General features: G+C 43.2%; 3 protein-coding genes across 7 annotated transcripts; 2 read left to right on the forward strand and 1 right to left on the reverse strand.

Annotated features, from left to right (window-relative positions):
• The first annotated feature begins 31,129 nt into the window (after window positions 1-31,129).
• Window positions 31,130-49,503, forward strand: PDC (phosducin). The gene is made up of 4 exons (XM_054638567.2): window positions 31,130-31,207; window positions 45,227-45,310; window positions 46,940-47,100; window positions 48,979-49,503. The coding sequence occupies exons 2-4, from the start codon at window positions 45,250-45,252 to the stop codon at window positions 49,501-49,503; spliced, it is 747 nt and encodes a 248-aa protein (XP_054494542.1). The 5' UTR covers window positions 31,130-31,207; window positions 45,227-45,249.
• A 4,411-nt stretch (window positions 49,504-53,914) lies between these two features.
• Window positions 53,915-70,055, reverse strand: ODR4 (odr-4 GPCR localization factor homolog). 2 transcript variants are annotated; one of them, XM_077182039.1, is made up of 14 exons: window positions 69,926-70,055; window positions 68,581-68,714; window positions 68,348-68,482; window positions 67,885-67,980; window positions 66,865-66,971; window positions 66,109-66,145; window positions 65,863-66,003; window positions 65,208-65,303; window positions 64,684-64,749; window positions 63,266-63,394; window positions 62,506-62,596; window positions 61,363-61,548; window positions 56,261-56,353; window positions 53,915-55,152 (listed from the first exon to the last, which is right to left on the reverse strand). In XM_077182039.1, exons 2-14 carry the CDS (start codon window positions 68,677-68,679, stop codon window positions 55,085-55,087), a joined length of 1,344 nt encoding a protein of 447 aa, XP_077038154.1. In that variant the 5' UTR covers window positions 68,680-68,714; window positions 69,926-70,055; the 3' UTR covers window positions 53,915-55,084. The 2 variants fall into 2 exon arrangements, with proteins under 2 accessions (XP_077038154.1, XP_077038155.1); XM_077182040.1 differs by lacking the exon at window positions 69,926-70,055 and adding an exon at window positions 69,767-69,830.
• A 279-nt stretch (window positions 70,056-70,334) lies between these two features.
• TPR (translocated promoter region, nuclear basket protein) lies at window positions 70,335-103,684 on the forward strand. 4 transcript variants are annotated; one of them, XM_054638030.2, is made up of 51 exons: window positions 70,335-70,504; window positions 72,399-72,503; window positions 72,927-73,000; window positions 74,018-74,114; window positions 74,341-74,444; window positions 74,912-75,076; window positions 75,307-75,399; window positions 75,518-75,598; window positions 76,557-76,644; window positions 77,120-77,260; window positions 78,045-78,136; window positions 78,870-79,067; window positions 79,556-79,663; window positions 80,179-80,405; window positions 81,469-81,632; window positions 81,712-81,851; window positions 81,942-82,090; window positions 82,346-82,508; window positions 82,751-82,885; window positions 83,625-83,765; window positions 83,901-84,069; window positions 84,540-84,706; window positions 84,936-85,088; window positions 85,595-85,711; window positions 86,366-86,569; window positions 86,661-86,845; window positions 87,031-87,178; window positions 87,542-87,679; window positions 88,307-88,438; window positions 88,697-88,827; window positions 89,181-89,391; window positions 89,545-89,691; window positions 90,066-90,264; window positions 90,905-91,110; window positions 91,573-91,634; window positions 92,527-92,735; window positions 93,039-93,311; window positions 94,085-94,233; window positions 95,033-95,116; window positions 95,434-95,634; window positions 95,966-96,097; window positions 96,654-96,744; window positions 97,195-97,382; window positions 98,291-98,359; window positions 98,935-99,044; window positions 99,699-99,805; window positions 100,487-100,582; window positions 100,767-100,923; window positions 101,571-101,689; window positions 102,538-102,636; window positions 103,476-103,684. In XM_054638030.2, the coding sequence occupies exons 1-51, from the start codon at window positions 70,354-70,356 to the stop codon at window positions 103,529-103,531; spliced, it is 7,125 nt and encodes a 2,374-aa protein (XP_054494005.1). In that variant the 5' UTR covers window positions 70,335-70,353; the 3' UTR covers window positions 103,532-103,684. The 4 variants fall into 4 exon arrangements, with proteins under 4 accessions (XP_054494005.1, XP_054494007.1, XP_054494008.1 ...); XM_054638032.2 differs by having other exon boundaries at window positions 98,950-99,044; XM_054638033.2 differs by having other exon boundaries at window positions 98,953-99,044.
• The last annotated feature ends 24,574 nt before the right edge of the window (window positions 103,685-128,258 follow it).

Below are 128,258 nucleotides of genomic sequence, written 5' to 3' on the forward strand. Positions count from 1 at the left end.
AGGCTCCATTCCTGGGCTGTAGATGAGGGATGGATGTGCTCCCAGGTGAGTCACCCCCCACACTGACAGATGTTCATGATGTGTGGTACCAGCCCCGTTTAGACAAGACTCTCAGATGGCTAAATATAGTCTAAATTCATTCTCTCCAGCTGTGATCTCACCCCAAACCTGTGAAGTCTTGCCCCTCTTAAGGCTGCAGTAGATGTGCTGATGTACAGATATTGGCATTCCAGCATCACTGAATAGCCTGGTCAAAATCCAGGATTAATTCCATTTGTGCCACGTGCTGGTTACCAGAGGTGGATTAATCATCCTCAAGATTTCTGAGGCAAATACCAAATGCACAAGCATGCACAAGCTGTGGTTGATTTCCAGCAATATTGGCCATCTTAATGAGTCCACATTAAGATCTCTAGGATGCATAAAATTTACTCAACTCTGCAATTATCACAACTGTTAAAATCGCCTAAATATACAAGCTGGGCTACACAGGACCCACCATCGCCTTCCTCTGATTAGAAAGCTGCTGGAAAAGCAGATCCTTTTCAAGACCAGGGCTGGCTGAATAATTTCCTCTCAATTCTTGGTCCAGTCAACAGTGATAAGGGTTCAGTATTCTCCTCATTGTCTCAGTAATTAAAGTATCCTATTTTGAATCCAACTGTAAATAGTTAATTCCAGTGAACTGCTCTAAAGCCTAGCACAGGGCTCCAAGGCTCCACAACTGAGCATCCCCTTCAAAATGAAAAAGAAAAGGAGCAGCTTGGGGTGGGAGGAAGTTTTATTATTTCCTAGTCTGTATTTGAAAATAATGTATTTTCCAAAGGGCTCAAGGTTTGCATGGGAGAGAAGGGCTGAGTTTTTATCTCATGGACACTTAGATGGGCAAGTGGATGAGGAGCTCCAGCTCAGCCAGGGACTCCCCTGACACCCACTGCTTGAGGGGATGTGAGGGTTCACTTCCCTTCATTATGAAATTGAGTTTCTTCAGTGCAATGGATTTAACAGAGCACCAAGAAGACACCAGAGCTTGTTTTTTGTTTTAGCCACTGCCTGCTTTAGAGGAGGCCTCCCAGGAGATGAAAGCAAGTCTCCAGTGAGAAATGACAGAGTTCCTTCTTTCAGTTCCTTTGGGACCCACTGCCAAGTTTCATGTTTGTGGTAGGAAATGCTGCTGAGGAGAGTGGGGCCTGTTGAGCACACTGAGCCTGTCCTGCATGCTGACACAAAAGGAGAGTGTTTTTTCCCTGTTAAAGGCTGATTCCCAGCAGTGAGGGGATGAACTGCAGTGCCACACGCAGAGAACCAGGATTAAAGCTCTTCTTGCATGGCTTACACCTCTCCCTTCCCTCCTGAGCTGTCCAGCAGGATTTTTTTTAGGATGTGAAGACACCTGTGTCACCAGGAAGCAGCAGCTGAGAGCTGAGCCCAGGCCACAACACCAGAAAGGCAGAGCTGTGTATGGGATCCAGGATGGATCACTCTGGGAATCACAGGGAGAGCACTGGCAGCTCCTGCCCCTCCCTGGGTGCAGCTGGGGCAAACACACAGCTCCACATGGAGATCAAACCCACTGCACTCAGTTTTGTCTGTATTTAGCACATCAGCCCCCAAAGTGCTGCTGACTCAGGTGCTCAGCCCGCGCCAGCTCCAATCTGCCAGGTGGCCAAGACTGAGATTTCACATCTGAGCACGTACAAAGCTCTGGCTGGTAACTGGGAAATTGTGTCACTGAACAGACAGCAAAGTCATGTTCTAATTTTGCTCTGAATAATTAACTAAATGGGTTAATTGTATAAAATTAATTGCTAGTGCCTGAATCATTACAATCATGTTGGGATCATCAGTTCAGCTGAGAGCTGTATTGTATTTCATAGCCTTTCACTGCTTCCCTCTCCAGGGAAAGAAAGGAAATTAAAGTATCATACAAAGAGCCAAAAAAGAGAAATTATCCATGGTCAGAAAAATTCAGTTCCAGCACTGTTTTGGAGGGAAGTCAGCTGAGGAAAGTCAGCTTGTCTTGGGTCCACTTTGACAATAAGAATAAGCAGTCACAGGAAGGTGCTGCTCTTCCAAACTTCAGGGTTAGTCCAACTTTCCCAGCTCTGTTCTTTGCCCAAATTACAGCCCTGCTGAAACCAAAGCACACTTGTCAATGCTTCCATCTGTACCTCTTCAAAGTAATTTATTTCTTTCTCCCTTTCCTTTTATTTTTCCACAGACTCAAGCTCCAAGATACACACTTTCATTTCTGGCTTTCCTCAGCTGCCTTTAATTTTTAGTTATTTTCCCCTTAAAAGAATGCATGCAGACTTAAAAATGGGTTTTCTAGGATGAGTTTTAGAGAGCCCAGCCTCTCTGCTGCGGGCTGGATGCTGCCAACTTTAGAGGAAGTTTCTCCTACTCATTTTGCCCACAGATGCTCACATGTGACTCCATGACCGAAGCACCCTCAGCCAGAGGAATCCAGGGGAGAACCCCTATTTTATCACCTCCCTTGACAACACAACCAACCCAACACATCATGGGTGAGCTGTAGGGTGGAACTGGCCAGCCCCAGATGCTTCCTCCACCAGCCCAGAGCTGCTGCAGTCACAGGGTTCCTGCACAGGCAGCACTGCACGTACAACATTCCTGTTCTGCCTTACCCAAACCACTCCTGCTCTGCCTTCCCCAAACCAAAGAGATACAACTTTCTCCTAGGTACATTTCCCCTTAAGAGAACAGCTTTGTGCTAAGCTGAGGGTGTTCAGATCTACAAAGCTCACCTGAGCATCCAGGTATTTGCTAATTCCCTCAATGCAGATGGGGCCCCCAGGCTGGGGGCTCTGAAGTTCTCACAAAGATCCTTAGGGCTTGTCTAGAGTGAGAGAGTCACAGAACCATAAAATCATTAAGGTTAGAAAAGCCCTCCAGGCATTGAATCCAAGCTGTGCCCGATCCCCACCTTGTCCCCAGCCCAGAGCCCTGAGTGCCACATCCAGGTCTTCCTGAGACACCTGCAGGGATGGGGACTCCAATACCTCCCTGGGCAGCCCCTGCCAAGGCCTGAAGGCCACCCTTTCCATGAAAAATGTCCTCCTGATGTCCAACCTGACTGTCACCTGGCACAGTTTGAGGTCCTTTCCTCTTATCCTGCCCCTTTTTCCCTGGGATATCCCAACTCCCATTTGGCTACACCCTCCTGTCAGGGAGTTGTGGAGTATGAGTTCTCCATGAACTCCATACCCATGAATTCCCATTATTTGGTTCAAGTGTTCAAAAAGACTCATTATGCACTTTCAAATTAAAAAAAAAATTGCATTTAGAAGCCAGGGAGTTTATGCTATTGCAGCCATAATCATAGGGAAATGTCCTATTGTAGGGTCTGTGGTTGCTAATAAAAGGGTTTCTGATGAGGGGCAAGAACAGATGAAATAAAATACCCAAGATGGATGGAATCTGCCAAATTTTTCTGCATGGAAGAGAGCAAGGAGCCAGCAAGAGCTGTCCTGGTTGGAAGTGAGGAATTCGCCCAAGGAAAGGGAATGGTGCTTATTCCCTCAGTGACGCTCAGCTCCAAGGGACGTGCTCCCTCCCACGACCCCAAGCCATGATCAATTTGACCCAAATAATTTGACAGATGCTGGTCCAACCTATTCATAAAAACCTCAGAGATACCACACCCTCAGACCCATGCTTTGCTTCCATCAGAGACAGGCACTGGAGTTTCCTATTGGAAATTAAACCTACAGCTTCTCTCTCTGTTGCCTGTGGCCAGGAAGGAACAGCTCATGCATTTAATCCCTCCCAGAGACCATTCCCTTAATCCCTCCCAGAGACCTTTCCCAGCTAGAGGATGTGCTTTTTTCCTCCAGGATCCAGAAGCCTGTCCCCCATAAAACACAACTTAAAACTACAGAGTAAAATCTATAAAATATAGTGTGGAGAAACAGAACTGAGTTACAGGACTCAGGATCTCGCATATCCATTGAAAACATTCTTGGTTCAAAGAACTTTAAAAGCTGTGCATAAACTCATCTGTTTTTCCATTTTTCTTTGGTGATCAAAGTTCTCCAGACGTTGCTCATTCCTTCCAACTTCCTCTCCACTTTAAGTGAGCCAGAGCTTGTTAGGATGCCCCGGCCACCACATCCTGAGCACCCCAAACACAAAGGGCCTTATCCACCAGCCAACCCCCAGGAATCTGCCCAGGAGCCACTCTGGGAGCAGTGTGGGAAATCAGTCAGCAGTGCCAGGGAAGGGGTTTGACAGTGCCACAACTGGGCTTCATAACCCTTCTTTCCCTCCAGCCATTTCCCAGAAACACAGGAATCTTTGGGTCTCAATCAATTTGCAACCCTCAAACTCAAACTGGGCCTGGACCTTTGTGGCCGAGCCTAAATGGTGGCCTAGGGCCATGGGCAGGGGTGAGCCCCAGCTGAGGCCACCCCATATTCCCCATGAACACATTTATTAGTTCTTAAATTCACCTTTTAAAGGTATTTCCATCCATCTCAGTATCTGGGGTTTATTAACTTAAATACCCATCTGCATTATCACAGCACCTATAAAACTTTTCTTTTCCTGAAAGCATCAGCTGCACCCACAAACATACTTTTCATTTTTATTTGGTCTGTCTATTAGAAATCACCAATTCTGATATGCCTAAATCATAAAATAGCAAAGAACTCCACTTCAGCTGAGACAAAACTCCCAGGAGACAAAACGTTTCCATTTAAGAAATGTTTAAAAAAAGAGCAACAGAAGCAGAAAAAATTAATTATAAATTAATAATATGCTTTGCTGTAGGATTATTTACTGTGCCTTAGTCTTATAGGCATTCTTACCAGATGACTTGCCTTCAAAGCCTGAACTCACCCTGTGCTTCTAATGGGCTCATAAAAGTTCAAGGCAGCAGGTTCATAATCAATAAAAACCAAACTGCCTTTGAAGCACTGCAGGAGTGTGTCTTCCTTATCCCTCACCTGCTCATGTCCCAGGCTGGCAGCTGCCATCCTCAGCATCCTGCTGGAACAGGTACTCCAAAACCTCCTCTTGATAGATGGTGTAAATGGAGAGCTGCAGCTCTGCAGGAACCTCAGTAAATCCCATGTGTGCAGTGGATTTCCCTGGAGGAAACACCCAAAGCCATGATCAGGGTCGTTCTCCTCGACTACTGAGGCACAAAGGCACATCCATGGAAACATCATGGCCGGTGGGACATCCTAAATGAGGAGGAGGCCCTGGTGGGCCCCACTGGGATGTTTCTGAGCACCCCACAGCTGGGTCAGGCTGCTGAGAGCCTTTCCAGGGAAGCTTTGACACCTCCATGTGAGGAGAGCCCATGGTCACCAGTGCCAAACTGCTTTCCCTATGAATTCCTATTCCCCCATTACACTGGGTGCCTGCTCCCCTTTTCCTGAGGAGCTTGTCCAAACACCCTCCTTCCCATGGCCCTCTGCACCCCTGAGACTCCTCCTGCTCCCGGATGGATGAGAGTCCAGCCTCCAGCAATCCAGGACCAAAGTCACTGAGACAAGAGAAATGTGCTGAGCTGCACTGGAACAGACACTGGAAGCTCTTCCCATGCCCAGACAAAGGGCAATTTCATAGGAAAAAAACCCAAAAACAAACAAACAAACAAACGAACAAAAAAACAAAAACCCAAATAGAGCAATGTGAAAAATGAAGCAAGGCAGCTTTGCAGAAGAGTGTGAGGCCAATCACACTTTTAACTAAGTTTCCTACATTTACCTTTGTGCTTCTTGTGGCTTCCTGGTTTTTTTACACCTCCTGGACCATTCAGGGCAGGAGGATGCAGCCTTTTGGATGTGCAGCACAAGGACAGACTTTGGAGGATATAAATAGATGTCTGAGCTGGGCTTTGGTGTTTCTGAACTCGTCTGAAATAATAGGACAGGGGAAAAGGCATCTGTCACCACATTTCAGTCATAAAAGGCTCTTTTCTGGAAAGGGATGGCAGAGGGGTGGAACAGGTTTGTATATCAGTATCAGTTTCTTCACTTCCATATATCAAAGATGTTTTATGCATTGCCCTATTTTGGCCCATTTCTAGTCCTTCCCTGAGCCTACACAGTTCTTCCTGGGCAACCTGAACCAACCAGGAAATCCTGTTCAGAAATACCCATCCCCTGACAGGGTTCAGCATTTCCCATGTTCAGTGAACAAACATCATCCCACCCAAGTGCTCCAGCAACAAGAGACCTGGGAAAATGCAAATAAGGCCATCAGGAAAGATATTTTGGTTTCAGATCATGTTCTGGATGAAGTTTGCCATTTAAATCTATCCCATTTCTTCCTCTTTTATGTGCAGAAATTTGGCAATGATTACCATGCAGTCATTTGTACAGCAGATACGAATCACACGTAGAGGAGATGCTTTTAGCAACGAAAATGAGACAGAGGCAGAAGAGAAGGGGAAAAAGAAACATCTCAGTGGTTATTTTTGGGTTTGAGATGGTTTAATGCCAGCCCAGGTAGGCACAGGGTGAGGGCAATTCACGAGAAACAGCATGAGAAACATTCAGCAGGAGAAACAAAGCCTCCACTGTGACTGCTGTGCCCCACTGACAGCACTGGTGCCCCCCCTGTGCCCATCAGCCCCCAGGAAGGCACCTTCCCTGGGATCCCTGTGGCCACACCTCACTTTGGGAAGGTGGGAATGGGCAGGACAGATGGACGTGCCGTGCTGCCCTGGGCCGGGTGCCCGTGGGTTTCTCCGCATGGGGCAGTGGCTGTTCCCTCAAACCACAGGCTGGACTCTGAGGGGACAGCTGGGAAAACGCTCTGTCATCTGCAGCTCTGCCCCAGGCAGGAATAGCCCACATTACAGAATACCAGGTGGGGAAGGAAAAACCACATTTTCTCATTCTTAGCAGAGAAAGTGTATTTTCCAAACAGCCCGTTCCTCCTGGCACTCAAGGCTCAGACTGAATTAATTCCTGGGATGGTTTACCTCATCCCACCCAGATGGTTTTGACCTCAGGTTGCCTGCAGGACACAGCAGGACCAAGGCAAGCAGACAAAGCAGCAGCTGCCATGCATTAACCAGTCTAGAGACCTGGAAAAGCTGGCAATGTGATGGGAAGTTTTCTACTTTATTTTTTGTTAACTTCTCTGTAGGGCCATTCCCACTCTGCCAAGTAGCACAGACTGATCAGAGGAGACAGAAACTTCAAGCCAGTTTCCTAGAAATCAGGTGAAGGTGGATCTTTTTTATATAGTGAATACAGAAGAGAAGTGGTGTAGACAACTTTTTAGAGGAAAAATGCCTCTGACTGCACCAGCCCCATAAGGCTTTGGAGAGAAACTGGAAAGGTGTATTTTACCACAGACACTAGCCAATTCTGTTTGTCATGTTCCACCTGCCCCCTCTTCTTCCTTCTTGTCCACACTTCAGAAACCATCATCTCCACCTCATCTCCTGCCTTTCTCTCACTGAGGACACAGCAGCTCTTGGACTGTTTTGTATCTTCCCCCAGGGCAGCCTCAACACACATCCATGAAACCAGGAAAACCAGTCTTGGAACAGATCAGAAGCTTCAGAAATCCCCATTTCTAGATGATTCTAGAATCTGTAGCAAAAGAGGGGACTTGTTGCTATGTGACCTAATCCTGCATTTGCTCCTCCTTGTGCCTATGGAACAGATTTCCAGGACCAGCTCCAGGTAGGAGCTGGAAGTCCACCTGGGCAGGAAATGTGGATGAAAGAAGATCCACGTGTCTCCCAGGCCTGTGTAGAAGGTAACTGCCTCAGACTCCAGCTGACTCCTCCCTGAGTCAATGTTCATGCTCCCAAATAAACAGGAAAGCACACACAAATACTTTTTGTTTGGAGCTTTCCCTGCTTTCCCTCCTTGCTCCAAAGCGTCTCTGCAGAATCTGGGACCTATTCTCTTGGAAGGCAGGGAGCCTTTGGCTTAGAGCCTCCCAACACTCTGACTGTCAAACACCAGAATGCCAATCATGAATCACTCTGGATGAGGCAAAACAATCTCTTGCACAAATGAAGAAAGTCCAGAGCGAGAGCTAGCGTGAGTAGAGAGTAAACTTCCTCACTGAGCAGCTTGCCACACTTCAGAAAAAAAAAAACCTTTGAAAAAGCAGCAGAATGATCCTATTTCCTGTTGATTTACTCTCTCCAGCCACAGAAGAAACAATGGTGACACAGACCACTCTGGCTTGCAAAGCAGCTCTAGGGAATGGCCGTGGCTGGATCATGTCACCAACAGAGGCATTTCATACACGCACTCAGTCACATACAGCCGTGGCAACACCAATTTATTGTGCCACCATTTCACACCTTTCTCTTTCCTCCTCACAGAGAATTGCCCTTCTTTTGAATCCCAAGCAGGGTGCATTGCTTGCACACCTCTCAGCAAGCCCTGCAGAGGATCCCCTCACCAGGGCAGCACTGTGTGAGGAGGGAAAGTCTCTTTGTCTCTTTCCAAAGCTCACTGAGTGCCAGGGCACAGCCAGCTCTCCCACAGCAGGTGCCAAAACCAGACCATGAGCTCGGGGTGAGGGGTGTTCCTCTCAGGGCAGGATTTGTGAGGAGCAGGGCTGGGGAGAGCCTGTCCTGCTCCCCAGGTGCTGCCTGTGCAGCGCCTGGGAGCCTCTCCCTGCCTCTACTGAGTTCCCAGCCACATGCTCAGCCTCTAATTTGGGAAAGGAAAAACCCAGTCTGGCCCAGCACCACCCTGGAAATCCAGCCCAAAGCTGGTGTTTACAGCTCCCCTCAGAGCAGGTCAGCGGGTTCTCCCCAGGCCTGCATGGGATGTGCACCCACAGGGATGCCAAAACACTCACTGAGCTCTGTACACTGCATTTCTGCACCTCACAAAACCTTCCCTGAGGCTGTGGAATTCCTCCTTCCTCCCATCAGGCAACCATAGGAGGAGAAACTATCCCAATCTCCTAGGATGTCTTCTACAACCCAGCCATGCTACAGAACCCCTCACAACAAAGCCAAATGAAACCCTGGTGATTGAGTGACTGAATAAAGCTCTCAAAAAGAAAGAATTCTCTCACAAAGAGAGAATTTTCTAGCACCTCTTCAAAAGGAAAACACCTTCCCTTGGTATTTTAGTACTGCACAGCCACAGCTGGAAACACACAGATTGCAGGCCACAGCCATGGCCTTACCAGCTAGCTGGAAAAAAAAAGTTTAATATGAAAAACTTTAAAATTGAAAAAATTAATAAAAATTAATTTTAAGGGGTGAAAATGGCAGCAGCATTTTGCTAAAACCATTCAAAATTTCAATTTGAAAAATGCAACTGGCCCTTTGGAGATAATTCTCTTTAAGGCTTTAAGCACTGTGCAAAATATTCATCACTGTCATCTTCACTTTTCATCTTTCACATTTTCACTTTTTTCTTTTTCACTTCACTTTTCTTTCTGCAGCAAGTTAAGGCAAAAAGGCAAGACACAGTATTCCCCTCCAGCCAGAGAGCCTAGAAAGGGCTTCCCCATTCAAATCTTTGGTCCAACCCACTGAGTGAAGCTCTGCCTCAGAGGAGGTAGAAGTGAAGTTACCTCAGGCCATTTTTTATTATCCATACACCAAATGAGAACTGGCCTTGGAGCAGAGAACAGGAATGGGGATAAGACCCCACCTCACTTCCTGCAACATCTGAGCTTTGCTGGGATCATGGTGGAGCTCAGCCTCACATTCCTGAGCTCCTATGGGGACAGAAATGACAAGGTCTGTCTGTGCTGAAGTTTTCCAGACGTTCCCCAACTCCTGCAGAGATTTTCCCCCTCTGTCCCCACACTGATCCTTGTGACCAGCCCTACAAGGGTCATTTCCCACCTCACCTTGTTCAGAATCCCTTTTCACTGAATGTTGGGAGGCTTTTTTCAGTCCCTGGCATCAATCAGACCCTTTTACTTTGGGAGAGGACACCCAGGGAGGAGAAGGGCTCCCAGGCACAGCTCACCATTTCTGACCAAGGTTCAGTGTTCTCTGGGCTCCTCAGTGCCTCTGGCAGAAAATCACTGTAATTAAGTGTTAAAAGTTTGATGAGGAAACCTTTCCTCACACTGGAGGCTTCACCAGCCTCTTTTTGACAATGCACAAAAGTCACAAAATAAAAAGCCTTGGAATTTTCCAGCATTTCTTTTTTCCTTTAAAGCTTAAAAAAGAGCTTTTCAGGGAATTAAAAAAAAAAAAAAAAAGCCACCACCAAATTCAGTCCCCAGACATGGAAAACACAGCTGAAGGAAAAATTTTTACAACTTTCCCCTCCCCTGAGCAGCTGTTGTCAATGGCATTCTTGAAGGAGCACAGAAGATCAAAGAGATATTAATTGGGATTCAATAAATATGGGGTGCTGGAACACAGGAAGCCCAGCTTTAGGTTGCTGCTGTTTATCACTTATTTAGGCCACTGAAGAGAACACTTCCTACAGCCTCTGACACCTCTGCTATCCTTCAGCCAAAATCTTCCTACAAATGTGAAGGTCCAACAAAAATTCGTAAATCTGCACATCTAAATAACTGAGATGTGTTTAAAATTTCCCAGCAGAAAAGGAACTTATCAAAAGCAGTCCTTTCACTAAAATGTGCGAGTCTTGGAAACAAAAAAACCCCAAAGAGTTCTAAGTTAGTATTTATGGCCAAAATAGCTTCCCCACAGGGTTATTACTCCTAATACCAGCTGGCTTCCAGGTATTCTCCTGGCAGACTCTTCCAAGTTGGCTGTAGGAGCTGTTCCAAAATGTTTCAATACTTAATCATTCTGTGAAGCAAGAATTTATACTTTCTGTAGAAATTGTAAATGTAAGGACTGTAATTGTCCATGTAACCAAAGGCCCACTCACCCAGCTTTTCTTTGATCCCTCTCCCCCAGCACAGGCAGAGCCACAATAAAAGCAGGAATGACTCAAAATCTGGAGTCATCCTCAAGACACAGATTTGACATTCAAACCTACAGAACACAGGAAAAGTCCGAAAATGTTTATGGCATCCTTAGATGGAAGATGAAAATTTTCACATGCAAAAATTTGCAAGAGATTGGGCACAAGGAAGCGCCCCTGCTGCATTTTTATGACCTTTTATTTATAAAGGCTCAGTCACATCCTGCATCTGAAATACAACACACACAACTGAAAAGCCTGAGAGAACAAAGCCTGGGTGTTTCCACCCTCAGGTCAGAGCTCAAATTGCTAATTAGCACCATGGCACTGATTCTCCCCCTACTGCAGCCTTTCTGGAGGGATAAATTACCCCATAGGAGTGACAGCTTCTTTAAGGTCCTTATTTCACTGTGAAATATCTTGTGCCTTTATTTGTGTACTGATTGCAAATTGGGCTGTAATTAATAGCCAGTCAAATATTTGGATTTGGTGAAATGCAATGAGCTCTCAGACCCATCAGTGGGTGTGGGAGAGGTGACTTAAGGTGATACATAAGAGCTGGCATAAAAGACTGAGAAAATGAATGAATATGAGAAATTAATTCTGAGAATGGAATAACTCATTAGAAAGGAATATCTGATCAGCTCTGCAAGTGTCTCCATAATTCCCCAAACTGAGCAAAATGCTGCCATTAAATAAAATCATGAGAATTGTGGTGTGGTTTGGGGGAGAGCAGAGAGGAAAGGAGGCCTTTTGGTTGGGTGTTTATGGCCAAAGATGCTCCCAAGCCAACATCTGTCCCAAATTATAAATCTCCAGGTTTTAGATGCAAAGGGAACATCCCCAGATGAGGGGGAGTGGACCCAGAGAAATTCACAGGAAGGAGAAGGGCACCAGGCTCAGCAGGAGTGGCTCCTGCAGGAAATTAGGAGGAAATACACAGAAAAATTCAATCTGGCTTTTCAGCTGATGAAATCAGGAAGAAGCTTCAGTGGAGGTTTTTATAAGAAGCCAAATGTAACACTGAGTTACCTTCAAGTGTTGTTTGCTTGTTCAGATTTTCTCTTTTTTGAAGTGAAACAGAAACTTTAATGAATATATGGAAAAGAAAGTTTGGGAAAAAAAAGGTGCACCCAAACACCTTTTACAGCTGAAAATTCCAAGTTTCTCATGAGGAAATATTTTATTCCTGTTTTATAAAGGTGGAGAACCAGGAACAGAGGCACAAGTCCAATAGTGACAAAACAGAGGAATTAAGACAGCTAGGTACAAACTGTAAAAGTCCATTGAAAGAAATTTGTCCTGTGGAAGGTTTTACATTATATTTAGACTCTAAGCATCCACCTGAAAGCAGCAATTCTGCCCTGGACTTACTGACTTAATTCCATCCACTTCAGTGCTGCATTTCCAAAGCAGCAGTTCACCCCAATGGAACTCAAAAGTTCTTCAGGGGAAACTCCTGGAAGCAACTTCTCCTTTGCAAAAGGACCTGCCCAAGATTTAATCTTCCCCTGAACAATTACTTCTGTTTGATGAGGAAAAAAAAACCTCATAAAATTGTTATAATTGGTGTCAGCTTAAACCACACACGAACTAAGAAATTAAAGAATATCTCTATTAATACTTCTTTTGTAATGCAGTGTCTGTCTCCCAGAATGAACTGCAAGCACCTAAAAATAGCCACAAAATCCTTTGGGGCAATATTACCTCTGAAGAATAAACAGCTCCAGAATTCTATTCAGCACACAAAATTCCTCTGCTCCAACCCCCTCCTGTTCACAGGCAAGGAGCCAATAAAAAACAGATTTGTAATTAAAATCCCTGGAATTTGTGCAGTCAAGTTCTTTATTAACATCATAATTTTTAGATGTTGAGTTAGCACAAGAACACCAATGTTCAAGATTTATCATTGCAGCTTTTGATTCTTCTTTCTACATTTAGCTCTTCCAACCATCTCCAAACTTCTAAGCTAACCAGAGTTGTTCTATTAGTGGGGAATTAAGGTGCTCACACAGCTACTTTTTTCTTAAAGAGTCTAAATTTCTTCCAGCTCCTGAAATTTTCTTCTTTTCCTTTTCTTTTCTGTGTGGCAATTATACAATGGCATGTTCAGTTTATTGTTTCCCTTGGAATTCTTCTAAAAACGACAGCCTTTCTCAGTAATGGCTTTAGTTTACTTTTCCTTTTCAAGAGATTTCCTGCCAATTTGGATTAAATATAGCAATATATTGTTAAAAAAGAAGAACCTGTTTCCAGCTGCCAACAGTAGCTGGGAATGCACACCAAGAACGTAACTCTGCACAAATTAAAACAGAAAGTCATCAAATATAAAACTTCTCACTTTGGGTAAAAAATTCTTTGAAAGGGAGTTAAAGCTGATATTCCAAAATCATAACTTTGTATGAGAGATCCTACCCCAAAAATAAGCAACATAAAATAAATATAAACTAAATAAACTAAGTCAATAATGTGATTATTTTCATTTTAAATAAAAAAAGAAATTTAAAGTTCATTTTAACACAAAATGAACACCCAATAAGGTATTAAAAAAAGAATATATGTAGTCAGCAATTATACTGCTGTCGTGTTTGAGGCACAAAAGCTCAGAGTGAAATCTCATAGACACAAAGTATTTTTCCATATTTTCTCCTTTCACAGCATCCTTCCAAGGCAGCTTTGGATTGTTTTGTGTTCAGACTTCCCTTCCTGGAAACAAGACATGAAGAAGATAAGTTCTCTGAGAATTTCACAGAGCGCAGGGAACAGCTGTTGGTTTATGAAGAATCATGGCTAGAAAAGCATAATTTTAAATCTGTTTTTAAGCTGAAGGTAGGGAAAGGGTTGCCATAAATTGAACAGGCAATTTGTATCTTCATTACTCCACAAAAAACTTGGCCTGAGATCAGGAACTGAATTTCCCAATGAACTTGCTTTTTAATTATCTGAACAGAGAAAAATGGGCTTTGCTCTGAACATGTGGCAAACTGAATAATCTGTGAAAGAAGAAATCTGTAATTTTGATCACAATGCTCGCTCTCCCTTTGTGAAAAATGAATTTTTCTCATCCCTGAGCAGAACCAGCATGACCCCAGCACTTGGTCAGGGTTAACCTCCTCTGATGAGTAAGGTCACTGTGAGTCCATCCAAAATCCTTAAGCAACCAAGTGCAGCAGACAAGATGAAAATGAAGGGATAATATCAGTTTCTGCTGAGTGATGAGCACAGTCCACCCCGAGTGCGTGGTGCATTCTCAGAGTGTGAATTCACACGTACTCGGCCCAGTGGGATCCCACCAGGGAAAACTTGCCAGATGCTTGATTCAAGAGGAAAGATTTTCAATTAGCACAGTTAAATACCATTCTCTTCTCTTTCTGAGTAAAACAATGAAATTAAAAGCTTCTTGCAGCAGATTGTGCTAAGAAAGGTCATAATGAATCATGTCAAGAGTCCTCAGACAATTTTAGAACAATTATTGCTAAAGGAAGTTGATTCCTAATTTCCTCCATTGATGACCTTCAAGTGTGCATTTCCAACAAAATTCCATCTGTCTCAATGAAGAAGACAAGAACTGTGCTACCAAAGAAGCTAATTTGAAAGTTCCACTTGGTAAATGCCCGAGATGTTATTGCTACACAGACACCTTACAAGGATGGAAGAACCTCATTTAAAAAAAGGACAAAAACCTAATATTAAAAATGTTCCACAACTGGATCAGCAGCAGGTGAATCAAAATTGGATTCTCTCTGCTTTCCAAAGGAAGGACAAGTGGCATGAACCCAAGGAGCTGCTGTGGAACTGCTGCTGTCTGCCCCCAGGGACAGCCCTGGGGTAGGGGCTTGAGAGGAAAATCATCTCCTTGCTCTCCAGACTTCCTTCAAAACCAATTTCCACATGAATAATCTTCCTCTGAAATTTTATCAGGAGATTATCCAAACAAATGGGACATTATCAAAACAAGTGGGTTGTTGCTGTCTCCACGGTGTCCCCAGGCAAAGTAAAGATGCTTGAGGTGGCCTCAGCAGCAGCTGCTTCTGGGCTGGGAGGTCTTTACAGTGGCTGTAAGGATGGAAGAAAGTCCTGGAGCAAGGACTGAGGGAATACAGAGCAGCCAGGTCCATTTTAAGTTATGCTGCCAGGAAACTGAGACAGGATTAACTATATCTGGATTATGATGATCTTGCTCAGGAGAATTGGTATCTACAGGTCATCAGACCTTTAGGACATTTCAGACTTGCTGCTTTCCAAGAGGGATCTGCCACAAATACCTAGAAAATAAATAAATACCCACTCCAAAGAGCAGCAAACACAGGACAGTGGCTCTCTTAACACCTGAAAAAAAAATTGTGGCCACCATATTAAATATCTATATCAAGATAAACATTAAAATATTTGGGGCAGCAAGTCTGCTGCCGGAGCAGCATAAATGCCCTTTGCAACCTTTTCTCTCTGAAGGAAAAAAAGAAAAGGAGTTATTGGGTCTCATGCTAAAATGGGATTCGCTACATTTCAGGGGAGAGATCACAGTATAAACCCTTCCAACTCACAGAGAGGAACATTGAATTCCTCACATGCTGTATTCATGTCTTCTCCTGCATTCCCTCTTTCAAGCCCTTCTAATTTGAGTTTCAGATTCAAATAGCTGCAATTATGGAACAATTCAATCACAGGGTAAGGGAAAGGAAAAATAAAGCCCTCACCAGAGCACTGTTTGGCAGAGTGTGTTCTGCTTTAAACAAGGATTAAAATTAAAAGGATTGTTCAAAATCAAGTAAATTCATGCAAGTTCCTAGAATATTGGATTATTCCTAGAATATTGGATTATTTCTCGTCAGCAGCAATAGGTTAGTCAGAATAGGAATTTTCCTTTCTGTGGGTGTTGTGCAAACAAAAGACAAACGTTCAAACATGCAGACAACCTAGAAAATTCACCAGTTACCAAAGCTGTGTTGGGATTTTAAGAACAATTAAAGATAAATTTGTTGTACTGGCTGAAGAGCTGAGAACAAAACTGACAACCAGAAAGAAGCCTCTTTTACAAGATCCCTTCTGCAAAGTTGAGCAGAGATCAGAGAATCTCAACACACGAAATCTGATGCAGACTGAAATTATTGGGAGAAACAAATTTATCTTCATGTTATTGTCATAATAGCAACCAGCCTTTTGGCTGACATTCCAGACTATTCAACCCCCATTCTGTTGTAAGGAATTTGAGACACACTGTGGAAAACTGTGATTAAATCCAGGTTTCTCATGCGAGTAGGACCCACTCCACCAGCACAGGCATTTCCAGGCATGGCCCACTCAATGCAGAAATGCTTCCCACTGGATTACACTCCTTGGGTAAAATGTCAGGGGGACAATAAGATCTGGAGAGCCCATGCAGAGCTTGCTACCTGCAGGAGATCCCTGGAGATGCCCCTGCAGGCAGAAAGGGGCAGCAGGACATTTACACATCACCCACATACCAACACCAAGGCAAAGTGACAGGTCGTGTCATTTGGGGATTTTCCAGCCTCAGAACAGAAAAATGGAAACTGAAAGAGGGTCATTGCTAAACCTGTGTTTTCTCAGTAGGCACAGGCATCCCATCAGAAATGAAGAATTCTCATTTTGTTTGGTTTCAGAGGTATTGTCTTTGATGAAAGGTAGTCAAAGGTAAGTTTGGGCAGTTAATTATCTGTTTGGGCAGTTAATTATTTGTTTGGGAGAAGTCTGCCAACTTAGCATCAATTTTTTCAAAGAGGTTACACTCAAAATGCCTAAAACGCATCAATACAGAACAGGCAGTGTTCTGCACAAAAGGGAACCCAGAACCCTGAGTTTATATTTTCTTTTGCTGGTGTCGTTCCTGAAGGAGTGACTGAGGTCAGGTTTTGGGTGAGGAACACAGTGCTGCAAAAGAACCTATATTATGTCTGTGACCCTCCTGGTCACAGCTGTGCTGTCCAAATCAAAAGAAATAAATAACCTAAGTTTTATGGATAAATTCAGTTTTAGTAAGGGGTAGCTCACTGAGCTTTGCTTAACGCCAAGACAAAACTTGGACACAGGAGTCCTAAGGGACCTCAATCTGCCACTGAGCTTTACATTGAAAAGCCAGAAAGGTACTGGGCCACAAGAGACAACCAGAAAGCAAAGACAAACCTGTGTGATTAAGGATTGTGAAGCACCTCTTGAGGCAGTTAGCTGATCATGAAAGTATTAAAAGTGGTTGCATTCACGTTTCACGAGATATTTCTCCCTGCCTCTACCTTAGTTACCCTTCTGCTACCACATATTTAGAAATATTTCTTTGTAATCACATCTCTTGCCAGGTGATTTATAAAGCAGAATAAGCAACAGCCAAACATTTACTAGAACTGTTGCTGAGCAGTGAACAAATTACCTGCTGTGCCACAGTAGGACAAGCAAGCTGGGCTGCGTGGTCCATGCATAAACACTAATGATCTCATTAACTTAATCCATTTCATTAATCACTACCAAAGTAAAGGCCACACTTCTACCCTCTTCTGTCCCTGGATACACTGCTCCTCTCAAATGAATGAGTTCAAAGTCATCCTCTTAAAACTTATCCGTGGTCACCACCTGGCTTGCTCACACTGAACCATTGTGAAAATGTAGAGAGGTACTTTGCATATTCCCCTGCTAATTCCAAGAATTCAAATAAGTCCCCATTCTCTGAAAGTGAGTCATTAGCTTTGAGTCCACCATCATCATTGTTTCCAGTCAAAACATCTCAAAAAGGAAATTACAGCAGCCAAGATAATCAAGCATTCTGGGAGATATTTTGACACCTTAGATCTTACCATGGAAATTTGCTCAGAAAGCTGAATGAATCAGTAACCTGGAAAAATAACAAAATGAGTAAAACACAAACTACAATAGGTCGTGATTCATTTTTTTTTCACTGTGAAGGGGCTACGTGCACTCACCCCATGCTGAAGGACACGCTGGAGGAGGAGCAGGGTAGTGAGTGAGAAGGAGAAACCCAAAGCAGCATCTGCACCAGCAAATGTCTGTGACACATCCCAGGTTCCAGGGCCCCATGACTGAAGGGGTGCTTTGACACCAGAATGATGAATCCAGTCAGAAAATAAATGGACAAAGGAAGAGAGCTCAGCTGATGGAGTCATCTCCTCACCGCAGGGATCTCTTCCGAGGCGTTGGGCAACGTGTTTTGCTCTTCAGGGTGATGTTGAACATTAAACCCAGTGAATAACAGGCTCTGTAGTCCTTGCCAGCCCCAGCAGGCATTGAAAACGCTGAATCCTTTCCTTCCAAGCCTGGAAAAGAGGTCAGGTGGGGAATATCACTAAGGGGAAACATTTGGGGTTTTTAAGTGAGAATTTTCAAGCAGGCAGGGCTCGTGTGGCTGCCCTGAGATGGCATTGGCTGTGGTGCACTGCCACAGGCCATGCCAGGGATGGCCCCAACAGCAGCGTTTTCCCAGCCCTGGGAAAAAACTGTGCGCCTGCTGTTTTGATTTTCTTCTTAAATATGTCATTAACCTCTCTAATTGGGCCATGTCCATCTCCAGAGCCATCAGAGATTGGCTCTGTGGGCCACAGTGGAAGCTTCTAGAAGCTTCTCATAGAAGCTACCCCTGTGCCCGCCCCCACTACCAAAAACCAGGCTGTGCCAAATCAACACAACGGATCAGAGCAGGGCGTTCCAGCAGGATAAAAGGTGTTTTTTTCTGATTCAGAAGTTCACAATTGGCCTAATAGAAAGGGGAGAGGGAAGAGAATTAAATCTGCTTGTTTTAAAAAATTTTATGTACATAACATGTCTTCAAGAATCCATCTAGCATGCCAGACAGCTCCATACCTGGGATGGCTGCAGTAAATTTTCTGAATATAATTTTATCTACACTCAGGTAACCTCCAAGAATAAAGTACTTTTTCTTCAAAAAGAAAACAAAAACAAAAGATGTTTTCAGAGCACAAGCGTTTCTTTTATTTCTGAGACTAAAGTCATAGCAGGTCAACGAGAAGAAAAACAAAACCAGAAATATCCATTTTTCCTTGCACTGGTTCCCTAAAACCCTGTGCTGAGGCCTCTTGAGCTAGGAAAGCAGAAAGTTTCTTTGGCTGTAAGTGTTAAATCATAGGGTCCTTCTGGTTGGAAAAGACCTCCCAGACCATTTAAAATACATCAAGTTATGTGACTGCCCTTTATTGATCATTGGCAATATCTGCTCTAGTGTTTGTGTACAAGGATTACAGGACTGTTTCTAATTTTAATTTGGGAAGCAGCTTTGGAAAGCAGCCCTTCCCCACAGGGTTTGCAATAATCCAGACACTTTTAATCCTGGGGAGATGCTGCTGCTGAGTCCCTGATGCTCCTGCCCTGCATGGGCTCTGTTCCCACCCTGTGCTCCAAGGGACTCCCCACACATGTGCACAGCTGAGGGGGCTCAGGACAGTGGGAAAACCACTCTGGCATTTTGAGGAGTGGGGAGGAAGGAGGGAGGCTTGGTGGCTCTCCTCCCAGCCCCCACAGTCTGACACAAAGCCTGATTTCCTGCTGTCTGGAGACCAGGCTGGGAGTGCCAGGGTGGGCTGTGATTCTGCCTAGCAATCATCTCCCATCTTTGGGTAACATGCTCTACCCTCCACCTTCACAGTAAAGAGCTGTCCTGACACAGATGTTCTCTGAAGTGGCTCTGGAGCTGCTCTCCACTTCAGTTGGGGATTTCTGCTGTTTTTCTTTAAATATTTATATTGGAGCAACCCACTGAAATATCCAAATGTATATACAAAGAACCCCAAAGCAGGAGGAGACAGCCAGTCCTACCCCCTTCATCTCCTTTTTTTCTTGCTGCAGCAGAGAGAAGCCAAAATGCATGTCTGGAAGGGTCAGCACTTAAACCACTGGAACATGGGAATGAAGTTTTTCCATTACTAGATAGAGCCTTATCTACCACTTTGGAAAAGATTCTCAAGCCTTACCAGTGAGAGATTAGGGGAAAGTCAGCAAAAATGAGAAAATGTCTCCTTCCAACAACTCCTGCTTCACCTATTTCAGTTTATGAAACTACACAACAAACCCTAAAGGCAGAAAAAAATATAGAAGATAACAACCAAAACCTTCAGTAACAGCTGTGGGATATATTTAACTTGGAGAGAGGTTATGATGTAAAGGAAGCTTTAAGCCATCTTTGTAGTCCCCTAAGCCCAGGCCAGATGTGTCTACTCAGGCATGGAACATAAATTACAGCATCCTGCTGGAATTTAAGCCAGTTATCATAACCCCAGGAGCTGCTGAAAGCGTGTGAGCAGCAAGTGCTTCTTGCAGGATCACTCTCCACCTGTTGCCAAGGAGGGAAAGGAGGAAGAAGATAATGTCTTTTTAAAGTGTTTAGTCTATTTTCAATTAGTTGTAAAACTGTGATTATTACACCTGGAAAGAGCAAGATACATTCATTTCACCTTAAGACATCACATCCCTCATCCACACAGTTTCCTCATCACCTGCCTCTCATTGCTACTTAGAAGTCCCACTACTTCTAAGGGGGTACATCTCTGCAGAACAATTCACTTCAGATATTTGTCTTGAGATAAAAATGAACTCTGTGCCATAAAACCCAAACATTTACAGACAGTTTTCTCTCTCTCTCTGCAGTTCCTCCAGTAAATCATTTGCTGGCCCAGCATACCCAGTCCGAGGTGGTGCTGACACTGCTGTGCAGGCTCTTCAGAATTCCTTTGACCTTAACTATGAAAACAGCTGAAATCTCAATTGACTCTTTCCTCTTGCTCCTGTTACAAGGGCAATAGAGGAAAGGTGTGACATTAGCCCCCACACACCTCCATGGATTTCTCCACTGGGAACACACAGCACAGCTGTACAATGTTTTACATGGAAGGCACCACAGAGCTGATATTGTTTCTGATATTGTCCCTTCCATGGGCAGGGACACCTTCCACTAGCCCAGGTTTCTCCAAGCCCCATCCAACCCAGCCTTGGACACTTCCAGGGATCAAGGGACAGTCACAGCTTCTCTGGGTGCCCCATGCCAGGGCCTCCCCACCCTCATACTCAGCTTCTTCTTCACACACAAAGATTCACGTGCATGTCCTGGTGGAACTTCCCTGGATGGATTTATTTTATTCAGGACACCCTGGAGTTCAGCTGCACTCCATGAATCAGTGCTGACAATGAGAGATGGTGATGTGATGCATCGAGCACATTCCGCTCTGGACCGACAGCTGATGACGGTGAAGTTTTGACTCCCCCCCTGCATTCCATGGCCTGGGATTTCTCAGAGGAGGCTGAGGGGGTTAGGTGGTGAGACCACGGGGTTTCAGTGGGCACTCAGCCACAATATTACACACACACATCCTATAGCCTCTGGTACGTCCTGACCAGATGCTGGTTTACAAGCAAATTCCTATTGCTCATGTCATAGGCTTCAGTCTCCTGACTTATAAACAACATGGGACAGCTGCAGGGATCACACACAGCCCAGGAGCTTCAAAAGGCCACTCCTGTTAATATCTAAATCTCAAGGTGGGCAGGGCTCCAAGTATTCCTGAATGAGTTGGTGTCAGATGAAAGATTGCCAGAAGAGACAATGCCATCACACTGGAGGGTTCTATTCCAAGCTAAATGAGACTCTTGACCATGGATGTCCTTCTGCCTTTCCATCTTTATATTAAACTCTTTGGCCAAAAGATCTGGTGAGCTCATCCAACCTGGAAATACCAGATCCATAGAAAGATAAGAAAAAAAATATAACTACATATGAAAACGAAAGCCCTGCAGACCTTTATCTTCTGCTGGATAGTGATCATCTTATGTGGAAAAGAACTTGAGGTTTAAATACTCACAGTGATTAGCCAGGCAATCATTACTGACAAAATGATAAGGACCAAGCAATAGTTGTGAGCATTTCCCTGGATGCTTTATGATGCAGTCGGTAAAGGAAGAAATAGTGCCAAGACTGATTCCTATGTGCATTTCCACAACCTCTTCATGAGCTGAGTTAAAAGGGCCTCTGTTAGATATTGACAGGTCCATTTATAACAATCTGCCAAAGATTCTTTGTTCAGAAATTACCTTCAGATCATCCTCTTTTCTCAGAGCCAGCCTTTAAACATTCATCTAAATAACCATATTTTGATATATTCTGCAGCTGCACATTTCTGAGCAGAGGAACATGCCACTCCCAGCATTCCCACTGCTCAGGAAATAAAACTTGTGAGAGATGTTCACAAACATTAATTCTCACATCTAAAATCTAACTGCCACAGATTTCCACAGCCAGTGAAAATAAAGTAGCTGCTTATGAGTTCTTTTACAGAAGTTTTTAGAACTGCAAGATTTTGAGGCACAGTTTTGATTAGGCTGCAAAGAAAAGATCCAAACTCTTGGAGGCTTATGGAAAAAGGAAAGAGCCTTCAGCACAGACATGTTAACACATAAATCAGGCAAGAATGGGAGCCAACACAAGTATGATTTAAGAAATGCATTAGTTTAAGTAACAGAGAAAGTAAAAGCTCCAGGAAACAGAGAAAACAATCTCTTTCTGCCAGATTATAGAGCTGTTGTGCATGGTGCCATTAACACTGTGCCAAGACAAGGTAGGAATCCTCCCCCTCAGGTAGTGACTGGCAGTTCCACAAAGCAACTCTTTCAAAAGGCAGATGAGGCAACAGAAATGCCCAAGGACAGCAGAAAAGGCAAAGGGTCTATTTATAGCCCATTCCTATATTTTGAGTTTGGGAATCTGACATGCCAACAAGCCAAAGGAAGCAATTAGCCCATTATTGCAGTGGTACCTGAGGAAAGGCAAATACTTGAAAGAAAGCTAAAGAAATAGGAATATCCACGGAAAGGATGGGTAAAGAAAGATTCAAGAGCCTTGTGAAGGGTAAAAGCTACAAGAAGGGACCACAGAACATAAATGTAGGAAACATTTCAAGATGAAGTTTGTGACATAAAACCTCAGGATCTGTCCTTGTCCCTTAAAAAGCAGAGTTAGCACATCATCCCACTGAGATTTTTACTAAATCACATGCATGAAAAATAAATTTGAATCTCAAACACCCAAAGCAAAGAGTTCACAAAAGACCTAAAATCTCAAAAATTCTTTACAAACTTTATTTAGGATCACATACGGATAAGACACAGTCTGTTTGGATAACTCCCTGCGCTAAAAAGGCAACTCTTGATTGGAAAAGTAATTTTCAATTAATTAAGCTTCTGTAATTTTTCATTTCCTCCAAGGAAGCAGAAGCAACTCAAGAAGGTCTAAATGTGTCTATATCACAAAAGATATACAGATCACACACACACACATATATATACACACACATAAGATTTATGTTGTTTCTATGTGTAGGACAACATAAACCAGCATATGCATTTGAGCCCCAGATTCTTTAGCAAAAACTCAGACAGAAAAAGCCCTGAACTTTAGCTCCCAGGGAACGTGTGCCATTACTCCAGCTCAGAAGACAAAATTACAAGTTTACTTCTCTACTGAAAACACTGGGCTGGAAGGTCCTGGGAGCAGTAACCATGGAGCCCAAGCTATCCCATTTTTTACTGTCACTTCCCAGAGTTCAACAACGCTACACTGCATGCAGTCCTTTTTTTTTTGTTTGTTTTCAATAAGAGCTGGACAGTGCAGGAGCTGCCAAGAAGCCTCTTTGCTGTCCATAATGACCCTGGGCCTCGCGGCATTGTTAAACTCTTCCATGACACAAGGGACTGGACCTGATGACCAACAGAGGGCTCCTTCCAAAGCCCTCTCTGTGATTATGTGCTGATTAAATACCTGCGTGTACTGCTGCCTTATTTTCCCATTTTGCTCCAAATTCATCAGGCTTGGCCCTGCATCACTTTGTGACGTGCAGTGTTATATCAGGACCTATGAATAACTATCCCTCTCCCCTGTGTGTCTGCCCCAGGAAGTCCTGCTTTTTTTTTTTTTTTTGTCCATCCCCTGGTTATTATAATAATTTTCTCCCTGTGTTGTAACCACAGACCTCCCACCAGACCCTGCACACAGAGAACCAGCACAAGCAGCCTGACATTCCCGTGGTGGATTCTCCAAAGAGCTGCTGAAAAGATGCCCTTGATAAACTGCACAAAACCCATATTAGCACAAGTAGTTAGAACTCCACTGCTGCCCATGGCTTTCAACTTTAAATAAACTTTGGAGGAGCAGCTGGACATTGGAGAGAAATCTGAGAAGGAGCTTAAGGAGAACAGCAAGGCCTGCACTCCTCTGCTGTTAAGAGATGGTTTGTTTGGGTTTGCTTCAAAACAGACAAATAGGAGAGAGATCCAAAAGGCCCTGCTGGGCTCTCAGTGACAGAGCCTGCCAGAGCTCCAGGAGCATTTGAATGCTCTCAGGGATGCACAGGGTGGGACTGTTGGGGTGTCTATTCATGGCCAGGGGTTGAACTCCGTGATCCCTGTATGTCCCTTCCCACTCAGGATATTCTCTGATTCCATGACTGCGCAGAGGTGACTTAACAGACACAGAGTGGCTCTCCATCACATCCCCCATGTGTACTCTGATCCTTGGAATCATCATCCAAAGCAGGGGGGCTGGGTGGCCTGGCTCTAGGAAACAGCAGGCTCAGCTCCAAACTCTTTGTACCAGGAACAGTGACATCCTGGATGCAGGCATCCACCTACTGCAGGGTGCAGCTGCCTGTCATCCTGACAGAGCTCTGTGTGACAAATTAATGTCTGCAGGAGATTACCTGAACCCTGTTAGGGGAAAACTTCCCATTTGCTTTTAGGACCTTCACTGAACCATGTGTGGAGCTCTGGTTAATCCTGGGAAGGAGAACAAACACATGAAAGCTGTCCCCACTTGACTATCAAAGCTTTTGAATAATGGGGTGACTGATGGGCCAGTTTACTCTGTTCAGTTTGGAACCTGATGCTTTTCTCTATGAAAATCCTTTCATTTTGTTACACACATTCACAACAGATTTCTGCAATGCATCCTTCACACCTCACCCATGGCAGTGAGGTGCCACATTGCTGACACATCCTGGGTGACACTGTCTGCATGATGCCAAATTGAGACTGTGAAGTTCAGCAATGCCCAGGATTTGGGGACACTGGTAGGGTGGCAAATGGGACATCCCTGGCCATGAGTGCTGCTGGCACACAGAAAGACAATGGTGTCTCAGACTGCATTCCCAGAGAGTGGGCAGCAGGAAAGGGGGGATTCTGCCCCTCTGTCCCACTCAGGTGAGACTCCACCTGCAGAGCTGCCCCAGCCCTGGGGCCCAGCACAGGAGGACATGGATCTGTTACAGCTGATCCAGAGGGACCACAAAAATTGTCAGAGGGCTCAAGTTCCTCCACCATAAAGAACAACTGAGAGAATTGGGGTCGTTCAACCTGGAGAGGAAAATACTCTGGAGAGATCTTACTACAGAGATCTTACTTTCAGTGCCAAAATGGGCGTTAAAAAAAAGGTGGAGAGAGGTTTCTACTATGGTCTGTAGTGACAGGATAAGGAGTAATGGATTTAGAATGAAAGGAGAAATTTAGGTTAGATTTTAGGAGGAAATTCTTCAATAAGAAGGTGGGGAGGCCCTGGGACAGAGAAGCTGTGGCTGTCCCTGAATCCCTGGAAATGTCCAGGGCCAGGCTGGATGGGCTTGGAGCAACCTGGGCTAGTGGAAGGTGTCACTGCCCATGCCAGGGGTGGCACTGGATGAGTTTTAAGGTCTCTTCCAACATGAAGAACGCTATGATCATATTGAGGAGTGGCAAAATGAAGGTCATACAGCACTGCTGTGGAAACACATACATGGCAAACCCCTAGGAGAAGACAAAGGGAGAATTGCTTCATCTCACTCCAAGCTGCCATTAATGTTAGTAAGCAGAGGCTATCAGCAGTAGTGAAAGAGGCACAAAAGCCCCATTACGTGGCAACAAATCAGTTTAGAAACTGCATCATCTAACAGCTCCCAGCCTCACCCTTCACCCATTGTTCTGGTGAATGAATTTGCTGCCTAAACACACCAAGCCAGCAGAAACTGAGATGTAAGGAGAATATTTCAGTGCCTTAGGTAACAGTGCTCCCCTCCAGCTTCAGATTCCAAAGAAAATCTGAAAGAGAGCGATCTTCATTTGCCTAGATGTAAATTGAGAAAGCCATACATCATGCTGCCCTATGCACTTATTTTAAAATATTTTTTTTTTTAATTTTAAAAAGTAGGATTGGGAAGTTAATTTAATAAAAAGTTAGGGGGAGCACACCTGGGTGTAAACAGGATTTCAACACTTAAAATCCCTCAGCCACTGCCAAGACGCTTTAGGAGGAGACAACACCTTTAAGGAGGGAAAATGAGTATTACAAATGATGCATAACTGCTTCTAGCTGAAGATTTCCACAAATACATTTCCAAAAGCAGTGGATACACCACACTTTCCATAATCATTTCATTGATAACCTACCCTCCATAGAAACTTCCCAATGAATGGAGTCCCAAGAACTATTCAATTAAATCAACTGGTTTGATGTTTGTAGAATAATGGTCAGTCTTCAAAGAGGGATTAGGCCAATTTAATTACAGGAACACACAAAACTACTAATTAAAATACTATTAATTCTCACCTCACTTTCTGTGTGAAAGCACACAGAAATTAATTTAAAATAACATATTTAAATGTGTTTAGGAGCATTACCTGTGGTTTGTGTAAAGAATATTTGAGGAGACAATTCCTCAGAAAACACAACCTGCTTGTTGAGTGACAGCTCTTTTACTTCCCTCACTCAAAACCACTCCACAGACTTTATTTCCCCAAATATCTTCCATAATCTCTGGCAGACATTTGGTGTAATTGCTCTCATGCTGTTCCTACCCCTGACAAATCACAGGGGGTGGGTATCAGGATAAAGAGGGAGCACTTCATTCCACAAGCACATCACTGAAAACATTTCATGTGCTCAGCCAGCAAATGACTGCATAAAATATATGTAAGATGATAACTATGGACACGGTTATCACTCTGAATTATCCTCTATTCCTCTTTAAGATATGCAAATATTTTACGAAATGTCAAGTTCTTGGGAGTTTTTTTAAATACCATGTTTGATCTTCTAAAATCTGTTAAAGGTAACAAAGCCTAATGCTCTTCCAATATACACACCAGCACCTTCCTGCTCAGGGACGTCTTTAGAAGCTCAGAAGAAATGAATGTAAAGTTTTTATCGCAGGGAAGGGGGGGGAAGCACCTCTGAAGCAAAGAGGACAGAGACGGTGGAGCTCCAGCACACACCTCTGCTTTCCCAGGCAAACACCGACCTCTATGGGCAACACGGAATGGTGCAAAATAAAAGACTGAAGAAAGGCCAAATGATCGAGGAAAAAAAAGGAAAAAAATCTTGGTGAACCTGTCTGGAAGACAAAGTCATTATACTGAAGGATATGGATAGGGATCGCTCCTCTGGATGCAAAGATGGGCTCCAGAAGCAGTCACACCCCTCCCCAAAACGCTTCCAGCAGTTTTGCCTTGACCCTTGCTGGAACAGATTTTAGTGGCAAACACTCAGCTCAAGGTACAGAGCACTCCTAAAACCAAGGGAATGACTCCTAAAGGAGCTTTCCAATGCCTGAGCCCCTCTGGCTCCTGATCTGGCTCACCTCTGGCATTCCTGAGCCCACAGGGAATGCAGACGTCTCTGCTGCACACCAACATTTGAGCCCAGCCTTGCCAAGGCATCACTTGGGACACACAGGCTGGGCAGCCAGGATGAAGGAGCAGAAGTCCCATGCCAGAGGATGGCCAGTTGGGAATATGGCTTCTCCTCATCCCTCTTCAAAGGCAGAAGGTCACTGCCAGCAGGAGCAGAGCCATCGTCCCGGGTGATGGAGACAGGGCTGTGGTGTTGTGAGGTCCCCAGGATGAGGTGAGAGATGAGAATTTGACTCCATGTTCTCAGAAGGCTGATTTATTATTTTATACTATATTTTTATTATATTATATTAAAAGAATGCTATACTAAAACTATACTAAAGAAAGAGAAAGAATACATCAGAAGGCTAAACAAGAATGATAATGAAAGCTCAGGACTGCCTCCTCAGTCCGATGCAGCTGATGGTGATTGGCCATTAATTAAAAACAATTCACATGGAACCAACCAAAGATGCACCTGTTAGTAAATGATCTCCAGACCACATTCCAAAGCAATCAGATAATTCTTGTTTTCATTCTTTTCTGAGGCCTCTCAGCTTCCCAGGAGAAGAAATCCTGGCCAAGGGATCTTTCAGAAAATATCATGGTGACACTGGGCCACAGCGGGAGCAAAACCAACACACCAATTATGGCACAAACTGCAAAAATACAGCAGGGCAGGGGGAAGGTGTCAGTCTCTCCCTGACAGCAGGAGCTGCTCTGACCTCTTCAGTGGAAAAGCAACTAAATTGGCCACAATTTTAAGCCTTGTTTTGCCTCAGACCTGCAACAGGGCAGGATGCTGCAGCTCCGTGACAAATTGGGTATGGGAAACACATTGCACCTCTTCCTGCTCTGCATTTTAATCTTCCTTAACTTAATGACAAGGATGCAGACAAATGGAGTTTTCCTAATTGGTTTAGGATCAGTTTCTGTGTCAAGATTTAATCCATCTTTTTGCAACAAAGGGGCTTTTTGAGCCAGTGATGAACAACTGTAATTTTGTAGATATTCCTGCAAGTGCAAATTCTTCATCATTAAATATAAAACTATCACAAAATAACACCAGCAATCAATTTTTTGGACAGATATTTTGTCTGAAATTGTGGCATGTACAGTGCAGTCACTAGCACCGAAAATGTAATCTAAATTAAAAACATTAAGGGCATTAAGGGTTTTAAACCTAAAGCTGTAGAAGAGATATCTCATCAGAAGCAAGCAAGAAAGAAAAATATATAATAATAATAATTTTTTTAAAAAAGAGAAAAACAGGAAAATCCTAAAAATTTGATAAAGTTTACCAGCTGGAGAAGACTAAATTGTTTCAAAATGTCATTTTTAGGTCTGACAAAGCTTTTTTGAAGACACTAGTTTAAAAGGTTTCCTCCACAGGCACACTGAAAGTTTTTAATGTTTTTTTAATGTTTCTGTGACTTGCAAGCAGGGAGAACCTAGAGGGTGGTGGAGTTAAATCATATCCAGGCCTTGCACCAAAACAAGAGAACATCTCACAGCCTGAAGTTGCAAAAATGGACAAAACAGAAAAAAGAAAAAGGTTCAACATTTAGAAACCATGATATTCAATATCCTGCTCAAATAAAAAGCAGTTTCCAATGGAATCCCTACTTGAATCTTCAAAGAACTGGAAGTTGACAAGTTTATACTTAGGAATTCCCTGTCTGGCCCCTCTCCTCTGTCTGTGTCTTCCTGTGGGCCCCTGGAAAAGCTCCATCAGCTGCTTCAGTCCTGAACTGAATTCTGCCTACACAACTCTATGATTTTATATGTTTTATGTGTTTTCACAGGGAATGAAATTTCTTGGTTTGCCCTTTGGAAGTGTGCTAAGTGAGCTTCTCAATTTAATGGGATCTTCCATTAAAAATTAACTATCTCATAAAAGACATTTAGATAGTCCATAAGGAAGTGAAAGGAATGAAGAACCTGGAATCTCAGGCAGCCCATGCATGTCAGGTAGGAAATAACTCTTAGCAAAGAGAGACACTGAATTCTCAGAGTGGATTGGGTTGGAAGGGACCTTAAAGCTCATCTTGTTCCAACTCCCTGCCTTGGACAGGGACACCTTCCACTAGGCCAAACAGGGAACAAAACCAGGCAAACAAGCAAAGAACACCTGTACATAAAATTCTACATAAATTCTGGAAGTTGGGGGGAAAACGTCACTGAACTGGAATGTCTCATTTTAGAATAATCTGTTGCCATTTTAGCTTTCTTGGAACTGTGGGGCTTTTTTCCAAGCTGGGGCTCCAGTCCAAGCAGGGCCAGCTTGACCGTGCTGCCCAGGAATCACCAGCTGGGTTTGAGAAACTCCAAGGACAGAGGCTGGTAACAACCCTGATAACACCCAATTGTGAAAATATCCCCTAAGCTGATCCTCCCCCACTGGGAGAAGGAGGGGCTTTCCTTGTCCCAGCCTTTCTGACATCAGGAAGATGAGGCTTAATGAAGGCTGGTCTTAAACAAGTACTCAGACCTCTGGAGAGCTTTCAGTGTTATCAGCAGAGAAGCTTGGATAACCTAAGCCACCAGCCAGCCACTCCAGAGACACAATTCCAAAAGCTCTGGGTACCCTGCAACTCTTGCTCAATATTCAAATGGAGCAATAACCCTCAAGATTGCACCTGTGAAGGACGTTGTCTGTATAAGTTTTTTACTGGTTCAAGTTTGCTGATTTTGGTTAGACAGGGAGTGATAGGACATGGGGAATGTTTTTAAACTAAAAGATGAGAGATTTCATGTTAGGAAGGAATTGTTCCCTGTGAGGGTGGGCAGGCCCTGGCACAGGGTGGCCAGAGAAGCTGTGGCTGCCCCTGGATCCCTGGAAGTGTCCAAGGCCAGGCTGGATGGGGCATGGAGCAACCTGGGACAGTGGAAGGTGCCCCTGCCCATGGCAGAGGTGGCACTGGATGGGCTGTAAGGTCCCTTCCAACTCAAACCATTCTGGGTTTCTGTCATATTCTTAATTGAGAGCATCCAACTACATGTCACAGCCATGGACATGGGTATTTCAATGCAAGCCTTCAATTTAAAACTGCTTAGAATTTAATGTTGCTTAATGCCACATGAGACATTTGTAGACATTTGTAGTCTTCCATAGAACAAAATTCTCTCTCACCCTTTTTTCATTTGTGCCCTGTCAGTGCTTAATGAGTAACTGGGTGATTTATTTAAATATTAGCACAATTTCTGTAAATACTTTTATCCTTTTTATAAACTGGAGTCTCAGAGAAAATGAAAAGGCCATTATGATTGTAAGAGCAGCTTTCCTGCACCCAGTAATGGGTTCTTACACCATTCCTATAACCCATCAGTACATTTCCAGTATTTTTAATACACCTGACTCTGCAATAGCAAGGTGCCATCTGTGATGGCTCTTGGAGCACAGTTGTTTTTCTCCCTGCCCAATTATATTTATGCACCAAATCCTTTAAACCTCTCTCCAGTCTGCAGCTTCATTGGCTCAAACTAATGAAGAGAATTTTCTAATTCCCTCCTAATAATCCTATCACCTGTCCAAAGCTATTTCTGCAAGGGTCATCATTGCAGAGGGATGTAAATCTGGGGTCAGGTCTCACTGTGGTCAGTTGTAATCCAGCTCCTCTCCTGGAAACTCCAAGGACGTTGGTCAGCACCTGGGAACAGCGGAGCTGAGTGACTGAGCCTCTCAGGTACCATGATTTCTGTGATTAAACTTTGCCTCTCAAGTTTGATTTCACTAGGGGAAAAATATAGTGTTCTGAAGATGTATTAGTGGTGTATGAAACGTTCTAATAAAGAAATATAGGTGATGGGGTCTCTCAGAAGAGCCTCACATTTGGCAGCTTGGGTGAAATGGGGCTGGTGGCAGAACAAGTGCTGCCAGGTTCCCAGCTGTGAGTTTGGCAGGCTGTTTTCATTAAGCTGAGGACAAGGAGCTGCCAGAGCTATCATTATTTGTGCTTTAAATGAATGCATGGGCAGTGAGTGGTGCTTCACTCCAGCTGGGGTCATCTGGGAGAAATAGAAATATATTAGAAATCAGATCCTGGACCTGCTGACAGTGTGTGCCCAGACTATTGGAAGTAACACCTGTATCTAATTTAACAAGGCTTTTATATTCCTTGTGTGGAATGCTGTCTGTCTTTATTTGATTTTGGCATTGATTTGATTCAAAAATGGGATTTCTACTCTTTTGTAACCTACCTTTGAATACTAACCTGTATATAAGGATTTGCAAGAGAATATAAAGATACCACTCCATCCTCTGCTGGGATGGAGTCATGTGCTCTGGGGAAGGGTGAATGAAGGACTCAAATCTCTGGGAGAATCTCCTGAAAATGTTCATGTCTGGGCCCATTTAGGAGCTTCCAAGGAACTCTAAATGCTAGCTTTAGAATGAATCCTTTTTATCCAGGTATCTAATCTCAGCTTGGTTTTGCAAGAATCGCTTTCTTGCAAAAGAATGTTTTGGTGAGCACAGATATTGGTGTGAAAGAATAATAACCCAAATGTACCCTAGACAAGACAATTCCCTCTGTAGTTGCTGTGACAGAACCAGTTTTAGGCAGGTGACAGGTATGTAACTGAAGGCATAAAGAATGCATTACATAAAAAGATGGAGAAAAACCCCATTTTTTGGCCCTGAGAGATTGCTTTGGAAAGCTGAGATCCCCAGAAGATGAGCATGTTTTTCATAGGACAGGTCTAAGAGGTCAAGAAACCTTGGGGCAAAATTACACCTTGGATTCTTGCTTCCACCCCCTTACACAAGCAGTATCATCTGCACAATCAATGGCTTTACATGTTTCCTGCAAGTATTTGGCATCTTTTTGACAGGAGGGAATAATTTCAACCTAACCAATTCTTCTGCAGCTGATTTGTACCAGATTGCTAGAATTACATGGAAGTGCTTCATCCTGTTTCAGAGTGGGATTTTAAGCTTATCTTTTTAATAAATATAAAAGTCTAATCCTAGCAATTATAATCGCAGCACAGTTAAAAGATGGGGAAATGCATTAGGGCATGACAGATAATCACCAAAATAATACAGCTTGAGAGCAAATAACAGAGTTAAAGATGATTACTATACACCAGGATGTTCAACTGCTGGTTTCCAGTGATAAGGGGAATTTCTCTCAAGCAGCAGTGGGTCTCAAAGCCACCACAGGATCCCCATATTCCTCATTTACAAAGTTCAAAAACCCTACAAGTATTTCACACCTTCAAAGTACTCATGGTCATACCCTCAGCTCCACTGCAAAGGTTTTTCCTGGGTGAATCACAGCACCAAAGGGCATTTCCTGCCCCTTTCCAGCCCCCCAAAGCAAAAACCAGAGCCTGACCAATGCAATCAGTGGAGAAATAATTCTCCATAAATACTGGATTCCAGGATTAGGCAGCTCAGTGGGATAACTACCTGCAGCTCTGGGAGGTTGTGACTCTCACTTAGCACCAGCTCTGCAACTTCAGAATAATCTTAAATGTACAACTGCAGGAACTTAGGAAAAATCCACATCACCCTTAGCTTCCCATCCTATCTTTCAGACCCATTGTGTTCTTTCACATGTCTGATACGACACCAGATTAACCCCATAATGCACCTGTGGACAGAAAACCCTCCAGAGACTGTACTGCCCACTTAGGCATTGGTGAGCAAGGAGTGGAAAGAAAATCAGCTTGCCCCCGAGATTTGGTGTGTGTAAGGTGGCCAAAGGACATGGGGAACTCAGCTGAAGGCTCTGGTAACCAGCTTTCAGCACTATCCCATCTTAAATTCCATAAGAGGCTCACTCTAGGGCACATGGCCAGCCACAGTGAGACTGAATTACACCCTTCATTCTGAGCTGCTTGAAGGAGCACAGTGTTCAGCCTCAGTCCAAATACAGAGAATTGTCTCCTGGATTTAAATGCTATGAACCAATGTACTCTTGTGTTGGGCAGAATGCATCCCACAGCTCCTTCCTTTAATGCTCAGTGCCTACAGAATTCCAGACAAAGCTGTAGAGCATCTCCACAGTCCAGAGAAATTCCTATTTTGCTGCTTACTGGAATGAGGATATCAAAGGGCTGTGAGTAGAAGAAAACAAAGTGAAAGTGAGAAATGAGGTCTGCCCCGACACCAGGTATGAGCAGAATTGGCCAAAATTATGGGATTTGCACTTCCTGACAAAAACAAAACAACCCCACCCCTTCCAACTTCAAGTGAAAGGCTTGGTGAATTCATGTCACCTCATGTAATAATAATTTTTTTACGCTAAAGTGAAACATTTCAATTTTGTATTGGCATTTTTGTTACGGACACACATGGAAAATGAAGGCAACAACATGCAGAGAAAAAATGATGAGCCTGACAAATAGCTCCATATATTTGTCTGCCAAGGAACTCCTTTTTGATGACCCAGAACCCCTTCCCATCTATCAGCCAGAGATCAGACAAATAAGAAAAAAATCAGGAAATTGCAGTGAGCATATAGTTTTTCTTGCTGCATTCTGTCAGAGGAAGGTATGGCAGGAGCAGTGATTCCTGCAGACTGAGCTGATCTTCCACAAAAGCAATCTCTTTGTTTTGAAAACATTAGAGGAATGCATTCAAATGTCATCTGGAAATGACATTTGTTTCTATTTGCATATCCTTGCCATTTTAGCAGTATAAATCATGCAGGATGTGACATAATTAAAACATTCTTGAATTATTCCATTTGTGCAATACTTTACAGAGTTGCTTTAAACGGAATTAAAGACTTTACTGTAATTTGAGATGAAAACATGTTATAATAAAGGATTTGCATTCTGGCACAAAGTACCAAATAAAACAACCAGGTTTCTGATTCCTGTCCTTCTGAACTGCTGGGATCCCATGAAAACAGCTACCTCCAGCAGAAGCCAAGGATAGCCACTCATTCCCATTCCTCCTAGGAGTAGGGACACTGTCCAGGCTTAAAGCAGTGGCAGCACAGCAATCCCATAAGCAAGGCCTTAAAGCAAATGGAGGGTGTTTTAAAGGAAATTATGGTATAAATCCTTGGGCCTCCCCTCTCTGCAAGCACACAATGATGAACCACCTTCCCTGGCAGCTCTTAAGTTAACCCCAGGCCTATGGTCGCTGTTGGGCACCATTTCAGAGGTGGGTCCTGTGCACACTCAGTGTCACATACAGCCAGCCTTGGGGAGGCCTCAATTCTGTCCTCAGATCCCAGGCAGCAGCACCTGCCAGCTGCTCACCTTTGCCCCCTTCCACACTGGATGTGCCCTGGTTTATTTATTGTGACACTCCACATTTGGTCACAGACAAGAGGCACATTTGGAAATACGGCCTAGCTAAAAGTAGCTAGGCTAAGCCTTAAGCCAAACAGGATGAAGTAAGTGCTCAGGAAGGGTTAGGAGAAGTCAGGCTCTGCCAGAGGAGGAAACAAGGCAGTCATGGATGGTGTGAAATCTAAACATAGTGCCTTCAGACCCATGGGGCTTCCTCAGCTCCCACACCACAGCCCTTTGCTTCCAGGGACCATCTCTGCCAAAGAGAGTGAATTTTGGTCCCCATCATCCATGCCAGCACCCTCTCAAGATGAGTCAAATTCTGTAGCTCGTTAAAAAGGGTTTCAGGCCACTGAACCACATTGTCTCAGCAATGTCAGTTACCCACAGCCCATGGCAAACCTCACAGCAGAATGTGTTCATCCACATCTGCCTTGGGGGACCAGTGAAAGGTGTCCCTGCCCATGCCAGGGGGCCAAGATAACCTTCAACATTCCTTCCAACACAAGCCATTCTATGATTCCATTACTTAATTAATTTTAGAAAGTGTCTGTTTATTTAAAGCAGAGTAACAATCATTTTAGGACTTTAAAATTTGATTATGTCCTTCTGTTCAGTATGAATACTGATGCATCACCCAAGACTCTCCTACAATGTTTAACGTAAAGGGATTAATATAGATTTGCTGCCATATAGCCTAATCTGGGTGCTGTTAAATAGTTAAATAAATTGTGATTTGATTTTTTTTAAGAGACCTTGTTGGAACACATCAATAAATGAGGCTCTCACAAACTGATTCACAGTTGAGCTGTTCCATAGGGACAGCTAATGCTGCAACAGTCATTTAGCAAGTAAATCCAAATCTCTGACATCATGGCAATCTGAAAAAACATGGTTTTTCTCTGATGTATTGTACTCTCTGGGTTTCTATCTGAGTCTGATTCTCCCAAAGGGAGAGGGAATTCTCTCATTTGCATTCACTTCTTATTCTTTAGCACTGGAGAATCCACAAATAGAGCCCCATTTAGTGCTGAAGCCACAGCAAAAAATCTTTTAGGTGCCAAAATCATTAGAAAATGAATCCTAGAAAAAAAAAAAAAAGCAGATTTCTTTACTTCTAATGCTCATGGAATTGCTCTCCTTTCCCAAGCACAGCACACTGCTAGGGCTGCACCTCCATCCACTTCCCACATCTGTCACAGCCTTCACAGCTGGAGTCAGGCTTGGGCTTAACCAAACACCACACCCTGCTCCAGGAACAAACAAGCAGAGAGGAGAAAACCCACCATGAGAACATCTCCAGTGACTCTTGTCCTGACTCCTGCTGATCCCATGGCCACCTGCTGCCAACAGAGGGGGTCAGGACCTGGCTTATCTTATCACGTCAGCCCCGGGGGCAGCAGAGCTGGGGCTGCTGCAGAAGGTAACTAAATCAGGAATATTGTGCTCAGGCACCTATGCTGAGCATATTTCCCATTCACCTCAAGGCTGTCACAGGAACACAAGGAACTGGGGCCCTTTTCCCTCTCCTAGAGCTGCAGTATCAGTGATATTGTCATTCCTTGGGTTGGCAGGAGCCAAGCAGTAGCTGGGCAATCAGAATGCTGCCCCTGGGCTCAGCTCCAAATCCCATCCCTGGGAGGGGTAAATTGGCATTGGGGTGCTGCTGTGCACACATGAAGTGGATGAAATGAATCAGAGGGGTTTACAGCAGGGTCTTTTCCAACCAGATCATTCTGTTCCCTTTATTTTCCTTCTTTTCCTCTGCAACAAGCTCATGGTCGCTCCTCCTGCTTGTTACAACAGGCCTTGCTGCTGATGCTCTTGCACTCAAAGAATACTGTCAGGTGGTTTCTCAGGAGGTGATACAACTATAGCCTGAGCAGGCTAAAACATTTGGAATTAATTTTTGCATAGAGCCATGGCAGTCCCTGTGAGGAAGTGTTAGAACCAACAAAGTGTGTGCAGAGAAACTGGCCCAGCATTTGTGCTCCAGTTTCTACACAAATAAAAGCAAGTCCCTGGGAAAGGATTTGCTCTGCTGTTTATCTCAGCTGTGTCTTGGAGCTGGAGAGGGAACACGTGTTTTAAGCCATCAGCCTGTGCTTCAAATCATGACATTTATTTACATGCTCAGAGAAATGCACATACATGCCTCAGCTGCTGCATAACTGCAACCTCAGCTTGCCTCTCTTGGGTTTGAAAAGGAAGCATAGTAATTCTAATTTTGTGCAGTTTTACAAGCCACATGTAAAGATATTTACAAATAAGCTGATGAAAGCTCACCATTTCTAATCACAAGTCAATTACAGGATGCAAAAGGAAAACATGAAGCCTCTGGAATGACATGAATGGTATGAAAGCTCTCTGCAGAAAAGGGATAAACTTTTCTGTGAGGGTGACTGAGCACTGAAACAGTGAGGCTGTGCAGTCTCCCCCTCTGGAGATATTCAAACCCACCTGGATAAGATCCATCTGCTCTAACAGAGGGCTGGACTGGATGATCCCCAGGTCCCTTCTAACCCCAGCCAGGATGTGATTCTGGGATACAGGGGAGTTACAGACCTTATGTAAACACTCCAGGGCTTTCAGTGGCCCCACAATCCTGTCTGCTTTGGCTTCCATCTTCTGATTAATAAAGGTAATCAGAGGAATACATTCCTATTATCACTGACTTCATGCAATCATAGTTGCCACAGGGATGTCAGGATTATTCAGTGGAGACAATGTTAGTTCTGGTATTGGAAGCAAACAGGCAGCTGGTTGGAGCAGGAGCTGGGCAACCATCATTTAATCAATTTCATGATAACTCCATTTTTTGGCAAATGGTCAAGTAAAATTAAAAAAAAAAAACAACAAACCCAAACCAAAACAACATCCAGCTGACCACAGCTTCACAGTTCAATAGAGGAATATTTTCTTCTCTTTTGGATATACTGAACCCAACTCCAGACTGTCAGCATCCTCCTGACAGCATCTCCGCTGCCTTTGACAAATACAGACAGGCCACTTTTACCTCTGGATCTCCCCCATGTAAGAGAAATGAGGAAATTACCCTGTCAGATCTTCTATGATGTAGAGATGCACTCAGGGTGTTTTAGCAGAAGAATAAAAAAGGGAATGGAGGAAGAGGAAGCACCTGGCTGTCACAAGCCAGCACTACTGCTCAGCTCTGCCAGTCCTACAGGAAGAGTTCCAAGGAAGCAGGCTGGAAAACACAAGAAATTCTTGACAGCACAAGCTGAATCACAGAATTTAGGTTGGGAATGATCTCCAAGATCATTAAAACCAACCTTTTACCCAGCATTGCCAAGGCCAAAATGTGTCCCCAGAATCCACATCCAGGGGCAGCCAGTGTTGAATCCCTGAAGGGATGGGGACTCCCCCACTGCCTGAGCACCCAAGGTCACCTGGCCCTTTCCCTGCACATCAATAGGAAAGCTGTTGAGAAGAATTTATTTTTTAAAATTGCTTAGCTCTCAAGTTTGAGATAATGACTGTTTAGATCCTGCTTTAGAGGAAGCCTGTTGGCTAAGTCAAGCTTGTATTTTCCAAATGATGGTAACAAAGTGTAGATATGAAAAAAGTAAAAGTAAATATTCCTACTGATTTATATATACGAATACACATTTGAAAAGAACATCTACCAGCTAAGGAGGGAAAAAAAAAGGCTAAAATAAAACTTCACAAGAAATAAATGTTGTAATTCCAAAAATATATTCTTAACTGTTTATTGGGGGCATTTTTTTGCATGTCCAGAGCCTTAAAAGGCATTCTTGGTCAAACCCATCCCAAGAGACAGTGGATGCTCTTCCAGCTTCACCAGTGTTGACTCCTCTCAGCCCTGCCTCACAGGCTTCTTTCAGTTTTTGGTGGAAAGGGGCAGTAAGAGTTGGTCAAAAATCCTCAGAGGGTAACTACTTCTAGACCTTTAATTAATCTCCCAACAAACCCAAGTTCCTTCCCTTTTCCATAAAACACCAACCATCAACTTCTCCAAGCACCTGTCTCCAGTCACTGCCAGAGTTACAGCCCTGGCACAAGAGATTTTTGACAAAATTCAGGGATTATACACATTGCAAACATCTGTTCAGCTTATGCACAATCTCTCTCCTGTGCTTCTGCCATCCATCATGACTTTGCTAAATACAGCAATAAACTCCAACCAAGGCTCTGAAGGGTGTGCCAACTTTAGCAAACATGACCATGGAATTCAGAAAGAAACACACACTTAAATATCAACTGAAAACTCTGCTCAGACTCCCAGAGCACTGTGGTGAACTGTCCAATCCATCTGACAAATAGGGGCAGGCATTGAGGTTAAACATGGATTGAGGTTCGTGCCCTCAAATAATCTGCATTTGAAAATGTTGGCTGTTCCCTCTTGCTCCAAATAGACATTTTCTCAGTATCTAGCCACCCTCCTCTTCCACTCTGCTTGATACAGCCAAGTTGGTTTAGAAAGAAGATAAATCAATAATAGTTCTCCTGGCAAATTAATTTTTAAAAAAGGATTAATTCATCACAACAGTAACAATGATGGAGCTGATCCAACAAATGTAACATGCCCCAAAATTTGAATCCCAAGTTTCAAAAGATATTTACCGCTTCATATATAAAGTTAAGCTTTTCCAAATAAAAATTTTGCTAAATGCTAAATGAAATGAATAATGCTAAATGAAATTTGACATAGCAACTACTGGCAATACTAATACTATTGCCATAATAATGGCAACTGTAATTTTTCCTCAGAAAATAAAAGAAGTCCTGTTTTAAAATACCTGCATTCTACCTTTCCAGACAAAACTATGGTGCTCTGGTAGAAGTGAATCATAGAACCACAGAATCATGGAATGCCTTGGGATGGAAGGGAACTTAAAGCCCATCCAGTGCCATCCTCTACCATGGGCAGGGACACCTTCCATGAGCCCAATTTGCTCCAAGCCCTGTCCAGCCTAGCCTTGGACACATCCAGGGAACCAGGGGCAGCCACAGCTGCTCTGGGCACCCTGTGCCAGGGCCTGCCCACCCTCACAGGGAAGAATTTCTCCCCAGTATCCCATCTAAAGCTACTCTCTGGCAGTTTGAAGCCATTCCCTCCTGTCCTGTCACTGATTGCTGAGCTAATTTCCTGTTTTGGAGTGATATCCAGAAATAACTGCAATCCAGAAAAGATGAATAATTCCTGGTGCATAATTATAGGCCAAATTTCGAAAGACTAAAATAAAGAGGAAGAGAAAGGGATATTTATTAATCCCATGATCTTGCAGCCCAACACAACATCGAAGACAGGGGTAGTCACAGAAAGCATTTCCTAATTGGCAGAGCCTTAAGGATAAATGAAACATTGGACTCATCTATTTAAAATGTTTCGACCTCACAAATAAAGAGCAGAATAACTCTGCTAAAGCGGATAGAGGCAATAATCCAATCCCATAACCCTCTCATCAGCCCCAGTGACGTGCTCCCTGCATCAGCCCAGCCTGCTTTATGTTTTATTTCCATCATGTGACCTCTTCTCTAGCAAATCAAGTCCTGGTGTTTTGAAATTATGTTTTTTCCCATCCACGGTGACCTTATCACTCCATGATGCACCACATTTTCTCCTTGAGGTGAGCCCAGGATGTTTCCATTTCGCCACACCATCAGCCTGTCCTTGCACCTTGGGATGACACAATTAGTCAAAGCAGGCTGGCTCTTAAGCCTGTCTTTAGCCACTCTCCTGTAAGGGATCTGACTGCCCGTGATGCAAGGGGAGCTGCCGGTGCTCCACACTTACTGATCATGGAAGGTGCTGCAGGGCCTTGAGCAAAGGGCTGGAACCCCAGCTTTGGCATTGATCTTGGTTATATAATGCTGCTAATGCCTCCTGTGAACCTCAGCATGTCCATGACCAAGGGTTCTTGGAAACCTATCCCTGCTGCAGGCACAGGGGGATGCTGGCCCTCCCAAGGGGAGGGACTCAGTCCATTTCACTGCCCAGGCAGGGGGAATGATGCCTTCTCCAATTCCATGTTATTTTACCCAATTCCCCCAAATTTCAGGAACCTGAACATTTAAATCCATGGCTGCTCCTTCTCGTGTCTTGCTTGCTTCAGAAGCTGCCCATGTGCCAGGCACATCTGTGACTATTACTTGTCATGTGGGAGAGAGGACCGGAGCAGTCAGGGAGGGAAATTTGCAACTGGGAACCAGGGAAAAGGGGCAGAGAAGCAAGATCCAAATTACCCTTGGGAGAGGGCAGTGCTGCTCCAGGTCAAACACTCTTCCCAAGAGCCAAGGGAACACTTGGAGCCCATCCCAGCTGAGCACCCACCCACAGGGAGCTCGACACAGAGATGTGCAACCACATCTCACTGCCAAACACCCCTCAGTTCTCACTGTCCCCCTCAAGGGTCCCCAGAATGTCATGCTTCCCAGCAATGTCCCACTGACCACTGGGGACCTGCAGCCTGCTGCTGATCTTCTTACCTAAACCCTGACACAAACAGCATTTGCATTTGCAGCAGGATTTGCACAGACAGAAAGCAGCAAAGTTGTGCCTAGAACATGTTCATATTTTAAGAAAAATATTACTCATGTTTACTTACTGGACTAGCAGCAAAGACTCTTATATTGGAAAGCAAGTTTTATTTATTGGCTTTGTCATTTGCAGAATGCATCTTGCCTTTTACAGTTTGTTTAGGCATATTTTTTTCTTTTATTTTCCTTCTCTTCTGTTACTATAACTCACAATTACAAGACACTATTTTTGTATTTACAGCTGCAATCCTTTTACAAGGATTAAATAAGGCTTCATTACAAGGGCACAGCTATGGTGCTTTCTACCTCAGAAGATAAGACCAGGAGAAAATAGTAAAATTGTAATTTTGGGTAAACAGGGACATCTCTGTGAAGGCCAAAGGCATAACATTATGCCCTGTCCCTGGAAGTGTTCAAGGCCAGATTGGAGGAACCTGGGATAAGGGAAGGTGTCCCTGCCAATGGCAGGGGTGGCTGGATGGGCTTTAAGGTCCCTTCCATCCCAAACCATTCCATGATTCTGTGCTTTGTTACTAAGCAGTAAACCTTCTTCCATATTGGATAAAAAGGAACCACTTCATTAAATGATTATTTCTACCCTGTAGTGAGGCTGGCCATCCAGTTTAATGACACCAGGGGAACGAGCAGCAGTAACAGGGATTCTGCTTCTGATCTACAACACATCCAGAGCTCGCAGAGATTAAATGGCAGCATCAGGCCTATACTTGGCATTTGGGTTTTTTCCTCCTGAAGAAGCTTTTTGGACACAAAAACCTTCTCAATTTCTTCACTCAGAATATCTGACAGAAAGACAGGAAAGTAAAGAACTTACAGAATGATCAGTCTCTTAAAATGCATACGAAAAGCCACCATACACATGACAAAATAGGGCCTAGTGTATTAATGACCCACAGACCTGATAAGTTGTTTACACCCATTTGAACTTTGATCCACTTTCAGTCATCAAAACCAATGAGAAAAGCCAATGAAAATACAAAATACTTCCTAAATTAGCAATTTCCCCCTCCCCAGAGACTGCTATTCATCTGGAATGTCAGAATGGTACAAAGGAAATGCTTGGGATCAGTACCAATGGCAGCTGATGGGCTGGAAGGTCTGTGGATGCTTCCTTAGAACCAGGAGACATAAATTAATCATCATGTCACCATCACTGCACATCCTCCTGCTGTGTGAAGCAACACCTTCTCAGGGGACTCTGTGCTCCTACCCTGAGCCAGTTATGTATTGGGATTGAGAGACTGCACAGTTACATGATTTTTAAAAAAGAAAACAATCAGCAGTAAAGCAGTAAGGAATCTGTAAGAGGAGGTTGGGATGGTCATTCTCCAGGACACAAGGCCATTCCTGCTGAATCAAGTCATCCCCATGCAGTGAATCCCTGCCTCTGAGTGCTGGGCCTAACAATGCTCTCAGGCCAACTCAGGCTGGTGACCTTACTCAGGTGACCTTAAAGGAATTGCTAAAAGACAACACTACCAGTCAACAAAGGATGATGCACTTGCAGCCACACGAGCCTCTCCATGGGGCTGCTGCTCTTGCAAGAGCTGCCATGTGATGCAGAGGAGGGCTCCAGCCATCCCCATGCCAGGCACACCAGGTCCCAGCACACCTGTAGAGGCAAGCAGGTGGCACCTTTTCATCTGAGACACTCGTGATGGGCCATCCTGACCTCCTCTGTGACACTCTCTGCTGTGCTGACTCAGCCCTACACACGGACATTTCCTCACAGAGCCCTTGCATAACAACAACCTCCACAGCTGGCAGCACCCACACTCCCCCATTTATTGGGAAGCTCATTTTTAACTTTGGAAAATGCCGCTTGCCTGGCACATAAAAGAACACACCTCCTCAAAAAAACTCCCAGCCAGCCACAACAGCTCCACCTCAAGCCTTGATGAGGATGTGGGAGAGTTCCCTGCCCACTTTTTGCCTGACTGATTGCCTGACTTTGCCCACACACGACAGGCAAGAGTTTCCGCTGCGCTTTCCTTGAGGAGAGGTGCTGGAGCACCCTCCCATGGACCCTCCCTGCCCATGTGCCTTGTCCTCAGCTGCCTGCTTGGGAAACACCTGGCTCAGCCATTCTCCCGGGGCTGAGATAAGAATGACAAGGATTTACTGGCCCACCGAGCTGAAAGGGAAGGGTTTGCATGCCTGGCTTCCAGCCCCACTCAGACACAGGGACAGGATTGAGCTTTAGGAGCTCCCACTCCCAGCCTGTGCACAGTTGTTGCCTCGTACCACACTGCAGAAGAATGGTGAAACACAGCCTTTATGCTGTTATGATTCATGTAATCTTCACAGATTTATGGGGCACAATAGATCAGTAACATAAATTTTACAGAGACCTTTCATTTGTTAAGCAATCCCTTCCCACCTCTGGGAAGAGAGATGTTTCATGAAAAGCACAGACAAGTTTTCTGGTTTGAGCATGCAACTGAGTTCCTTGAATTTCATATCCTGTGCTTTTCAGCTCAAAGCTCTGAAACAGCAAAGCACACAGAGAATCAAATCCTCTTGTTCCCCCCAGAACAAAGAAAATCCACAGCAGCAGCCAGAAGAACTTATTGTACATGTCCATGTAAGCCAAGGGAATGACTTAAGGGTTTGACCCAGCATTTATAGCTGTTCATCCCTGACATGGCAAAGATTCTTAGTTTTGCCTAGTGAGAAGGGATTAGTTCAGATTTCTATTTCAGAACTGAGGGAACAGCAAGTGATCTGGTAATCTGGATCTACAGTGACAACAGCCTATCTATAGAGCAACCTAGAGAATCTATACTAATGAACCTTAATTAGTTACCTGCTTTTCTTCCAAACTTGCAATGATTCCTACAAGTTTTGATTAATTGTCATGAGTACATGCATAGAACAACTTATTTGCACCTTTGCTAATCAGCTTTAGTCCCAGTACATACAAGAATCAGATACCTTGTGTCCTGCTCAGCTGTTATTCTGCATTATCCTTTGATGGTGCTATGGAAAAATGAAGGCAGATACATCACTATTTATCATTCCAGTCTAACACTCCAGCAGCTTTTAAATAAGGCAGTCATGGCATGAGAACATCTTTGCTACTGTGAAGTCAAACAGAGCTTAACTTAGCACCTGAACAGCTGAAACTAATCTAGACTTAATGGGAACACTCAAATCACCTGTCTTTAGGCTTCTTGCTGCTCTGTAGTGCTCTGGCACCACTGATCTGGGATCATGTCCTCGGTGGGAACACTCAAAATAAATGTGGTTCTCCACCAAAAACTCCACTGTTGGAGACAAAAAGGGTGCTGGTGAATCACAGTGCCCTGAGAATGTCATCTGGCTCTTTGGGTTGCCTGGTTTATGGAAAGGGTGGAACAAGAAAGTGATTTTGATTTATAACTACCATCAGTTTGCTGTTTTGCAATAAATATGGCCCAACCAGCTCCAGGATGTTCAGAGGTCTCTTGCCCAACAGGTTCAAATATTTGGCTCCATTTTCTGTATGTGAAATGAGCAATTTGGGCAACCCTTAAAAATAAATGCTTACAGCGCTCAGAAAATTAATAGGGTCCAATTCCAAGAGAGAATAAAAAAAAAATAAAGTAAGAAAACACGCAGTATACATTTCCATTGCAGGAAGTTTTACACCCACTATTTCCCGTGACCATGTCCCTGATATTCCCCAGTGACTGGGAAGGAACAGTGTAATGAAGGAACCCTCAGCTGAGAATCTGGCCAGGCACAGTTTTAAGGAGACTGACATGTATCCCAATTGCTTTCTGTGGGTCAATGACAAGCTCCATAATTACCATGTGTATTTTGATCTTCACTGATACTCACCAGCTACAGGAAATTACACACTGTGCTGTACCTGCTGCAAGCTTATCCCTGTGCTATCCTGTTATTAACTGTTCTCCCTTTGGGACTTGCAGCATCTCCTACTCCAGCCACTGAAATGGAAGAAAATGCCAACACCAGCTTGGAAGAAGACTTTGAAGGACAGGCAACACACACAGGCAAGGAAACTAACTGGGGTGTTTTTTCCCAAAAATAAGTTAAACTGTCAGTGTTCCCTGGAGAAGCCCAGAATTCCAGTGGCCAAACCTCTTGCACAAAAACCCAGATTCCAGAGGCAATGAGAAGGTGTTCTGGGGCAAGTGACAGCCCCATGGAGGGCAGGTAACACCAAATTACAAAAATTGTAATTTACAAAATTGTGCTGCTCCTCCTCAAACCTGAAGCAAAGGGCAAACTCGGGACACCTGACAAAGCCCCCAAGAGCCGTGGCCCAGCATGGCTCCTGTTGGTTTATTGCTGCACTCTGCTCTCTTTTTGCAAAAGAGCAAAAAACCCACGTTTGAACTAGGTGATAACGTTTCACTAGAAAGGCAAAATGATTTTTTCCTTCGTACAGAAGGAACACTTGGTGCTAAAAATGCCCCTTGTGGCAAACACAGCACAGCAATTTAGAAGCTTTGGAAAGAGACCTCACTCAAAACCATCATTCTTTTTAATCCAGTGCTCAATCACCAGGATTTTTATAAGGAGTGACATTGTGTTCAGCTCTACAGCTCCTCCACCCTGCTGCCAGGTAACAAGATGCCAATCATTGCCTCCCTCTGCTCCAAGGGCTTCTTTTCCTTGGAGCTATAATGAATGCAGCTCTTGTAATAACTCCAGGATTATTTCCCAACCAGCCTTGCTGCTGGTGGCCAAGATTATGATATATGCACAGGTTGGATGGGGCTCTGAGCAACAGAGCTAGTGGAAGGTGTCCCTGCCCATGGCAGGGGGTGGAATGGGATGAGCTTTAAGGTCCCTTCTAACCCAAACTATTCTATAGATATGTATATATATATATACATATAGACACCACATATCACTTTCATCACATCTTCCTTCTGAAAATGAGAGCTGCTTACCCAGCCTTTTCAAAATTTTCCATAAGAAACTTCACCTCTGAAAACACTGAAATATTTTTTGGTTTTGCTTTATAATCTAAGATGCAGATTAAATATTTTCATTTTGATATAGAACTGGAATTTTGAATTTTTTTTTTATTCACATTTTCAAAACTTAAGCAGTTTAATCAAGCAGCTCCAAAGACCAAGATCTGCATTACAATCAGAATTATCATTTGCTTATGGGTTACTCTTCCATTGCAACAGGTATTGTTTGGGGTTTTTAAAAATAATCTCAAATGTCCTGCATTCTTAGTTTTACTCCAAGTCCTTATGGACATTTAATATTTAAATTTTGTTAAATATTTAAATTAATATTTAAATAACCTGTTTATGAAGAAATCAAATATTTGTCTATAAAACACTGCCTTTGGCCAGCATGGTAGTTTTATTATGTTTCAACATCCTCATCCATGTTAACTGCTCATGTAGTTCACCAAAATCCTTCCAAAGTATCCTGATGGGAACCAGATCACCAAAGTGATTCAGGTGAGAAAAACCCACCTTCTTTCTTCTTAGGACACATTGATCCAAAAGCTCTGGTTCTCAGCACTCCTGGAGAGTGCTTTGGAAGGAGTAGGGACAGATAAAGTGAGGCACAGAAGGACAAACCAGCACAGAACACAAACTTCTCAGGAAACCTCTCATTGCAGCCACTTTCTCACCCAACTTCATCTCTCTTAGGGCCCAAAGGTGTGATCAATGACTGGAGGAAGTTCAAATTAGAGAGTGAAGATGGAGACTCCTTACCCCTGAGTAAGAAGGAAATACTTAGACAAATGTCTTCACCACACAGATCTTTCAGCAGAGATGACAAAGACACCCGAGAGAGATTCTGCCGTAAGGTAAGATAAGCACAAGGAATTAACTTTGGCTCTATATAAAACATGCCTGTTACAAGGTAGAAATCTTGAATTTTCCACTCAATATCCATGTAACTTAGTAGAGCTCTCACAATGCAGACAGAACACGTGCAAAACAATGGAGCTGGGGAGGCGGCTGGAGCAGCAGGAGTGGCTGAGGGAGCTGGGAAAGGGGCTCAGCCTGGAGCAAAGGAGGCTCAGGGGGGCCCTTGTGGCTCTGCACAGCTCCTGACAGGAGGGGACAGCCGGGGGATCGGGCTCTGCTCCCAGGAACAGGGACAGGAGGAGAGGAAATGGTAACAAGTTGTTCCAGGGGAGGCTTAGATTGGATATCAGGAAAATTTCTTCCCCATAAGGGTGGTCAAACATTGGAAGGTACTGCCCAGGCATTGATGGCATCACCATTCCTGAAAGAATCCAAAAAAAGCAGGAATGTGGTGCTCAGAGACACTGGTTAGAGGTGGATTTGGCAGTCCTGGGTTAATGGATGGACTAATCTTAGAGGGCTTTTCCAACCTTAATTAGTGGCTTTGTGATTCTCTTTACCCAGTCCTCTCTCAAGCTAAGGGTAACTTCAGTTACTTCACATAACTCAGTTAATAACTGAGAAATAACTCAGTTATTTCACATCTATCACAGCACAGCTTGACCTTTGCTCCTCCCTTCCCTGCCACAATGCTCTATCCTTGGTTAATACAATGGAAAATTTTTAGCAGGTTTAAAAACCTGTAAGTCAGGATAGAGCTCTGAGCCTGAACGTCACTCATGACCATTTACTGATTCTGAAACAGGGGGGAACCAAACCCCCAATTGTAGCCGTGATATTTTCTGAAAAATCCTTTCCTTGGGATTTTTCCTCCTGAGAAGCCGAGAGGCCTCAGGAACAAAATGTAACCAATGGTTACCTGCTGCTGTGGAATGCAACAGGTGCATCTGGGATTGGGCTCATGTGGTTGTTTCTAATTAATGGCCAATCACAGCCCAGCTGGCTCAGACTCTCTGTCCAAGGCACAAGCTTTTGTTATCATTCCTTCTTTTTCTATTCTTAGCCAGCCTTCTGATGAAATCCTTTCTTCTATTCTTTTAGTATAGTTTTAATATAATATATTCCATAAAATAATAAATCAAGCCTTCTGAAACATGGAGTCAGATCCTCATCTCTTTCCTCATCCTGGGACCCCTGAGAACACTGTCACACCCAATAACATAGGAATTAAGCCTGCCTCACTACTGGCAAAATTTCTACCAACTCTTGCTGGAAATTTTAATCAATTTTGATTTCAATTAAAAATTGAATCCATAAATTTTTGCCAGATTTTTGCCACTGCCTTCAGTACCATCATGCTGACAGGCAAGCATCAAGGCAGGATCTTCACCTGTCTCTCAACAAGACCTCCTGGAGCTGTAAGGGGATACAGTATGGGTAAATGAAGGTGGTATAGATATATAATCTAATCTTATAATATAATATAATCTTATCCCCTAAAGAGCTGCAGCTGAACCAATTACTAAAGATTAGGAGCAGGCCTGATATGAACAGGCTGCAGCTGTAGCCAATAAGAAGAGTGTTATAAAAGAGTGGATTGGTTGGTTGAGGGGAACTGGAGTCAGTTGGCTACTGCAAGGACAAGGAAGAGTTGGTGCCTAGAGGAGCTGCCTACAAGAAACATCAAGGCAGTATGAAACTCTAGCAATATGGAACCCTTGTAATATAATGACAACATGGAGCTGCTGCAGGGAGTGATGGCTCTTCTAGCTCAGCTTTGGGTGCTCTCCAGACAGAGCAGGGGCTGTCTGTCCATGCCCATCCCAGCTCCAAGGAGCCCCCAGTCCCTGACGTCCCTCTCTGGATCTCCCCAGATGAGCATGCAGGAGTACGAGCTGATCCACGCGGCGCAGGAGGACGAGAGCTGCCTGCAGCAGTACCGCAAGCGCTGCATGCAGGACATGCACCAGCGCCTCAGCTTCGGGCCCAAGTTCGGCTTCGTGTGCGAGCTGCAGAACGGGGAACAGTTCCTGGAGGCCGTGGAGAAGGAGCACAAAACCACCACAGTCATCGTGCACATTTACGAGGACGGCGTCAAGGGCTGCGAGGCCCTCAACAGCAGCCTGGCCTGCCTGGCGGCCGAGTACCCCACCGTCAAGTTCTGCAAGATCAAGGCCTCCAGCACGGGCGCCGGGGATCGCTTCTCCAGCGAGGTGCTCCCCTCCCTGCTGGTCTACAAGGCCGGGGAGCTCCTGAGCAATTTCATTAGTGTTTCTGAACAGTTCGGTGAGGAGTTTTTTGCTGTGGATGTGGAGGCTTTCCTAAACGAGTATGGGCTGCTACCTGAGAGGGAGCTTCCGGCGGTGGGAAATGGCACGGATGAGCCAGATGTTGAATAATATTAGAGCCAGAGTCCTCACTGCCTCCCTTTCCTCTTCAGTCAGCTGTAAATCAATGTCAGTAACGCCCATCCCACTTAGAGAAGGCTGTCTTTGCTGATTTACTTGTAACAAATAAAGATATGAAAGCTGTTTAACTGTTAGCATGCGAATTCTGCTTACAGCACATACAGCTGGCAGTCCTGCACATGCGTCTATGCCAGCCACAAGTAATAGGGAGAACAGCAGTGATATTTAAGAAATATAGGAAAAATGAACTAAAAATTGAGGGCCCATGCCCGTCTCCACAAAGCACAAGTCCTTCATCTCAGTGGGGACAGGAGTGGTCCATCCCTGTGTGCACACAAAAATCCATCTCCATGCTCTGGAGTTACAGCAAGTCCTGGCTCCTGATTCACTTCTACCAACTTTGGCAGGAACAAAAGCCAAACATAGGCCAAAGTCCTTGCACTCCTGAATGGCTCGAGTATCTAGGTCATTATTTCATTCCACATCTAATACTCAATACTGATGCAAAGGGAGAAGTTAGCTCAGTGCTCCTGTAAGTTTTTCACTCAAACAGCTGACACAGACACAGCATCAGCTGATTTCAGTTCATCAGTGCTCCCTATGCTGAGCAGCAGCATCTAAAATGCCTGTGAGTTTCTGGAAAAGTATGTTATGCTCATGTAATAACTCTGAATAAAGCTTATCAGCTCTCAAAACCTGCCATTGGAAGTGTGGAATATATTGGTAGTACATAACCTTACCCTTAAAAACATGTGAAATATTAGTAAGTATCACCAGATATTTACTAAACTCAAAGTTTTAAGTTTTGTTAAAGGGAAGCTGCTGAGAACTGCAATTTAATAATCTGATTGAGAGGAAGATATGGGATAAATTTACTATAGATATTCTCTGATACAAAACAACAAAAATATTAGAAATACTTCAGAGACTTCTGCACCCTGGCAAAGCTAAAGGCTGGATTTGACTGGGGATGGAAGTACTTTTATCTTACTAAAGATCTTAACAGCACAGATTAGTTTATAATATTTGAGATTATCAAAATGTTAAAGACTATTTCTTTTTTGTTTGTTTATTTTTCTTTTGTTCTATCAAAATGCTACTGAATTGCTACTTCTAACATTGTTTTCCCATGGATGACTATTTTAACAGAGCTCCAGAAACCTCACATCATGTACACTAAGCAGTGCAAATGAAGATCGTTATTATCTCTCCTACAATCTTCTCTAACTTGTAAAACAATTCATGACTTTATTACACCAAGAATTCAAAGAGCATGTTCCCAAAATGTCATGATTTCCATGCTGTAAATCGCTGAGTGGGAGATTGTCCCAAGTCCCAAGAACTCCAGGGGGAGTAAAGCTTTTCCCTTGGAGCAGTCCTCTCTCCCCTAACTGAAGCATGAAGTTGACCCCTCAGGTAAAGCCACTTTCATCCTAACGTTTCATTTGTCTCTTCAGAATATTTGCAGATCTGCCATTTGCAGATACACCCAACAGCATGAAAATCCAATGATCTTACAGGAGTTTAGGTAGAAAATACTGAATTCTCTTTGTCCATCACAAAAGTGACCAGTTACCCGAGCAGCAGAACAATATTTCTCTTGCATTTAATGACATGTTTTGAAGAAGATACATGAAAAATTTCTATCCTCTACACACCAAAAAAATCGCCATGTAAGCTGTGGGAGCTTAACTTCCGTGAGAACTTTCCCTCTTTATCCAACTTGGTTCAAAAGCTATGAGGGTGTACATCAGCAGCCTCATCACATAAGCTTCATTTTTCTAAGAACAAGGCTGAAAGCACAAAACCCCAACAAAAACACCACAGAAGCTCCACCTACAGCTACTGTATAAGTTGACACTCCAATTTAAGAGACAGATTAAACGTTCTTAAGCAGGATTTGCTTCTACCTGTAATTTAAAAAACAAAAACCAAAGAGCAAACACAAACGTGGCACCAAGCCTCAACAGAAGCTCATGACTAATGAAGTTGCAAATAATACTCTGATCACAGCAGTTGTCAGTTTCTGCAGGAAAAAACCCCAACCTTAAAAGCAAAAAGCAAGGTTTAACTTAAACATTTATTACTGTATGAAGGTTTTTGAGTAGCAAACAGTAAATGCTTCAACAACCACATGGGAACAGCCTGCCTGCTGTCCTGGGCTGTGGTTACTCTTCATTTTGACTCAAAGTCACAGAGACCCCAAGTCCCCAAATCTTCTGATGGAGCAGAGGAGGGAAGAAATTATCTCTGGTGTCACTGCTGCTCAGGTTGGGAGCAAAGCCTCTGGTCAATGCCAGTGTCCTGCTGTCAGGATAATAAAATATTATAATAATAACTGGGACAGTTATTTTCCCTCCTAGCAGCCTGGACAGGGCTGTGCTTTGGATTCAGTACAGAATCATTTTGATAAGACACTGATGCTTCAGTTGGTGCTGAGCAGAGCCTACCCCAAGCCAAGCACTCTGCAGTGTCCCAGCTGTGGCAGTGAGGAGCTGCAGCAGGAGCTGGGATGGAGCATGGCCAGGAGAGCTGATCCCCCTGGGCAGGGGATATCCCACAGCAGGGGATGCCATGCCCAGGGTGGGCACTGGGCAGTGGCCAGGAGGGGCTGAAGGCTGCTGAGGGACGGGCTGGGCATCACTGGGTGGGGGTGAGGGATCACTCACTGCACTGGGATCACTCATCTCTCTGCACTGTACTCCCCTCTCTCTTTTTGTTATCTCCATTTTTCATTATTATTATTATTATTATTATTACTACTACTATTATTATATTGTACTTTATTTCAATTATTAAACTGTTCTTATTGCAACCCAAGAGTTTTATCTTTGTTCCACCTTCCTGCCCCTTGCCCCAGGGAACTGAACAAGCTCTGTGTGGTCCTCAGTTGCCAGCTGGGGTCAAACCATCCCAACCTGTCCCAACTTACCACACCAAATGCTGCCCTCAGATGTGAGGAATTATAAACCTCCAAGACCAAGTGACCAAGGCCACTGAGGCTTTTTAAACCACATTTTAAAACCCCATGGCACAGAAAATAATGATTCTGTAAAACTATTTTGTACTATAAATTTTAGAACTATACTTAGAAGAGCCTGATTTTCAGATGTGGAAGTCCAAATCATTCCTCTGAACTCTTACATACTAAAATAAATTATGTATCTGCAATCATGGACATAAGTTAACAAAGCTCAGTATCAGTCACAGTGGAGTCTTCTCAGACTGAAAGCTTTGGAATATTATACAGGTAGGAAAAACCTACAATGAAACCTGAGCTTGAGTTATGCAGTAGTCAGGAAACAGATTTTTAAAAGGGTGTTTTCCTTTCCTCTTACACACACATTTTAATTTATCCTAAACCCTCATTATCTTACACTACCAACAGTGCAAAATGGTACATAAAAGGATGGGACAATAAAATCCCCTCTTGGTTAGTCCTGTAATTCTTAGACAAGTGAGAACCTGCTTTCTTCTACATCCACAATTTCCTCATGGCAGGATGACTGGAAGGCTCAATCTGTAGGTACAAGTCAAATTACTCATTTCTTCTTTGACAGGGTTGATTAATTTATTATTGCACAGATGGTACTTTAACTGTCTCTTATATTATACCTGGAATCTCCACCAGAGCAACTTTCTTTGCCTTCCTCCAAGCCCAAACTGGAAAATGAGATCCCTGCTACTGAGTTAGTCCTAAACTGAAGGATTAATTTGACCATGACCACAAAGAAAAGGATCATGTACTAAGCACTGAATAAGCTTAGCAAATGTTAAGAGAGGAAGAAAAAAGAGGAAGAGTTCTTTGCAAGGGGATCCCTGGAATAATACATGCCAACAAGCTCTATTTTTGACACCACAAGTACTAAACAAGAACAACTACAGAAAGAGTGTTTCAGGACAATTATCTTCTCTGGTGTCAGAGATGCTGTACTTCACTTTTATGGCTGCATTTTGTGCTACAGGCAACTAAAGAATAATCAATCATTTTGTATTTTACCTTCAAAAGCACACCCTGTTCTCCTTAAAGAAAAAAGAGACAAAAGACAGTGCCTTTCTTCTAATTTCAGCCCTGTTCCTCCTTCTAACAGGGACTGTAGCAGAGCAATTTTTAAACCAACCATCACATTACAAAATTACTCCCATTTTCTGGATAACCCTCAGCCTCCCCTGGATGTCATCCCAGCTCCTGATTCCTGCCTGTTGACTCCACTGACTGGCACAGAATAAAAAGCAATTATAGAACCCACAACAGCTGAACCCAGTGCCTGCATTACAGCACTCACCACCCTCCTCCAGGAGGGCCCACTTGAGCAATGCTGAGCACAGAATGTCAACGCTGTCTTTCAAAAAGCTCTTTTTTCCAAACATGCAAAAACAGAATACACAAGTGAGGCAGCAGTAGTCAACACACCTTTCTCAGAATTGCCTTTATTAAAGGTATCCCAGTACATACTTGATTATGCTTTAGAACCAAAGGGTTTATCTTTTTCTTTGTGTTCCATTGCTTTCAAACAAAAAAAGAAATTTGCATTGGGATTAAAATGCTGTTAATTCTTTTCTGTTGCAGCTCAGGTCCAAGGAAACATCACATTTCATATACAAATTGTCTTTATTAGCCTTACTAGAGTTCATTCCCTCTGTCCACCTTCCTCATGTCAAGTAAACATGTAACTGGCCAACATCCCCAGGAGAATCCCTCATCATGGAAAGCTCTCTGTTTATAATCTAAAAATCCTGATTAGCAGTAATTTTGATAATTTGCCTGTACCTACATGATAACCCACAAGGCCTGCCTAGGTGTAACTGTTGCTGAAATAGTTAAAATTCCAAGATAGCAATGATTGTATTGGAGCTGGGCAGAGAAACCCTCATCAGGAGGCACTGAGTCAAAGGCAGCAGCATACACACAGCTCAGCAATGCCATGCATTTCATTGATTTCTGAGATCTCCAGTCTTGAACCAAGCTATTTACAGGCTGCCTTGGTCTAGTCTTGAAACTTTTAGAAACTATTTGTATACATTTTATGCTAGCTAGCCAGTATTATCTAAAACAATGACTATGGTGAAATGCTGGCTTTACTAAAACTAATTTTCCCCCAATTAACTGTAATAAAATAAGATTTCTCTTAGCACAGGAACCCTTAAAGCAGGAATTATCATACCAGGTCATTATACAGGTTTTACCAATACCCTGAGAAACACCAGGAGTAGCATTTTACATTAAAGGAGCCAGTAGGAAGAAAAATAAGGTTCTGTATTTGTTTAAGGGGCCTCTCCAGAAAATAATATTATCATTCATTTACACAGAGAGACAGGGTTAGTTTCTTGTAAACCTGATTCACCCTCTACTTGATTCTCTAAGTGCATAATTCTATTTAATTTAGGAAGTGTATGATGGAACAAGGTAACTGAATTACATTTTACAGCATTACAGTTTACATTGCACATCTACCTGCTGAGATTAATACAACAATTCTTAATTACTAATATATCAACCCCAGTTATTTCCATCTTCTGAATGGCCAACATTTCCCAGGAGCTGTGGTGGCTGGAGTTTAATCACTGGAGATCAATCACTGAAGTAGTTGAAGGAGAAAATCGACGCCAGGACTGCGACAGCGGCTGCCACGACCAACCCTAAATCCAGAGAGAACACAGGGAGTGAGGAAAGGGCAGAACAACCAGCCCTAAATCCAGAGAGAACACAGGCAGTGAGGGAAGGGCAGCACAGGGAGCCCTAAATCCAGAGAGAACACAGGCAGTGAGGGAAGGGCAGAACAAACAGCCCTAAATCCAGAGAGAACACAGGCAGTGAGGGAAGGGCAGCACAGGCAGCCCTAAATCCAGAGAGAACACAGGCAGTGAGGGAAGGGCAGAACAACCAGCCCTAAATCCAGAGAGAACACAGGCAGTGAGGGAAGGGCAGAACAACCAACCCTAAATCCAGAGAGAACACAGGCAGTGAGGGAAGGGCAGAACAACCAGCCCTAAATCCAGAGAGAACACAGGCAGTGAGGGAAGGGCAGAACAACCAACCCTAAATCCAGAGAGAACACAGGCAGTGAGGGAAGGGCAGAACAACCAGCCCTAAATCCACAGGCAGTGAGGGAAGGGCAGAACAGGCAGCCCTAAATCCAAAAAGAACACAGGCAGTAAGGGAAGGGCAGAAAAACCAGCCCTAAATCCAAAAAGAACACAGGCAGTGAGGGAAAGGCAGCACAGGCAGCAGCAGGCAGGGAGGGGAGAGTGGGTCAGGGGGAATGAGCACAAGGAGAAACAAAAAGAGCTACCCCAAAAAGAGCGACCCCAACAACTACTTTTATTAGCATGCTCATTACTGATGCAACTGAGGAGACACACAGAAAACCCCAAAACACCTCAGTGATGATGAAAGGGAAAACATTTTTACATTCAAAGCAAATACATATTTACTGCTCCTATTTAATCTTCCAGTTACTATATTCTATTTCTAACAATTAATAGAATCCAGAAGTAACTGCTTTGTTCAGTAAAGTGTAACTATTTCAATACAAGCAGCCCCACAGCAAAGAGAGCTCTACTAAGTGCAGACAAATCTCTGAGAGCTGGGTGAGGCAGCACCATGGAGAAGTTGCAATGGCAAGTTCTGTGGCTGGTGTTCCCTGAATTCCTGAGCTGACAATTAGGATGCTGTGGGAGCTAACAGTCCTGAAAGGAGCCACTGTAGCTTCTGGAGTGCCATAGCAAAAATCTGGAAGGAACATACCCATATTTTGTTGAAGCTTCAACAGCAACGTTGCTTTTGTCAGCTGTGCCTGTGGTGTGTCACTCGGGCTGTCAGTCACTGGGCAAATATCAACTGCATGGAAATCAAAGGAAGAAGGGGAAAATTAACAGCTGTCTTTTACAGTGAATTAACACAAAAGGCCAAGAACTTCACATCAACTTTATAAAGTGTATTTATGGTAGAAAAAAAACAGTTTATTGCAGTAGAAATGGTACAACAGCAATAGCACAGTGCTAAACTATGCTGTATGGCTGGAAGGGTAAAATTAAAGAGACAAAATACATTTCAGGAGGAGCTCCTCTTCCAAAACTCATTTTCCCCACCCTGCTTCCAGAGTAAAATTCCCAACCCTCTTTGCATAGCCTGGGGAGAATTTGACTACGTGAGAGGGAACCACCAAAATGTACCATTGAGCACCTTCCAAGAGCAAAGCTCCCCTCCAGAGCCATCTGTCCCCAGTTCAGGGTACATGCAAATCCCACACCAGAGAGGATGAGCCCAGCAGCACTTCCCTACCCAACAGCCAGAGATGCATTTTTTCATTTTTTCCAGCCACAGAAATTTCTTTTTGAAGATCCCCTAAAAATTCCCTTTCACAGCAGGCATGGAGGACTCATTCCTCCTTGGAAGAATTACTAAATCCTTCGTCTGCCCAGCCAGGATGTGAGAGAGCTTGAGTCTATTTCCAGGCGGATGGGACTCAAACCTGTATCTATTTCCTTTGCAAAGATCTCCCTAATCCCTTGGCTATACCCAGCTTGTTAGAGGGGCAGGAGAGAAAGAAGGGGATTAATCTCCAGTCCTTCAGCCCAACTTGTTTGAGCCAGCATGGAACACACCATACAGGCCCCAGTGACAAGGCTGCGGGATGGTCGCGGGCCATCATTTTTAAGCATTCCCATTTTCAGGAGTTTGCTAAAACTTGCCAAAAAATTTGGATTACAGTTCAGAATCTACAACCACAGGCATTTTCTGCACAAGCAAACAGAAAGACAAAGTGTTTGTCATGGCAGTGGGAGCTGGATGTGTCTGGGAAGAATGAGACAAGCAGGCTCAGATAAGAGAAGGAGCCTAACAGACTGTTCTGGAGACAAGGGAACCCTCAGCAGAACCAGATATCAGGGTTTAGAAGGCCATGGGACACGGATCTGAATAAAAACAGATCTCCATTTCCACAGAGGGGTTGACCATCAGCAATAAATCACAAATTACATGCTTGAGTAATAAGGCACATCCTCTGTGTGATTCATATGCAAACAAAGTACTTTCTCTGTCATTACCTATGGTGGAAATGGATAATCTAGATGATCAGAAAGGTTGTTTCTGTTGACTCATGTGGATAATTGTCTTCAAAATATCCTTAAATCAAGCTTGCACAAGACTTGTTACACAAAAACACCCAAAGTAGCTTTTAAAACCTGTCTTTAGGGTTTTTATCCCTAAACCCACTGCATTGGTACAGGATGTACAGCAGCAGAGAAATCACTGCCTGATATGAAACTCAACAGGACAGTGAGATACACAGATATACAGACATTGCTTGGAGAGCTCTCTGCAAGCACCACATCCATGTAAGATCAAGATAACAATATTTCAGTGCAAAGTGTGTTTTTTGAAGAGAAATCATTAAATATCCCTGAATCCCACTAGTCCTCAATAAGGCTGTGGCTAGATCATTATTTTCTTTGTGCCAAGAAAAACACTCCCTCAGCTGCCTAAAATGAGCAGAAATCTGCAGCTAGAGTAGTTATTAATTGTTGCAATATAGGTTTTCAGTAAGTATCTTTAACTAGCACAGTAAGAGAACTTCTGTCCAGAGGTTTGAATTCTGTGAAACATCCCACTCTGGGACAATCTGACTGCATTTTTTGGGCCACCTCTGGAGTCTAGCTCCAGCAGGTTCCTTTCTGCTGTATATTTGATGAGCAGGTAGGATGGTCTGTGCCCTCTAATATGAGGTTTTTTTGTGCCTCCCTGTGCTGAGGGGACCTTTGGAAGCTGCACATCAAGGCAGCTCCACATTCCTTGCCTGGAAAAAAAAAAAATAAGACAAAGGGAAAAAGAAAAAAGAACCACCCTTGAGGTATTTAGCTACCACAGGCCTTTATACCATCACATTCTGGAAGGTTTGCATGTAGAGCAGCAAAATCACACAAAAAAGTTTTCATAGCAGATGTCTTCTAGTACCAATTGGATGAATCTTTAATTCTTCAGTTTCCTAAGCAAGACAGGGAAGTGATTATCACTGCTGAAGTCTTATTTCTGTCTATCCACTCAGGGTATTTAACAGCCCACCCCCTGCACCAAGGAGGAGCAGGGATTTAGTAAAGCCAATCAGAAATGTAGAGCTTTCAGTTGCCTGTATTAGAGCACTGAATACCTTGAAATTACAGTGTTAGGGCTATTTAAGTCTTTCACTTATAAATAGCTCGGGGTTTACTTTCTATTTTCCACACAGCAATTTTAAAGCATGACCCAGCGGTGTCCCTACTGGAGATCTGTACATGGAGTCAAGAGACAAACTGCAGGAGACAGCAGGAGAGCCCCAGGTTCAGTAAACACATAAAACTGACCTCAAAAAATCATGTTTTAAGTAAAAGTTGCTTAAAAAATAAATCTTTTGCCTATACCGATTAGATCCTCTTCTTCTAAAGTGCATATTTTAAAGAGGAAAAAAACCCCAAATAATTTCAAAAGCCTGCTCGTGTTCTTGAATTTTTGAGAATTCTTTTTATCAGTAAACTTTCCCCAGAACCTCAGTATGAACAGCATTTCCAGTTAATTTGAGGAGGGTGCCTCAGACCACAGGAACTGTGACACAAACAGAAAGGCTGATGACAAAGTTCCCTACAAACCAATTACTGAATAGTGGCTATTATTAACAAAGTTAGAGCTAAGCTCAGAGAAACAGCACATGCTTCCCAAGCCAAAATGATGCACTGGAAAAGCCTTTGCACAAGAAAAACCACAAACTCTCATTACAACAAAAAAACATGTTCACAGCAATGCTCGGACATTTCATACCAAAGCAACAATAAAAATCAAATCCCATAATTAATGGGGGATTTTTTTAGAATGCAGAACACTTTGTATGCATTTAGCAGGACTCTTTCTAAAATGACCTTCCTGGTATGATAAAAGTGTATAAATAACTTGTGATTTTAATAAACCACAAGTGACTGATGCCTCAACTTTAATTAGCTCAACTTTAATGTGCTGTCAGCATTATTGATACCACTGCAATTAACAGAGCCCATTCCATGGACAAACCTTATGGTGGTCACCAGGACAAGGCCAAGCTTTCCCAAAATCCCCTTGCACGTTTTTTCCTCTCCTCTTCTATGCACTTATTTCAATTTGTGGCTTTGGGGTTTTCTTCTTAAAGAAAATACACACCTACTTTAATTTGCTTTTCTTTCAAAGAAAAGGAATATAAATCCCCCCCAGTTAACTCTACAAGCAGAAGACTACAAGAACACCCAAGCTCCTTTTGTGCCATCACTTCACACCTATTGTTGGCATTAATCTTTGGGATGCCCTGCCGCGAGTGGAAAGGTGTTTCCTTCCTACCTGCAGCTCACACAGCCTTACATAAGCAATAAAGCTGAACTGAATCATCACCTCTCTCCTCCCACACCTCTCTCCACTGCTACAACAATACTCATTTGCTTCTCTAAGCTACACTGATTCCTTAAAGCTCAGTAGTAATTAGTTTTAAGAGTATTAAAGTTACTCTAATAATGCCAGAGAGATTTTTATTGTCTTTCCTGTTTTCCTTGAGGTTCCTGTACACCTCTTACTCTTCAAAAGGATGAGTCACTTAACAGCTAACAGGTCTAGTTAAAGCCTGGGGGAGCTGATTCATTTAGAAAGACAAGAATTTATGGTTAACTCTGAAATTAGGAAACTCAAAACCCCCTCCAAGTTAGCATGCAAGTCAAGGTGAATATCAGTACTCACCGTTTACCTTGCACAGCAAGTCATGGTTACATTTCCCCTACGTTTTTGTCCCTAAATACCAACATCAAAAAGTGTTCATAGTTTTAATGTGAGAATTAGTGTTGGATTTTTTGTTTATTTAAATTGTAAAACTGGAACCTGCAGCTCATATGCATGTTGAGGGGGGGAAAAAAAGGGGAGCAAAATGTCTTCCATAAGACCACAGGAAATGTTCTTAGGTGCATTTCAATGTCATATTTGAAATCTACATTGAAATCAACATTGCAAGGGAGAAAACCCTAAAGGAAATTATATAGACCAGAAATATTCAGAAAGATGAATCCAGTAACTGGATTATATCTGTATTAAAGTCAAAATATCTGTATTAAAGGGAATATAGCAGTCTCATAATCAGACCACAAACTTGTAAGACATTCAGCAGAAAATGAAAAGCACTCTCAACTTTGTTTTCATTCTGGGTGAACCACAAATCTTCAGGTTTGGGCACTGCATTTGGTACATAAATTAAAACACTCTGAATAAAGGAAAGTATTTGGCTTTTTTAAAAAAATTAGGTTTAGCACAAAAACTTCTTGAAAGATACATTAGACTACATTAATGTTTTGCTAGAATAATTTTTAAAGTGTTTTTAATTCTGTAGTGAAAAAGCAGTAGATTTGACTAAATCACTCAACTTATTCTAACTTGTCTCAAAGCTACTTAGCACTAAAAAGATTAACTACTGAAAGGGTAAATATATATATATTCATGTAAAAAATAAAGCTTTGCAGGGTGTTTTTTAAGAGTTTATTGATCAATAAAGGATCCCCTCTAATTCATGAGCACAATGGCACATACAAACCTTGGTTAACCATTTCTTCAAGTTTCTACAGCAGCTCATGGGCTGCAATCATGGCTGCACTGAAAAACCAAAATATTTGAGAGGAGAAAGTCTGTTCCAAAAAACACAAACTGTTAGGATCATTTTCCACAATATATTAAAGCTGCAATGAATTGCTATAAATCCTTAGAGTTGCATATGAAGTAATTTGACTTTATTCATATCTGGATAAACTGGCCTATGCCATTAATCAGCATTTCCTAGCCCCTGAGCCAGCCTGCCCTGGCTCCCAGATATTTACCTGTGCTAATGTCCTCAGCTATGTGCATATCTTCAGCTTGCACAGGCTGATCCAACATCTCCACAAAACGTTCCTGGATTTCTCCAGCAGCCTCATCACCAAACTTATAATCACTGAGCATCACACTGGATCCAGCCACTGGGACAAACAGTCTCTGAGGCAAGACATGATATTCCCTCCCAAAATCTAAAAGGAAAGAGGGAGAAATACCATCCCAATAAAAGCCTTGACAGTTATGATAAGATCCCTCCATAATCTCTGAGCATAAGATAAAGTCATTGCAAAAGAAGAGCTCAAGGTCTCTGTGTAAAACCCTGCTTCCAGATATGCCTGGCTTAGTGGGCTGCTGTTCTATGGATTTATGTCCTTACATTATTAGTCTCTCCAGAAATAGCCAGGGCAGCTCCAAACAGACCATAAAACGCCAAGCAGAGCTTTTCTGCTGTTCAGAATGACTTGCAGGAGGGCTCTGGGAGAGGCTGCAGGTAAGAGCTCCCCGAGGAGCCGGATTTCAGCAGCACTCAGGACTGCAGAGGTGTCACACTCAGAGCCACAAAGCTCGGCTGCCACCTAGAGAGGGGACTCAGAACTACGTGCGATGGAAAAGGCTCCTTCTGCTCAAGACATTCCCATTGATTTGTCAATTAACTCCTTTTTGGTTTAAGACAACAACACCACTGCACTGACTTGAAGAAATTTAAGAGTCCCAGCATGAGCCCAAAGATCTGGCCTCTATCAAGTTTTAACACACATCAATTTTAATAGGAACACCATACATAGATTTAAAAATAGAAATAAAAATTTAAAGTGTGCAAGGTACAGTTGGAACTTCAGAGGCAAAAGTTTCAACTACAGAAGTTTGAAAAATCACAAAATTTCTGATCGGTGAGGAAGAAGCTGGGATTGCATTTTGTGGTCACAGGAACTGTGATGCCAAAGGACATAAATTTGACAAAAAATTTCCAGATTTAAGGAAAAGTCAAGGCTGACAAGCAGCAATTATACCTTTTCCTTTTTATTCTGCTCTAACCATACTGGAACTTCACTGTAACAGGATTTTCTACAACCACCAATATTCACTGCAAATACAAGCTAGTGGCTTTGGGTTTTTTGTTTGTTTGTTGGTTTGGTTTTTTTTCTTACTGTTTTTCTGAGGTCCTTCATTTAAAATCAGATCTTCGAAGAGTATTTCACACCGATCACTCAATGTGTTTATTATGTCTCTTTTCAAAGCCTGCAAGGACACAGTGAAATCATCAGGAATATCAAATCCATTTGCAAAATCAAAACTATTTGCAAAGCTTTTAACCAGGAAGAAATAACCAAAGAAACCCCATACATTAAACCCATGATGAAAGAACAGTTTTTTTCCCAGAAAATAAAAACTAGTGTGAATTTTCAAACTAATAAATAATAATTGATTAATAAAGAAAAGCTAACATTAAAAGAATTGGTATCAAGAAGGAAAACCACAAAACAAAAATGAAAAGCTGAGGAAAGTTTTAGGATTGCTAGGATAAGAACTGACAACTTCTAGATATTTACCAGTAAACCAAACAAAAATAATCACGAGGCAATGACTCAATGAGGGGAAAAATAAATTACTGAGCAAGTAAATATGAATTTTACCTCTACAAATACAAAAATATAGTTTTCAAGAATTCTTACAGAGAATTCTTCAAAGCCTAATCCCTTTGATAATTTATGCAAAGACTCCCCAGAGCCCAGCCTTACCCACGGCACACATATTCCTCTAGAAGAGAAAAACTAACTAACCCCACAGGGATGGTTTCTAAAATAACTTTGACCCCGGTTTAGACCATTCTGGCAAAGGAAAACCAGTATGCCAAGTCCCACGTGTTCCAGGAGAATGTTTCTGATGGACCAAGACCCTGCTCAGTACCTGAATGGCCTCTTTAACCTTGGGCTTGTTGCTGTGGATGTAGGCTCTGCATTTCACCGCTCCCCGCAGGTTGATGGAGCCACTGCACACCTGCACTGTCGCCGTGGACCTGGGGCTGGCACCCTGGCACTGAGGGACAAACACATCCACCTTTATCCCAGGCCTTTGCAGCACAGTCACTAAAACCAGAAGCAGCAAACCAACAGCAGGTGCTCACACACAAGCTGTTTCCCTCATCATGTAGAGCTAATTTTATTTTTATTTTATTTTTAGTTATTCATTTGGTTCTTCTTCTCTTTTCTAGTATGGAAAATCTGTTTATCTCTCCAGGTGTTTCAAACACTTGTGTCTAGGAGATCTTAAAACTTTCCAGGCTTGTGGCAAATAACAGCATTGCAACTGTTAAGTCTTTTACAGGCTTTTTTAAAACAATGACGTTTTCATGTTTGCTATAATCAGTGTAACCCAGGGTGTGCTGGGAGTCATCCCATCAGTCAGTACCAAATTATACACGTGGTCACACTGAGAGCTGCATCAAACTGTTGCCTAGAAATGCTCTCCCTAATTACCACAACAATGAGTGTGAGCATGAAGCACTCCAGGACAACACCTGGAAACACTGGGGTGCACAACTTCCTCACCAACTGCGCAAACCACTTCTGCCAAAGAGAGTTTTCCTGTCCCTGCAGCAATTAACCTCAATACAATAGACACGAACAACAAAAGAAGCTGAGATACTCATGGAGACTTTAAAATGGCATTGGAAACACTTCTAGTTTTGCAGAACATAACTTTGAGAATCCAGGAACCACCTGACAAAATACAGAAGGCTATGAAACAAGGCCTGGACACATCTGGACTTCAGGACCTAGACTGGGGCACTCAATTCACAGTTCTTCACAACTCAGGTAGGGAGGAAGCTCCTGACATAGATCCAGCAGGTCCAGATGATGATTCAACTCACGGGATCTACGCCTTAATCCAGAGCTGGCAGCTGAGCTTCTGACAAAAGCATCCAAGTGAATGTCCAAGCTAGCCAGGGCAAGCTGTGCACTGACTGAAGTGTGGGGGTGACTCTGAACTTCAGATACAAAGTCACTTCAAATCAATGTACACAGGTACCTACAGGTATCCTACTACCAAAGGAATTAGTCACAGCACTTCTTTTCCAGAACCTGTTTTCCAGTCTTTCAGCTATGCAATTCATGGACAACATGGTTATCTCACCACAAGAATTTCTAAAGGCACAAAATCTGTTAACAATCAGTTTCATATTCAATATCCAGGGGTGGGGGGAAAGTTTTAGGAATAAGTGAGTAAGATTTCTAGACAATAATTCAGAACCTTGTTATTCTATTTTTTGCTCTATTTTATAATTGAAAGGCAAGCTTATACTTTGCAAACCACTAAAAACTTACCAGCTGTGTCAGAACCTTGACATCAGAAATCTGAGTGCTGGGCTGAGTATTTCCTCTGAACTTTTTCTGAGGGGAAAAAAATTCTTTGTGTCATGAAACAGGAAAAAAAAAGTGCCTGAAGCAGTCTCCTCACCGTGGCATAGAGTGTTCCCTAGTTTATAGGCTTTGAGAGGGAAAAATAGCACTTAGAAACCAACCAAGAGAATAGAACTACAAAACTAAAAGGAGAGATGAATGAATCAATCAACGAGGTGACTGAAGTAGGTCTTTGAAATGTCATCACCCACATTCACACCTCACTCTGTAACAGAAACATTTCAGTCATTTCACACATAATTACTGCATTCACACTGCCCAGGAGGGAGAGGCAAGCTGCAGGAATGGCAGCTCTGTGTGTTGGTTACCTGGAACAGCCAATCAGACCAACAAACACCGAACAGGAGATGTCTCATTCAATGCTTTGTCACACAGAGGATCCAACCATGCATCTCTTAGAGCTCAATTCCTCCTTGTTTGGTACTCACCTGCCCTTCCAGCAGTTCTGTATCCTCATCTTTAACTTGGCCATTGATCAGAAAAACACTGTCTTCTATCTGCTTTGACCATCGGTTTAACCCATTCTTTAAAATAAGTGAAAACACAAAATAACCACAAGAAAGAGAAAGAATTTCACTGAAGGGCTGGACAGTTCCATGCTGAAACTTATAGAAGTATGTGTTTTAATAATTACTCTGACAAGAGTTTTAAAGTGAAAAACCTGTGTTTTCCCAAAGGTAAATCTTAAATGGATCATATTCAGAACAAATTAAGAAACAAGCATTGCAAAATAGTGAAGTGCCACCCCAGGGATTTGGGGGTTGCAGAGAGGGTTGCAGCCCATTGAAAGCCAACTCATGGCAAAAGCACCCCATAGTCCTGAACAAATTGGGTGTAACCTTTCACCAGGTGAGGCACCAGAGAGGTTACCTGGGATACTCATGACAATTATTACATCATTTTGAACACAGGAAACTTCCCATTGAGCACAGCAGAAGAGTTACATTTAAAAGAGGAATAATTGCTAAACATTCTCCACTGACTAGTCCACTCCTGCACTGCTCAACTCTTTCTTATTTAATTTTCAGCAGAGAAATGAGTGTGGTTACTGGTGTGTAGGAACCACTGCAGGCAGTGAGTTACCTTGGTATTCTTCTCCAGGTCATGGTTGGGGGAAGTAGCAAGAAGTGGAATGTGGATGTTCACATTTACTGTGCAGCCCAAAGCCACCCAGGAGGCAGTCAGAGCACTCTGGTACTTCCAGTCTGCTGGTTTAGCTGAACTCTGAGAGCAGAAGAAAAGCCATAAAGCATCTCCCCAAAGCACTGTATTGAGGCTTTTTTGGGGTTTAGCATTACTTGCCATGCATTAAAAGCTGGATGAGCTTACCTTGGGGTCCTGCACATCGTAGGTTCGGCAAACTACTCTGTGCTACTTAAAGAAAAAGACCCAGTGAAAAGCAAGGGAAAAACTAAGAACAATCCACAACTAACTTAGTCCTCTACTAAACTTCCTTGTCAAGCTAACTTAGGCTCTGGAGCAAGTTCTCACCTTTCATCAGTGTAAAAAAATGGGAAATCATTTGCCCGTAATCCCCAACTACCACAGTGATGCCATCTCTTACAAACAAATTAAGATCAAGATGTATTGACAGGAAAAGCACCAAGGCATCAATTTTTAATTTGTCCTCATCTCTCTCTCCCCTCAGAGAAAAATCCTTGCTTTCTCTCCTTGTATTATGTCATTACCAACAGCTCCTGCATTCTGCTGCAGCTCTAGCATTGATCCCACAGGATTGCTGCTGCCCCGATTCCATGCAAGCACCACTGGTAACAGCAATTCAAAAAGCCAAACAGTAATTTAGATTTTTTTTTTCAGTTTCTGCAAGTCAAGACTGACTGGGAAAGGTGTCATTTGATGCTGTCACACAGACAGACCACATAAGAAATGATGGAAATTTTGCAAGGACAAGAGGGTCAATAGTCTTAACCATGGCTAATCAGAAAACTTCATTATTTCAACTTATACATGTCTAGCTGAACTTAAACAGCTTCCTCCTCCCTAATTCTTAATTATTCAGCAGTAACTGGATAAAAGAGGTTGGGACAGCAGCCTCAGTCAATAAGGCTGGCTCATAAAGGATACTTTTTTGTAGCAGAACAGATTTGAAGTGCTGCTCTGTCTGAGACCTCCTCTTCAGTAGGTTTCCAGAGCCTTCTTTTACTCAAGGACTTTTCCACTGAAAAGATTAGCTAAAGACCAAAAATAAATTGCAAAAATATGCACTATAATTCCTAGAAAATAGTCTTGTGCTAAAATTTTAAGTCCAAGCAATATAAAAATTATGTATGAGCAGGAAACACAGCCTACATGTCACCAAAATGTCACATTAAAAGAAAATTCAACAGGGATTCAGAGGCACTATGCCCCAAAGTGAAAGAGACTTGTTAAATTTTAATTTAGCTCCCTTATAAACCAAAGCAAGCAACATACATTCACAGGCCCAACCTGTATGCTTTTGTCCTTACAGATATATTAGAGTTTTGTGCCTATCAGCTGGGTCAGAAAAGCTGTGCAAAATAGCCACTAATTATAAAAAACAAATCCCCCCCAATTTTTAATTCAGCAATCACTGGTCACCTGGACACAGCTCACCTTTTTTAGCCAGCTACCAGTTTCATTACATAACTTAGATGCAATTACACTGAACTGCCAAAACTGACTCTTGGATCTCAGGCTGCCAAATCCATTTGTGCTTAAATCACTGACCATGATTATGTTAGAAAAATGACAAAATGAACATACATTTCCAGAACAGAAACCAAATATGGCAGTAGATGCCCCGATACTGTAACAAAAATGCATTTAGCTTAATATAAACCTTGAGGATGTTTTCCCTAAGCCAGAATGTCCACATCCACTAAATACAGACAAACCCAGTAAACAGAAATTCAGATTTGCTATTGCAGTAACAAACAGGAGGTTAAAAATAGTGTCTCACAGGACAGGGATTTCTGAGGTTCCAGTCTCAAACCCACACATCAAAGCACAACACTTGTGACATAAAGCAGCAAAACTGGTGTATTTTAGTCAGGCCAATGAGAGGAAATTCCTCACACACAGAGCCAAGGATGTTGCTGTCCTCCCAGCAGGAACTCTGCTTACCTTGCGCAGAGCATTTTGACCATCTTTAGCCAGCTCTGGAGTTGCAATCATAAACACACCAAGAACCAGCAACCCTCCAGGGAGCATTCTGGACACCTTGAAAATGAAATTGAACATTTATTAACATGATTGGCAATCTAGAAACCACGTATCTCAAGATATCAAAAACCACTGGTGAGACACCAAGAGCAGGTGTGAGTTAAGGGAGACTCGTTTTCACTGACAGGACCCTCTCCATGCAGGAACACATCCTGCAAGTGTTTTCCCTTCAGTAATATCAAATGTCCTTTCATCAAAAAACCTGAAAACATTAAGGGTATTTCTGGTTTAAAACACCTGTGCCCAGCATGGTTAGGAAGGCTCTGTCACTTTGACATCACACAAGTGCTGAGATCCTTTGTGTCCATCTGATTTCCCTCCTGTTCCTCTGCCCGCTTTGCCACCTCCCAGGGTGAGTTCTCACCTGACTGGCATGTGTGGTGATCCACTCCTCATCCAGGGATGCCAGTTTGGGAGGGCCCAGGCTCTCCTCCTGCTGCTGCTGCTCCTTGGGAGGGGTTCGCACAGCCCTGATGACATAGTCCCGTTGGGGGGAGCACTTGCCAGAACATCAACAGAAGCAAACACACCTTGAGACTGCTGAACAGGGGTCTCTCCAGTTCACAGGAATGAATGGAAGGACAATCCCACACTTACCTGCCCTATCAACAGGCCAGTGACATATGGCTTCACCTTTGTGCTGAGCTCTGTCAGGTACTGCCCAATACCTTCCTCGACAAGGTAAGTTCTACCCATGGCTCCAGGTTTAAGTGAGCTGTTGTAGTTCCAACCTACAAAACACACAATGCACTAAGTGAAAGAGGGTACATACACTGCAATGGGTACAGGAGAACAAGTCTCACACAAAGATCCTTTACAACTGTTTGATTGAAAAAACCCTGCAAAGTCATCGAGTCCAACCATTCATTCCCCCAAGGCCGCCACTGACCCATGTCCCCAGATGTTACATCCACATGGCTTTAAAATCCCTCCAGGGGTGGGGATTCCATGCCTGCCCAGAGCAGCTGTGCCAGGGATGGACAGCCCCTTGAGTACAGAAACTTTCCCAAAGTCCACCCTGAGCCTGCCCTGGCCCAGCCTGAAGCCATTCCCTCTCCTCCTGTCCCTGTTCCTGGGAGCAGAGCCCGACCCCCCGGCTGTCCCCTCCTGTCAGGAGCTGTGCAGAGCCACACGGTCCCTCCTGAGCCTCCTTTTCTCCAGGCTGAGCCCCTTTCCCAGCTCCCTCAGCCCCTCCTGGTGCTCCAGACCCTTCCCATCTCCATTCCCTTCCCTGGAATGCTCCAGCCCCTCCACATCTTTCTTGTCATGAGGAGCCCAAAACTGAACCCAGGATTTGAATTTTGAAATGCCTTCAAGAAAAAGTATCTTGCTGCATGATACTTCTAAAGGATGCACTGTTCTATTCCCACAGTGACTTGCTGAATTCCACACGTGTCCTTGAACATACACTACAGCACTTCCATTGCAATTCCCAAACACTCAGAGCACACCATCTGTGGATGTTCCAATGAGCAGCCTTTGCAGAAGGCTGCAACAACCCAGGACACAGGGGGTTCTGCATCCCCTCCAGGACACAGGGGCTGCCACATAATCCCCTCCCTTCCCTGCAGGGCGGGTCTGAAACCCCTTCAAGCCTGGAGAGCTCTCCCAAAGAATTAAGCATTAAAAAGCTGAAGCCCAAGAGCACAGGGTGAGAAAGCAAAGAGCATCCTGAACCTCCACAGGGAAGGTACTCACACACCTCAACTCATGCCCCCATAGCCGGGATCAGCCCCTGCACATCCCCAGGGATCAACACCTGCACATCCCCAGGGATCAGTACCTGCATAGGGGGGTTCAGCACCTGCCCATCCCCATGGATCAGTAACTGCATAGGGGGGTTCAGCACCTGCCCATCCCCATGGATCAGCACCTGCCCATCCCCATGGATCAGTAACTGCATAGGGGGGTTCAGCACCTGCCCATCCCCATGGATCAGTACCTGCATAGGGGGGTTCAGCACCTGCACATCCCCAGCTTCTGCAGCCGCCCCGGTCTCAGCCGAGCACCGATGTGGCCAATTACGTCATCGCTAAGTGCCGCGGCGCAGGGAGATGACGCACTGCAATGCCGAGCCGAGCGCGGGAAAAGGGCGCGCGAGGGGGCGCACAGGCCCTGCTCCGCCATGTTGAGAGTGGCGGAAGCGGCCGCCCTTCCCCGGCAGCTCTCGGGCACATGGGGCATCTCAGAAGCACAGACAGCTCCTGTCACTTAGCAGGGATGAAGCTCCTCTATCCGTCATGGCGACGAGGCCGTGCGGTCTCCTGTCCCGGCTGTGGCACTGCCGCGGCATTGCCGCCACTCCCATGATGGCGCTGCCGTGGCGGAAGCGGAAGCGCTGCGGGCGGCGGGCGGTGCTGTGCCGGAGCCATGGCGGCCGTGCTGCAGCAGCTCCTGGAGCGGGCCGAGCTCGCGAAGCTGCCCCGCGCCGTGCAGGGCAAGCTGGAGCGCTTCCTGGGCGACCAGCAGGGCGAGATCGACGGGCTGCGGGCCCGCCATGAGCGCTTCAAGGTGGACAGCGGTGAGCGCGGGCGGCGGGCCCACGGTCCCTGTGCTCGGGGAGGCAGCGCGGGCACTGCGCGGAACGCGGTTCTGTCTTCCACAGTCTTGCGGGGGTACCCTGGGGGCTGTGAGGCCGGGAGGGGGCTTGGAACAGGCCTGCAGTGGGACCTGAGCGGTGTTTGTCTCGTTTTGTCTTCTGGGGTATATATATTTTTTTCTTCTTTTTTTTTTTTTCTCCTCTTGCTGCTGGTTGTTTTTTTTTCTTCATGCTAAGGGGCGTTCAGGGTTAAAACTGCGTTTGAATCGTCTTTAAAAACAGCTTTTCCCCTGGTTTTTAACTACCATTGATACGCACAGGTCTGAGGAGGAGTGTCTGAGGGAGCTGGGAAAGGGGCTCAGCCTGGAGCAAAGGAGGCTCCGGGGGCCCTTGTGGCTCTGCACAGCTCCTGACAGGAGGGGACAGCCCGGGGGGGTCGGGCTCTGCTCCCAGGAACAGGGACAGGAGGAGAGGGAACGGCCTCAGGCTGGGCCAGGGGAGGCTCAGGTTGGACTTTGGGAAAGTTTCTGTACTCAAGGGGCTGTCCATCCCTGGCACAGCTGCTCAGGGCAGGCATGGAATCCCCACCCCTGGAGGGATTTTAAAGCCATGTGGATGTAGCATCTGGGGACATGGGTCAGTGGTGTCCTTGGCAGTGCTGGGCCATGGTTGGACTCTGATCTTACGTGTCTCTTCCAACCCAAACAGTTCTGTGCTTCAGTCTCTTTGGTCCTCGTTGTGGAGGAGGAATGCAGCTTTGTTCACACAGCTCTCAAACAGCCCTAGGTTTATACTTTCCTGTTCAATTCCATTCCATAAAGTGGCCCTGATGGAATCAATGTTTTTATATTGATTTAGAGATGAGTTGATAACAGAACAGTAACACCAGCAGAGAGCAGAAGACAAGAGTGTGAGATTGTGAATATGGGTTAATCTGTAGAGGATGTGACATACTTCTAATGTAAGCTTTACTTCTACCTTTCAGTTTTTCAGTCTCTCTTGTGGTAGACATCTTGGTAAATGCATTAATAAATTGTGGTGTAAATTAAGGTAACCCACAGATTTTAGCAAGTTGCTCTCATCCAGATCCATTCTTCTCATCTGTGGCAGGAGCAGCAGCATTGTTTGAAATTGTAATGTGTCAGAGGAAGAAGATAAACAGACATCCCTCAGTGCTTCCTTGAAGCCCATCCTGCCCAAGAGTTAATTATGCTTTTACTGAGTATTTTACACTGAAGCTCCATGACACAGTTACTGTTTTAGATGACAAAAACTCACATATAATTATTTTCTTTTCCACTGCTAAGGGAATAGAGCCCAGGAATTAATTTTAAGAAGTCTTCATTAAAAGTTTCCCCACATCAAATCCCTTGATACCTGGGGATATGTGGATTTTATTTTGTATGTATAGAAATACTCTAGAAATAAAAGAAGTTTTAAGCTGATGAGCCCACACTGCATAATTGGGCTGATACAACATCTCTGGTTACATCAAAAATGTTAAAGAACTATTCAGATTAATCAGGCTCTTATTTGATGGACAATTTTACAGAATCATGGAATGATTTGGGTTGGAAGGGACCCTAAAGCCCATCTCATTCCAACCCCTGCCATCAGCAGGGACACTTTCCACTAGAGCAGGCTGAAACATATCACAGTTTCTGGAAGCACAGCACTTGTCATGCTAGTGTTCATTCAATGTGAAAATTCAGGTTTTTGCCTTCAAAAATGTTGTGTTTTTTTTTTTTTTCCTTCCTTCAAATTCTGTTACAGTCTTAGTATTTTTATATGTTTTCTTTAGAATGCTCCTTGGTAGAGGTGAGTAAGAAAAAAAATGTTTATGATGTGAAACTGAGATGACTTTGTTATTTTGCAGAGCAACAGTACTTTGAAGTGGAAAAGCGACTGGCTCAGAGCCAGGAAAGACTTGTAAATGAGACCCAGGAATGTCAAACTCTGCGGGAGGAGCTCAAAAAGCTTCGTAAGTGTAACTGTGTAACATCCTTAAGTGCTGGCCAGGACATTCACCCTCCAGCCCAGGGTTGTGGGCACTGCTTCAGGGTTTACACAGGAGCTGAAAATCTCCCATCAGCTGCATTTGTGGAGATGTGTGTTGGTGGTGTGTTCCAAGATTAATGGAATCTGTTGTTCTCATGGCAGAAGAGCCCCTTGCTGGGTAGTAGCAGTGCAGGGGGCTGTGTATGGATCCTCACTAAAGCTGCTTCTGCTCTAAGCAGTGCCTTAGTCTGCCTCAGTGCCCCTGGTCCATCCAGGGCAGGGTCCGGCATTCTTCTCTCTCTTTTGCTAAAAATGTTTGTCAGGGAAATTGTGGCTCTGTTGCATTAGGAGGGTGAGTTCTGACACATCCTAGTGGAGATCCCTCACTGCTGTTCCTTCTCCCCAGATGAGCAGCTGAAGGTGCTCAATGAGAAGAACAAGGAGCTGGAGGCTGCCCAGGACCGGAATGCGGCCGTGCAGGTACTGCTGGGGCTCCCTGGCTCTTTGCAGCACAGAATGCAATCAGTTCTCATTGGAGAATATCAGGATTGGCGCCAGGATGAGCTCAGGGAGGTGTTTACATGTCCATGAGGATGTGTGTGCAGGAAAGTTACAGGAACTTTTAAAAAGGTGGTGTTTTAGCAAATTGAATGACAGGTGAGCAGGTGCTTTGTTTCAGTTTGGATGGATTGTTCCATTCCAGCTGAAACCTGTTGTGAAGTGACTTTAACCCAAACCCCCAAAATTCAGACAAAGGTATAAACAAGAGTTCTGTTTTTCCCCATCTTTTCCCACACTCTGGCACAGTTTTTCTTGTGTTATGCCCAAAAGTCACTGGGTTGCAGGATGAGTCACTTGAGCTGACTGACCCAGCAGAACAGTAATTTTGAAGCAGGAAGCTAAAACAAGTTTATTAGTTTGATTTTTCCACAATGAGAGGTGGATCTCATTGTTCCCCCAAAGGAGCTTACCTGGGCCTGACTGAGGTGCTTTGTAGTGATACCTTGAGGGCATCCTCAAGTGTAGTGTAGTGAGGGCATCCTCAAGTGTAGTGTTGAGAGACAGTGTAGTCTGTAAATGATCCAAGATTGTTGACTTTGTTTTGATTTTTATATTGGTGCATGTAAATTGCATTGTTGGTTGTTTTTATTGGTGCATGTAAATTGCATTGTTGGTTGTTTATATTGGTGCATGTAAATTGCACTGTCATTCCTTGTTTACTCTCTTACCCCTTTTATTTAACCAAACAAAGCTGTTTCAGGAAATTCTTGACTATTACAGCTGTCTTTCCAAGAATATTAAAATGAAATGGAGTTTTGAACAGCTCCATTGTGATTTCCATGCCCACTCTAAGCCTCTTATCCCAGTGTTCAGTTGGCTGGGGTAGCTCACTGAGGTTTAGCTCACTGCTGTGTGGTTCTGAGTGTAAGCAGAGGCTATAAACAGTTCCAGAGAGCTGATCACATTTCTTAATTGCCCTTGGGCAATCTTTTTCAGAGCCAGTTAATTCGAGAGAAGGAAGAACTGGAAGCTGAGAAGAGAGACTTGGTCCGAACCACTGAAAGGCGATCTCAGGAAGTTGAACATTTAAATGGTACAGCCAGGAGCACAGTCCATAAATACCAGGAAATAACACAGTCATTGCACAAAGACACCACTTTGGTGCTTGTTTTTCTCCATTTAAAAATGTGCCTTATGCAGTATCTTAGTGCCCAACATGCAATTACATACAAAGTATCTTGCCTGTTGTCATTCTTTACAATTTAGTAATTAAAGCTGTTACACAACAGGTTTTTCTAACACTGATTTCCCTCCTCCAGAGGATGTTAAACGTTTAAATGAAAAGCTCACAGAGGCCAACACAGAAAAGGCAAAACTTCAGCTGAAGTTGGATGAGCTTCAAACATCAGATGTTTCCATGAAGGTGAGGAGGGCTTTGTAAGCACAGTGTGTGTTCTGCATTGTTTGTGTGTGATGTAATCACCATTTTGGAAAGTAGGTCAAGTGAGTGCCTGTTATTTATAGCAAATGCTTTTATTATAAAATTGGTGGCTGTGACTAGAAGTGAGATCTGTATTCCTGGAAGACAGGGGGTATCAGGCAAGCATGTCCAGGCCTTCTTGGTGGCAGTGGAAGGAAGGTCTGCTTGGAAAGACTTCAGCTCCATGAAGGGAGGTAGAAAGGAGAAAAATAATGAGCTGTGAACCTGTACTGTTACTCTGTGAGCAGAATAAACTCCATAAGGAGAGGAGGAAGGGACAAAAATCTCAATATCATATTTCCTCTAAAAGGCTGCTAATCTTGTTCTTGTTCCCAGCTAATTTAAACTTGGGGGAAACTAACTCAAATGGCAGGGACCACTAGAATCACACTGTGCAATTCTCTTTTCAGTACCGGGAGAAAAGGCTGGAGCAAGAGAAGGAGCTGCTGCAGAACCAGAACACATGGCTGAATGCTGAGCTGAAAGCTAAAACAGATGAGCTGCTCCATACTGCCAGGGAGAAAGGCAATGAAATCCTGGAGCTCAAATGCAGTCTGGAGAACAAAAAGGAGGAGGTAATGTAATTACTGAGTTGTCATTTCTTAGAAATTATACCACCTGATTAACTGTGTTAAACAAAGCCAATACTTTAATGACTGTATTTGAGTGACCTTAAATGCTCTTTCAGCAACTTTTGGGTTTGTTTTTATTTTTAAGTTAAAAACAATTAGACAAATATTTTCCAAAATAAACTGGGCTAGGAGCTAAAAATCTTACATAGTGTCTTTATTTCTTCTCTCAATAGGTTTCCAGAATGGAGGAGCAGGTGAACAGCTTGAAACAGTCAAATGAAAACCTCCAGAAGCATGTTGAAGAACTTTTGAATAAACTAAAGGAGGTGAGACAGCTTGAAATATGTTAAATGGCATTGCAGATCATCCTACAAATCAAACAATAAAATGAGTGAAATAGAAATAGTGGAATGCTCCCCTACCCTCTCCTCTTTCATTTGCCAGGCAAAAGAGCAGCAGACAAGCATGGAAGAGAGATTCCACAATGAACTGAATGCTCACATGAAATTATCCAACTTGTATAAGGTGAGTTTGTTAATTCCATTATAACTCTAGTAGGGTATGAATATTACATAATGCAGGCCAATTTCAACTTTGTGAAACATGCAAAACATTGTTTTCTTTGCTGCTGTCTTAGTCAGCATTTAGACTCTTACATTGTTTGGATCATCTTGGAGAATAAGCAAAACTGGGGTTGAAATAGTAATTTTATGCCAACTATTTTGAGGCTTCATGTTGTAAAAATGTGGTTGTGTCTTAGGATCTATTGGAAGGTAAAAGTTTATGTGGAAAGTATGACTGTGCAAGAGATTTTTCTGAGTTAGAAGTTCATTTCTGAACACTGCAAGTGTTGGTGACTTGGTTAGGACCCAGCTGAATGTCCTGTACTGTGTCAAAGACACACCATCTAAACAAGTAATATTTGTTCTGTTTGCTCAAAGAGTGAAAAATACCCTGTAACCTTCTGACTAAGTCAGCTGAAATGTACAACTTTTTGCTCTTTGGTTTGCACATTTTAGTGCACAGGTTGAGCTCTGCTTTGTGATCTTTCTTGCACAAACACCAAATAAATATTGTGCAGCTTTGCACTTGGGATATCTCAAGTTGGAAGCAAAGAAACATAAACTGTTATATAATAGGAGTCCCTAAAAATACTATTTTTTCAGACTCTTTGAAATAGAGTACTGAAAATTCCCAGTTTTCTTTAGTCAGAAGAAGGAAAGAGTCAGCAGCAGCTGTAAACAGCTAAAGGCCATAGATTGTATTGGGAATTGCCACATCAAATCAGTGTCTGATGCTTCTTACTCTAAAGCAGTTTGCATCAGTGAGTCAATTCACATGGAAAGGACTGACCAGCTTGGGTGACTCTTTCAGCATTTTTTGCAGAAAACTGTGTTCATAATTTGTGGTCAGTTTAGGCTTTCTTGTAAACACGGGGCTGCTGTTGCTGTGTACTAAAGGTGAGCTAAAATGCTTTCTTCAGAGTGCTGCTGATGACTCAGAGGCAAAGAGCAATGAGCTGACAGGAGCAGTGGAAGAGCTGCACAAGCTCCTGAAGGAAGCAGGGGAAGGTAAGCTGGCAAAGGGAGGAGAGCAGTTGGGCTCCTTGGAGTACCTTGATACTCTGAAAAATGGGGTTTTTGTGTTCCTGAAAGGAATTTCATTGGGCTTTGGGGGTGATGGAAATGCCAATTCCTTTGTAAAAAAACTGTGCCTGACTAGTTGAATTTACTAGTGGTTGGGGAGCTATTTTCAAGTACACCTGGAATTTTACTATGGATTTTGATAATTTTGCTAGATATGTCTTCACTTTAGCTTTTTAGTTTAGGTTCCTTTTCACTGCTAAGGACAGTTGATATTTTTTCCCATTTCTAAGCAAGGGTAATAGGCAGTGGTTCATGCTTTTCTCACACTGCTGAATTTTCTTATCAGCATGAACTTCTGCAGATCATATAAAGTAAAATTTAAGGTACACAGCTAAATTCTGATACTTCTAAAATAAAAATCAATCACAACACATAACCTACTTGTCTGATTGAATTTCAGCTAATAAAGCAGCCCAGGAGCATTTGGCTGAGGTGGAGGAGTCAAAAGCCACCATGGAGAAGGAGCTGAGAGAGAAGATCAGTAAGCTGGAGAAGGAGCTGGAGAATGCCAATGATTTACTGTCAGCTACGAAGCGCAAAGGTGGGAGCAGCTGGCACCTGAAATACAGAAACTCTTGGGCTTTTGTGATCTTTCAAGGATATTGTGCTGAATTTCTCTTAAGAACCAGCTGCATTAATCTAATGTCATCTTTGGTAATTTCTAATAATTCATTTTAGAAGGTATTTCATATATATGCATATGCTTATATATGTATATAAATATGCTCCCCTCAGCAGAAAGTGCGTTTCTGTCATACATTTTTGAAGTTCTTTTGTTAATCTGTTATCTTTTCAAATAAATAGAGAGGAAACTTTTCTTCAAGGCTGAATCAGCCTGCTTTTAGTGGTTTTCTGGAGAGGGAAGTGGAGATGATAAACTAGTCTTATTTTCCTCTTTAAAAAAAAGGCAGCAGCAAACATACCTCTTGTGCTTAAATTTCTGTCTGACATTAAATTTTGCTCAGTATTCACTGTTGTAGCTATGTTCTTTTTGTTGTTAGCTTCATATCCATAGTTTCTAAAGGATAGAGAGCAGGAAGGAACAGAGGCATGGAGTACATTTGCTCTCTCCCTTTGTTAATTTAATGAAAATAAACCAGTGCTCTGCTGCTCCAGACCTCTGACAGTGTGCTAAAAAACCTGAGGTTAAGCCTTGCTTCAGCTATTTCAACTGCTCATGTTCTGAAATTATTTGCATTTCAGGAGTCCTAGTAGTAACAGCTTTTCAGCAATTCAAATAAGGCCAGTCAGATATGATATTTAAGAGTATTTCTGGTGGGGATTATTGCAGCTTTTGGATGGTAATTGTGGGGTTGTGTCTCCAGGAGCCATCCTGTCCGAGGAGGAGCTGGCAGCCATGTCTCCCACTGCTGCAGCAGTGGCCAAAGTGGTCAAGCCTGGCATGAAGTTAACTGAGGTGAGTGAGCACAACCTCTCCAGCAGCAAAGCCCTTGGATGCCATCAGTGACACTCTGAGAACAGAAAGGTTCAGGTTTAGGGCACTCTTTAGGTTTGGGGTCATGCCTGATGTCACTTGCTAAGTTACTGGGATTTTTTTCAACATGCCTTACAGTTTTTCTTTAGTAGATCAAATTCAGAAATAGGTGGGTTTTGTTAATATAAACTTACTTTCTATATGCATCTTTGGCAGGAGCAGCCTTTTTTTGCTTACTGAGATAATAGTTTAATCTGTATTGCTCTGCTTTTGGCCTGTTCTTGGAAACAATTAGCATAACAATAGGTCATACAGGTTCTAGGGGGTTTTATACTTCTGTTTATGCAATTTGTGTTGTTATTATTTGTTACTGATTGTTTTGTCCAGCCATCAAATTCCTTTATGCTGTGTTACTGGTTTTGATATTTCTGTTGTCTTAAATTTGCTTTAAACGTCCACCTTTTATGTAGACTTCTTTTATTGCAGACAGTTGCACTATACAGTTTGCCATTTTAAAATTAATATGTGAAATTTCTTTTCTATGATATGAGTCCTAGAACCATATTTTAAAAGTCCAGCTTGTTTTTCTGAATTAACTAGTTCAGTTGTATAAAATTGCAGTGCTTTAAGGTATGAATTGTATCATTACCAGTGGTTCTTTTTAAAGAGATCTGTACAAGCATATCAAAACCAAACCAAAACCTTTTTGTTGCAGCTGTACAATGCCTATGTAGAAACTCAGGATCAGTTGCATATGGAGAAGCTGGAGAATAGGAGAATCAATAAATATTTGGATGAAATAGTGCAGGAAGTAGAAGCCAAAGCCCCAATCTTAAAACGTCAGCGTGAAGAATTTGAGCGTTCCCAAAAAGCTGTTGCGAGTCTGTCTGCAAAGCTTGAACAAGCTATGAAGGTTGGTATAAAATAAAAGAGCATTATAATTTTGGAAAACAAATTACCTTAAAAATCTTTAAAACTAATTGCTGTTGTAAGTGTATGAAATGGATCTTTCAGTCAACTTTTATTATGGGAAAATATGTGTTGGACTTTCTGGCTTGTGATTTCTGGAACTGTACAAAGTATTTTACAGAACCAACATATTTTGTAGTTTTTTTATAGTGGTGATTTGTCTCTGATTTTCTGGGAGAGTAGATTCACTGTAAACAAAGTTTAGTGTTTATTTGACATAAAATTTGACTTCAGTGTTCCTTTCCCAATGATTTTAAAGCATACACCAGTACATTACAAAAGAACGTGGTTTTTGATTCCGGAACACCTGGAGTTTAACCTTGGTTGTGCAACTCTAAGGTTCCCCAGGCATGTCTGCACATGCTGTTATCTCTCTGGAAAGGAATGTGTCCAGTGGAGGTGTGATGGTTACTCCTATTGGTGTTCTTGCAGGAGATCCATCGCCTGCAGGACAGCGCTGACCAGGCCAACAAACACGCCTCCTTCTTTGAGAGGGAGAGCCAGAGACTGGAGGTGCGAGTGAAGGATCTCTCTCAGCAGGTACAGGAAACATTGCTGTGGTTAAATGGGCTGTTTGCAGTTGTGTATTCATGTGCTGCTGCATTTCAGATGTTTACTTGGAAGTTGCATTCAGCCACAGTCATGGAGACTTTGGTTGTCCTGAGTACCTTAGTGACATTAAAGCATCTCCTCAGGACGGCTTTCAGAACTGGAATAAGTTTAGCTGGATAGAAGTGGTGCTGCTTTAGGATAATATTGTTAAGCATCTGACATGGAAAACTCATCTATATAATTTTTTTGTTAGATTGGACTGTCCTGTGATCTCTTCACAGAACTGAACAGTTCATGTACTTTTGATTTGTTGTCTTTTGTCAAGCTATTTTTTCTTATAGTTATAAGCCATATAATTATCTTACAAGGATTTATTGATTATAATTGTTTGCATATGCTAGGGAAAACTCCTTAATTTCCAAGTCCTTTATTCCCACTATATTGGTTTTCTCAGCAAACTTTAGAGTCTGTGCAGGCCTTACACAAGGACTGTTCTCTTTCAGATCTGTGTGCTGTTAATGGAACTGGAAGAAGCCAGAGGCAACCACGTGATCCGTGATGAAGCAGTGAGCTCTGCTGACATCAGCAGCTCTTCTGAAGTGATCACTCAACACCTGGTCTCCTACAGAAATATCCAAGAGCTTCAGCAGCAGAATCAGCGTCTCCTGGTGGCTCTTCGGGAGCTGGGGGAGGCAAGAGAAAAAGAGGAGCAAGAAACAACATCATCTAAGTAGGTCACCTGTTCCTTTTCATTAACTTTGTACTAATTAGTAACAGGAATTCATTCAAGCACTTTTCATTTTTTTACTTCTGATTGTTATTAATTGTGTGCAGCAGCTAAATAACTCATAAAAGCAAGTCCTTATTAAGCTACAGGACCTTCAGGTTTCTATTAAAATGGCTTTATAGCTTTATATCTTAAAATAGGTCCTGTCATCAAAACTGGAAGTAAAAATAATTGCCAGTCTTCTAGTGACTGATTTCACACAACAGAGCTGTTTTTCAAAAAGATTAGTTTTTATTCCTGTTAGCTGAACAAAAACCTGCATGTATGCAAATCTAAATCACTACTGTAAAGGCCACAGGTTAACTGAGGTGAGTGAGAATTCTGTGTGAAAGGTTCTTAGCATGACTCTCTGCTCATGCTACTGACATTTTTGAAGTTACTCACATGGATAGAATTCTGCTGTTCAGGAAATAGGCCTGCTTTCTTTTTCATCTGCAAATGGCAGCCCAGAGGCCTGTCTTCTGGAGCTTTGCAGGATTTTGTCATAGGTTCACAGAATCATTAAGTTTGGGAAAGATGTCCAGGATCGAGTCCAAGCTATGCCCCAGATGTCACCTGCCCAGAGCACTGAATGCCATGTCCAGGCCTTCCTTGGGCACCTCCATGGATGGGGACTTCAATACCTCCCTGGGCAGCCCCTGCCAATGCTTAACAACCCCTTCTGTGAAAAAATTCTTCTTGATATCCAACTGGAACCTCCCCTGGCACAGCTTGAGGGCGTTTCCTCTTGTCCTATCCCTGTTCCCTGGGTGCAGAGCCTCATCCCCCCAGCTGTCCCCTCCTGTCAGGAGTTGTGCAGAGCCACAAGGTCCCCCCTGAGCCTCCTTTTCTCCAGGCTGAGCCCCTTCCCCGCTCCCTCAGCTGTTCCTGGTGCCCCAGACCCTTGTCCATCTCCATTCCCTTCCCTGGACACTCTCCAGCCCCTCACCATCCTTGCAGAAGGAAGGGGCCCAGAACACCAGGGCATGCCTGTGTGTGATGTTGAGGGCTGTTGTTGTTGTTTCAGGATCTCTGAGCTGCAGAGCCAGCTGGATGAGGCCCTCAGTGAGCTGCAGCAGCTGCGGGAGTCGCGGCAGCACCAGCTGCAGCTCGTGGAGTCCATCATCCGCCAGCGGGACATGTTCCGCATCCTGCTCACCCAGACCACGGGGGCCATCATTCCTCTGCAAGGTACCCAGGCTGCAGGGGCTGTGTGATCTGCTGTGGCAAGCAGAAGAGTTGCTTTAAAACACCCTTTACCTTCCTGTAGCTTCAGGTATGTTACCAGAGGAGATCTGTCTTACATCTACTCCAAAGCGCCCAAATTTACCTCAGTCCATGGCAACTCCTGCTCCAGTGTCCATGAGTGAGTCTGTGGAGACTGTGGAGGCCAAGGCTGCTCTTAAGCAGGTACATTTTTCAGTAGACACTGCACAAAGGTGTCCCTGTTTATTTTTACTTGCTTTTGGTACTTACTTTTATGTCTGTTCTTTTCTGCAGTTACAAGAAGTTTTTGAGAACTATAAAAAAGAAAAGGCAGAGAACGACAAGCTTCTGAATGAGCAGAATGAAAAGCTTCAGGAGCAGGTCACAGACTTGAGGTCACAAAATGCAAAGATATCCACACAGCTGGAATTTGCCTCCAAACGGTAATTCAGCTACATAATATCATTGCCTTGCATGTTCTCTGGCTGCTTGATTTTGTTTGTTCACTTAAACATTGATCCTGTCTAGTCTGTGTAAGAACATAAAGGAAATAGTGCAGGTGGGCTCAAAAGCAGAAGCTGTGGTTGAGTGAGGCACATTTGTGCAAACTGAAGTATAAAACCATGAAGCACACAGCAGTGTGCATGCCCCTTTTGAGCTGGACAGGGGCAGACTTGCTTTGCTGTGTTCCCTGTAAGGTACGAGATGCTGCAGGATAACGTGGAAGGCTATCGCCGGGAAATCACCTCCCTGCACGAGAGAACCCAGAAACTCACAGCGACCACTCAGAAGCAGGAGCAGATCATTAACACCATGACTCAGGACCTGAGGGGAGCTAATGAAAAACTGGCAGTGGCAGAGGTCAGTAACAGTGTGTGGCACTGTGGGGTATGCCAGGCCAGCATGAGTTTTCCGTATGTCTCAAGTGAAGAGTGGAGATGTAAGAGCATTCCAAGGTGTTCCAGTTTGCAGGGAAAGTAGAATGTCCAGTAGGTCTATTCTTACTATTCTTGGCTTAATTCACACAGATTTTTAAATAATACTAAATTCAATGGATGGATTAGGGATTGACAACAAAGTTTTTATAATATGTTGTCTTAAAGGTGAGAGCAGAAAACTTGAAAAAAGAGAAGGATATCCTGAAGATGTCAGATGTGCGCCTGACTCAGCAACGTGACTCTCTGCTGGTTGAACAAAGAGGACAGAACTTGCTGCTCACCAATTTGAGAACAATTCAGGTATGTGGTGCTATTCTTATGCCCAGGTTGGGTCTGTCAGGCTTTTCAATAAATACCCATGAAAATAAAAGACTCAAAGGATTGGGTCTTGATATAGGGCTTTTTTTGTGGTTACAAATCAACACAATATAAAATACTTCAGCAACTTGTTTCGGCAAGTCTGGGATTCCTGTCCTACATTATGATACTCTGTTATTTACCTGGGCAAAGTCCTGAGAATTCTGAGTTGATGAGAAGGATTCAAATGGAAATAAAAAATGTGAAACAAAGTGAAAGGAAAGAATTTGTAATGGTAATTTTAATGATAGCAAAATGTAACAGTGCCTGCTGTGGTAGTTGATTTTGCTGTTACATTATATTTACTTTTATACATTTATATAATTTATTATAATGTATATTGACACTTAGAATGTATTTAAGGATGCACATTTTATCATGTGACTGAATTCTGTTTCTCTGGTAGATCTTGTGGGGATTTTTTTAGTCCAAGGCATTAGAATGCATGGATAGTAGATGTTCTTCTAATAATATTTATTGTATTAATATCATTAATGAAACCTTTCAAAGCTAAGTCAAACATTGCAAGCACTACTTTTCATCATTTTCTGTATCTACCTATTATTTAGTTATTCTTGGGGTGGGAGAAGTGTTGTGACAACTTTGTATGAAATGCTGCAGTAATTCAGAAGAAAATTATTGAGGTATGTTGTAAACAAAATGCATTGTGCTCTTTTTTCAGGGAATACTTGAGAGATCTGAGACAGAAACAAAGCAGAGACTCAATAATCAGATAGAAAAGCTTGAACGTGAGATATCTCAGCTGAAGAAGAAACTGGAAAGTGAGGTGGAACAAAGACATTCCCTTACCAAGAATCAGGAGGTGAGTGTAAATGTGCTGCACTTGTTTGGAAGAAAATAAAGCCCCATGTTCTTCTCCATCCCTGACATGTAGAGCCACACTTGGCCTCTGTGCCATTTGGGAATAATTGCAAACTGGAGAGCCCTGTGCTTGCAGGTTCATATCCTGGACCTGAAGAGGCAGCTGGAGACAGAGACCAACCGTCACATCAACACAAAGGAGCTCCTGAAGAACGCCCAGAAGGAAAATGCCATGCTGAAACAGCAGCTGAACAACACTGAGGCCCAGCTCACATCCCAGTCCTCACAAAGGCCTCCAGGGAAAGGTAAAATCTTCCTCTACAGTTAATTTCTCTTTATGCTGAGCATTGCCATCTCAGAATAGTAAAATTCACAGTCCATAATAATTGGAATTGGGACAACAGTACAGTAAATAATGAATCACTTTGTTACTGCATTCACATATTCAGACAGATGATAACCAGCATGATTTGTTAATGTAAAATTCACATCCAAGCAGTCTTTGACAAAGGGGAAAAATAATGCAAAACTTCTTAAAGGATTCTTTTTATTATTTGAAGGAGCTTAAATGTATTAGGCTACATAGTTTTAAATAGTCAACAATGTTTATTATAAGCTTTTATTTTGGTGAGGGCTTACAGTTTAATTTAGGGAAGCTTTGTGAAAATAATTGTTTTTATCATGTTATTATGCAAAAATTACTTCAGTTTTCAAGAGAACAGTGGTTTTAAGACTAAATTAAACTTCAGTTAATGAATGTATTCTAACACTGCAGGTCAGCCTAGTACAAATGAAGATGTGGATGATCTTGTAAGTCGTCTGAGACAAGCTGAGGAGCAAGTCAATGACCTAAGAGAAAGGCTCAAGACTAGTTCCAGTAATGTGGAGCAGTACAGGGCCATGGTTCTTAGCCTGGAGGAATCCCTCAATAAGGAAAAACAAGTAAGTAGTAATTACTTATTTTTACTTACTTTGTGTTTTTGAGCAAAAATTCACTGCTGTTTGTGATTTTCCACATTTTCAGTGTTATTGTTCTAAATTAGATGATGAGAATATGATGATGAATGATGAGCCTATTCTGGCTTTAAATTATTAAAAAAATTCCAGTTTTGTATCAGAATAATGTATTTAACTGGATAAAAAATGGATCTCATGATGGATTTTAATGAAGGTGACAGAGGAAGTACGTACAACAGTTGAAGCTCGTCTGAAGGAGTCTTCAGAATATCAGGCACAGCTGGAAAAGAAGTTGATGGAGTCAGAAAAAGAAAAACAGGAGCTGCAGGAGGAGAAGCGTAAAGCAGTGGAGAACATGGAGCAGCAGGTATGCACTGACCCTCCCTGAGAGCCCCAAGGAATGGCCTTTCACAAAGCTTCCTCAACTTCACTTGGGTTTCACACCAATCTTTTAGAGTGTTCCCAGATTGCCTGAATTTATGAGAGGTTTCCAAACAGGAGCTGTATATTGACAGTGTCACTTCACTGCAGTGATTCTGTGTTTAAAGCTGTCACTCTCTGCCTGAACTTTGAGCAGGAAAACATAAAGTAACAGCCTTTGTGAGAGGTTTCAGAAGGAAACAAAATGACTTTAACTAGAATTACTGCAGGCCCAACTCTGAAAGTAAAGGATTATATTTTTACTGGGAAAAACCTCTGTATATTAGTAAGTCAAAATATAGAAAGTATTTGTCTCTTTTAATACTAATTTTAATCTATAAGTAATAAAATAATCACCATTATGAATGACTGTGTTCAGTAGTCTGCACGTACGTTGCCACTTAGTCCTGGGTTTGTTCTTACTTCGTTTTGTTTGTTCCCCTGTCACTGTAGCTTTCAGAGCTGAAGAAGAGTCTGTCAGCTGTGCAGTCAGAAGTTCAGGAAGCTCTTCAGAGAGCCAGCACAGCTTTGAATAATGAACAACAGGCCAGGAGGGACTGCCAGGAGCAAGTAAGTTTGTGGTGTTTGCCTATTTTTGCCAGGGTCAGCAGAATTCCTGTTAGCTTTCAGTTGAACTCAAAACTAAACTTGTTACTCAGGGACTGCTGGAGGTGGGAAAAATGCTAGGAGAGCACATTTTCTATTTTGGGAGCAGCTGCTTATTGAATGCAATAGATTTCTGTTTCTAAGGTCTGTTTCATTATGTAAAAAGATTGGCTTGGGAATGTAATTAACTGATTTTAATGAATTGCTGCCTTCATGCCCTGAGGAGGGGGCTGAAAATGCTCCCAACAAGACAATGGGGAAAGTATTTTTCTAACCCAATAGATAATTGTCATCTTTTATGACTGTGGGGCAGTGTGATATTTAGCAGCAGCTGGTAAGATTGTCCTGTTACCAACCATTTTTTAAAGGGAATTTATTTTTCTGCAGATGAGAATTCCAGCAGTACTAATTGGTTTCAAGGATATCAAAAAACTTTGGGCTGTTTAATCCAACCCCAAATGTAGTAGATGGGCATTCCATGTTTCCTGTGCTTGAGAATAGCAGAGATTTTGGGCAGTGGTTTTCTTCTTGCGCTGTGGTCACTTGATTTTGTCTCTTTGTACAGATCAAGCACACAAATTAAGGGTAGCAGAGTTGATTTATTCTGGTTTTGTGCAGGCAATGATGGCTTCTGAAGCTCAGAACAAATATGAGCGGGAGTTGATGCTTCATGCTGCTGATGTGGAGGCACTGCAGGCCATCAAAGAGCAAGTCGCCAAGAATGCAGCTGTGAGGCAGCAGCTGGAGGAGGCTGCTCAGAAAGCAGAGTCTGAGCTCTTGGAATCCAAAGCCTCCTGGGAAGAGAGAGAGAGAATGATCAAGGTGTGATGGGCTTTGTTGTTTCAGTGTGGTTTTTTTCAGTTAACAGAAGTTCAGCCACAGAAATCACATTCAGTGAATGATTTTGTTGTAGGATGAAGCTTCAAAACTTGCATCCCGCTGTGAGGATCTGGAGAAACAAAATCGATTATTACATGAGCAGCTGGAGAGCATGAGCAATAAGATGGTGACTTCCATGAAAGAAGCCATCCCAACTGCAGCAAATGTTTCTCTCAGTGAGGAAGGCAAATCCCAGGAACAAATCTTAGAAATTCTTCGGTAACCTTAGCTCTGGGTTCCTTCTCCTGGGGGTTATAAATTAGATTTGAACTTAAATAATTCTGTATTACTTTATACTTGAAGGATAATGTTAAAAATCCAAGTGCTTTATTGCAGATGGGAGGTGGTTGCACTAGTTGAGAACATTTTCCTGGTGTGAAGTGGTGTTGAACTCCTCCCTGCAGGTTTATCCGTCGGGAGAAGGAGATTGCGGAGACGAGGTTTGAGGTGGCGCAGGTGGAGAGCCTGCGATACCGCCAGAGAGTGGAGCACCTGGAGAGGGAGCTCCAGGAGCTGCAGGACAGCCTCAACGCTGAGAGGGAGAAGGTGCAGGTATGGCTGGGGGTTAATGCTTGTGATTTCCATGAGTACAGGGCTCTTCTGGGGCTGCCTGTCCCCAAAAATGAATTTTGGAAAGAATTTGGGGTTTTTTTTTAACTGGGATTGCTTATAACCGAATGGAGTATCTTGTTCCGAGTCTTGTGAGAGAGTGTGGCAATTCCAAAATCTCATAAATTATCTTTATTTTACCCTAATTATCTTACTTTTTTTCCTCCCATCTCCTCCTTCCCAGTGTCTTGAATGTACATGTAAAATAATGAATGACATGATAGCTTTCCAAGATGGTGTTATACCAGATCCAGGTGGAGTATATGTGCATGTGCACGCAAAACAAATGATTGACTCTTTCCACAGGTAACAGCAAAAACCATTGCACAGCATGAAGAATTAATGAAGAAAACTGAGACCATGAACATACTCATAGAAACCAACAAGATGTTAAGGGAAGAGAAGGAGAGGCTGGAGCAAGAGCTACAGCAGATACAAGCAAAAGTTAGTATTGAGCTTCACATAAACCTTTCAGATATTCAGTGTATGGGTTAAATGTTGGGATATACTATTGCTAATTACAGTAAATATGTGATTTACATTATAATTATTCCTTGAAGTCATACACTAATGAGGAAACTTTACATTTCCAATTTTAAAAGACTTTGGTCCATCTGCAGTATTGGAAAGCTTGAAGTTCAGTTCCATTTAGATGAACCTGAAAGTCAGTGTTTATCCTTAGCTAGAGGTATACCAGGAGCAATCATATTATCAGCAATTACATTAAAAATGGCACAAGAATGCATATAAAACAGACCACAGCTTTATTAAGAGTTTAAAAGTGAGATACTGCTTGTTTTAATGGTAGCAAATGCATTGGATTTTAACATTAATAATCTCTCCTGTACCAAAGTACAGAGTGAGCATCTAAGATTGGGAAGTTGCACCAATATTTTTTTTCTCTGTGGGATCATCCTCTGCTGTTGTCTTTGTCCTTTTCTCTTCCTCCAGCTGGCAGAGAGTTAGGAAAAGAAGGCAGAGAGTTAGGACAGAAGCTGTCATGACTTTTTCCTGAGGGATTCCTCCAGTCTCCTGAGTTGCAGACTGTAACCCCTTGCTGTGCTTTCTCAGGTACGCAAGCTCGAGGCAGACATCCTGCCCCTGCAAGAGTCCAATGCTGAGCTCAGTGAGAAGAGTGGAATGCTGCAGGCAGAGAAGAAGCTCTTGGAAGAGGATGTTAAACGCTGGAAAGCCCGGACTCAGGTGGAGAAATGCCTCCTTTTGAAGAACATAATGTGTAAAAAAGGCCTACCGGTCAAACAACTAAAAAAACTGCTATATTTTCTTATGAAGAATAAAAAACTAAGAAATATGTTTGAATTATAAAACGTTATTCATGCAGCTTCAAAGCTGGCTATTCCATATCAAAATGCAAAATCAGTGGCTCTAATTCAAAGAGATGTTCTGGCTATAACTGTGTAATTATTTTACAAAAATGCCCCTCTTTTCTTCCCCTTCCAGCACTTACTGAGCCAGCAGAAGGACACCGATCTGGAAGAGTATCGAAAGCTGCTCTCTGAGAAGGAGGCAAATGCCAAGCGTGTCCAGCAGATGAGTGAAGAAACAGGCAGGCTTAAAGCAGAAGTTGCCAGGTGTGGTATTGGTCAATTTGTAAAAGGTTTGGTGCAAAGCAAAATATTCTAATTACAGCTGTATCTGAAAGTGTAATTTCTTAAGTGTCTCCGTGTAACTGTGAAACTTTTGGTATTCTTTCTGTGGCTTGCTAACAAGCAGGTAAGGTGAAGTGAGAGTTGTTTTGCAAGCTATTAGCTGAAATTATTCCAAAGTAATGTATTGTAGAATAATTTCTATTCTGTATTGCAAAATCCTAGAAAATATAATCCACTACAGATAAGGCCTGTGATGTTACATAAATAAAGGATATTGAAATGTATATGTTTTCAAGCATCTCATTTGCATCTCCCTCTGATCTCTTGTCATTTAGAACTAATGCATCCTTGACTACAAGCCAGAATCTTGTTCAGAGCCTGAAGGATGAAGTAACTAAAATAAGAACAGAAAAGGACACTTTGCAGAAAGAACTAGATGCTAAAGTGGCTGACATACAGGAAAAAGTGAAAACTATAACACAGGTCAAGAAAATCGGTCGCAGGTACAAAACTCAGTATGAGGAGCTGAAAGCACAGCATGATAAGGTACGTGGAACTGAAATGGAGCATTCCTTAGTGTTCCCGGGCTTTGCCCAGGACTTTTAAACCAATCACTTGGCACACAAAGGCATCTTGTGAAAGTAATGACATTGTGATCAGATAGTCCTCTTCAGCCTTGTACCCCTTGATGCCTTTCAGATGGTTGCTGAATCATCAACTCTGCCTTTGGCAGAACCACAAGAAGACCAAGTTTCTGCCCAGGAAGTACAAGAGCTAAAAGACACTCTCAGTCAAGCTGAGGTGAAGACAAAGAATTTGGAGACTCAGGTTGAAAGTTTACAAAAGGTAAGAACAGTGAGTAATTTCAGAGTACTGTTCTCCACTGCAGTCCTAAGTGTGTAACAGTGAAGAATGGGAGGGTGTTTTGATGTGTGTCACAGAAATATGGGAAGTGACCAAATATGCCTCTACTTTCTTGGGAAAGAGGAATCTTAAATCTAGTGTAAATTTTAGTGTGTCTCACATTATTTCCTGGAATAAGTGGAAAAGAGAATGCTGTTCTCCATCTCTTGCATTCAGAGAGGACTGAACTCCTGTTGTTAAGAAGCCTTTTAACCTTAATCCAATGGCCAGCTAATACCAGCTCCTGGAAACTCGGGCCCTGTATTTGCCAGAGTAGTTGGTTTTGGCCAACAATTGCGATCTTTCTCTCTCCCTAGACAATAACAGAAAAGGAAACTGAAGTTAGAAATCTCCAGGAGCAGATAATGCAGCTCCAGACAGAACTGGCCCGTTTCCATCAAGATCTGCAAGAGAAGACTACACAGGAAGAACAGCTCAGGCAACAGATCACAGAGAAGGAAGAGAAAACAAGGAAGACCTTGCTTGCAGCCAAGCAGAAAATTGCACAGTTAGCTGGTATTGTATTTCTTTTTCTTTCTGTCCTTAGAGATTTTTGATTATTTCTATGGAAAAACCTTTAGACAGGATGCTTGAAAAATATGGCCTGCTTCATATTTTACTGAAAAGTGTTTTCTAGACTAAATGCTGTAGGGATTGTTCTAAAGTTTAAAATTTAATTCCTCCAGGGGATGATAAAAGTACATAAGTAGCTGCACACTGGACGTAGAAAAAAATTTTGCTTACTTTTGGCCAGCCAACATAACATTTTTGATCCTTCTATTGATTAGAGCAGATTGGCTCTACTAATAACTCTGGTTATTCTCCCCTTCCCTAAATGCAGAGTTGCAAAACACATTGTCTCCTCTGTTTTTAAATGTCACTGAGAGGAATGATGGTGTAAGAGCTTGCTGAAAAGATCTTGTTCTTTTGGGACTACTTCTTTAAGTTTTTCTTTATCTATTTTTATTACATATTTTTCTATCTCAGTTTCTTTTTATTTAAGTGCAATTAAAAAGAAAAATGTCCATATTGCCTCCCAGATCTCCTTTTATAATTTAACATTTTTAGGATTTCAGAATACTTCAGTGACCTGGTAAAACACCCAGGTGTTCAGTGTGCAGATTCAGCAAGGCTGGACCCTTTCCTGTTCCACCAGGTACAAAAGAGCAGCTCACAAAGGAGAATGAGGAGTGGAAGCAGAAGAGCAGCTCCCTGGAGGAGCAGAAGACGGAGCTGGAGGTGCGGATGAGCGCCCTGAAGTCCCAGTACGAGGGGCGGATCTGCCGCCTGGAGAGGGAGCTCCGGGAGCAGCAGGAGCGGCACCACGAGCAGCGGGATGAGCCCCCAGAGTCCACAAACAAGGTACAGCATGTGCACAGTCCTGCCAGGCAGCCCTGGCACAGCAGCCAGGCCACCATGCCCTGCTCTGGGAAATGCACAGGTTGGCCTCAGTAAGGGTTCAGAATTTCATTTAAATTTCCTGCTCTAATCAGAGTTCCCAGCACTAACAAGCAGGCAGTTCTGCCATTCACTGTGAATCAGTCAAGGAGCTGTTCATGCTATGCCCTCTATTTTTGTATTTTACTCATGCATTCTGTATAATGGGTTCATGTCTCAAAGCTTCAGAAAATACCTGAGCAGTTACCAAATTGTTTTTGAGCATTGGTATGGGTGGTATGATTTGGTTCAGGGAATTTGCCATAATTACAATACCCAACTAGCATTTCTTTCACAGACTTGTTAGCAAAGTGCTGAAGTGTTTTCCATGTTGCTTTCTCCGTTTCACGTGTACCTGACATGATATTTCTGGTTTTTACCTAATAGGTCCCAGAACAGCAGAGGCAAATCTCACTCAAGTCTACTCCAGCTTCAGGTGAAAGAGGAATGTGAGTTCAAGGGGTTTGCAGAGTTTCTGTCGTTGATACTTCTTGGGTTTATCATAATGTAGTTGCTCTTCTTTTTAGCAAACTACTGGCTTTTCATAATTTTTCTTAAACAAATGCGAAGATACTGACTGAAATAATGTGTTTCTCCTGTTTTCTCAGCTACGTCTAATCAATAGGGCTTTTAAGCTGCAAGCTGGCAGATTAGCCCCCAGGAACATGGTATCTGGGAAACATGGGAGGTTTTTAAAAAATGTTTTCAGACTTTAAGGTTTTTGAAGTTGTGTAATTTTGATTGTTAACTTTAACCTTTTTGGTTTTGGGAAGGATTTTCCTTGTGCAAGAATGAGAAATGGACTGAACAGATAACTCTAAAAGATAAAATAGTCATTTGCCTAAGCTCTGAAATGAGAAATATTGCTGTACTACTAAGCTGGGATAACAAACTCTCTCTCAGCTATTATGAAATGCATCCTTTAGACAGCAAGACTTTAAAAAATGTCTCTTAAAATTTGGCTGCCCCTTGTCTCTGCCAAGAGATGATGTCACTCTGTATTGAGTGAATCAGTTTTGATGTAAGATGTGTTACTCACTGTAATAAAGTTCCAGCACATCCAACAGTACAAACATTTTGATCTGTTACTAGATTCCCACTTAATTACCTTGGAAGAAACCTGTCAGTTCTCCAAGCTGGATAAAATGCTATTGATGGCATAGCATGTCTCTCTTTCTCAACTATAAAAAGTTTTGAAGACAATTCCATAGGCTATTCTCAGGCTTTTAAATTTAAAAGCTTTAAAAAAAAAACAGTGTTTCTGGCTGTGAAAATATACTTGTTTGTTATTTTTAAAGTCTGCTTTCTGTACCATGATGAAACCAATCTCCTGTTTTTCAGTGCCAGCACTTCAGATCCTCCAACAGCAAACATTAAACCAACTCCTGTTGTGTCAACTCCCAGTAAAGTGACTGCTGCTGCAATGGCTGGGAATAAGTCTACTCCAAGGGCCAGCATCCGTCCCATGGTGACTCCTGCCACAGTCACCAATCCCACCACTACCCCCACAGCCACAGTTATGCCAACAACACAGGTGGAGACTCAGGAAGGTGAGATTTTAGTGTATCATAAGGATCCTCAGTACTCAGAAGTGCTGCCTTTGCCTTGAAGGGTTGGTGGCAGTCAGTTTGGAAGGGCCACAGACAGTGTCACTGTCCCTGCATCTCTTGGAGTGTTGCACTTCCGTGACCATTCTACTTGCAGCAAAATTCATGTTTCCTCAGCCGGAGATGTACATAACGTGAATTCATCTGCAGAACACTCAATGTGCTTGTTCAGGGCATCCTGAGAGGGAGAATGTGAGCTGTGCTGGATGAATGAAGACCCTGACTGTGCTGCTGTTTGCCTTCCAGCCATGCAGTCGGAAGGACCCGTGGAGCACGTCCCGGTGTTCGGCAGTGCCAGCGGCTCCGTGCGCTCCACCAGCCCCAACGTGCAGACATCTCTGCCCCAGCCCATCCTGACTGTGCAGCAGCAGACCCAGGCCACTGCCTTTGTGCAGCCCACCCAGCAAAGCCACGCTCAGATCGAGCCTGCAGCTCAGGAGCCAGCCCCTGCCATCGTGGAGGTGGTGCAGAGCTCCCAGATAGAGAGGCCCTCCACATCCACAGCCGTGTTTGGCACAGGTTGGTATCATTTTGTAGGCCTGCCTTGCTCCATAGTTCCTTGTAGGTAGCTCCAGTTGGACCCTTGGCCAACCAGGCCTCACTTTAGTTCAAGCCTTTTCCCCCCTCCCTTAGTTTACTGTACATTTTAAGAACTTCTGAAGTTAGGCTTCCTTCTTGAGCTGTCAGAAATGGTGCCTCTGAAATGCTGTTGGCACTGCATTCCTTAAAGTAGAAAGAAAATAAAACTTTGTGTTTGTCTTTGGAGTTTAATACATTAAACCCTGCTGGCTCTGTTTCCATGGCACTATGAGCAAGGTTAATTCTAGGAGCCATGAGTAAGCTACTAAAGCTTGGATTTAAAATATAGCAAGTACTCTAAAGCTACACACTGTAATACACTCTTGCACATCTGTTTGTCCTACACAGTGTAAATAGAAGATTTATTCCCCCAAAAAACATTTCTGCAAACTGTTGGGGTTCTCTTTTTCCAGCTGATACTCTCTTTAAAATCTTGGGTGTACTTGTCCAAAGCAAAGATGTTGGAAGAAATATTTGGGTTGTACTCTGAGTCTTATACTTAGGGTCAGTTAAGTTGTGAATAAAGGCCTGAGAGGTTAAGACTTGTAACTCAAGGGGTGGATGTTTTCCTGGCCTAGGAAACAGTTCAGTGCAATTCTGATTTGTTGTCATTTAGTGCAGACATGGAGGTGATCTTCAGAGGAAAACACCAAAGCTTTTGATTTCTGGTTTACACATGTGTTGTTCTGAAAATAACTGAGCGGTCTTTGCAGTTTCAGCTACCCCCAGTTCCTCACTGTCTAAACGCTCCCGAGAGGAGGAGGAGGACAACACTGTGGAGAACTCAGACCAGATCTCTGAGGAAACAGTGGATGCACCTACTTCAAAGAAACTGAGAATCATGCAGAGAGTTGGGCCTGAGGTTTGCACAAACATAAAGTGCTACTACTTAATCTTTGTAGGATTTGAATGGGAAGAAGAATTGTGTTACTTCAGGGCAAATCAGTGAATTCTTAAATGACTTCCTAATCTGTTGGGGAGGAAACAATTATTTTGGGGTATCTAAAAAGGCAAAGGTTAAACCAATTTGAATGATGTAAATCTTAACCTGTAGGATGGGAGAGAGAGCTGTATCCTAGGATTGAGGAGGAAGAAGTTAAAACTTCTTTCAGTGTCATTCAGAAGGTCTTTATCTACAGTAATTCTGGACAAAAATACAGGGGATTTAGGAGATGGGAAGCAAGGAAGAGTTGCTGGAAAAGCCTACAGAAGACGCATGTGATTGTTGGTGTGGGGGATTTGAGATGTGCTGTGAACAAAAGGGATAAAATTGAGGAGACAGAACCTCACAGTGTTAAGGAAGCCAAAGATATTTTATTAACTCTGTGCGAGAGGGATGTTCATAAGAGAAAAAGGGCAGGATTGTGTAAGAACATTGCCACTTAAGGATCTGGGAGGCTGGAGGTAGGATGATAAGCTTTGATTTGTCTTTGGTCCTGAAAAGATGGAGGTATGCTGAGGTCTAGTGGGCAAAAGTTGCATTTCTCTAGGGCAGGGAAGTGAGATTTTTGATAAAAGCATTGCTAAGGAAGCAGGAGAAAATGTTGCCCATAATCTTTGTGGAAAAAGATAATTTTTATTAAAGAAGTAAAAAACAAAACTCTCAAGCATGTTTAGGGCTAATGATACGTTTTAAATGAGAAAAATATTTGTTGTTCCAGGAGGAAGTGACAGCAGAAGAGAGCACTGATGGAGAAGTGGAGGCACAAACATACAATCAAGACTCACAAGACTCCATTGGAGAAGTAAGCATATTTAAAGAGCAAAAATCTTCAGCAGAAATAGCCATCTGCCCCAAAAACTCTCAGTATATTTAGAAGTGAAATCTCAAATAGAATCCTTCAGGTTTCCCATTGGAAACCACTCAAAATGTTTTAAAGTTTAGACTTGAACTGTTCAGTCACTGACAGTCAGCTGTCACATTCTCTTTTGTCCTCTCCTCTGGTCAGTTTTTAAGGAACAGCAATAGCTGTCCTGTGAGCATCAGAGTCTGGTTCTCTTGCTGTTGATGATGGTGCAGTGAGTTTTGTTTGTGCTGGTGATTGCCTTTGCTCTTTGGCAGGGTGTGACACAGGGGGAGTACGCGGCCATGGAGGACAGCGAGGAGACCTCCCAGTCTATCCCTATAGACCTGGGGTCCCTTCAATCAGACCAACAAAACACTTCTTCATCTCAGGATGGCCAGTCCAAGAGAGATGATGTGATTGTAATTGATAGTGATGATGAAGATGATGATGATGAAGAAAATGAAGGGGAGCAGGAAGTATGTATATCAATTCCTTTATAATTTTGTCTTTCTTTAGATGGAAAACTTACCAGACATTATTAATTTAATCAAAATATTTTTGACTGAGTAATTGGTCTGTATTTATGTTGCCTGAATTTGTAGTGTCTTAAAGCTACCTGCTAATTCACCTTGAATTTTTCTTTTACCTTCCTTTATCTGAACCCTCAAACTTTTCCATCTTCTTTCCTACCCTTGTCCTGTTGAAGAGGGAGAGAGGGAGTGTCTGGGTGGGTGTTGATCTGTGCACCACATCCAGCCTATTCCACTCCCCTCTCTGCATTTCCTCTCTTTTATTGTCTCATCACAGGATTATGATGATGAGGAAGAGGAGGACGAGGATGACGATGAAGACACAGGCATGGGAGATGAAGGTGATGACAGCAATGAAGGAACTGGTAGTGCTGATGGCAATGATGGATATGAAGCAGATGATGCTGAGGTGAGATTTGTACATTTCTTTTGTAGCCTGGTAAATTTCTTGCAACAAATCAGTGCTGTAATACTCACTGTTTTGTTGAAAGAAGTTTACCAATACTCATTCACAAATGTGAATGCTTAGAAGAGAAAATCTTGGCATGAATTCATCCCCAAAAGTTGAAGGATGATACTGGGTCATGGTAATTTTTTACAACTGGTGTTTTCACAAGAAAAATCAACTAGGAATGTTTAAGAGGGCTGAATGAAAATACAAAGTACAGGAGCTAGCAGCAAATACTGTAGTTGCAAAACTGGTGAGGCTTTTGAAAAGCTGGATATTTCACTATCTGTTGCTACTAAATGATGGTGGCTACATCAGGTTTGTATATGCACAGGTACTCAAAACTTCTGAAATCTCATACAGTTGAATATATTTATCTAACGCTGTAGATACAAAAATCTTTTAAGATTGTCATATATTTGACTTTTTTTACTTCCTGAATACTTTTCTACTGCTTTTATATTCTCTTTACAACCTATAATTTGTTTAGTCACACTCTGTTTCTGTGGAATTTTAGGGTGCTGATGGTACAGATCCTGGAACAGAGACTGAAGAGAGCATGGGAGGAGCTGAAAGCAACCAGAGGGCAGCAGATTCCCAAAACAGTGGTACAGTTATTCCATGTTTCTTCAGAGTCTGTGTAGGCAGGGGGAGGGAAATATAGAAGCTATTTTCCATGTGTTAAAATCTGCACTTAAAAAATCAGTGAAATACTTGAGGCCATTTTAACGTGCAGTGTGGATCCCTTTGAAATTATCTTCTCTGCATTTGTTCTAAATTCCTTTGAAAATCCTGCAAGCTCTGGTTTCTGTGGAAACTTAATGGCTCACTGGATTAATCGGTCTCTAAATCAGCATCTGAATAATTAGCACTTTGTTTCAGTGCTGGAGTTGTAGCTGGCACAAGTCCTCTTCAAGTGATTTTTACATAACAACACTGGGCTGTCCCCAGGCTTGCAAGGGAAAAATGAGTTAATTAGTGGCAGAATTGGAAGATTTGCCTTCAGGTACTCAGCTTGGTTCCTAGGGTTTTCCAAACCCTGTATATTTGTGTTGCAGGAGAAGGGAGCACGAGTGCTGCAGAGTCCACGTTTGCCCACGAGAGCCTGCGGGAGCAGCAGCCGTCATCGGCATCGTCCGAGCGCCAGGGCCCGCGGCCCCCGCAGTCCCCAAGGAGGCCCCCGCACCCTCTGCCCCCCCGGCTCACCATCCACGCCCCTCCCCAGGAGCTGGGGCCCCCAGTGCAGGTACAGACCAGCTCCAGTGACTCAGGAGACTTGGGGAAAAAAAATTGCTGCATGATTTCTTATCAGTAAAATCCATTGGGAAAAATGTTGCCAGCTGTTCAGCATGATAGAAGTGGTAGCTGAGCAGAGGGGTTTAGTCACCCTGCAGATGATGGCTGGACAGGAAACATACAAATCCATCCCCAGTGCCTTACTGCTTTTTATTTTGGAATTCTTATTATATTATGCTAGTGCTATGTCAGTCAGTGGCTGATGATATTTCCACTCAAAAAGCTTTTCTTAGCCAGGTTGTAGCTCAGATTTGAAGGGTTTTTATGAGCTGCCCCAATGTAGATGGGGCAAAGGAATGCTGCCATTTATTTTCCAAGTTAAACCTTTCACAGTCAGTGAAAATCACCCATGATTATGCTTGTTGAAGACATGTAGATTTTGTAAGTTAAAACAACACAACAGGAATTCTTCAAAAAATACTCTGACTGAAATGATCCTTTACCATTAACTTGTGCTGAGGCTTGAGATCACATTGTGTGCATGTTTTCTATATTCAGTAGAGACTTGAGTAGAAGATTACTGTCACTTGCCCAGAATATAGACATTGTCCCCCAGAGAGTGCTGGGGCACTGAACAGGTTCCCCAGGGAATGGTCACAGCCCCAAGGCTGTCAGAGCTCCAAGAGTGTTTGAACAATGCTCTCAGGCTCTTCCTGGGTTTCTTGGGCCTGTCCTTCATGCAGGGATTGGACTTGATGATCCTTGTGGGTCCCTTCCAGCTCAGGATATTCTGTGATTCCATGATGATTGCCATACTTACTCATCTAGCTGCTATCCTTGGCTCTGACTGAACACTTGTAGGTTGTTAGAATTCCAGGACCACATTCACACAACTTCCCCCATTTCTTTCCCATAAAGAGAATCCAGATGACTCGAAGACAGTCGGTGGGGCGAGGGCTTCAGCTGACCCCTGGGATAGGTGGAATGGTGAGTGTATCAGAGTCTACTACTAATGCCCTGCTTTGAGGGAACATTCCTGACTCTTGGGGTTACTTTGGTTTTTAAAGAAACCTGGCTGCTGATTTCAGGGAGGGGATGGTCTCTGTAGTCTTGCAGAAAATATCCTGCTCCTGTTAATTCGTGTATTAATGGAAGGCAAAGATTAGAAGCTCCCAGGAAACAAAAGGCTTCAAAAGAGACTCAATTGGTTTTGTCTAAGGTGATTTTATTTACTTATTTTTAGAGTCAGTCAGTGTCTGTGTTGCTGGAAAAAACAATACTAAGTTCAGCCTCATTGTAAAGGAAGAAGACTAATTTATGCTGTCTCCATCAGCTAATTTTGAACCCTTTATTCAGCTGTATTTGGCAGAACAAATGCAAGTTCAGTGAGAGAAGAGACTAAGTACCTTCTGTGAGACCAAAGGCATCAGCTTTAGATGTCTGAAATTAGACAAGAATTTTGTTAGAGTTAAATCTGCTTTTGTTTTGCTGGACTATGTGGAAAAATCAACCTTTAACTCAGCTGGTAAAAACTGGAAATACATTGTAGGCTCTCATATCAGTCTCTTTTTTTCCAGCAGCAGCACTTCTTTGATGATGAGGACAGGACAGTTCCAAGCACACCAACTCTTGTAGTTCCACATCGTACAGATGGATTTGCAGAAGCTATTCAGTAAGTAGATCTGAAAAGAAAAAGGAAAAAAAAAGGCTTTTCTCTATTCTTTATTCTCTTTCTTTCTGTTTTTCAGTGAAATGAAAATAAATTTAAATTAAATGAACTTGTGATTGAAGTAACATGGTAGGTAGTAGGACAGAGGTAGGATAGATATCTGCATGTGCAGATAAGTAATTATTGTTTGACTTGTGTGTCATAACTGATCAGCAGATTAGGAATTGAATATTCTCCCGTGTATTGTAACCAGTGACTTATGAAGAGATTAAACAAACGAAAAAGTTCTATCAAATTTCCTTCCTTGTTCTTCCTCCCTCCCCATTAATATTGAAAGTGAAAATAGGAAAAGTTGCTCCCATTTCTGTTTTTGGAATATTCTGGACATGTCCAGCAATCCACTTAAAATTGTGAGAGTTCATAGAATGGATAAGTAAAGAATATTCTCTTCAGAACTATTGTATTGTACTGATTTTGAATGCATTCCTAATAATTTGAGAGCTAATTGCTGTTTATTTAGCAGTAGCTCAGATGATTTTTATGGTCAGTATTAGCTCATTTTGTCTCATGCTTGATTTGTTCTCTTGGTCAGAAAGTTCTCCCCCCTGCCCCGATCTTTGGGGAAGTTGCAGAATTCCTTAAGTCTGTGTTTTCCAGTTCCCCCCAGGTAGCTGGAGTTCCTCGGTTCAGATTTGGGCCCCCTGAAGATATGCCACAAACCAGCTCCAGTCACTCTGATCTTGGGCAGCTGGCATCACAAGGAGGTAAAGCACTTCTGGGCTCTCTTTTCTGTGGGTCTTTGACTGAATTCTCTCTTTTTCACTCGACAAAACACAATTCTTCACACAGTGTTTCAGGAAATTGTTGAAGTGTGGAAGCCTGCAACTCTTAAATAATTGTCAACTAGGAGAGAGTAACAGAAATTGAGAAGGTGTTATCTTCAAGCTGCTACATTTATAGTTGTGTTGGGATTTTGAAATTGAACGAAATATTGAAGGAATGGTTTTTAACTTCAATTTTACTATTGGTTGTAGCTTACCTGTAGTGAAACAATAGGGGAAAACATGAAATGCAAAGAAATCTTTGGGCTATATCCTTATCTGCTCAGAGATGGCCAGGCTGTTGTGTTTGTTGTTGGTCTGAATCAGTCCCTTTCCTGGCATCCCTGGCGGCATGGACCACAGGCTGTTCTCTGAAGAAAGCTCATAGCAAAATAATGGCATAATGCAAGGATGAAAGTTAAGAAAACAGGCAGTAATATTTTCATGAAGGTTTTACCTTCCAATAAATTATGATCAGCTCTGGCAGTAAGTCAAAACAAAACGACAACAATCTGCTTAAATACAAGTGACTGGATTTTATCAAATAGCCAGAGGGAAGACATTGGTTAATCCTTTTTTTAGCCACTCATTTGGATGGATTGTCACTGGAACTTTGTGTTGCAGGTTTAGGGATGTATGAAACCCCACTGTTCCTTGCCCACGAGGAGGAATCAGGGGGTCGTAGTGTCCCCACAACACCGTTACAAGTGGCAGCACCGGGTAAGTGGCAGAGGCGCAAGGAATTTTGCAGAGGTGCAGGTGCTTTTGCACAGCAAAGCCGGCAATGATTACCCGCGGTCGGTGCAGTGCTGCCGCTCCTCAGCAGCACTGGGCAGCCTGTCCCCGAGCTGCCTGTGCTGTACAGGCTCTGTGGGCAGGGCCTGAGGGTGTCTGTGCTCCCCAGTGACGGTGTTCACAGAGAGTGCCTCGGCCGACGCCTCGGAGCACGCGTCCCAGTCCGTGCCCATGGTCACCACCTCCACCGGCAGCCTGTCCACCACCACCGAGCCCGGCGCCGGCGATGATGCCGACGAGGTCTTCGCAGAGGCAGAGTCTGAGGGGTAAAGCACCACTGGTTTGATTCACTAGCACTGCTGACATGTTCATGGTCACCCAGGGGCAGCTCAGACAGCGTTTTGTAGTGCTGTGAGGCAGGACAATCTGAGTCTTCATCCAAAACCAATGGTTTTCTGCTGATCTTCTCCTCGGGGTTTACAAAGTTAATATAAAAGTCACCCCAAAAAAATTATTTTTTCAGAATGCAGAGCACTCTGCAGTAGTCAAATACTGATATTAAAGGCATGGGTTGAAGGATCAATTTGTAGAATAAAGACTAAGGCATTCCTGTGTAATGCAGAAAATCACTCCTTGTGCAAAGCACACATACATGATTAATTCACCTAGTTAATACAGTGCATGTACAAAAGATGAAGCACAGGGCTGAAATAAGCAGTTCTTAGTGAATTTTGAAGACAAATAATTTTGTCATTTGCTTTACAAGTGCAATTTTTAATATTTATAATAATTGCTATATTTTGTAGTATGGTGAAGTAAAGATCTAAAAGGGGACAGTTTATCATTTTATGCTATATTTTACTTTTGATTTTCATTAGATCTTTGTGTTCCAAGACAGTCTTTTTTTTTCTGGACCTTTTTGAAACTATGCAAATACACTAACATGGTTCTCCTCCCCCTCCCTCCCTTCTAGCATTACTTCAGAAGCAGGTCTAGAAATCGATAGCCAGCAAGAAGAAGAATCTGTTCAGGCATCTGATGAGTCAGATCTTCCTTCAACTAGTCAGGATCCTCCTTCAAGTTCATCTGCAGGTACAGGATAATCACAATAATAGTTCATACCTTTTCATTATGAGTGGGAATTCCTTTGTCCAGCATCGTGGCTGGTAGCCAGGATATACAAAATAAGATAAAACTCTTAGAATCAGACTCATAGAATAGTTTGGGGTGGAAGGGATCTTAAAGCCAATGCAGTGCCACCCCTGCCATGGGCAGGGACACCTGGGTTCCAGCCTGGCCTTGGGCACTTCCAGGGGCAGCCACAGCTTCTCTGGGCGCCCTGTGCCAGGGCCTTACCACTGTCAGAGAGAACAATTCTTTCCCAATAGCCCATCTAACCCTGCCCTCTGGCAGTGGGAAGCCATTCCCTCTTGTCCTGTCCTTACAGGCCATTGTCCCAAGTCCTCTCCAGCTCTCCTGGAGCCCCTTTAGTCACTGGAAGGGGCTCTAAGGTCTCCCCAGATTCTGTAAGAGCAAGATCATATTTTGATGCTTATAGATTCTTTGGTAAATCATCTTTCCTTTGACTGCAGTAACTGGAGTAGGCCAAAAAAAGAATAACACTTCAAGGAGCAAATGTTACTGATACTTTGGTGGTTTATCCACTAGCATATTTGATGTCAGCTTTAAAATATTTTTAATTAAATTGTGAAACAACAATAAGTTAATCTCTACTGAGTTATCAATTAACCCCTTGTATAGAGAACAAGAGAAGTGCAACTTATTTGTTTTGAAGCTTTTATTTATATTAGAGGTCAATGAAATAAGGAGGCACCTCCATCATTCTAAAGTAAAGAAAGCATAACCCGTATCAAAAGATGTAAAGATGAGAAGCTGGCAGGCACAGCCACCCTTTCTTTCTGCACTGCCTCTCCCCACAGACACGAGCAGCACTCAGCCCAAGTCCCTGCGCCGTGTGCGGCTGCAGCCCCCGACGCTGAGGACGGGCGTGCGTGGCCGGCAGTTCAACAGGCAGAGGGGTAAGTGCTCCTGGCTGCTCCAGCCAGGGAGTGAGTGAGTGACACAGCAGCCCTGCCCTCTAGTTTGGTGTGTGACCCTGAGCTCTGGTTGGGGTTTAGTGTGTTAGGCTGAGCGGGTTTCAGACAGGCAAACTTCCTTCTGCAATAGCACCTGGCTCTTATCAGTAGAGAGAATGTAAAGGGCATTAGATCTTCAAAGTTTTAAAGGAAGGTTCCACAAGTGTGTTAGGACAGCAGTTTAGAAAATTCTGGTTTTAGCATTAGAGGAGCTTCCATTTGGTACATTAAGGATTCCAGTTATATCAATGTGTACTCATTGAAAAAAGCTTTATTGGAAGTATTACAGGTTTTCCAATGTAATGGAGTTAAACCATGGCAAGAAAATATTTTTGCAACTTCTGTACTTAAAAAAAAACCTTTGGATTTTGTTTTGTTTTGCATTATTTTAACATTGTAGAGAACTCAATATTAGCATTGAAATATAGATTAACTGGTATTTTAAGGGGAAAAAAATGAGGTGGGACTAGGATAGATTTTCTTCCATCTGTCACCATTTTTTTTAATAACAAGAAGGAGGGACTAAGTGATTTCAGATGAGGTAAGAATCCTCTGCTCATTGCTTTGGCTCAGGATCACAAGTCACCCCCAGCCTTTTGCATGACACAGGTGACATGTACACATGTCACCAGGCTGAGGGGGAGAAAGGGGAAACTTGAACTGTATCAGAAAGGAACCACTCCACTGCCCTGACAATTCCTTAGGGAATGATGAAGTATCACCTGTGCAATGGTTGATGAAAAGGGTTTATACTAATGCACTTGTTTTCTTTCCCTGCACAGGTGTAACTCATGCCATGGGAGGCAGAGGAGGCCTGAACAGAGGAAACATTAGTTAAATGAAATGTAAAGGACTTCCAGCTGTGTATACAAAATGCCAGTTTGCCTGTGATTGCTTAGTGTAATGAAGCCAGAGCTTGAAGCAGCATTTTAATACTTAGAGTTGTGTGCACATATTTCAATGTCTTTTATTAATAAAATTAGAAAAAACATTGACATCCAAATGGCATCTTGTTTTAAACTCCTCTGCTGTTCATCACTTGCTGGGACAGTTGTACCAGTCTTTGGTTACAGTCTTTCCTGTAAGAGCAGTAACAGGCCGTGCTATTCTTTTGCCAATATCCAAACTGTAGTACCGATCTGAAAGGAAGAGAGGTCAGGATTAAATTCCAGAAACTGCATTTCATTCATGAGAGAAATTCACAAATTTAAGCCTGCATTTTAATGTCACTTAGGCCTGGATAGCAGATTTACTGTTCCATGTGCATATAGGGAGCTGAGAGGCTCCAACAATAAATTTCTGTCCTCAGCTTTATTTTTCAGGTGTCCTTGGTTGTAGTAAGTTTTATGGCATTGCTAATAATTAAATCTGTCCCAGGAGCAGGGAAGAACGTTCTTGTGTTGCTAGAACACAGAAATAGTCTTAAGAATTTGGAAATCAAACTAACTACATCCACAACAATCCTGCACTCACCACAGAAGTGGGAAGTCCATGGTCCCTGAGTGTGAATGAGCCTGTGAGGCTGATTCCTCCAAGATGAGGAATTGGATCTTACTGACAGGGACTTTAATAGCCTGTATTTGGGTATGGCTTGTTCATAGAGCTATTTAGTTTTTTGAAAACTGAGGAATGCTTAAATGGGATCCTGGCTGGGGGAATGAGTCTACCTAATCTAGGATCATAAATAATTTTTTTGAGCTAAGTCAAGTGGTTTATCTCCCTCCTTTTTGTGTTTTATCAGAAACAAAGTTCCCTAGAAGCCATTGAAAAACTTGCTGTGTTGTGATCCAAAGACTTCAGTCTATCATTAACATAATCCTTCATTTAAGGTTTGTCCCTTTACAAGGCTGAACTCCCTGGCAATGCATTCCCCAACTGGCTGCTTTGAACCTCTGTATTTCATTGCTGCACCTTGTCCTGATTCTTAATAGAAACATCTCTTGATTATGGGCAGCATTTTAATTCTCGGGACTTTTTAGCAGTGCTGAAAGTAGTACTACAAGTGATAACAGGAGCTTCTTCCCCACCCCCTTTTGAGGTCTATAGTGATGTGCTTTAGTTTTACTTACTGTAAGAGAAGGCATAGTAGTCGTAGCCATCAGGCTTGTTCTGGTTGGGTATGGAGAGAGTTGAGTGGACAACCTTGGGCAGCCCTCTCCAGTACGTTGTCATTTGGACTTCCTTGCGCAGAACTCCTGCAAGCAAAAGGAACCCTCCGTGAGGAGCTGTGTCCCCTACAGCCATTAAAACCTCCCAAGCACAATGTTGTGTCAGAGGTGAAAGCACCTGTGTAAGAGAGCCTTAATGTCCCCTTACCAGAAGGGTGGGGGTTGATCCTGACGGTGCGGATGACGGTCGGCATTCGCACAGCGCGCTGGAAGCGCCGCCGGATGACAACTCTGGGGACAAAGGCTGGGTATCTGATGGTCACCTGGGCTCTTCTTTGACACTTCTTGGCTGGCTCTTGTCTGTACACATACTGCTGCATGTTCCCATCTACAACACACGTTTGTTTTGTTAGTTTTAAAAAAATAAAATCCCCCCAAAAAACACCGAACTTGATTAGGTATGAAAATGTCATTATATTCCTATCACACAAAAGAAATCAATAACAACATTCTTGTAGTAACTGTACAGCCCACACACCATTCATGTAAGATAAGGAAATTACTTTAAAATAGGAAATCAGAAATGGAGATGGAAATTTCCACACATAGTTATGAACTAGCAAGATTAAAGCCTTGCCTTCTCTACTTAACTTGAGACTAAAATAGCTTTACCACCAGATAAAACTTATTGCAATGTTCAGCCACTCCAGTGCTGGATTCCTGGATTCTCACCCTTACAGACCTGGTTTAAAATGCACTGAAAGACCTCCAAGTTCTAGTACAAAGTTTTTTAAGCTTCAGGCTATTTTTGAGCACCTGGAACACTGGCATCATTTGAGTTTCTGTGTTTGAAAGAAATAGGTCTTGGGTCAAGAGAAACAGTATTTTATGCCTGATCAAGGCAATTCAAGCACCTTTTGATGTTCCCTGAACTTCAGGAATACAAGACATACCTCTTTTGATAAAATAAACAGATTCTGGTCTGGTGTTGTATCTTGCCACAGGGAGGGTTGCTACTATTCTCCCACTTAGCCCTGCAAATCCAGTTGCGAGAGGTTTGGGATAGCCATTATCCATAACGCCATTAGTGAAGCGCCAGTACAGGGGACCCTGAGCATTTAAGGAAAAAAAAAAAGAGCTTTAGAGGAAGTTAATTCCTGGTTATTTCAACTGCAAAACAAACATGAAGAATAATCCATAAACAAGCACTACTAGTACTTTAATAGCTACATTGTAAATCTGACTGGAATCACTCCTACATGCAGACAAATGGGAAAAAAACTACTACAACTTCATTAAGTACCTCCTGCAGCCTTTTAACCTTTGAGTAGGGCTAGAGTATTTTAGAAGTTAATTTTTAAGGGGGGGAGGGTTACTGAATAAAGGGGTTTCCTTTCTAAATCTCTTAAATTTTCATAGATATACGAGCAGCTTGAATTCCAGGACTGAGTGATTTATAGGGAAGTAACTGCATAACAGCTTTAATGAGGCATGGATATTTCATTAGCATTTTTTTTTCAGGTTGGGAAACATACTAGAAATAATTTTAGGCAATCTTTTTCCCCAGTATTCAATCTGAACCTCCCCTGGTGCAACCTAAGGCCCTTTTCTCTCATCCTCTCATCCCTGGGAGTAAAGCCCGACTTCTCTCGGCTGTCCCCTCCTGTCTGGGAGTTGAGCAGAGCCAGAAGGTTCCCCTGAACCTCCTTTTCCCCCAGCTGAGCCTCCCCAGCTGCTCCTCATCAGCCTCGCCCCATCGTGCCGGCCGGGACCACTCCCACCTTGACGAAGAAGGTTTTTCCGTCGCAGTTGCACCTGGAGAAGACGGAGTCGATGGGCGAGGGGATGCCCCAGCCGTCGGTGATCCGGCGGGGGTTTGTGGTCGGTGGACTCCGGCCGTTTAGCAGCCAATAATAGTGGCCTGGAGAGGGGGACAGGCGTGAGGGGCGTCGGGGACAGCGAGGGACAGCGCCATCCTGCCCCCGGGGGACGAGGCTGAGCCGGCCCCATGAGGGGTCTGAGGGGACGGACTCGGCTCGGGAGAGTTTCGTGAGGGGTGAGTGGCACCGGGGCGAGTGAGGGAGGAGGAAGAGCGACGGGGCAGGTGAAGGAGGAAGAGGAGGAAGTGATGGTGAAGGTGAAGGATTGGGTTGGGGAAAGGTGAGAGAGGAGGAGAAAGAAGGCTGGGGCAGGTGAGGAAGGAGCTCTGGCGCTGTGCGGGGGAAGGAGGAGGGCCGGAGCCAGAGCCAGAGCCGGGGCCGGTGAAGGTGAAGGAGGAGCGGGGCCACGCCGAGGCAGGTGGAGGATGTTCGGAGCAGCCTCACCTCGGAAGACGGCCAGGGTGCCATTGGGCAGGGCCACCATGCCGTCCGCTGGCTTGCCGCTGCACAGGTCCTTCTCGTCGTTCCTCCCTGCAAAACACAGCCAGGTGGGTTTGTTTAAGGTTCCACAAGAACCGCCTTAGCTTTCCCCTCGGCCCCGGCGGTGGGCCAGGGATTAATTCCTCATTGGGGATGTGTTCTCAGGAAGGTCGGCTCTGGTGCTATGGCCCCGGCAGTGCCGAGTGACCAGGTGTGGGTGTCCTTGCTTGTTGCCACCTAAGTACCTATAATTCAGGCAAATGCCTACAAACACCTTATGTGCTACATGCTTTAGGATTTTATTGTTCCTTTAAGCTACTTTAGCAGCTTCTCTTCCCTCTTGTTATTAAAAAAAAAGCATTTATGCTTCCTTTCAGTTAAATATATATATATATATGCAGTTAAATATAAAGGAAGGATGAATCTCTTTTAGACTGAAATTCAAGTATTTTGCACCTAAACCCCTAGTTTTTTCCCCCAAAACATCTTTCAGTATCTGATTCAAAAATTGCTCAAGAACCTGCAGGCTATGTCTGATTAAAATAAAGAGAAGGCATGAAAAAGGCTGTGGCAGAAAGCAAGGCAAGAGACTTCTTGTCTCTTTTATATGATATTTTTAGTTGGTGGCTACAAAATACCAGGTTAGGTACCATGAGGGAGGGTGGGTATGCAGCCTGACTTCTAGCAATTTTTTCATGGGATTTAGAAATTTGTCATCTTTTTCCTTGACTTTTTGTCTGTTTGCATCTTCTACAATAGCAAGCAGGAGGAGGAGAAACTTATAGCAAACAATTTTCAGTAGGACCAATTACTGAAACCAATTATTGTAGATCGTGTTCTAAAGTACCTGGAGGATTTAATTAATTCCACAGCTGCTGATGCTTTTGTACCTGCTGGAATGCACTTACCTGGTGTTTCTCCAGGGAACATTGGCAGGTCCCCAACTTGTATTAAAGGCTTGTTTATCTCGGGCTCTTCTTTTCCTGGCAGAGTTTCAGCTTCAGTTGGATGAGGTTCTTCTAAGGCCTCAGTGACCTCCTGGAAATGTATTGTTGGCTTGGATGTCCCATTAGACACAAGATACATTTCTTCTATTGTGTCCTTTTTATCCCTTGTTGTGGTTTCTTTGGTAACTGTAGTTACCTCTTCTTTGGCAGTACCAGGGGCCTTTTCAGTGACATCTTCCATTTCTTTTCCAGGTGTGGTGCCCATTTCTTGAGTGGTTGTTTCCTCTTTTTTACCGGCTGTTGTCATCTCCACAATAACACAAGCAGCACCTGGGCTCTCTTTGTCTGCTGCTGGCCCAGCCTGCTCAGTGTCAGTAGTTGTCTCTTTTTCTTTTGGTGTTACAGCCTCACTGGGCTGAGGAGTTGAATCTTCCTCGATGGTTGTTACCAGCACAGTGTGACTGGGCAAGGGAGCTGTGGCTGCTGTTGTTGCAGTCTTGGTGTCTGTAGAAGTTGTTTCTGATTCAGCTGCTGCAGTGACAGGTTCCTTGGCCATAGGAGCTGCGTTTGGAACATCATCCATACCTTTAGGAGAATCACCTGGTTTAGCTGTTGTCACCATAGCTACAGTAACTGTGTCTTTCCCAGTTGCAGCTGTGAAAATGTCTTTAAGAAGAGTAGTTCTGTCTTTCTTTGGTGTTGTTGTCTCCTTGATCTCCATTGTGGTATCTGAAAGCATTGTCCCTGCCCCAGTTGTGGGGGAATCCTTCCCAGCTGTTGTGGGTGCAGCACTACTCGGAGAAGCTGTGGCTTTACTGGCCTCGGGGGCTGCAGGGGTGGTTGGGGAGTCAGCATCCTCTGCTTCAGGGGTGGTGGGAGTGTCTGCCTTGGTGGTTGGCTCTTCTGGGGTTGTTTCTTCAGGTTTTGGGGTAGTAGGAGAGTCTGCCATTGTTGGCTCCTCTGAGGTTGTCTCCTCTGTTATGGGGGTAGTTGGCTCCTCTGGGGTCGTTTCTTCAGGTTTGGGGGTGGTGGGAGAGTGTGCCAAGGTGGTTGGCTCCTCTGGGGTTGTCTTTTCTGGTTTAGGAGTTGTTGGCCCCTCTGGAGTTGTCTCCTCTGGTTTGGGAGTTGTCGCCTCCCCTGGGGTTGTTTCTACTGGTTTAGGAGTTGGCTCTTCTGCTTTAGGAGTTGTGGGCTCCTCTGGGGTTGTCTCCTCTGCTTTAGGCGTTGTGGGCTCCTCTGGGGTGGTCTCTTCTGCTTTAGGAGTTGTGGGCTCCTCTGGGGTGGTCTCTTCTGCTTTAGGAGTTGTGGGCTCCTCTGGGGTGGTCTCTTCTGCTTTAGGAGTTGTGGGCTCCTCTGCTTTAGGAGTTGTTGGTTCTTCTGGGGTTGACTCTTCTGGTTTAGGAGTTGTGGGCTCCTCTGGGGTTGTGGGCTCCTCTGGGGTGGTCTCTTCTGGTTTAGGAGTTGTGGGCTCCTCTGGGGTGGTCTCCTCTGCTTTAGGAGTTGTGGGCTCCTCTGGGGTGGTCTCTTCTGCTTTAGGAGTTGTGGGCTCCTCTGGTTTAGGAGTTGTGGGCTCCTCTGGGGTGGTCTCTTCTGCTTTAGGAGTTGTGGCCTCCCCTGGGGTGGTCTCTTCTGCTTTAGGAGTTGTGGGCTCCTCTGGGGTGGTCTCTTCTGCTTTAGGAGTTGTGGGCTCCTCTGCTTTAGGAGTTGTGGGCTCCTCTGGGGTGGTCTCTTCTGCTTTAGGAGTTGTGGGCTCCTCTGGGGTGGTCTCTTCTGCTTTAGGAGTTGTGGGCTCCTCTGCTTTAGGAGTTGTTGGTTCTTCTGGGGTTGACTCTTCTGGTTTAGGAGTTGTGGGTTCCTCTGGGGTTGTGGGCTCCTCTGGGGTTGTCTCCTCTGGTTTGGGGGTGGTGGGCTCCTCTGGTGTTGGTGTTGTTGGCTCCTCTGGGGTGGTCTCCTCTGGTTTGGGGGTGGTGGGCTCCTCTGGTGGTGGTGTTGTGGGCTCCTCTGGTGGGGGGGTTGTCTCATCAGGTGTTGGTGTGGTTGGTTCTTCTGGGGTTGTCTCTTCTGGTGCTGGCGTTGTTGGCTCCTCTGGTGCTGGTGTTGTTGGCTCCTCTGGGGTCGTCTCCTCTGGTGCTGGTGTTGTTGGCTCCTCTGGGGTTGTCTCCTCTGGTGCTGGTGTTGTCGGCTCCTCTGGGGTCGTCTCCTCTGGTGCTGGTGTTGTCGGCTCCTCTGGGGTCGTCTCCTCTGGTGCTGGTGTTGTCGGCTCCTCTGGGGTCGTCTCCTCTGGTGCTGGTGTTGTCGGCTCCTCTGGGGTCGTCTCCTCTGGTGCTGGTGTTGTCGGCTCCTCTGGGGTCGTCTCCTCTGGTGCTGGTGTTGTCGGCTCCTCTGGGGTCGTCTCCTCTGGTGCTGGTGTTGTCGGCCCCTCTGGGGTTGTCTCCTCTGGTGGGGGGGTTGTCGGCTCCTCTGGTGGTGGTGTTGTTGGCTCCTCTGGGGTTGTCTCCTCTGGTGCTGGTGTTGTTGGTTCCTCTGGGGTTGTCTCCTCTGGTGCTGGTGTTGTCGGCTCCTCTGGGGTTGTCTCCTCTGGTGTGGGGGTTGCTGGTTCCTCTGGGGTTGTCTCCTCTGGTGGTGGTGTGGTTGGTTCCTCTGGGGTTGTCTCCTCTGGTGCTGGTGTTGTTGGCTCCTCTGGGGTTGTCTCCTCTGGTGCTGGTGTTGTTGGTTCTTCTGGGGTTGTCTCCTCTGGTGGGGGTGTTGTTGGTTCTTCTGGGGTTGTCTCCTCTGGTGCTGGTGTTGTTGGTTCCTCTGGAGTTGTCTCCTCTGGTGCTGGTGTTGTTGGTTCTTCTGGGGTTGTCTCCTCTGGTGGGGGTGTTGTTGGTTCTTCTGGGGTTGTCTCCTCTGGTGCTGGTGTTGTTGGTTCCTCTGGAGTTGTCTCCTCTGGTGCTGGTGTTGTTGGTTCTTCTGGGGTTGTCTCCTCTGGTGCTGGTGTTGTTGGTTCCTCTGGGGTTGTCTCCTCTGGTGCTGGTGTTGTTGGTTCCTCTGGAGTTGTCTCCTCTGGTGCTGGAGTTGTCGGCTCCTCTGGAGTTGTCTCCTCTGGTGCTGGTGTTGTTGGTTCTTCTGGAGTTGTCTCCTCTGGTGCTGGTGTTGTCGGTTCTTCTGGGGTTGTCTCCTCTGGTGCTGGTGTTGTCGGCTCCTCTGGGGTTGTCTCCTCTGGTGCTGGAGTTGTCGGCTCCTCTGGGGTGGTCTCCTCTGGTGCTGGAGTTGTCGGCTCCTCTGGGGTTGTCTCCTCTGGTGCTGGAGTTGTCGGCTCCTCTGGGGTTGTCTCCTCTGGTGCTGGAGTTGTCGGCTCCTCTGGGGTTGTCTCCTCTGGTGCTGGAGTTGTCGGTTCCTCTGGGGTTGTCTCCTCTGGTGCTGGAGTTGTCGGTTCCTCTGGGGTTGTCTCCTCTGGTGCTGGAGTTGTCGGCTCCTCTGGGGTTGTCTCCTCTGGTGCTGGTGTTGTCGGCTCCTCTGGGGTTGTCTCCTCTGGTGTGGGGGTTGTCGGTTCTTCTGGAGTTGTCTCCTCTGGTGCTGGTGTTGTCGGTTCTTCTGGGGTTGTCTCCTCTGGTGTTGGTGTTGTTGGTTCTTCTGGGGTTGTCTCCTCTGGTGCTGGTGTTGTCGGCTCCTCTGGGGTTGTCTCGTCTGGTGCTGGTGTTGTCGGCTCCTCTGGGGTTGTCTCCTCTGGTGTGGGGGTTGTCGGTTCTTCTGGAGTTGTCTCCTCTGGTGCTGGTGTTGTTGGTTCCTCTGGAGTTGTCTCCTCTGGTGCTGGTGTTGTTGGTTCTTCTGGGGTTGTCTCCTCTGGTGGGGGTGTTGTTGGTTCTTCTGGGGTTGTCTCCTCTGGTGCTGGTGTTGTTGGTTCTTCTGGGGTTGACTCCTCTGGTGCTGGTGTTGTCGGTTCCTCTGGAGTTGTCTCCTCTGGTGCTGGTGTTGTCGGTTCTTCTGGGGTTGTCTCCTCTGGTGCTGGTGTTGTCGGTTCCTCTGGGGTTGTCTCCTCTGGTGTGGGGGTTGTCGGTTCTTCTGGGGTTGTCTCCTCTGGTGCTGGTGTTGTTGGTTCCTCTGGGGTTGTCTCCTCTGGTGTGGGGGTTGTTGGTTCTTCTGGAGTTGTCTCCTCTGGTGCTGGTGTTGTTGGTTCCTCTGGGGTCGTCTCCTCTGGTGCTGGTGTTGTTGGTTCCTCTGGGGTCGTCTCCTCTGGTGCTGGAGTTGTCGGTTCCTCTGGGGTTGTCTCCTCTGGTGCTGGTGTTGTCGGTTCCTCTGGGGTTGTCTCCTCTGGTGCTGGTGTTGTCGGCTCCTCTGGGGTTGTCTCCTCTGGTGCTGGTGTTGTCGGTTCCTCTGGAGTTGTCTCCTCTGGTGCTGGAGTTGTCGGTTCTTCTGGGGTTGTCTCCTCTGGTGGGGGTGTTGTCGGTTCTTCTGGGGTTGTCTCCTCTGGTGGGGGTGTTGTCGGTTCTTCTGGGGTTGTCTCCTCTGGTGGTGGTGTTGTTGGCTCCTCTGGGGTTGTCTCCTCAGGCGTGGGGCTGGTGGGAGCCTCGCTGTCGGTTGCTGCCGCCTCGGTGGCATCAGGGGTTGGGTCTTGCGTTGGGGGGAGGTCGGTTGGGTCCATTTCAGTCGGTGGCTCCTCTGTGGCGTCAGGGGTCACATCTTCTGCTGTATCTGGAGTGGGAGGCTCGGCTTCGGTCGCTGGTTCCTCTGTGGCCTCAGGGGTTGTCTCTGCAGGTTCTGTGGTTGGGGCAGGAGTGGTCACTTGGATTTCAGGATCTACAGAACAAATACAAATGTGGTTCAGCCATTGGAGTTACCATGAAGGTAGGTATCGCCCATAATTGTGTTACACCCTTTAGCTACAGGTGCTTCCTTTGGAATAGCGAGTCCTTTTTTAACAGCCAAACTAACCTGGACCCGGTGAAATGGGAGTTCCTTTTGTCTGCATGGAACTTTGCAGCAGCTCAGCTCAGTTTTAGGTGGTCCCTTTTGGCCAACCTGGTGCTGGCCCAAGTTCAGGGTTTAGTTTGGTGCCTGTTGGTGGAGCTGCCAGGGGTTTCCTGCTGCTTTCATGGAAAGGAAGCCACTTTGAAAAATAGTCCTTCTAACAGAACAGTTCCCTTCTCAGTCTGTTATTTTGATTTATTCCACTGCCCTACATTATAACTCAGTCTGCACCAACAACCTGGAATCAGTGGAGAGAGGTAGGGAAGCAGGATGAAAATCATTCCTGAACACAGAGCCCTGACTGCATGTCCTGCTGTATCTTTGTTCCTTGGGTTGTTTTCCTCATTGTGATGTATGGATTTAAGACTCTCTTGTATTTATAGTTACATTGATATCAGTCAAATTGTTATTCAGCAAGAAGAAGAGTAAATTTTTCTGCATTTCAATCTCTCCCTAAGTATTCTCTCTCTGAGATTTTGCAGATTAGTTCTGCATTCACAAATGTTGTGTGTTTAGTATGAGCAGAACATTGCAAAATAGGTTTCACTCCCATCACATGTATCTGAAATACCATAAGCCAGCTGGGATCCTATTAATGGTTATTTGAGTTTTCTTTAATTTTGTTTCATTTAACCCACTATAAGGTTTTTAGGATTTTGGGGGGGTTCTTTAGTTGGTTTTTGTTTTGTTTTGGGGTTTTGTTTTGGTTTTTTTTGTTTTGTTGGTTTTTTTTTTTGTAACAGGAAATTGGAACAGCAGAAAATAAGTACTCCAAATCTAAAACAAAAAATAAGAAGAGGGTGGGAGGATTAAAATATTGACTGACTTCTAGTGTCTTTTCAGTTGTGCTTCAAGTTCAAACTGCTCTCCTGAGTTATCACTTCAAACACTGGAGCGCATTACCAAAGAACACAGGAAAGCAGCATATTTTCCAGTCAGAATAAATAAATAAATGTGTTCTCTGAAGCAGCATAAGGCTGGCTTGATTGAAGCTAAAGAAACCTGCTAGGATGTTTTCCTGTGCTGCCAGTTCACCACTGTCCCACCCTTCCTGTTCCAGCCATGGATGCTGTCCAAGACTGACAATGGTCTGTACCCTGTGTTTGGAGGATGTGTGTGACGATCCAACAGAGACACAGGAGACATCACCTCTCTGCACCGTCTGTGCTGAGTGAACTCTCCAAAGTCCTGAGGGCTTGGTGAGGTAATCAGTTTATAAACCAAGTGCTTCCAAGCTTGCTAACTGTCTGGTAATGTCTAGGATCAGCTTTCTATTTCCAGAGCAGGAAAATGGTCTTTAATTTTCCTTCAGGTAACACCCATCCTGGTGCATCCATATACTTGCCTACCTTCCACAGCTTCCTCTGGTGACTCTTCCTCATCTGTGGAGGACCTTTTAGATGTTGATTTGTTGTCTGGAGGAGTCTCTGGGGTTGGCTTTTCTGTGTGTGCTGAAAGAGAGAAGTGCTCCCATTAACAGATTATTTTATCTTTATAAGTGCTTGGTGTCAACTGTATAAGAGTGATCACAACATTTCAGTGACCCTCTTCCACTCAAAACTAAGTTTCTTTTCATTTATAGGATTCTTTACACAATTATTTGTGTGAAAAAGAGCAAAAATGCCCTTTTGATCCTTAAGTGTTTCATCACAGATGGGAGCAATATTTTTCCCAGAAGTTTGAGGTGAGGCATTATTAGCTAATGGCAACTTTGAGGTGGGAAAAGAAATTAATTCTGAGCAGAGCTCTATGTTCTGAAAATTAGCCTTATTTTTTTTTCACTACAGATGACTTTTTACCACTTGACTTTCACTACACATAACTAACTCTAGTGTAGATAGGAGAGCTGTCACATTAGCCAAGAATTTACTTTGATAATCTCCTTGCAGCTCTTCAGATGTGATAATTCTACATAAATGATTGTTTTGGAGAGATATTTTAAAAGAAATGGTTTTCTTGAAGGAGACAGGAGCTACAAAGCAGTTGTGGACCAAGAAAACAACATGGGTATTAAGCTAACTTCTAGCAGGCTGAGTTTCAGGAGAAATAGGAGGTTTTGTTCAGATTTTTCAGCTCTGAAGAGTGAATGGAAATTCAGTTGTATCCAGTAAGAGCCAGATAATATTTGGTAATTAATTGTTGGCCAAATTGTATAATTGGAAATTAGCTACTGGCATAGCCTTGTAGAAGGAACTTGTTAGTTGTGAAGGAAATATGGTGGAGCTCAGGGAACTGGCCAAATTATTTTGATCCAGCCAAGGGAGCTGGTAACTACCAGAGGTGTGTGTAATCAGCTTTTTACAAAAGGAATGGATTTTTGTCTCCAAGGGATGACCATTGATGTCAAAAGATTTACTTTCACAGTGAGCTAGTGCTCAAAGTAAGGAAGATTGGGTATTGCACTATATCCTGAAACATTTATTGAGGAAGAGAGAGAAATTGTAGTTGAAGCTGAATGACTCTTTTGAAAGCCAGTTGTTGGGGAGGGGAGCATTTTGTTTATGTGTGTACATGTATTCAGGGATTAAAGCGCTTCTGGAGAACAGGGAAGTTAACAGTGAGCTCTGGATATGCATCGAACACTTGCCTTTACTGTACAGGAAAAAATGTTCAGAGGATGCTAAAACAGCAGATTTATTCCAGGAGGTTTAACAGGTTTCTCAGTTATTCACACATAACATAAATAGTAAAATACTAAGTACAGTGGTTTAGGGGATTTCTGCTGGATTTTTTGACAAAAAATGATAGCAAAGTTTAGCACAACACAGAAGAAATTATTTAAGATTAGAAACAGTTGATTAATTCTTCATTCTATTTTAACTGAAGAAGTGAAATGGTTTAACAGTGTTTTGTGAGTGTTTGGGTGTGATAAACTGAGCAGAAAGAGAGAAATATTAAGCAGCCTCATAAGCAGCAAATTCACCTCAATATGCTTCCAAGACAATTCTCTAGACATTCAGTCAAAAGACGTAGAGTCTGTCTGCTGGATAAAGACTCTATTTCAGCCTAAATTACTGTGCAATTGTGTGGCAAAGCCAAGCCACTATCCCAGCACTTGGGGACCACTTGGGTGAAGAGAACCAAATGATAATTTTGACTTGTTGTGTGTTGCACTGCAGGCTTTTGGAATTGGCTGCCTTGGGGGTGGGCTGCTCTGTGGATGCAACGACCTCGTGCCAAACCACACTTGTCAAGTGTGTTGACAGAAATTAATTTAGGTCTGTAGGTACCAGAAAGTTTAAGGACATAATGGAATTAAACATATCCTGTTGTTGTTTTTTAGAGTTCATTTGCTGGTGTCCTTAAAGCTACATGAGGGCGGGACTGCACCTCCAGATCTGTGCCTTTGTGCTCAGCTGAAACCCCACCAGGCTCTGCAGAAAAGGACAGAACAAAAGAAGTGACTGATTCTGCCCTGGACTGAACTTGCAGCCTAAAGGTAAAATGTGTGTTTTCTTAAATTTTTTCTTGCTACACTGTGAACATGTGACATGCAGTTCCTCCTTCCTACCCTGCAGGATGGGTTTCTGTGTTGGGCTGCTCTTCCCACGTTGGATTTGACATGGGGAGAAGGCAGGATGTGCATCTCTAGTATGCTGCCAGTGACTGTGGTGGCCTCAAGCAAGTGGTCTGGAGCTCCAGGTAGTACAATCCCAAGGCATAGAGTAGCCATTCCCCACTTTTGGATGGGTGGGGATTTTAAGGGGGTTGAACCTTCCACCTTGTTTTTATAAGATGAACTAAACATTTTACTGCAATTCGTTTATTCATCTGCCTAGTGGAAAAGGCCCTGGGGGTGCTGGTGCTACATGTGAGCCAGGTGTGCCCAGATGGACCAAGGGCCAATGGCCCTTGGGCTGTGCCAGCCCTGGTGTGGGCACAGGCCCAGGGCAGTGGCTGTGCCCTGTGCTGGCACTGCTGAGGGACCTCGAGTGCTGTGTCCAGTTCTGGCCCTTGTGGCCAGAGAGACCTTGAGGGGCTGGAGCGTGTCCAGGGAAGGGAACGGGGCTGGGGAAGGGTCTGGAGCATCAGGAGGGGCTGAGGGAGCTGGGAAAGGGGCTCAGCCTGGAGCAAAGGAGGCTCAGGGGGCCCTTGTGGCTCTGCACAACTCCCTGACAGGAGGGGACAGCTGGGGGGGGTTGGGCTCTGCTCCCAGGAACATGGGATAGGACAAGAGGAAATGACCCCTAGGAGTTCTAGGGGAGGTTTAGGTTACCAGGCTGCCCAGGGCAGGGGTGGAGTCCCCATCCCTGGAGGCATTTAAAAGCTCTGTGAATGTGGCACTTTGGGGACATGTTTTAGGGGTGGCCTTGGAAGTGCTGGGGGAATGGTTGGATACAATGGTCTCAAAAGATCTTTTCCAAACAAATCTGTTCTGATTCCCCAGCTTCTCTCGCTGAATTCTATTATTGAGGTGCAGACCTTATCTTTACACATGGTATTCTGAGTAAGGTCTCTGACAGAGCATGGCTAGTGCCAAAAGAGCCTAATGTAAAATACAACTTTAACCTCAGAATTCACATCTTGGTGATGACTTCCAGGACATCTACCTGGATGTTTCTGTAAAGTGTTCATGCTTGAGAAGCTGGCCAATTTGTGAAATTAGGTTTTGTTATTTTTGTTCTATTTTCTTTCATTTGGTTTTGTTTGTTTTGTTCTGTTTTCTGTTTTTCAGTTGTCACCAAAGCCCACAGAGTTTTGTTTATGATAAAGCACCTGTGCTTAAACATGTCTTTGAGAAGCAGTTGGAGAAATGCCTTACCCTCTTTACAGTGCTTGGCGTAGTCTGGGCAGCATTTTCCGTAGCGCTCGCAGTCAGCGTCGCAGTCACACTCCCTGCCCCTCTCGAAGGCTTCGAAGCAGCGTCCCTCGCAGGAGGCGGCTGCAGGGACACAGAGCACAGTCAGGCTTTGGGCCAGCTCACCTGCAACGCTGGGACCTCTCTACAGTGAAGTCATTGGCTCGAGCTGTGCCAAGAGCAGCTCCGTAAAATCAGGCGCTTATCCTGCTCTGATCCAGGCTTTGTCTGTGATGTGGGGTTTGGATCAGGCAGTGCCACCAGAAGGGCACTGCGCCATGGCAGTGACATTGGATTGACAGCGCGATAAAACCTGACTGCCGCGTTCACTTTAGCCAGGTCCCACCGTAGGAGGCTTCTGCTTCCCCAGCCACAGAGCAGTGATCTCAGGAGTGATCTTGAGATTCTGGGCTGGGTTTGCAGGAAAGTGTTCACCAGGGTATCCCTTTGCAACAAGAATGATGTGTCTACCAAATAATTTCTGAAAAATAATTCACTTAATTAGGTCACAGCCGAGTGTACCTGGTGTGTCCAGGCAAATGCTGCAACCTAATTGTGTGAACAGGTTATCCAAGTTACCTCAAGAGACCAGTTTGGAACTATCTAGTACAGTTCTTAAATTATTAGTACTAAAGGACTATATACCATGTTTTGACATGATTAATAACCACATGATTTTAATATTTCATGTTTGGTTAACTTCTGAAACTTCACTGACCAAACCGCCATTTCATATCAAATAATGACCATGTTGTGTTAGAAAGAGTGTGCACAGCTATTAGACTTCAGAAAAAGAACTTTCTCTATGTAGGTCTCTATTGAAGTCATTGCCTCTGTGGCACACAAGGCATAAAATCATGTTATACAATTAAATCAGTATCAAGAAAAATTAGGATTGCTGTATAGGCAAATTCTGAACATCTTTGGATTAGTGCAGTTGTGGAATCAGCATTGATGGCAATGGATCCATCCCACATGCACAGGTGAGAGTTATTTTTATTATCTTAGGGAAATTTTTATTCATAAATAATGTCTGGCATTTCTGTCATTTAGTCAGTGTTGATTCCACACTAGCTGGACAACAGTCCTTAGACATGCCTGCCTGCATCCTTTCAGGATGGCACCTTCTGTGCTTGCCTGGACTCACTGATTTAGAGTAGAACAGGGAAGACTTCCTCTAGCCTTAAACTTTTGTTAAATGTTGTGCAGAAGCCAGAATACCTTTTGAATCTGACCCACAATGAATAAATAGCCTCCATATTAAAATGCCACACTCTGCATCTTCAGCTCTGAGAAATGCTGATGTCCCCCCACAAAGCAAAATGAGGATGGGGAAGACTGAAAGGCAAAGTGTCCCCAGTGTGCGTCAGGGCAGCAGAACTGGAATTTTAGGGAGTGCTAAGTCTGCATTTTGAACAACACTCAGTGGTGTAGCTGGTTCTGAGAAGTATTTGTTACTCCTGTAACCCTACTGGAACCACAGTGTAGTATAACAAACTACTGTTACCCAAATCGCTGACATTTCTGACATTGGCGATTCCTAAGAAAATGCTTTTAATGCTCATTAAAGCAATAATCTCTTTTTATTTACATTGTGAAGTTTTGCCTATAAATAAAGCATAAATTAATACTCGTCCAAACACCTTTTCCAGCAGACTCTGGACATGGTTCTGATCCAGAGTCAATTTTTGTCCATGGAAGGACACCCTGGCTTTGGATTAAACCCCACAGCATCCACACTTCTTAAATTTGAGTTGGAATATGTCCGAATTTCTTTCTGCAAAACCCTAAATTGGCTTTTAACACTTTTTTTCTTTGTATAAGAGACAGACACATACAGTACAAATGCACTAAGGAGTAGAAAACAAACAGTTTTTGCCAATCTTGCCGAGTTCTGCTTTCATAAAAAGCAAAATTCTTTGCTTGGCAATAATACACAATTTTCTTTGGATTGCAAGAGGTTATCCTGAATATTTGAGGGGAACAACAATACATGTATGAGAGGGAACAAGGACACAGCAAACCAACAGACATTTAAGCATTCAGAGGAGACACTGGTGTGGTAGGGAGATGGGAGGGGAATTTTGAGGAGAGGAACTGGCTGTGTTTGGGAACTTACCCACTGTGCAGACTTTCCTGAAGTCAGGGCAGCACTCCATGTAGTGGTGACAGTTAAAATCACACTGGCAGTCATGCTCTCTAGAATACCCTGCCCCACATCTCCCTGTACAGCTCGATACATCTAAAATCACACAACACTGGTGTAAGCATTGCCCAACCACATCGGTCCTTGAGGAAATGCTGAATGGAAAAGGACTAAAGTTTCTCTCTTTTTTTCCCTACAGAATGTGGTTTCTTCACTCAGTACTGCAGAAGCTGAGGGCCTGGTATGACCCCTCCTGAAGGTGTGGGGAGCAGAGGTTTGCTCTGAGCCAGCCTGAGGACCAGCAGCAGCCTGTGTTCAGGTTAGAGGGGTCTTCCACTGAGCTAACTTAACCCTTTTTGTCTGAAAATTAAGGAATCCTTGAGGATTGGTTCTGTAGTATGATCACAGACTTCCAAACTAGCCCCTTAGACAATATATCAGCTTTGCTGATTTACTTTCCAATTTGATTCACCTTCTGTATGATAATAGGTGTGCATCTACACACCCATACCTGACAGACCCCCTAGGTGTCTGATTTTTTACTGTTGGTAATGCTGTTCCTAATAACCCATCTAATCAGGCAAGCTTGGAAACTGGAGAGCACTGTTGTAATAAATACCGGTCCCTGAAACCATTTTTATTGGAAGTTTCAAAATCTGCCTACTCCCTACACTATATTTTTTCCCTGATGTCAAGGAAGAATTTGGTATCAGCTCTCAGGTTAAGAACAGTTGGGATCTAGCCCTGTAACTCCTATGAAGTACGTTTTGTTAATTAGAAGATTATGTACTAGCAGACTAACAGAAAAGCTCATCCCATAATGGCTTTACTGCCAGACTGCTAGGAAATGCTGGATAACAAGAAATGGTGCAGATAACTGGTGGCAAAACAAGACATCAGGAGGTGTCCTGCTTTAACCTGTGAGCATTCCAGCTCAGCAGTGCCTTGCTGCCTTCTGCTGCCAAATCAGATATTCACCCTGCAACCCTTCCCTTCCTCTGTGAAATCTCTGAAAACACAACCAGCTAACAGCTTCTTCTGGACATGAAACATGCAGGACCGCAAGTGAAGCGTCCCTAAATACAAACAAAGAAGCTGAACAATCAGCAAGCCCAAACAGATAATCAGCTGAAACATTGAGGAACAACAAGGAAATAACATGTAACACAACACAACACCAAAGACAATTTCTAACACCACACACTCCATGTGTGTGTGTCTGAAGGAAGAGCATGGGATAACAAATATTATATCTGTTACATATACAGTGATTCTCAGACAGTACTTGTAATGCTTGTTATCACTTTGTTACAAATAGAAAAGTGGAACCAAGGGATGACTGGAGACATTAATGGACCTGAGTTACTGGGCTATTAATACAGCAGTTAAAAAGACAAAATGGACATCTTCCTTTATGGGTATATGCCAAATATATTAAACCCTTCTTCCTTTATGGAAAGAAAATAAGTGCAATAGTTATAAGGATAATATGTAGTAGTCCAATAGTTGCACCTCTTCACTCATTTGTTTCTTTTAAGTTTATGACTTGTAAGTTATGGAGTTACTTGTAAGGAAAGTGCCTGAACGGTCCTGGTTGCTGTTGGCAAAAGTCTTGATTTTTGCTGAAACTGGTGGGAAGGCATCGCTTATCAAGGGGTCAATGTAAGGTTACATCTGGCATGGGGGGTGCCCTGAGGAACTTCTTGGATACATGACATTGTGCTTTCTGCTATCAAGTAGTAATAAATCATTTTCTACCAGCAAGTAATACCTAGTGTCATCCCCCTGAAAATTTGAGAGCTATTAGAAAACTGCAACAGCACAGGATTTGCTAGGGGGCATGTTCTGCTTCATGTAACAGTGTTACTTTAGTAAGGAATCAATCATAGAGCTTGAAGTATCATTAGAGAAATAATTCCCCAAATTTGCCTCAGTAGTGTAATAATGGTGCATTTAATGGGAAAGCCCTTAGCAGGGTAGAGACCTTCCTTTCCCTGAGCTTACTGAAATATTTTTAGCCAACCTTTGTGGATATTCTCATGTTAGATTCTTTCTAAATCAAACTGCAAATCACTAGGGCTAAATACATTAGTATGAGGGCAGGAGGCTCTGTAAACTGTCTACAGAAAAAGTAATAGATTCATATACATTTTGCAATATACATTTTGCATTATATTTATATTTTTATGTTATTCCTCAAAAAAAAGAGGACCATGCTACACTAAAATTTATTTATGAAACTATTCAGTGATGATAAAACTGAATAATATTTCCTATCTGAATAAAGTTCTAGAAAGTAGTATTTTTATGAAGATGCATTTGAAATATTCTTAATGTGTGTCAGGCACACACTCCTAGACACCCTCCCTTCAGCTTTGTGTGTTACAGTACCTTGAGAAGACACCTCTGGAATCAAGGACAGTGAAAGGACCACCAGGGATAGGCATAGTATGTTCCATATGATCATAACTTTCAGGTACGACATCATTCCTAAAAAGAAATAATCTCACATCACTATCTGCAATTCACTTAATTCATAATTTTTTAAATGCTGTGCATATCTTTATAGATAAGACTAGCTTGATAAAAATGTAAAATAAATAATAGAATTGTTCAAGGAAAAATCACTAATTTAGATTTTCTCCATAAATTTCCTCTTGATTATTAGTCAATTAGCCGTTAAATTCTGCAGTAAGACTATAGAAATTCATTAGGAACAATTAATAGAAATAAATTTTTGCAGAATTCTATTACATGAAGACTACAGTCACAGTAATCTTCTAACATAAACTTCAGCACAACTATGTTTAAAGTTATAATACTGATAAATGAAAATCTATAATAAAACCAAATACTGACAGAATATTAGTTATTCAGCAACATAATTTTATAAACCATAACCTAACATTGAAATATGTCAAATGGAAACATAGGCTAAAAGTAAATCTTCTTTCAAAAGGAAAACTTTGGATTTTCTGTCCCAGTTCCTTGTTCTCCTACTGAAGAAGAGCTCTGGGTAGAGACAGGTGTAGCACTTACCTAGCAGAGAGTGTGTCTGCTCCCAGGGCTGTTCCAGAGTCCTTATATATTGCTTTGGAGCTGTGCTGGGGTCAGGTAATTAGGCAGTTTGTTAAACACACCACCACTGACAGCTCATGACAGCAAACTTTCCACAGGGCTTGGAAGAGGGCCCGGATGACTAGACTAACACAACATCTGGAAAATACTCCCATTAAGAAAAACGATTACAGAAAAACTAAATAGGGACTTACTAGTCAAAACACATTTTGATTACTGAGAGAAATGAACAAATTGTCCTCAATGCAGCTGGAAGGCATTAGAGAGTATTGCAGAGCAATAAAAAATCATCACAGGCAAATGCTGAGTGTATTTTCTTTCCTGTCAAATGGAGCTTAGGTGACAGTAGCCTGAAATGATGCAGTATTATCTGCTACTGATGGTGTATCTTCTCCAAAACGTTGTGAGAGCTAATTCATACAGACATAAGTAATTCACCACTTGCACTGAATATTTTGTACTTTCCCCTGAACTGAATGGAAACGCTGCCAAGGCATTGGCTAGAAATCAAAGAACTGAGTCAAATCACAAAGTTATTGAACATATGATATGTAAGACATCAAAAATGAATGAAAGAGGCCTTAATTGTTTTAATGGTCTTTGTGTTCATTGGTTCCAGATTTGGGATAGTGGAAATGGTCATTTGTAACTCTCAGAGACAGAGTAGGTTTTTACAGTCCTGACTGTTGGTCTTTAGGAGGGATCTTTTATTCAGAAATTATCCTAAAGGCCAGGAAACTTTTAATATACCTCCTTTTTTATATTACTTGAGCCCCAAAGTAGTTCTGTTAACCCCAAAAATAAATATGGTCTAGTACACACTGATCCTAGTTGAGGAAAGCACTTCAAATGAGAATAAGTCTCTTAAGGAAAATAATGCAGAACAGGAGTGGGTTTAAACATGTGTTTGAATGTTTCCCTCACTTGGTTCATTGACTGAAAGCTTTAGTAATTTTATGCTAGAATTTCTAATTTCTGTATTATCACAATAGAGAGATTTCCATTCAGTCTTTCTGCATAGTGTGCAGATGGAAGAACTATTTGCTTTAATTAAATGGAGTAACTATTACTTTACTTTGTGGGAAAGGGAAGACTGAGTTTTTATGGAGTTTATTCAAGGTCATACAAAAAGAAGTGTATATTAGATGTCTTATAATAAGACATCTTATTTTCCTTAGTGGACCATAACCTTGATAAAGAAACCCTGGCTTGGGTTGAATGGTACCTGTCTATGATTATTTGAAGCCTGGGGAAGAAGTACTTGTTAGAGTAGCCAAATAGGATCAATAAGATGAGAAGTTTCCTAGAAAAGTACTAAAATCCTTATAACTTAATTTATAATTTGATCAAGCAAAACATCTAAGACTGAATTAATGATTGTATCCATACTTTGAGATCCATGACATTGAGTAGATTTGTTGTTTTTTCCATCAGTTCACAGCTGGTGCAGCTGTGAGCCCCAGTAAATACTGGCTGGCTACTTGAGGTGAATATATGTGTATGTGTGTGTATGTGTGTGTATGACTCAATAAAAAAACCCCAGAAGATCAAAATTATTATCATTTTTCTGTCAAAAAATGCCAGGGCTCAACTGAGTCATACAGATGGGTACAGACACACTTGAAAAATGGGTAGTTGTGACTGGCTGCTACATTGTGTTTTGGATGTTCCTTTTGGTAGGATTGTGTTTTTAATTTCTCTTCTGAATTGAACTTTTGGGTTGTTAGAGGTCACATGGAGTTGCAAAGTTTGAGTGAAAAGAATTTGGGAAGTGGATTAGCAGGCTGTGAAGAGCACCTAAGTCACCTTAACATTGCAGTGTCACTGTGACATTGAGATGGGTGGGCAGATAACACTAAGGTGAGGGCTGATCCTGACCAGCTTTTGCTGGTCTTCCCTTTGTTTTTAGGCATGGACTTTGAAATCCTGCTTTTAATTACTGTTATAGATTCTCATAGGTGGCAAGAAAAGTATTCAGGGCACACGTGCTGGGCAGAGTGTGCTCCTGCTGCTGTGCCCAGGCTGGAGTGCCAGGGAGAATGGCCCAGAGAGGAATGGGGAGCTGCATCCCAAACACAGATATAACATAGGGAAAGTACAAAATGTTTCATTTCCTTCTTTTGAGTTCAGCTGCCTTTAGGGAAACAAGACTCATTACATTTGCTCATCATTCCTGATGAGTAAATAAGGATACATGGCTTCAGCAGCATTTTATTTTGTCCTAAAGAAGCACATGGGACCTAATATTGTGGTTAGTCACTCCAATCAAAAAGAGAGAACCTTATTTTTTGTCTGATTTTTATTGCTTCACTTAATATCAACTGGCCAGTCATTTGATTTGGCAAGGCTTTCAGGCAACGCAAACCCTTCATCAAACCTTGGCATGTGTATCCAAAATCTTATCTGAACTTCCAACTTCCCTAGTAGGTTGCATTTTGAAAAAGAAGAAGAGGTGAAAAATAAGCCCTTCCTTTGCCTGTGTACTGCAATGATCCCAATTACAGCACAATTGCTGTTATTTTTTGTTTCTGGATGGATTCCTTACACTGATGCCTGTGACCCAGCGGTGCCTTTTCAGGCCTTGGCTTTTCCACAAGCTCATCAGTCAGTCACATTTATGATAGTGGTTTGGGGATGTGATCATATCCACTGGGATCACATGGAAAATGTAAGTCAGTGAAATTCCAGACAACAGTTGTTGGCATGATCTGAGCCTGGTCTGACAGAAGCCATACTGATTTTTCAGTTCCCTCATTGGTCCCCTTTGTAAACCCATCAGAATCCTCAGAATATCCTGTGACTTTTGGATGGACACTAAGTTACCTTGGGTGCTCTGAGTCCCTGTAGGACTCAGGGAGAGCTGCTGGGCAATCCCAGCAGAAGTGATAAAGACAAACTGAGCTGAGCAACAGGAAAGGGAAAAGGTATTTGGAGTAGTGTTGGCCTGTTAAATATTCACAGATTGGTGAACCCTTATTTCACATAAAAGGAATAGTAGAAAGAATGTAATTGCAAGTTAAAAGAGAATGCTGGAGGTCTCATTGAAGTTGCTAAGAAAAATTATCAAGAATCACAGAAAAATTTTGGTCTTGCAGAAAGGACTGATAGACTTACAGGGTTGGGGTCTTGGAGGGGCAAGGAAGGGAATGGTGTAGAGGAGATGGAAGCCTTCATGTGGGAAGCTCATGGGATTGCAGTTCTGGGACAACTGACAATTGATTCTTTGTCTCGCCTTCTACAGTCTGTCACTTTCTTCCATGCACAGCTGGCTACCTTTGACTGGCATTTTATTTGATTGTAGGGGAAAAAAAAGAGTTAATTTGAAAGAGCACCTCTGGCTTTTAAGAAAAAGGAATATTAACACCCTAGCTTTTCTGTGGTTTATGAGTAGCAGTGGTAGTGCAATGAATTCTTGCTGCACCAAGGCTCAAAATGTTCGCATACATCATCTAGCTGATGTAAATACAGATTTATTGTATTTCCAATTCTGTAAAAGGTGATTAAATTTTTTAAAAGTGAAAAAATGGAGAGGAAAATATGAGAACAAAATAGTTGTTCTCACAGAAACCTCAGGCAAGCCCATAATGATAGGTGGAAGACTGGTAGAATCCCTAGGTCTGTGTTATTTTCATTGTACTACCAATATCAGTAGCAGAAATCTTTTTATTCCAGAACAGCCTTTTAACTCAGTGTAGCTGCAGACATTATGGAACATCTTGAAGAGCAGGAGGAGGAGAAGCAGATTTGCTGGCTGGTTACATCTGTGGATGTAATGGACATCTCTGGAGCCTTGGCTGTAAGTACATCACTTTATAGATGTCATGATATTTCCCAGTGGCTCCTCACAATTTTCTATAAAATAATTTTAAAGGTTTTATCCCAAAGCTAGAGCATGGGTTTATCTGAGCTATACTGGGATCTCATTTTATGTGGAATCTGTGCTCTGGTTCATCCAACAGGGCAGACTTAGTGGCAGAAAATTACTGGGTGAAATCTTAGGGAGAATGTCTGGCAGAACAGGACCTCATTAAATAAGAAATGTTGAACTTCTCTTTTTTTTTTCCCCTACAGGAATTATTTCTCTCTGAACCTGGGCCTGGTGAAATGGTTAAAGATTTGAATACAGATAGCTGATAAAAGTGAGTTCTGTTTCATAAAAAAATGTCTCACAAAATGAAATATATTTCATATTGTTGGTTCTTTTTTATTCATACAGTGTATGGACTAGTTCTACTGAATCATAGCTGCAAGAAAGCAAGAGATTTAACTATAGGAAGAAAAAAAAGTCAAGCAGCATTTCAACGTGAAGGCCCAGGATAAGAAGAATGAAGAAAAATAACATGAGGAAGGTATATCTAGGAGAGTAAGAAGTTATATATGTCTGTCTATAATGTAGGAAATTATGTTTAGCAGTTAAACCAGAATTCTCAGTTCAACAGTAGGAGCTGAATTAGCACTGGCTCCTGGAAATCTTGAAAATGAAAGATGCAGACAATTCTTCCAGTTTAGTTACGTCATTACCCCTTCAGGACAGATGGTAGAGACACCCAGAAATAGTCACCATTTTTCATATGGCTGACAAATAACACCCTCAGTTTGGCAAAAGAGCAGTGAAAAGGTGTCAGACTTGGTGTGAGGTAATTTTCTTGTAACATGAAGAATCATCTTTCTTAGACATCACACTCAGGCTACCATAAATAATTCTTTTAACACATTTTCAAGCTTTCCCTTCTTATGTCCTCATGCAAAAATAATCTGTTTAAATGTGTATATGCAAGGGGGGAAATCTTCCTGGATCAGCATAATTGTACAGAAGAGTGAAGAGTAGATTTTAATGTATGTGGTTCTGAGAAGAGGTTTGGTTTTTTTTTTTTTTTCTTTTTTTGGTGCTTTTCTGCTGTTGCTTGACTTCAGAGTAAGAACTGAATAGTAACTCCTAATGCACATTCAACAGGAAGCTCTCAAAGGTCGAATATCAAGCTCCTGTACAAAAATTTCCCCTGGCACTATTGAATACTATATATTAATGGTAGTGGAGAAAGCTTTGGTTAAAGCTGCCAGAAGCTTGTGGAACCTGCTTTCTTTCTTACTGTAAATATTGTTTTACAGGAATTTGAATTATTTCTGTGAAATGTTTAGTACTTCTGTCTATTCAGATTCTGTAGTTTAAAAGACACC

Source organism: Agelaius phoeniceus, chromosome 8 (assembly GCF_051311805.1).
Source record: "Agelaius phoeniceus isolate bAgePho1 chromosome 8, bAgePho1.hap1, whole genome shotgun sequence".
Taxonomy (NCBI): domain Eukaryota; kingdom Metazoa; phylum Chordata; class Aves; order Passeriformes; family Icteridae; genus Agelaius; species Agelaius phoeniceus.

What these genes read in the sequence shown, in the direction of transcription:
- PDC (XM_054638567.2), top strand. Translation starts at nt 45,250, where the DNA reads ATGGAAGAAAATGCCAACACCAGCTTGGAAGAAGACTTTGAAGGACAG. An exon ending in AGGACAGGCAACACACACAG is followed by an intron (nt 45,311 to 46,939) that starts GCAAGGAAACTA and finishes CATCTCTCTTAG; the next exon opens with GGCCCAAAGGTGTGATCAAT. An exon ending in GAGAGAGATTCTGCCGTAAG is followed by an intron (nt 47,101 to 48,978) that starts GTAAGATAAGCA and finishes GGATCTCCCCAG; the next exon opens with ATGAGCATGCAGGAGTACGA.
- ODR4 (XM_077182039.1), bottom strand. Translation starts at nt 68,679, where the DNA reads ATGGGTAGAACTTACCTTGTCGAGGAAGGTATTGGGCAGTACCTGACA. An exon ending in ACCTGGAGAAGAATACCAAG is followed by an intron (nt 65,304 to 65,862) that starts GTAACTCACTGC and finishes CTTATTTTAAAG; the next exon opens with AATGGGTTAAACCGATGGTC. An exon ending in AGCTGAGGACATTAGCACAG is followed by an intron (nt 56,354 to 61,362) that starts GTAAATATCTGG and finishes ATTTCCATGCAG; the next exon opens with TTGATATTTGCCCAGTGACT.
- TPR (XM_054638030.2), top strand. Translation starts at nt 70,354, where the DNA reads ATGGCGGCCGTGCTGCAGCAGCTCCTGGAGCGGGCCGAGCTCGCGAAG. An exon ending in GGAGGAGCTCAAAAAGCTTC is followed by an intron (nt 72,504 to 72,926) that starts GTAAGTGTAACT and finishes CCTTCTCCCCAG; the next exon opens with ATGAGCAGCTGAAGGTGCTC. An exon ending in CCCTCAATAAGGAAAAACAA is followed by an intron (nt 84,707 to 84,935) that starts GTAAGTAGTAAT and finishes ATTTTAATGAAG; the next exon opens with GTGACAGAGGAAGTACGTAC.